The 130142-nt window shown below is 52.0% G+C and overlaps 3 protein-coding genes and 1 long non-coding RNA gene across 17 annotated transcripts; 2 read left to right on the top strand and 2 right to left on the bottom strand.

Annotated features, from left to right (window-relative positions):
• Window positions 1–19518: 19518 nt before the first annotated feature.
• HCRTR1 (hypocretin receptor 1) lies at window positions 19519–29125 on the top strand. The gene is made up of 7 exons (XM_035308518.3): window positions 19519–21502; window positions 21648–21826; window positions 22942–23185; window positions 23575–23690; window positions 25568–25782; window positions 27014–27135; window positions 28789–29125. The coding sequence occupies exons 1-7, from the start codon at window positions 21082–21084 to the stop codon at window positions 28977–28979; spliced, it is 1488 nt and encodes a 495-aa protein (XP_035164409.1). The 5' UTR covers window positions 19519–21081; the 3' UTR covers window positions 28980–29125.
• Window positions 29126–31882: 2757 nt separating this feature from the next.
• Window positions 31883–47338, bottom strand: PEF1 (penta-EF-hand domain containing 1). Of its 4 annotated transcripts, none has more exons than XM_078331030.1 (6): window positions 47303–47338; window positions 46755–46821; window positions 36894–37194; window positions 35167–35322; window positions 34517–34660; window positions 31883–32867 (listed from the first exon to the last, which is right to left on the bottom strand). In XM_078331030.1, the coding sequence occupies exons 3-6, from the start codon at window positions 37006–37008 to the stop codon at window positions 32638–32640; spliced, it is 645 nt and encodes a 214-aa protein (XP_078187156.1). In that variant the 5' UTR covers window positions 37009–37194; window positions 46755–46821; window positions 47303–47338; the 3' UTR covers window positions 31883–32637. The 4 variants fall into 4 exon arrangements, with proteins under 4 accessions (XP_078187156.1, XP_078187155.1, XP_078187154.1 ...); XM_078331029.1 differs by having other exon boundaries at window positions 46683–46821; XM_078331028.1 differs by having other exon boundaries at window positions 47105–47338.
• Window positions 47339–55774: 8436 nt separating this feature from the next.
• COL16A1 (collagen type XVI alpha 1 chain) lies at window positions 55775–108083 on the bottom strand. Of its 11 annotated transcripts, XM_035308519.3 has the most exons (72): window positions 107887–108083; window positions 106239–106345; window positions 104195–104269; window positions 103967–104084; window positions 102620–102743; window positions 102042–102308; window positions 101357–101437; window positions 101106–101231; window positions 100248–100301; window positions 99928–99954; window positions 99356–99391; window positions 98322–98348; window positions 97286–97348; window positions 96960–97001; window positions 96791–96835; window positions 96584–96619; window positions 96133–96195; window positions 95727–95771; window positions 95546–95641; window positions 95324–95362; window positions 94663–94707; window positions 94499–94525; window positions 93872–93982; window positions 93454–93489; window positions 93184–93219; window positions 92996–93106; window positions 92614–92649; window positions 90449–90484; window positions 90280–90324; window positions 89839–89970; window positions 89017–89052; window positions 88730–88837; window positions 88020–88142; window positions 87862–87915; window positions 87636–87677; window positions 87263–87298; window positions 87122–87175; window positions 86878–86931; window positions 84924–84968; window positions 84806–84832; window positions 83990–84049; window positions 83755–83802; window positions 83578–83631; window positions 79220–79273; window positions 78969–79001; window positions 76710–76826; window positions 76581–76622; window positions 76401–76487; window positions 75606–75650; window positions 74599–74643; window positions 72804–72857; window positions 72192–72245; window positions 71613–71666; window positions 70138–70182; window positions 69990–70043; window positions 69693–69728; window positions 69282–69344; window positions 66884–66955; window positions 66643–66696; window positions 66009–66053; window positions 65765–65809; window positions 65416–65469; window positions 64951–65004; window positions 62740–62790; window positions 62320–62409; window positions 60553–60588; window positions 59909–59953; window positions 58531–58719; window positions 58030–58096; window positions 57110–57286; window positions 56861–56938; window positions 55775–56116 (listed from the first exon to the last, which is right to left on the bottom strand). In XM_035308519.3, the coding sequence occupies exons 2-72, from the start codon at window positions 106309–106311 to the stop codon at window positions 55914–55916; spliced, it is 4836 nt and encodes a 1611-aa protein (XP_035164410.1). In that variant the 5' UTR covers window positions 106312–106345; window positions 107887–108083; the 3' UTR covers window positions 55775–55913. The 11 variants fall into 11 exon arrangements, 10 of the variants coding, with proteins under 10 accessions (XP_035164410.1, XP_078187151.1, XP_035164411.1 ...); XM_078331025.1 differs by lacking the exon at window positions 106239–106345; XM_035308520.3 differs by lacking the exon at window positions 93454–93489.
• Window positions 74191–75052, top strand: LOC103794337 (uncharacterized). Its single transcript, XR_621666.6, has 2 exons — window positions 74191–74350; window positions 74829–75052. It is a non-coding gene; the product is annotated as an uncharacterized LOC103794337 (long non-coding RNA).
• Window positions 108084–130142: the final 22059 nt, after the last annotated feature.

The following is a 130142-nucleotide window of genomic DNA, read 5'->3' on the forward strand; positions in this document are numbered from 1 at the left end:
CAAGGTATTTAAAACTGAATAACAATAAGCTAACGTGAAACTTGGAGGGAAGATACGTTTATTAAAAACAGGAAGAATTGGTAACCGATGAATTAAGCATCCAACTCTCGACCCTAGGAAGAGACATCAGAAAACCCAAAGAGGATGAAATAAAGGAAATAATGAAGATACAGCAGAAAGGGATGACAAGGAAAACAACCTGAGGTCGAGATGAGTCTTTTAAAAACCTTAATAAAGTAAATAAATTATTAGCACAAAACAGACAGTATTAGGAACAAGAAGAAGACTATGGCTAGAGATGTAATCAAGATTTTAAAAAAACACCGCGGGGACCTCCGGCTCTAGCAAGGTATCAAACCGAGGTAATATGGAGAACCTAGGAGATAAACTCAGAAGGAAGAAGTGGTTGTAAGAAGAAGTGGAGAATTAACAATTTTCAAGTGTAGACGATTCAAACAAGCAGAGATGTCATAAGAAAAAAGTTTAAAAGGCTGATTAAAAAGGAGAACAAAGCATGGCAAAAAAAATGGGAAAAACAATATAATGACAGACAAGACACTGCGATCAGAGTTCAAAAGCATTCTAAGGTCATGCTAGAGGTCGAAATTAATTAACTTCAGACTTTGAAACTGAAGTATACATGTTAAAAATTGAAGGATGATGACCAGGCATGGTGGCTCATGCCTATAATCTGAACACTTTGGAAGGCTGAGATGGGAGGATCACCTGAGGCCAGGAGCTTGAGACCCACCTGGGCAACACAGAAAGGCACTGTCACTACAAAAACTAAAGAAATGAGCCAGGCACGTGGCACACACCTGAATTCTTAGCTACTGGGGAGGCTGAGGCAGGAGGATCACTTGAGCTCAGCAGTTGAGGCTGCAATGAGCTATGATTGTGCCACCGCACTCGAGCCTGCATAACAGAGTAAGACCCTGTCTCAAGAAAACAGAAACAAAAACAAAACAACAACCGGCAAAACACCTCAGCTGTTTCAGCCGCTGCAGTCAGCCTTTGTTTCTTGCAGCTAAATGCGTCAGGCAAATACTAAGCATAGAAAAGCTGATGTCACTTTATAAATATCATGACAGACAACCCTGAATGTAAAGGGTGTTTTCTTTTCTTTTTTTTTTTTTTTTTTTGAGATGGAGTCTCACTCTGTCAACAGGCTGGGATGCAGTGGTGTGATCTCCACTCACTGCAACCTCTGCCTCCCAGGTTCAAGCGATTCTCCTGCCTCGGCCTCCTGAGAAGCTGGGTCTACAGGCGCTCGCCACCACGTCCAGCTAATTTTTTGTATTTTTAGTAGAGACCAGGTTTCACCATGTTGGCCGGGATGGTCTCAGTCTCTTGACCTTGTGATCCGCCTGCCTTGGCCTCCCAAAGTGCTGGATAAAAGTTTGAATACAGCTAATTCTTGAGGGACTATGTATGTACTCTTTTTTTTTTTTTGAGTCGGAGTTTCAGTCTTGTTACCAGGCTGGAGTGCAATGGTGCAATCTCGGCTCACCGCAACCTCAGCCTCCTGGGTTCAGGCAATTCTCCTGCCTCAGCCTCCCGAGTAGCTGGGATTACAGGCACATGCCACCATGCCCAGCTAATTTTTTGTATTTTTAGTAGAGACAGGGTTTCACCTTGTTGACCAGTATGGTCTGGATCTCTTGACCCCGTGATCCGCCCACCTCGGCCTCCCAAAGTGCTGGGATTACAGGCGTGAGCCACCGTGCCCGGCCTGTGTACTCTTAAATACATTTGATAAGAATAAAGATGACACATTAATAATTCAGCATCCAATTTGGAAAATCAGAAAAAGACAACATAATAACAGCACACCCACCCTCCCACCAAATAGCAGAAAACAATAAAGAGAGAAATCAATAAAACAGAAAACAAAGAAACAACAGAGATGGTCACAAGTGACTAATAGAACAGATCTATTTCTAGGAAGACTGAGAAAGGAAAAAAAGGAGAAGGCCCAAAAAAAGAAAAGAAATAAAAAAGAAATGAAAAGGAGAATTTAACTACACATAAGTGACTACATTCCAGGCCACAAAGCAAGTCTACAGATAATTTTTTAATTACAGTTAATTTTTTTTAATCGTAAGAAACAATATTACAAAAATACGTTTGAAAGTGCAGACATAATAATGGGCAAGTGTCTATAAAATGTAACATTAAAACTGAATTAAGAAATGGAAAAGTGGCCGGGGCAGTGGCTCACGACTGTAATCCCAACACTCTGGGAGGCCAAGGTGAGCCAATCACTTGAGGTCAGGAGTTTGAGACCAGCCTGGCCAACATGATGAAACTGTCTCTACTAAAAATACAAAAGTTAGTTGTGGTGGCACGCTCCTGTATTCCCAGCTGAGGCAGAAGAATCTTGAACTCAGGAGGCGGAGGTTACAATGAGCTGAGATTGTGTCACTGAACTCCAGTCTGGAGACAGAACAAGACTCTGTCTCAAAAAGTAAATAAATAAAAACAAATAAAAATAAAAAAGTAAAAAAGAAACAGACATGAGAAATAAATAACAACATTAAAGAAATAGTTGGCCGAGCGATCTGGCTGACACCTGTAATCCCAGCACTTTGGGAGGCCGAGGCAGGCGGATCACCTGAGGTCAGGAGTTCGAGACCAGCCTGGCCAACAGGGTGAAACCCCATCTCTACCAAAAATTAGCTGGACATGGTGGCGGGTGCCTGTAATCCCAGCTACTCAGCAGGCTGACGCAGAAGAATTGCTTGAACCCGGGAAGCGGAGGTTGCAGTGAGCTGAGATCACACCACTGCACTCCAGCCTGGGTAACAAGAGAAAAACTCCGTCTCAAAAAAAAAAATAGTTGTTCATATCGTCCCATTTTTATCTTTTCAATTTCTCCTGGACCTGTAGTCATCATATCATTTGCATTCTTAGTATTTATTAATTTGTGCCTTTCCTTTTTAAAAAATCCAGCCTTGGAGGTTTGACTATTTTATTAATCTTCCCAAAGAACCAACTTTTGGTTCATTAATCCTCTGTTTTCTATTATTTTTTGCTCATCATTTCCTTTGTTCTGCTTTCACTAGGTTTATTATATTGTTCTTTTTTATTTTCTAAGTTAGAGCAGGATATAGAATATTTTCAGAATTCCAGTTCTAACCTCCCCCATAGCCCCAGAGGTAACCACTATTCTAGCTTCTGTCTCCATAGATTAGCTCTGGTCCCTTTTGAATTTCATACAAATGGAATTGGAGAGTGTCTATTCTTTCTGGCTTCTTTCACTCAATTATGTCTGTGAGGGTCATCCAGGTTTTCGTCTGTTACAATGGTTGTGCGTGTGTGCTTGTGCGTGATGTATTTTGGTGTGTAGCATTTTGTTGTACAAACATATTGCAATTTATGGATCTGTTCAACTGTTGATGTTTCCAGAAATAATATATGGGTATTATTTCTTTCTTTGTCACCAACTCTTATCTTAATGGCATTTTGACCAGAGAATACGGTGCGTGTCACTGTGGTTCTTGAAATGAAGCCTTGCTCTGTGGCCCGGAAGGTGTCAGTGTCGCCAAATGCTCCATGCGTACTTGGCAGAGGAAGCATTGGTGCCGGATTCTCTTTACGTCAATAAGTCAAGCTTATTTGTTGTGTTGTTCAAATCTTCCATACCTTCACCAATTTTTTTTACTGATTAATCAATCAATGATGAAGAGAGGTGATTTTAACTCTCACATCTAGGTATGTATTGTCAATGTGTTATTTTTGGCTTGACTCTACCATTTTGATTTTTGCTTCCAATTTGACCCATGTTGGGGTTTCCTTCTTGCCTTTTTGAAAAGTAGACTGGGCTTTTGTGTTTTTTCTTACTATGCTTTTTCTGTCTACTTCCTAGAGTGGTTCCCTTTACATTTTTGCACCACATGCTTAACAAAGCCTAAATTAACTTCCCAGCCCTACTTCCAAATAATCCAAGGACCTTGGAAAACTCCAACTTCAATGGCCACCCCCTTCATCCTTAACATTCAAATTTCATTTTTGTCCTGTCCCTTTTATTCAGCGCCCCCAAATTGCTATCGTGATGATCATTATACTATACAATGTTTGTTTAGATATATCTATGTTTATCATTTTTATTTCCTCAAAAATTATTCTTGCATTTCAGGCATCTTTTTTGATCATTTTTTTCCCTTTCTGAAGTATATATTTAGACTTCTTTTACTGTAGGCCTGTTGGCGGATTTATTAAAAACTTCATTCTGGAATCATTGTAGATTGACAGGCCGTTGTAAGAAATAATACAAAGATTCCTCATACCTCACATCCGCTTTCCCTCAATGGTAACATTTTGCATAAATAGAGTGCAAAATCACAGCCAAGAAAATGACATTGATGCAAACTACTGATCTGATTTAGATTTTACCAGTTTTATATGCACTTGTGTGTGTAGTTCCATGCAGTTTCAGCACATGTAAACTTCTGTGACTGTCATCACAGTCAAAATACAAACTGTTCCATCACTGGAACTGGTGACACTTTTATAACCGCAACCACTTCCCCCCCTCCAACGTCCCAACCCCTGGCAACCACTATTCTGTTCTCTATTTCTATAATTTTTGTGATAGCAAGAATGTTATATAATTGAATCACATAGTACACATAACCTTTTGAGACTGGCTTTTGGCTTTTTCTCTCTCTGCACAATTCCCCTGAGATCTATCCAGGCTGTTATGTGTATCGATAGCTCCTTCCTTTTCATTGCTGAGTAGTGTTCCATGGTATGGATGTGCCATGGTTTGTTTAACCATTCACATACTGCAGCACCGGGTTGTTTCCAATTTTAGCTATTACTCAGAAAGCTGCTATGAACACTCATGTGCCAGTTTTGTGTGAACAAAATGTTTCATTTCTCTGGAGTAAGCACCCCAGAGTGCACTTACTGGATTATAACCACGTGCTTTTTAAATTTGCAAATAACTTTCATCCTCATTCCTGAATGATAGTCTTTACTGGATACATATTTCTGAGTCAGCAGTTTGATCCAGACTGCCTGATCATATTGTAGAGTATCTTGTTGCTTGTTCATTTTTGTAATTTGATGTTATAGTTATGAAAATATTTTATTCACAATTATGGTGTTTTATACTCCATGTTTGATAAAGCCAATATAAGAAATCCTTGGAGTCTAAGTGTATTATTTATGGTTTCTAACTGGCTCTCAGTCATGGTGATTGATTCCTTGGGAGTTTTGTTAACAGTATGATATAGGTATATACTTCTCTTTCTTCCACATGGAAAACTAATTTTCCCACCGCCATGTATTGGAGAGAATTGACTTAAATGCAACCTCTGAATAGGTTGAACATCAAGTCTGCATAACTCTGCTTCTGAGCTTCCAATTCTATCCCATCCATTTATTTGTGCATCCCTCTACCAATGCTTCCCTGCCTTAATTACTTTGGTTGTATACATCTTGATATGTGGAGGGTAATTCTCCTCATTTTGTTAATTTTCTTAAAAATTACCTTGGCTACTCTTAGCTATTTGCTCCTTTGTATGACCTTAGGATAAGCTTGGCATGTTTCCCAAAATATTAATTTTAAAAATAACTCTTCATTTAACCTCTTATTGAAAATAAAACAAATTTATAGCTTAATTTAAAAATAACATCTTTACAGTTAAGTATTTTCTTCTACGATCAAGTTATACCTCTCCATTTATCTGGGTCTCTTGAATGACCATTAAGAGAGATTTAGGCTAGGTGAGGTGGCTCATGACAGTAATCCCAGCACTTTGGGAGGCCGAGGTGGGTGGATCATTTGAGGTCAGGAGTTTGAGACCAGCCAGGCCAACATGGTGAAACCCTGTCTCTACTAAAAATACAAAAATTAGCTGGGCATGGTGGTGAGTGGCTATAATCCTAGCTACTCGGGAGGATAAGGCACGGGAATCTCTTGAACCTGGGAGGCAGAGGTTGCAGTGAGCCAAGATTGCACCACTGCACTTCAGCCTGGGCAACAGAGCAAGAATTCATCTCAAAAAAAAAAAAGAAAGAAAGTATAATTTTCTCCATGAAAATATTGCGTATCTCTTAGATTTATTCCTAGATATCCCATAGTTGTTATGCTTTTAAAAATGGTGTCTTTTATAAATAGAATGTTACGTTTGTTTCATAATGACTGGGATGTTCCGAGAGATTTTACTGTTGTGTGAACAGCGTAGAGTGCACATCCCCACACTTAGATGAGATCGCCCACTACAGATACACCTAGGCTACAGGTACAGCCCGCTGCTAGGATTCAAACCTGTACAGCATGTTATTATGCTGGTGACTGTAGGCAATGCAATGGTGGGTATTTGTACATCTAAAAATATTTAAACATAGAGAGGTTACAGTACAAATATATTATAAAAGTTTGTTTTGAGATGGAGTCTCGCTCTGTCACCAGGCTGGAGTACAGTGGTGAAATCTCGGCTCACTGCAAACTCTGCCTCCCAGGTTCGAGCAATTCTCCTGCCTCAGCCTCCCGAGTAGCTGGGACTACAAGCATGTGCCATCACGCCTGGCTAATTTTTGTATTTTTAGTAGAGACAGGGTTTCACCATGTTGGCCAGGATGGTCTCAAGCTCTTGACCTCGTGATCCGCCCACCTCAGCCTCCCAAGGTGCTGGGATTACAGGTGTGAGCCACCTTGCCCGGCAGAAAGACTTTTAAATGGTACAGCTGTATAGGGCATTTGCCATGAGTGAAGTTTGCAGAACCGGAAGCTGCTTGAGTGTCAGTGAGTGGAGAGTGAATGTGAAGGCCTAGCCCATTACTATGCACTACTGTAGACTTTATAAACTGTACACTTAGGCTACACTAAATTTATTTTAAATTTTTTCTTTAATAAAAAATTAACCTTAGCTTCAGTAACTCTTTTATTTTATAAAAACTTTTTAATTTTTAAAAACTTTTTGTCAGGCACAGTGGCTGATGCTTGTAGTTTTAGGGAGGCCGAGTCGGGGGGAGACCAACCCAGACCCTTCGCTGGCACAGAATTGTGTATGCTGGCAGAACACTTGAGAGTCTTGGGTCAGAGACAAAGGACTTTATCACTCACGGCCCAGGAAGCAGCATCAGTTTCATGTCTAAGTCAGGGTTTTACGTTCCCCTCAAAACCCACAGTGACGTTGAGGGCAGTGGGTGTGGTGCAGACGATGACGCACATGTGGTGAGTTTGCATAATAGCAGAGGAACCCTGAGTTTAGGGAACTGAAATCCCTGATCTTTGCTACTGTAAAAGTTATCAGAATCAAAATGGAGTCACTTATGTTAAAAGTGACAAATAGAGCTGGAGAAGGTCATGAAGAGACAGCTCTCATGCATAAGTTACCTGATCGCAAGAACTATCCCAATTAGCCAGGCGTGCTGGTGCATGCCTGTAGTTCCAGATACCTGGGAGGCTGAGGTGAAGGATCACTTGAGCTCAGGAGGCAGAGGTTGCAGTGTGAGCTGTGATTAAGCCACTTCACTTCAGCCTGGGCAACAGAGGGATACCGGGATACACCGTCTTTAAAAAAAAAAAAACCTCTACCCCAAAAGACTGCAACAACCATCACAATCTACTGCAAGGCTATCTGCCCAGAAATTGCCTGTCCAACCTCAGACTAGTGACATCCTTATTATTGATCTTTGTAGCCAAGGATAATTATCTTGGAACAAGCATGGAATCCTCATTTTTCCCTTAAAATCTTTTGCCTTCTCTTACCTCCATGAATATGCAGATAGTTCACTATAGCACTGCAATTCTTCTTCCTGAATTGATAGCATTTTCTTTTAGAGAGCCTCTTTCTCCGTTTTTTCAGGTTGACATCAAAAAGGGAGACATTATTAGGCTGGACAGTAATCAGTCTCCTGTTCAAGATAGAGACACTAACTTCATGTTCCAAAGATGGCTGACACACCAACATCCCTGAAGAGACAGTCCAGAACCAAAGAGCTGCCAGTGCCTCTGTGCGCAGGGCATCCAGAAACACCCCAGACCCACGGAAAAGTCTCTTTCAACACGAACCTTCTCAACAGTGTTAATAGTTTGCCTGTAGAATTGCTCGGATTTTCTATGTAGACAATCACATGGTCTATAAATATAGACGGACCACTTTATTTCTTCCTTTCCAATGGTTTATACCATCTATTTATTTATTTATTTATTTATTTGTTATTTTTAGATGGAAGCTTGCTCTGTCACCCAGGCTGGAGTGCAGTGGTGCAATCTTGGCTCACCGCAACCTCTGCCTCCTGGGTTCAGGCCAGAGTAACTGGGATTACAGGTGCACACCACCACTCCAAGCTAATTTTGTATTTTTAGCAGAGACAGGGTTTGCCATGTTAGTTAGGCTGGTCTCGAACTCCTGACCTCAAACAATCCACCTGCCTCAGCCTCCCAAAGTGCTGGGATTACAGGTGAGAGCACTGCACCCTTCTGATGACCAAGGTTTTCTGGGCCAAGCTCTCAGAGTCCTGCTCCTTGGTCCATAAGAAAAATTCTCTCTTCCAGGAGGCTCTTCACCTCCTGCAAAAACTCAGGACACTCCATCAATGAGGCCAGAAATACCAGGATGCCAAGAGAGGGCAGGAGAGGCATGACCGAGGCTGTGAGCCCATGACGGGGGATGTGGGGTTGTCATGTTTGTTAGTAGGTAGTGAGGGTGCAATGAGGTTCAGCTGGGAGGACTCTTTAGCTCTTGCCCTCCGCTAAGGCCTCCCACTGTATATCATCAACAATAAAAGGGATATTGTGCTTCCATAATCAGTCTTTTGCTTTTTTCCCCAGCATGTTAGAATCTGGGTGAGGAAGAAAAGGACTATTTAAAGGAGACCCCCTTGAAAGCTGGATATCCGTATGCAGAAGAATGAAACTGGATCCCTATCTCTCACCATACACAAAAATCCAATCAAATGGGTTAAAAACTTAAAACTAAGACCTCAAACTATGAAACTACTACAAGAAAACTCCCCAGGACATTGGACTGGGAAAAGATTTCTTGAATTATATCCCACAAGCACTTGCAACCAAAGCAAAAATGGGCAAATGGGAATATATCAAGTTAAAACGGTTCTGCACAGCAAAGGAAACCGTCAACAAAGTGAAGAGACAAGCCACAGAATGGGAGAAAACGTCTGCAGACTCCGCATTCAACAAGGGATTAATAACCAGAATATATAAGCAGCTCGGCCAGGTGCAGTGGCTCACGCCTGTAATCCTAGCACTTTGTGAGGCCAAGGCGGGCGGATTGCTTGAGCTCAGGAGTTCAAGACCAGCTTGGGCAACATGGTGAAACTTGGTCTCTACTAAAATACAAAAGAATTAGTTGGGCAAGGCAGCGTGCTCCTATAGTCCCAGCTACTCGGGAGGCTGAAGCAGGAGAATTGCTTGAACCTGGGAGGCAGAGATTGCAGTGAGCCAAGATTGCGCCACTGCACTCCAGTCTGAATGACAGAGGGAGACTGTCTCTACAGGAAAAAAAATAAAAGAATATATAAGGAACTCAAGGAACTCTATAAATCTAGTAATCTGATTAAAAATGGACAGAAGACCTGAATAGACATTTCTCAAAAGAAGACATACAAGTGGCAAGCAGGCATATGAAAAGCTGCTCACCCATCAGCAGCCAAAGTGATCCTACCTTCATTCCAACTGCCTCATTCTAGCTGCTGGCAGTTGAAAGGATGGCGTCCACCCACATTGAGGGTAGGTCTTCCTCTCCCCCTGTCCACTGATTTAAATATCAAACTCCTCTGCCCACACCCTCACAAACACATCTGAAACAACCTCAGCCATCTAGGCATCCATCTATCCAATCAAGTTGACACCTAATATTAACCATCATACATACATAAGCAAATAACAATAAAGTAGCAAGAAGATGCCACAAAAATTGAGATGTGGCATGAGAATAACAGAAGTTTACAAAATACTCAAGTAAAAGCCTATTAGTGAGTAACAAGCCAGTATTTACTATCAACACCCCACCCCCTTACAAACGCAGACATCTGGAACATACAGCAAGGGGAGAGATTTTTAAAGAGAGGAAATCGCTTTCTAAAAAATTCAGTGATCTTGGCCAGGCTTGGTGGCTCACACCTGTAATCCCAGCGCTTTGGGAGGCCGAGGCAGGCAGATCACCTGAGGTCAGGAGCTGAGATCCAGTTTGGCTAACACGGCAAAACCCTGTCTCTACTAAAAATGCAAAAAATAGCTGAGTGTGGTGGCACGTGCCTGTACTCAGGAGGCTGAGGCAGGAGAATTGCTTGAACCCGGGAGGCAGAGGTTGCAGTGAGCCGAGACTGCACCTACAGTCTGGCCTGGATGACAGAGCAAGACTCTGTCTCAAAAAAAGAAAAAAGAAAAAAAAAAATGAGTGATCTTTTTCATAAGGACTAGAGAGCGCCTACAGGAAGTGTTGATGTTTAGAGTAAACCCTTCCTAATGTGGCCCAGGGTGGAGGCTGGAGTGTCTGCCTATTTCTACCCTAAGCCTGCTGGTTCATCCTCCCCCACTCAGTAAGTGAAAGGACAACCTAAAGACATCTTCTGACGTGGAAAGATTTGGAGAGCTTTCCTTCCATGCACCCCCTTTTAAAAGGTTGTTTGAAAATATACTCCAGATAAAGGGACATACTCAAGAAAGAGAGAGATAATGGATTCACAAAACAGTGGAATTAACCCAGTACCACAATGAATGGAAATACCAGAGGTCCATAAAGCCATCCATCAAAACTAGAATAGGAAGTCAGAGGGTTAGAAAGAATGTCTTAAGAAGAAAATGGGTTTCATTCAACAAATAATGTAATTAAGAAGCTGGAAGATTTTAATGACTTAACTTAAAAGGCATATGTTTCTTCTCTCAAGAAGAAAAGAGAAAAGCAATTAGAAACTCCAGGAGAACAAAAAGTTGTGTAAGAAAGTCATGGTCCAAATATGAAGTGAATTAAAATGTCATACGACTGCGAATAGCTGAGGGAGTGGAGGAGATACACTTGAGCTTGAAGCCTGGAGCATTTCCCTTCGAGCAGCACTTAAAGCATAAGACTGTAGTTCCTTCTCGATGTGTCCCAGGTTGCTACTTGGCTCTGTAGAGAATAATGTTTATATAATCATAATATTGTTTAAGAACACTTTATTGATTCTCAATACTTGAAATTCAGAGATAGACAATACTAGAACATTTTAATTATGGATATAGAACTCTATGCAAATGTAGCGGTTTAGCAAGAGGACTTAGGAGAAAGCGAGAGTGATAAAGGATGTCTCATCTTACACAGTGGGGAGTCAACAGAAATTAAGGACACACAAAAAAAGAGCTGGAAATATCTATGTCTAACCAAACTGCAGGGAAGTTACCTTTGCTAAACTCATCTTTTTTTTTTGAGACAGTCTTGCACTGTCACTCTGGCTGGAGTGGAGTGGCACCATCTTGGCTCACTACAGCCTCCACCTCCCGGGTTCAAGTGATTCTCCTGCCTCAGCCTCCCGAGTAGTTGGAATTACAGGCACCTGCCACAGTACCCAGCTAATTTTTTGTATTTTTAGTAGAGACAGGGTTTTCACCATGTTGGCCAAGCTGGTCTCGAACTCCTGACCTCGTGATTCGCCCACCTTAGGCTCCCAAAGTCCTGGAATTACATGTGTAAGCCACTGCACCCAGCTTGGCACCCGGCTTAAACTCATCTTTCTTTATCATTTTTTTTCCTTTCCTTTTTTTGACAGGGTCTTGCTCTGATATCCAGGCTGGAGTGCAGTGGCTTACACATCACAGATCACTACAACCTTGATCTCCTGGGCTCAGATGATCCTCCCACCTCACCCTCTCAGGTAGCTGGGACTACAGGCACCTGCCACCAAGCCCAGGTAATTTTTTGTATTTTTTGTAGAGATGGGGTTTTTCCATGTTTCCCAGACTGGTCTAGAACTTCTGGACTCAAGTGATCTGCCAGCCTCGGCCTCCCAAAGTGCTGGGGTTATAGGCATGGGCATTACAGATATGAGCCACCACACCCAGCCGTAAACTCATATTTTGTAGTAGGAATTGTTTCAGGCATTGTTAGTTCTTCAATAACCACCCCTTCCTTTACCTTTAGTCATAGAACCCTTACGTCTCAGCTGGGCACCAGCTGACATAGCTACCCAGACAAAAATTATATTTCCCAGCCTCCCTTGCAGCTACATGTGATTGGGTGACTGAATTCAGGTCAACGTGATGTTAGCAGAAGTGATGTCCCTTTCTCCTAGTTGGATTATGGATATGACCATCTCTGACCTAGGCTGAGAGTTTTTTTCTTTTTGGGACAAAGTCTTGCTCTGTCACCTAGGCTGGAGAGCGTTGGTGTGATATCAGCTGACTGCAACCCTGCCTCCCAGGTTCAAGCAATTCTCATGCCTCAGCCTCCTGAATAGCTGGTCTTACAGGCATGTACCACCACATCTGGCTCATTTTTGTATTTTTAATAGAGACAGGGTTTCACCATGTTGGCCAGGCTGGTCTCGAACTCCTGACCTCAAGTGATCTGCCTACCTCAGCCTCCCAAAGTGCTGAGATTACAGGTGTCAGCCACTGCACCCAGCCCAGGCCAAGAGTTTTGTCATAAATATTATAATGGCAGCTAACAATTATATACATGATAACTACCCATCAGGCACCTTTCAAAGTGTTTTGCATGTATGAATTCTTTTAACCCAATGGGATGTGTAATCACTTCCGATTGCTGCTGTAACAAATTAACCACAAACTTAGTGGCTTAAAGCAACACAAAGTGATTCTCCTACAGTTCAGACATCTAACATCAGTGTGTCTTTCCTTCTGGAGACTCAAGAAAATCCATTTCCTTACCTTTTTCAGCTTCTATAGGTCACCTACATTCCTCGGCTCGTGGGCCTTTCCTGTTCCCACCACGACTGCTTGCCTCCATCCTCACATCTCCTATCACTACTCTAACCTCCTGCCTCCCTCTTATAAGGACGCTTGGATTTCATGGAGTCCACCTGGATAATCCAGGATAATACCATCAACTCAAAATGTTTAACTCAATCACTTCTGCAAAGTCCTTCTTTCCGCATAAGGTAACATTCAAAGATTCTAGCGATTAGGACTCAGACATCTTTGGGGAAATGTTATTCTCCCTACTGCAGATGGGTACTATGTCATCCTCTTTGAGAGATGATGAAACTCAGCATGGAGAAGCTAAATAGAGTGCCCAGGATCACACAGCTGGTAAGTGGCAGATCCATGGTTTAAACCCATACAATATGGTCCTAGAATCTGTTCATATAGCCACCACATTCTTCTATCCTGGCAGAATTCTGGCTTTCTGATGACTGGAGTTGCCTGGCCAGCCCCGGATAGCCTGTAGAGAGAAAGACACTTTTTATTTTTATTTATTTTTGAGACCAGGTCTTACTCTGTCACCCAGATGGAGTGCAGTGGCACCATCTCAGCTCACCGCAAACTCTGCCCCCCAGGTTCAAGTGATTCTCCTGCCTCAGCCTTCCAAGTAGCTGGGCTTACAGGCACATACCACCACTCCCAGCTAATTCTTTTAGTATTTTTAGTAGGAAATTTTAGTAGAATTTTAAAATTTTTGTACTTTTAGTTTCACTATGTTGAGACCAGGCTGGTCTCAAACTCCTGACCTCAAGTGATCCGCCTGCCTTGGTCTCCCAGAGTGCTGGGATTACAGGCATGAGACACCTCTCCCAGCCAAGAAAAACACTTTCAACTTTCAAAGCCACTGTCATTTGATGGGGCTCTTGGTTGCAGTCGCTGTATTCAAATAGAGGAGTCAATAGATATCCACAGAAGTAAAAATAATGCTTTCCTTTTCTTCTGAGTGGTTTGAATATTTTACAAGAAAAATGTGTTATTAATTTCAAATCTGCTTCAGTTGCAGGACAAACTGCAGACCTGTCTGTGTCACACCTGGCTTAAACCCTCCCACCGCCTTTGGGACAGATGAGTTCAGGAGCCTCAGCCTGCCGTGGAAGCCAGCATTTCACTCATTTTTCTGTGTGTTTGTTTTTGCTCCTCTTCATGGGAACACTCTCAGACCAAACTAGTATTTGTTGCATACTAGTTTGCAACAGGACTTTCACCATGCCCACCCCCTTGCCTGTGCTCATGCTGTCCCCTCTACCTGAAATACTGCCTCTTCTTCCTTTCCCACTCCTGCCTAGCTGTGAACTCCTATTCATCCCTCAATACCTAGCCCAAATTGTCTCTGGAAATTTTTTCTATTTATCTTGATCTTTCTCTGTCCTGTTAAATATTTCCCTCAAATGTCTGGTGATCCAGGTTATAGTTTGAAACCCCCAGCTCCCTACCTTTCCCACCACGCACACACACACACACACACACACACACACACACACACACCCCTCCTCCAGGAAGAACAGGTCCCTCCTTCTTTTCCTTCCCCATTTGTGTGTCCTGTGTCAAAATAATCACACCAGCACACATTTACTATAGCCATTGTTTATTACTAATATTACTTATTATTTTAGGATTTAGATCTTTAGCAGCCCCCAGCACCAATATGTGGCTCACAACAATACCAAATGTCCACTTAAGTGTCACGATGTCTGACAAAATCCTGATTCCGCTCAGGATGACCACTTTGACTTCTTAAAGATGTGCATGTGTATGATTATGTCTGTCTCTGCCCTGCTGGTGCCCCAGCTCCTGATGCCCTGCACACATATCTGGTCTTAGGGAATCCTTACAAATTCTGTATGGCAAAGGTCCTTGTTAGTTTCATCTCATAACCAGTGAAGTGAGGCGCAGAGAGGCTGTGAGTTTTCTACTGCTGCCGTAACAGGTTACCACAGATTTAGCAGCTTCAAACAGCACAAAGCCGGGCGCAGTGGCTCGTGCCTGTAATCCCAACACTTTCTAAGGTCAAGGAAGGTGGATGGTTTGAGCTCAGGAGTTTGAGATCAGCCTGGGCAACATGGCAAAACCCCGTCTCTACAAAAAATATAGAAATTAGACGGATGTGGTGGTGTGTGCCTGTGGTCCCAGCTACTTGGGAGGCGGAAGCAGGAGGATTGCTTGAGCCAGGGAAGTCCAGGCTACAGTAAGCTGTGATTGCGCCACTGCTCTCCAGTCTGGGCGACAGAGCAAGACTGTCTCTTAAGCCTGGACCTGAGGTCCCTGGGGCCCTCCCTTGGACATGGGCATTTTGCCTGACAGAGGTTGCTGTAAGGTTACTCAAAATATAGATAGATAGATATAGATAGATAGATATAGATAGATAGATGATAGATAGATAGATAGATAGATAGATAGATAGATAGATAGATGATAGATAGAGATAGAGAGATACAAGTACAAATAAAAATGACACAAGTTTATTCTCTCGTGGCACTAAAAGTCAAAAGTCCAAAATGAGTCTCATGGGGCTAAAATCCAGGGCTTGGCGGGACTGCATTCCCTCCTCCATCATCGTGTCTTCTCTTTCTGACCCTCTTACAAAGCTCCCTCTTACAAGGACCGTGTGATTGCACCGGGCCCACCTGCACAGTCCAGGATAAGCTCCTCATCTCAAGATCCTTAATTTAGCCACATCTGCAAACCCCCTTTTGCCATGGAACATAGTCACAGGTCCTGTGGACATCTTCGGGGTCATTACTCAGCCTATCCCAGAGGCGAAGGAAGTGACCAGCCCAAGATTGTCCAGTAGAAAGCAGCAGAATGGTGTCTAATCCCCATCTTCCTGACCCCAAAGCCTTGCTCCTGACCTCTCCTCAACACCAGGGGTGGGGTGGGGGCGGGAGGGAGGGGATGTATTTTCGGTGGTTCTTGTGCTCTGTTTTGGTGCTGTCCCGTTCCGCCCCCAGCCTGCCTCCACAGGCTCCATACTGATGCATTTGACACCACTCTGTCTACCCTTCTCCATGAAGGTCTCCCTAGCCTAACCAGGAGGGCCCCCATCTCTGCAGCTCATCTGGCCTCCATATTTGTTTGTTGAGTGAGTATATGAGTGAGTGGAGAGACAGAAGGCTGCTGGCTCCAGCCCCTTCTCCCTGGCTCCTGCCACTGGCTTGAAGATGCACTCTTGGCCGGGAGTAGTGGCTCACGCTTGTAATCCCAGCACTTTGGGAGGCCAAGGCAGGAGGATCGCTTAAACAGGAGGTGGAGGTTGTAGTGAGTCATGATTGAGCCATTGCACTCCAGCTTGGGCAACAGAGCAAGACTGTCTCAAAAAAACAAAACAAAACAAAAAAGGAAGATGCTCTAGCTTTTGGAGTCACAGAGAATGCCTGACTCTGGGTCCTGGGCTCCTCCTCTCCTGGTGGCTGCCTGTCCCCTTCAAGCCACACAGACCCTGAAGGAGGAGGCCCATCCAGAGGAGAAGAGGCACAAAGGCTGAGGACATGAATATGGGGAACAGGAGGTCTCTGGGTCCCTCCCTGGGCATAAGCTCCCAGAGGCCATTGCTGTTGGCCCAAAGACCATAACACCACAGCTGCTCAGTGACCTCCCTAGGCGCTGCCCTGAGAACCCCCCTTTCCTCCACACAGCCTCCCCTCACCCAGTCCCATACCTCAGCCTGCTGCCTGATCTCTGTTCTTCTACGAAGCACCTCTGCCCTGCGCAGAGTTTTCCTATCCACGTTCCCAGGTCTGTAGCAGCATTAGCAAGAGGAAACCCAATTATATTTCAATTATTCTAGTCTTAGCCAGACAGAGGTTACTGTAAGTCACATCAGAATTGGGAGGGAAGAGGAGGTAGCAACCGGGGCCAGTGCCTAGGGTGACACTTGAAGATGGATTTGACCGGGACCTGTGGCTCAGAGGCTCAGGATTAGATCAACAAGGCTGGGGCTGGCTGGTTCCAGGAAAGAGGTCATGTGGGCCCCTGTTGACAGACAGCTCAAGCACAGCAGAGGCTTGAGGCTAGCCCTCCCTGGGCAGAGGAGGCGCCAGGGCCGGGAGCCCAGCCTGGACATGGAGGACCTGAGGTCCCTGGGGCCCTCCCTTGGACATGGGCATTTTGCCAGGGGTTCCCAGAGGCCAGTGCTGTTGTGCCAGAGGACCAAAAGCCTGCAGCTCCTTGTAGGCCTTCTAGAGCTCTGCTGGTTCCTACCGCCTCACTCCGAGGATTTTCTCTGAGCATACACCCACTCTCTCATGCCCATCTAGGCCAAATAACTGGCCTCTCCCACCCTCAGGCTGTGGCTAAATAGGCCAGATTCATGACCAGAGATGCTGCGAGGTCTAATTCCTCTAGGCCAGAGCCCTGGCTCCTGCCGCTGGCTTGAAAATACCTGGCCAGAGTCTGATAGGGGAGACAGAGAGATCTGTTGCTTGTGTGTGGCAGGAGCCTCTCAGGACCCCTTGACCTGGGGAGCAGTCATCTTTGGGGAACCAAAGGATAAAGGGTTGGGGAAGGTTGGCAATTGAGCGTCCTCTTGAGTGGAGCTGGGACTGGCTCTGTGAAACTGTGTACTGGGGGAGTTATCAGCCGTGAGTTCCTCCCGACACAGACATGCACCAACCTGTATCATGACTTGGGGAACCTGGTGGGCCCCTTGCCCACTCCAACCCAGGGTATCTGGGAGGCCCCGAATTATGGAGATCTGCATTCCGGGTTAGGTTCTAAGCCTGGGCTGTGCTGGGCTCAGCTGGTGCCTACCGCCCACACAGACAAACATGGAGCTGTACCTTCCACATCGCTGGCTGCACCTTGTTTGCTGAAGCTGTCATTGGCGTGTCCCTGCACGATCTGCCTCCCATCCCCCCCACATGGTGCATCCCCCTCCTCAGCCTCAACATGGCAAACAGTCACAGCTCCAGGTTGGGGAGAGAATTCAGGGGGGTAAGATGAGTCATTGCTGTGAGAACAGATATACCAAGTTCCACATACGCACACTCACAGAGCTTTGCACACAAAGGCATGTCCACCCTCACAAGCACTAGTCAAAGCCACAGTTGAGCATTCAGATCCACACTGAGAAACAGACACCCCCTCATACATACACGTTCCTCATAGACAAAAAGGCCAAAGCACAGGGACAGATCAAAACCCAGACAGACACATCCCACCCAGGGTGATGCCAGTCATTAACCCAGAGCCCATACCCTGCTCATATGCACAGTCAGACACACACACACACAGACACACACACACACACACACACACATAGGATTCCCTAGACACACACCACAGCCCTTACTTGAATTCAAGACTCAAACACAAAGACACACACATGCACACATATGCAGACACACATGCACACACACACTTCAGCCCCTCTTCTGAGTCCCTTCACTCCATCTTCTATCTCAGCCAGCACCTAGGGCCGACAGGACATCACCTACCATGTAGATGCCGTATCTGCCCAAGGACAAAGTTCTGCCTTGGGTTTAGCTTCAGTCCATCCTCCTGCTCTGCAGAGGTGAAGGTCATCGGCCCCGCTCCAGTTCCTTGTGCTGCTCCAGTTCCTCTTCCACACCTCCTATGCCTAATGGTGCATCTCCAGAGCCTTTGAAAAGGGCTTTGGCTGTAACAGGAAAGATGGCGGTTACATCCCAGGAATCACCTCCCAAGAGGGAAAGAGTGTGAGTTTCAGAGGGTGACGTGTTAGGAAGGTCCTATCCTGAGGGAATGGCCAAGGTGACTGCTTAATGCTCAGGCAGTTATCCTTCACCTACCCTTGAGTGAGTGATTTCCAGAAACCCCAATCTTCAAGCCTTTGCACCTACTGTTTCCTGACCTTGAATACCTCACCTGGAATACCACAATCTCCCTTGCAGGGTTACTTCTTATTCTTCAGGTCTCCATGGAGATGCTCCTGCTCCAGGAAGCCTGTTCTCATGACCTGGCTGAGTCATCTGTCCTCCTGTGCCCCACAGTCCCCAGGTCCCTCACACTCTCCTCACACCAAGGGAAAATTGCCTGGCTGTGCACCTGCCTCCTCAAGCCAGCCACCAGAGAGACTTTGCAGGGCAGGAGCCTCCATCTGGTGAGAGAGGCTGGTAGACCTGAGAGAGGCACAGGCTTGAAGCCCAGCTCTGACTCTGCTGTGCGACCTTGGGCAAGTCATTGCACCATGTAGGTCCAGTGTCCTCATCTGTAAAATGGGGACAATAATAGCTACCTCACCAGGTTGATGTGAAAATTAAATGAGATCAGGCATCATGTAGCTTTATTAATATAACTCATTGCTTGGCACATAGCTTAATAAATCGTTATTTGTGGAATTAATGAACCCCCACTCCTGCCCCCACCAGGAGGAGAGCAGTAGGTATAACAAAAAGAATAATTGGGGGCAGATAGGATGGAGGAGGTGCTGGGAGATAGGACAGCAGAGCTCTCTGGCATCGCTGGGAGCTAGTTGTTCCAGAAGCATCCGGAGCTGGGCTGGAGGCGGTGCCGGCATCCTCTCTGTCCCACTCCTGTGACTCGTCTGTGCCATCCTCCTCCTCAGTTAGGTGAGGCAGCAAGGAGAGGCGGGGCTGGGCTCCACCTATGCACTGTGGCCCTCCGAAGCTGCCAGGTCCGCCGGCACACACTAAGTACGCCCAGAATGCGGGGTGGCCAGGGGCATAAATGTGGAATGAATGAGGATGGAGTGAATGAACGGATGGACGCATGAATGAAGGTGGGATGGAAGTGTGAAGTGGGAGGGGAGAAGAAGCGAGCGTCTCCCTCCGCCCTGCGGGTCTCGGGGCTGGAAAACACGGAACCGAGACCTGCTGGGGGCTCCCACCCCGCCCTGCCTCTCCCACCGGCCCCCCTCCCCGCAGCGCGCAGCCCGGCTTGGCCCGCGCGGAGCCACAGCCCGCGCAGTAGCCCGGGCTCGTGCTCAGCCCCTCCAGCCGAGGCAGCGCAGCCTAGTGAGGGGGCTACCCCGGCCCCTCCCGCAGCCCTGGACCCCAGAGGTCCGGCCTTCCCCGCAGGAAGGTGAAGTTCCCGGTGCCAGGTCCGGGCACCAGCAGCAGAGAACGCCCGGGTCCCGGAGTCAACAGGTGCGGGGCGTGGGGGACCCCCCCCCCCAGGCCCGGGATGGGGTTCCAAAGGACCTGCGGCGAGGGATGAGAGGAGCCAAGATTCTCGGGTGATAATCGGGGTGCTGGGAGACTGGCTCCCCGGCCGGCGCTGCTCTCCTCCAGGCAGGCTCCCGCGGAACCCCGAGTGCCCTCGCTTCCCCCGCCTCCCGGGAGACTCCGCAGCCCCCGAGTTGCAGGGAGGTCCCGCGGACGGAGCGGGCCTGCCGGCGTTCAGTGGAGTACGAAGACGTCCCCTCTCCCTCCCCAGGGGTCTCCAGTGATCCGCAACCCTCCGGCACCCGGCAGGGGTCTTCCCAGGCCAGCCGGGTGAAGGAGGGGCTGAGTGCGGGAGGAGAGAGAGGCGAGGAGCCGGGCTGGCTGGATTTATGAATGGAGAGCGGCCAGCGTGCCGGAACAGCGGCTCCTGGCGGCCGTCGGGGAGCGTCGCGGCCCTGGGGACCCAGAGGGGGCCCCGCAGGGGGCGTGGACGCCCCCATTGCTCCCGAGGGGTCATCAGTCCCTCCCCGAACCACCCCGACTGTGTGGTGTGTGTGCACGCGCGCGCCCACCGGAGGGTCTGGCAGGTCTGGCAGGTCTGGCGGGTGGGGTTTGAGTCTCTAACACCTCCATTGACCCTTTTTCCCAACCCAAAATTAAAGCCTGTGAACTGGCTCAAGAAACATTTGAAATCGGGATGGCTTTTTTCTCCTAAATCTATGGTGTTTGGTGGGTTTGGACAGACGTGGCTTAGGAGCTTTGTGACCTTGAGCAAGGGACTCAATCTCCCTGAGCTTCCGTCTCATCTGCAAAGCAGGGTACCCTAATAAGAGTAGCCGGAAACATCCCCCAAACCACCTTCTTGTGCCAGGTTCTTGGTGAGGCATTTGGCATGCACCAGAGTTCATTACTCCTCATCTCGGCCCTGTAAGGTAGCTAGGATTATCACCCCATTAGATGGATGGGGAAACCAAGGCTGAAAGAGGCCAGGTAAGTTACCTAAGGCAACTTCTGTGGAATTGGGATGCAACCCAGGTCTGTCTTCATCAATTTAATGACTGTGAGAATTAAGAGGAAACTTATATGGAAAGTGCCTGCCACACTCCCTCATGTTTCCTTCCTTCCCTCTTTCCCCACTCCTTTCTTTCCTTCCTCCCTTCAGGAAGTTTGGGGCTGAAACCCCAAAAGACCTGGGTGCAAGCTTCCAGATACCCTAAGGGGCGCCGGCTAAGGGCTGGTCCAGGGTTCCCTCCTCTTCCTCCACAGAGCCTAGGATGCCTCTCTGCTGCCGCACCTCCTGAACTCATGGAGCCCTCAGCCACCCTAGGGGCCCAGATGGGGGTCCCCCCTGGCAGCAGGGAACCGTCCCCTGTGCCTCCAGACTATGAAGACGAGTTTCTCCGCTATCTGTGGCACGATTATCTGTACCCAAAGCAGTATGAGTGGGTCCTCATCGCAGCCTATGTAGCTGTGTTCCTCGTGGCCCTGGTGGGCAACATGCTGGGTAGGTCCGGAGCTTGCCCTGCAGTGCTGCTGGCTTTCCCTAGGGACTGAAGGAGGTGGGTGTGGGGAGGGACTCGCTGATTGGGCAGAACTAGGATGGGCGTGACTCTGCCACCAGCTTCACCTCACCTTGCTGCACCCTGTAGTCTGCCTGGCCGTTTGGCAGAACCACCAGATGAGGACAGTCACCAACTACTTCATCGTGAACCTGTCTCTGGCTGATGTCCTGGTGACGGCCATCTGCCTGCCAGCCAGCCTGCTAGTAGACATCACTGAGTCCTGGCTCTTTGGCCATGCCCTCTGCAAGGTCATCCCCTATCTACAGGTGAGCTCTGCCCAGGCGCCCCTCACTACTCCTTGTCACACCTGCACAAAACCCACAGCCTTGCATAGGCCTTCATGACCCTCAGACTTGCCTTTCAGACAGGTCAGTGGCTCGTGACCCCTAAAGTGTCATCCTCTACTGCAGGCAAGGGCAACTCACCAGATCAGACACTCAAGGACACAGACACAACCCCACACACTCACAAAGATCCCCTCCTGGTCACAGTCACAGACATATCAAATGTGGACAAATGTAGTCACCTCCAGGTACACAGGCACACAGTGGAGGAGAGGCACAAGCCCACAGAGACACATACACAACACTCTGGGCCTGCTCCCCAGTCCCAAAGGGGCAGACATGAGGGGTCCTGATGGAAACAGCCTCCTCCTCTCCCTCCCGCACTGGCCAGGAGAAGCCCCAGTGGTGGAAACCAGGATGTCCAGATGGTGTGAGTGGGGTGAAAGGAAGACTTCTCTCAGTTTGTACCCTTTGATCCACTTCCTGCACTCCAGAGGGCAGGATCCACCCCTGGAGGCAATGCCCACACACCTCTGGCCCAGACTCATCTCTGCCTCCCAGTATGAGGATTTTTTTCCTAACAGCCTAGGGAACGAATGGCATTCCAGGGCAGAGAAATGCCTGTTCGATTTCCCACTGTTTTGAGGTTTCCCATTCAACTAGTTAACTCTGGTGACTCTGAGCATAAAGACAGAAGGATGAGGGAATTCTGTGCCTCAGTATCCTCATCTGTAACGGGGGTAAGAGCACTTACTTTGTAGGGTTGATGTGAGGATATTAAGAACAGTGGCCAGCACACAGTAAGTTCTGTAGGTGCAAGTTATTATTCACAGTAGGGGTGCTCCTACCATGTGCCAGGTCTGAAGCTGGACATTATTTATACATGATTTCACATGAATCCTGCCAGGTAGATGGTATATTCCTATTCTGTAGACAAGCCTCAGAGAGGAAGAGTGACTTGCCCACATTTACACAGCCAGTAAGTAGTGGAGTCAGGATTTGCCCTGCACTGCACCTGCTGTCAGCCTCCTCACTCACCTACTCTCCCATCTCTGAGTGGCCCCCAAAATGACTGACGCTGTGTCCCCATGGGCCAGGCTGTGTCCGTATCAGTGGCAGTGCTGACTCTCAGCTTCATCGCCCTGGACTGCTGGTATGCCATCTGCCACCCGCTATTGTTCAAGAGCACAGCCCGGCGGGCCCGTGGCTCCATCCTGGGCATCTGGGCTGTGTCACTGGCTGTCATGGTGCCCCAGGCTCTAGTCATGGAATGCAGCAGTGTACTGCCCGAGCTAGCCAACCGAACATGGCTCTTCTCTGTCTGTGATGAACAGTGGGCAGGTAATGGTGGAAGCCTCAAGCAGGCATCCCCTCAGGTGGGCACTTCAGGAGCACGTACCCCTAGGGCAGGCATCTAGCAGGGACCCTTCCAGGGTAGGAAATCCCAGGGCAGGTATCTCCCTAGAGGACACCCTAGGCTGGCACCTACCAGGGATATCCCAGGGTGGGTACCTCCTCTTATGTAGACATCTGCTCTAGTGCAGACATCCTTCCAGGATGAACACCCCAAGTTGAATAACTCCAGGGTCTCTGTCTGTCATGCTGGCTGCATGGGGTCCAGCTGCTCCTAGGCCTTACTTTGGCCCTAGTCAGGACAGGGTGGCATTGCTAACCAGGGCAGGGTGGGGCTCCCAGATGGGGCCTGACTTTGTACCTTTTGACCCCTGCAGATGACCTCTATCCCAAGATCTACCACAGCTGCTTCTTCGTTGTCACCTACCTGGCCCCACTGGGTCTCATGGCCATGGCCTATTTCCAGATATTCCGCAAGCTCTGGGGCCGCCAGGTAAGGCCCACTCTGGTGTCACCATGTGGGCTGGGGTGGGTGTTACTGGCCTAACAGAGTAGACAGTCCTCCGCCATCAGCACATGCCATCTTGGCTGCAACCAGAGAGAGGGGACGCCCAGAGACACATCGAACTCAAGGCAAAAAGTGCTAGTGGCCACCCTGGAATGCAATAGTAGTAATACATCCTTCTAATATTAGTGGCTGTCATGTATTGAACCATCCACTCCCAGATAGTCTCACATCCTCTTAACATCATTTATTGCCCCCATTAAATATATGAGAAAACCGAGACCCAGAAGATCAACATAACTTCCCCCAAACTACTCAGCTAGTAGATCAGAAAGTAAAACCCAGATCTGTGAGCCCCACTGCAACAGTAATAATAGCAGCTCTGTCTTGCTTGCCAAACTAGGCACTTTGCATCCAATGTCTTAACAACTATCTAACAAAAGAAGCAACGTTACCCATGTCACAAACGGCAAATAAGGGACCCACTTGCCACAGCCGACAGTGCAGAGCCTTCTGGTTCCAGGCCTGTCTTCTTCCCTGCATTGCAGACTGGCCCACAGTGGGTTTCCAAGGTTTTTTGGGGGCAGGGGTGTTCAGAGGCCCTTGGCCTAGTGACTGGGAGTCCTAGGTTGGTGTCTGGGAAATAAGAAAATGTAACCCAGAACATGATCAGGCTCAGGAAGGGACTCTCACACTTGGGGACGTCACCTACATTCTACAGACAGTACTGGCTTGCACCCAGGCCATGCCAGGCAGTGGGTGGGGACACAGACTGGCTGAGACCCAAGTCCTGCCTGGGAGGAGCACACAGCCCAGTAGGGCTCTTCCTGGGTGGCCAGACCTGCAGTCCACCCACACTGATCATCTGCTCCCACAATGCCCCAGCCAAGCAGGACACAGGCACAATCCTCCTCATTTGACAGACATGAAAGTCAGGCTGAGAAAGGTAAGTGAGGCAGCCAAGGTCACATAGCTCACAAATGTCTGAGCTGCCTCTAGACATGCTTCTGGAACTATAGCGCCATACCCCTCTGTTGTGGGTGACTCAAGTGTCCAGTGGTAGGAGAGGCTTCTCCAGGAGCCCAGAAACACCCAGGGTTATGGGCACTGGCCCAGGCCATTCCATGCTGCCCACCTGTTCACCCCTTGCCCAGGCCTCCCCACAGTCTGGTATGACCCAGGGGAGGCACAACTCACCCTCACCCCTACCCTCAAAGATAGTGTTGGAGATTTAGGGAGGATGGATGGGCAGCTGAGAGGATGTGGCCTGGGGCCTTGCCAAGGGTCCCCACCTCTCAGAGTCTTAGTTGCTTCATCTATACCTAAGGGCCAATAATATCTTTCCACAAGGCATGTTGCAGGGGGTTTCACAATGAGCTAATGGAAAATCAAAGTGTAGGCCAGGCACAGTGGCTCACGCCTGTAATCCCAGCACTTTGGGAGGCTGAGGGAGGGGGATCACCTGAGGTCAGGAGTTCAACACCAGCCTGGCCAACATGGTGAAACCCCATCTCTACTAAAAATACAAAAATTAGCTGGGCATGGGGGCACATACCTGTAGTCGCAGCTACTCAGGAGGCTGAGGTTGCAGTGAGCCAAGATCGCATCATTGCACTCCAGCCTGGGTGACAAGAGTGAAATTCTATCTCAAAAAAAAAAAAGAAAAAGAAAAAGAAAGTCTATTGCTCACTCTCAAGTCCAGAGTGTCTTTATCATAAACATTAGGGTCCTTCCTCTTGCAAGGGCTTGTTCCCTTTGCCCATCTCCACCCTGCCCAGGGTCCAGCCTGGAGTGGGCCCCACAAAAGGCAACCACCCTCCCAAGGCGCTATACCCACCGCTGTTATCTCTATGTGTGCTGGACAGATCCCCAGCACCACCTCAGCACTGGTGCGGAACTGGAAGCGGCCCTCAGACCAGCTGGGGGACCTGAGTGAAGAGCCCCAGCCCCGGGCCCGCACCTTCCTGGCTGAAGTGAAGCAGATGCATGCGCGGAGGAAGACAGCCAAGATGCTGATGATGGTGCTGCTGGTCTTCGCCCTCTGCTACCTGCCCATCAGTGTCCTCAATGTCCTTAAGAGGTGAGAGCATGGGGTATGGTTGGGGTGGGGAGAAGTTTGAGGTCAGGGGAAACAGCTCTCCTTGCTTGGGAGAAAGACCTGGCTCCATCCCTTCTCCACTGTGTGACCTTGGGCAGGCCATTTCTCTTCTCTGAGCCTCTGTCTCCTAGGGCTATCATGAAAATTCACGCATTCATTCATTCAATCATCACATTTTAGGTGGCTGGAAATACAGTGAACAAGTGCATAAGACAGATCACACCCCTGCCTCATGGAGGCTGCATTCTAATAGGAGAGGAGGGAAGTAAATAGAAAACTCAACGTGTATGATCATGTCAGGCAATGATCACTGCTGGGAAGAAAAACAAAACAGGATGGAGAGTGCCAACAACAAGGGTTGGTGGGTTTTTGCTTTCGCTTTAGATATAATGGTTTGAAAAAAAGCAGCGGGCCAGGTGCAGTGGTTCACGCCTGTAATACCAACATGTTGGGAGGAGGATCGCTTGAGGCCAGGAGTTCAAGATCAGCCTGAGTAACATAGTGAGACTTTGTCTCTACTAAAATTCAAAAAATTACCTAGGCATGGTGGCATATGCCTGTAGTTCTAGCTACACAGACTGAGGTGGAAGAATAGCTTGTGCCCAGGAGGTCGAGGCTGCAGTGAGCCATGATTGCACCACTGCACTCCAGCCTGGGTGACAGAGCAAGACCCTATCTCCAAAAAAAAACAAAAAAAGCCTTTCCAAGGAAATGGCATTTGGGCAGAGACTTGAAGGAAGTGAGAGAGTAAACCATGTATGTGTCTGGAGGGAGCCAATGAGGGCCACAGGGTGTCAGGGAAAGAATGCAGGCTACTGGACAGAAGACAGTCTCACTTGGAGATTAGCCACTTCCTGGCTATGTGATCTTCAGCATGGTGGTTTACTTCTCTGAGCATCAGTTTCCTTAACGGAAAGATGGATGATGTTTATGACTCACCATGTTGCTGTGAGGATGGATGAGAAAGTGGATGGGAAGCCCCAGAGGATCTGATGGCCAGGAGACTGGAGATGCCCACCACAGAGCCTGGCACCCTCCATGCTTAGAACCCCAAACCCTGGCCAAGACCTCAGATACAGAAGGCCAGAAAACTTGGACGGAAGTGGGCAGTAGGAACTCCTGCCCTTCACAGCTCAGGTTCTGTGAGCAGCGCTACCCCAACACATGCACACACAGCTACCCCATTTCTGATACTTCTCCATCCTGAGCCTAGGGTGTTCGGGATGTTCCGCCAAGCCAGCAACCGCGAAGCTGTCTACGCCTGCTTCACCTTCTCCCACTGGCTGGTGTACGCCAACAGCGCTGCCAACCCCATCATCTACAACTTCCTCAGCGGTGAGCAGGCTGGGGAGTCAGCTACTGAGTCCACGTGACAAGTCTCCCCATCCCCAAGCCAGGGCCCAGATAAAGGTGAGGATATGCCTGCTGTGGGCACGGTGATCCTGCTCTGGGAGGACCCACCCCAAGGAGCCCTGGCCTGAGAGAGAGATCCACAGTGGCCAGCACCCAGGATCCAGTTTGGCTATTCTGCAGACCAGTGAGTGAGTGGAAGGGCAGGGGCTAGGCCAGCTCACCCCCACTCCCATCCGGGTGCTGGCACAGCAGGACCTCCAATCAGCACAGGTAGAGGAGTCCATCTTCCCCAGAGGGAGTCACACCTGTGGGAGGAAGGCCCTGGAGCGCTGCCTGAGGAAGGATTGCAAAGTCCAGGTGTCAGGTTTAAAGGAGGGTCACCAGCAGAGACAGGCTAGACCTGGGGAAAGGGCTTCCCCTGCTCAGCTGGACACACACTGACGGAGTGACCAGAATCTCAGGGGCTGTCTCCTCTGGAAGTCTTCCTTCCCAGCCGCCCCCACTCCCACTCCAGGGCTCCACTTTCTGCTGTCCCACCGTGCCCAACTTCTCCCTCTACCTCCCAGTCTCGGGGTGGTAATGGCCCTGACACTGAACTCAGCAGAAGTGTGACTCACCAGTCCTCTGACTTTGGGACTAGGCTTCTAAAGAACTGGTCCAGATGACTATTCAAGCCTGGACAGAAATAATCTTTGAAGAACTATTAAAAGGTTAAAGAAGGGATCAGGAGTCAATAGCATAACCCTCAATGAGACTCAAGAATTACTCAACAAGGCTGGCTGCAGGTTTCCAGCTCAGAAAAGAACAGAAGAGATGAGCCCTGTGGGGAGAGGAGGGCAGACTTCCTGACACATATGCCTTGGTTTGGCCTATGTTTACTGAGCACCTACTGTGTGCTCGGCCCTGTGCTGGGCACCAGAGAGGCTGGCAGGCTGACACATGATCAAAGGGGCTTCCTCCCGACAAAATCTGTTTCCCTGGTATACTTGGGCTGAACAAGGTGGTATGGGTGGTAGGGTGGTCCCTCCTTCCCTTCCTCCCTCCCCCGCCTGCTTAAGAGAAGGGCTTTGGAATTCTAATTGGGTTTAGCTTCTGGCTGGGTGGCCTGGGGCAAGCCACTGTACCTCTGTTTATCTCATCAGTAAAGTGAGGATAAAGGACTCCAGCCTCTCTGGGTGCTGGGACACTCTGGGGGGCAGAGGCTGAGGCACCCAGCACAGCGTGACTGCCATATGCAAAAGGGCTGCTGCTGCCATCATTTTCATGATCAAAGGGCAGAGAGGGGACAAGCCTAGCAACAGATAGTGAGCCCACATACACACCAAGGAAGGCAGAGGTGACCTGAGGCCCCTGAGCCAGACACCACGTTTGAGCCAGCCTCGGAGCCAGAGCGCAGTCAAGGAATCAGATGTCAATTGTCTCTCTTTGGGAACCCGCTCCAGGGCCTCTGTCCTCACGCTCCCCAGCGGCAGCGGCGGTGCTGAGGTGGCCTCAGGGCTCTTCCTCCCAGCTCCGTCCCTCCCTCCCCACCCCTCACAGGCAGCTTGGCTGAAGCTGCGTGGGTGTCCCTGGGCTCAAGGCCCCTTCCTGTTGCATCTGTCTCCTTATGGCTGTGTCTTTTGTCTCCCAACCAAGGCAAATTCCGGGAGCAGTTTAAGGCTGCCTTCTCCTGCTGCCTGCCTGGCCGGGGTCCCTGCGGCTCTCTGAAGGTCCCTAGTCCCCGCTCCTCTGTCAGTCACAAGTCCTTGTCCTTGCAGAGCCGATGCTCCATCTCCAAAATCGCTGAGCATGTGGTGGTCACCAGCATCACCACAGTGCTGCCCTGAGCGAGGGCTGCCCTGGAGGCTCCAGCTCGGGGGATCTGCCCCTACCCCTCATGGAAAGACAGCTGTGTGTGGCAAAAGCCTGGAGCTTCTGTCCTGGGTTTCTGCCTGTGTGACTCTGTGAAGTCACTTCCCCTCTCTTAGCCTGTGTCCCCTAAGCAGGGTTGATGTGAAGATTAAGCATGCTGAAGCACGTGGAGCCCTCCTTGTGAACTGCGAAGCCTTGTGGACATGATTATTGTTGTACTTCTCATTTGGCCACACCCCACAGTATAATCTGTCCCCATCATCCTTCCAGAGCTTGGCCATCCTCCCAAAAACCCCTTTCCTACCCCATTACAGGCCTTCCCTGGAGGCTGCTCTAAAGGTCCCAACAGGCATTTCCATCTGGTCCAGTGGCTCCCTGAAGCCCATGGCTGCACTTGGCTGGCTGTTTTGATGCCTGTGTGAACTAATCTGGGCCCAGCCTTTCTCCAGTGGGCCACAAGCACAGCCCCACCCTCACCAGGTGGCAAGGGCACACACCACAGACCCGACCTTGTTGGCTTTGTGGTGTGATAAAACACTCTCCATGGCCACTTGGCACAGAAGCCAGCAGCCCGAAGCAACTGTAATTAAGAGCCTGGCACTGAATGTTCCCTTTCCTTGTCATTGCACAAAATCTGTGCTGCTTAGGTTAGGAGCAGAAGAAGGTGGGGAAGCTGGGGGGAGGAAAGACAAGAAGGTACTAGAATGCTCTTATCTGCTGACCTCCCACCACCACTACACGGAATCCCAGATGGACTCAGCCAGGCCTCGGCACACATGGTGCTGCCTCCTCATGCGGTGCCAATCCTGTGATGCCGGGACCTCGCTTAGCACAACTGTCTGTCTGCTCACAGGCCCAATGGCCTGGGGAAGGTAAGGGCGGCAGGGTGGGCAGACAGCAGGTTAACAGGCTGATTTACTGCTACCTTCTTCTTGGACACCAGGACTTGCATCTATTTTCTATGAACTCACAGGATAAAAAGAGAAAGCCAGAGACTTGGCCAGACACGCTCCATCTGCCACCGAGATGACTTTAAGGCTGCCAAGGGCCCTGAGCCTTGTTGCCAGAGCAGGACGTGGAACACAGTCTGAAGTGCTATTCTGCTGAGGAACAGGGACATCTGGCAGGGGCCAGCTCTGCTATGCACACCACCAGGTCTGCTTAACTTGATTAATGGAGCTGTGGGCTCCCTCTGACCTCAGCCATCAAGAAGGTAGGCAGAGCCTTGGTGCTGCCAGGGACCCAGCTCAGGAGTGCTGAAGCACTGCTCTCCTAGGCACACCGCTTTACCCAGAGCAGGTGGAATGTGTGGTCTAAGTATGATACCTGCTCTCCACATGACTCACCAGCCCAGCTCTCTGTGGATGGGGCAGAGCTCCAGCAGCTACCAGGAGGATGGGCTCTCCTGCCCATTCCACACTCCCACTGGCCTTAGGATCCAAAGCTGTTGGCACAGTGCATAGGTAGGCTTGGAGATGAGTGTGCAGGATGAGGTGTGAGGGCTGGCGCCCAAGGTCAGAACCAACCATCATGCTCACAAGATCAATGCAGGTCTTGGGCTCGTCAGCCTCAGCTGAACACAAAGATGAGACTACAATTGGCAGCATCGGTTTCAGCAGACACTTGGTTCAGTGGGAACAAAGAAACAACAGGCGCTGCTTCCGATGGCTGCAGTTCTACCCCCTTCTCTGCTGGCTGAACCCAGCACCATGGAGGCCTCAGCCCTCCACTCTGAGGGACTTGAATAAACTGAAGAAAACTCAGCGGAGGTGACCAGGATGCTGAGGGGGGAGATGCTCAGCAAGGGAATGCTCAAGAGCCCAAGGCTATCTGGCCTAGGGAAGGGAGGACTTGGGGAAAATGTGGCATATAGAGTAGGCTCCACTATGTATGTAGAGGTTTAGCATGCAGAAAGGGTGATATCTGTCTTGGGTGGCCCCCAGAGAAAACCACAGCCAATGGTGGGGTTTTCAAGATGGCAGGATTTAGAATCCACATCAGGAAGATGTTTCTGCCAGTCATGGAGGAAATGGGCTGCCTGGAAAAACACTGAATTCTTTGCCACTGGAGGTTGGCAAGCAGAGGCCAGACTCACAGGGAGGGGGTATGAAGGGGATTTTAGCTCTGGATGGGGGCTGGCCTCTGGGAACTGGATTCCATCTAATGCTGGGATTCTAGCACTACAGCAGCCCAGAGGAGAATGCAGCTGACCTGGCTAAGCCCGACACACCTGCTGGGCCTCACTGACCTGCAAAACAGTCATAGTTACTTCTAACTACCCACTGCAGGGAGGAGAGCCCTGCGCAGGGCCTCAGAGCTCTTATCTTTATCTCAAAAAGCCAAAAGATAATCACCATTACCCAGTATAAAGCCCCCTGGCAAACTAGAATGTCTGATGTCTCTGGCTTTTGATTGAAATGTGGTCAGCTCATTACAGACTCAGTGTAGACTGGGTATTATGCTGATCTAAGGATCCGACTTGCAAGTACAGATGTCTGTGCTTAATAAAAATGGGGGAAGTTATGACTTAATAAATGGAGTTTGTCTGGAAGATAAAACTGGGGCCTGAGAAAATAGAAAAGGCCAAGCTATGAAGTTTGAGGCAGCTGCTTTCAGGCCACAATGCCAGCCCTAAAACTGCTACGAAACAGCTTCCTGAATAGACCTCGAGGCCAGACTGAACTGAGCCTGGCAGGCCCCCAGCCGGCTATCCTACACTTCACTTCACTCTGGCCAATGACAGGAGCCTCACACAGGCCATGTCCCCCCTGAGCTGCTGCTTTCTGCATGGCTTGGTATATAGGATGTACTTACGTAGTCACTGGAAGAATGAGTAGATGAACCTGTAGCTGAGAAATCATGGTGGAAAACATGGAACCCCAGAGTTTCATCCTTTTATTGAAGCTTACAATTTCACTGGACTTTTGGCCCCAAATTTAAAAAAGTATTGGCAGGGAGAGGTGACCACTGTCCCCTGGAGACCAAAGTTGGGCAGACCATGGCAGGCAAGTGAGGGGTCCCAGCTGCAGAGGGCAGTACCTTGGCCAAAGATGCCCAGGGAGCAGATCTGTCTAAGCTCCCTGAGGAGGGACAGCCCCAGGCAACTAGAAGTTAACACACAAGGATTTATGGGTGTGGTGGAATCCAAGCCACTGGTCCCATGGGCAAATCTCTCTCATGCTTGGTCAGATTCCACTTTGGAGAAAATGAGCTCATGTGACAGGATGGCCTGAGGGGTGGTGAGGGAACACAGGTGCTAATGGTAACAGGCCAATGAACACTCACCACTGGCAGCAGGGTGGAGCTCAGCTGACTGGACACTAACTCCATTATGAGGACTGGTATCTCCTGCTCCTGGTGCCAGGCTGTGTCACTCAACTGCTCATGGCTATCAGGACATTCAGCTTCCATCCTCTCCTCCATCAGGCCCCTACCTGTGGCCTCAGGCCCAGTCATCACTATTTGGTGGCTATAATGCAAGACTCTCAACCCTCTTTTGGAACAGTGTTGCATCAAGCAAGGGAGAATGTTCTTCTAGAGGGGCAGGAAAGGAAGAGAGGTCCACATGCTTCTCTCACTCTAAGAAGGCAGGAAAGGTCCGTGATGCACTCCACTCTCCACAGATGGGTTGGGTCATAGCATCCGAGAAGCTGTCATGGTGACGAAGTCCTCGAAGCTGAGCCGAATGTTGCCTTGTACAGCTGTGTCCTTCTCCCGGAAGGCCTCCGTCAGCACCTGCAGCTGGGTGCACACCTGGATGAAGCGGTCAAGCTGCATGGCAGGATTGGCAGAGCGTGGGCAGTAGCGGGAGACCAGAAGCTGGGTGAACTGGGGGCTCAGGTTGTAGCCCATTTGGGACAGAGCTGGAGAAGAGGGGCACACAGACCAGACACACAAAAACCTACCATGAGCACCTCCATCAATCAGCAATACTGGAGCACAGCAGTTCAGGGGACTTCAAGAGGATGGGCACAAAAGCATAAAAAGGGCAGAGGTCCCAAGGGTCTGTCCAAGATGTCAGGTGCACAACAGAGGCCCTGTCTGGATGCTCCCCTTAGCTGGAAGCCCCTCATCCCTCTGTCTCCAAATCCGCATTATTGTCTCTTCAACTGAGGCTCATGGGATTCCACAGATGACGACAGACTACCTGCAATCATCTCTGAGCCCCCAGACCACCTTGCCTAGGGCAGACATCAGAGGCCGCACAGCAGAGGTAGGAGGACCTGCTCTGGAGTCGGTCCCTGGGCAAGTTGCTTAGCCTCACTATCCCTGCCTTATCATCTCTAAAATGGGGCTAATACTTAACTTGTAGGTTCTAGTAAGGTTTAAAAAGGGTGATCATGTAAAGCACCTAGCACAGTGACTGGCACGTAAAAAGCACTCAGTAAGTGCTATTTTCATAAAGTCACCACTACTCCGAGGTCTCTTGGAGCATCCTGTCCCTCCACTGGGATGCTTCCTTGCTTCCTCTGCTCATAACTTACCAGGCCAGGCTAAAACCTCAGCTCTCCATTTGCTATGCAGGCCCTTGAGCAGGTTACCTACACTAAACCTCAGTTTTCTCATCTGTAAAAGGGAGATAACAAGGGATTCTTCATCAAAAGGTGTGGAATTATAAATAGCACATGGGAAGAATGAATTATATAAACCTATTACAAATAGCAAGCATTCAATAAGTATCAGTTTTGTTGTGTTTAATATCACCCCTACTAATATCTATGACAAAAGCTGGGGAGAGCAGGTGATTAGTATCAGTCATCTCCCTTCCCCTCTACTGGGGGCAGATGTGGCGCACTCACTCCTGTCCACAGATCTCCTTAGTCTAACTGAAATCCATAGCCTGGGCAAAGGATTAGACTCTCCAGGGAGCCCTTTCTCCCTCCTGGGTGGCAATGCTCCCTCTTGGGTCCTCCCCCAAACATCCTACTAACCTGCCTGAGCCCAAGCTGCAGCTTCCAGCATTACAGAGTCAGTTTAGAACTAGGCCTAGGGCTCTGGCCTCAGGTCATCTTCCCCAACTGCAACTTTTAAAGTGCTCAGGGTCTTTTAAAGTGCAACTTTTAAAGTTGGGAAAGAAACTGCCCACCAGCAGAGGTGGCAACAGACCCATCTTTCTGAGCCCTGTTTAGGGCTCTTTCCATTCAACATGCTAGAAACTGGAGAGGAAAGAGCCACCCAAGCAACACACACTGGTCCCGTAGTCCTTAAGGTGCCAAGTTTCCGTTCTTAAGGCTTCCTGTGGCTGGGGCCATTTCACCCAGAATTCTGGGAGTCCTATAACCATGGGGTACAGCCCTGATTTTGGACTCAGATGTTTCCTTGCCCTGGATCTTGGCGCAGTGCCCCAGCTGGGCCACAGAAGAGGTAAGGGACCCAGGCCTGCACTGAGATCAGCATTCTGTAGTACAGGCAGACATTCAGTAACAAGAGGAGAACCCCTTGTTGCACCTTATGGTATAAAGAGAAGAGTCTAGCTCTGCCCTGTCCATTGTGCCCCGGCCATGGCCCACACCTTGCTGCAGCTCTGTGTAGCTAATGGAGCCCGAGCGGTCCCGGTCATATTGCTGGAACAGGTTCTTCCACTGCTGGATGAATTTCCACAGGGCTGAGAAGCCGTAGACATCGATGCGGCCTGACTTAGTCTTGTCAAACATGTCTGAAGGTGAGGAGAGAAAGGAAGGGAGGAAGGCTTTAAGACTGAAGACCAAGGGCCCCAAGCAGGCCTCACTGAGGCAGCCCTTCTCTCCACGCTGGAGACTTCACAGAACCAAGGCCTAAGGCCCAGATGCTTGTACCTAAGACACCCACATCAAGTGTTTGCACTGGCCTCCTCCCCTGGCCACCGTTGGCCGCACCCCATCCAGAATTGCATTTTCTCTGCAGGCTTGGCACCTGGCCCTCTCTGCTATTTCCTACCAGGAGAGGGAGTACCATTCTACAGAAGAGGAAACTGGTTAGCCTGTAACTAGGCAGGGTCTAGGACATAAGTAAGATCTCAGGAAAACAGCTCTCAGTCTAGAGGATCCCACCTTGAACCCAACTTCCTCCTTGCAGTCCTCCCTGGTCAATGGATTTCTCCTCAGAATGTCTACCCGCCCACCTACTGCCCACTATCAGGTAGCTCTGCCCTGGCTCGGGCCCATGGGCAAGGCGGAGACTCACTTATCATCATGAGGCAGGTCTCATCATTGAACGAGGACCAATTGCAGTTGACCAGGGCTTGCTTCAGCTCTTTCATGGAGATATAGCCACTGTGATCGGAGTCCACTGACTGGAACCAGGAGTAAGCCTCAGGATCCACATTGGGAGGGGCGCCACCTGGAGGAAGGGGTGTGAAGACCATCAACAGAAAGGCTGGGAAAGGCCAGCCTGGGTAACTTCCTGGCTCAGGTTTTTCCTACCCACAAAGCCTTACAAATTCACCTACCCTGCCTTTCATCAAGTTGACATTCTTATTCTGATGGAAGAGGAACTTCAGTGAAAATTCATGAGTATCTGCAGTTGACTATTCCATGAGTCCTCTGGAGTTCTTGTATAGTGTTGCAGCCACTACTCTAAATGATTTTATGTTTTTAAGGAACAGGGACCCATATCCCTGTATCATTTCAAGAATTCTCTGGAAAAGGTGAGCTGAGAGATGGGGGAATGGGTGGTAGACAGAAGTGTAAAAGCTAGTAAGTCTATCTTAGGACACTGAGTTAACGGGCCACCATAGGCACCCCTTCACACAAGGACAGCCATGGGCAGTTGTGGAGGATGGAGACTACTGCCTAGTACCAAAGCCCAGTTAGGACAGAGGGAAAAAAGGTTTGCCTGACAGGGATGTCTGACTCCTTGGATGGGAAAAATCCGGGCAGATTCTACCCATCCTCCTAAAACATCAGTGTCATAGGGGAGCAAGGGCCACAGCCCTGAGGCAGGAGAGTTTCTGTAACATGTCAGATCTGTGCAGTTTGTATAGAAGAGCTCAGGCTTTGGAATCAAAGTAGACCTAGATTTAAACCCTGGATCTGATTGTGACTTAACGGCAAAATGCATAATTTTCTGAGTAATGATTTCCACATTTCTAAAACAAACCCATTTCCCTAGGATTGTTGTGATGATTAAATGAGATAACGGCAAAATAAAATCCTTAGCAAAGAGCCCGGAATGTGTGCATTCTGAGATATTTGCACAGAGAAACGGATATTTAAATTGAGTTTTTCCCCATGGTAGGCTACATTATCATCTCCTGGCTAATAATCTATAGCAGGAGACACAGTCTGCACACCCACAAACACTGTATCAATATGGTACAAAACGGTTTAAAAGGCCAGTTCAATAATCTAATTATTACTAGATTATTTGCTAGTCTCCCTTTCCTCGTAAGAACATCGTACATCCTCTCCCACGGCCTGGTGGCTTGCAGAGGGGTATCCATTCCCATCCTGCTGATGTCAGGCTTGATCGGGGTGCTCTGGCCAAAAGAATGCGAGTGGACAAGACATACAGTATTATACAGTATTTCAGAGAAGAGGCTCTAAGAGGCATTGTGCTTTCCTATTGGCTCACCTGCTTTTTCTCTCTGCCACAAAGATAACATATCCCAAACAGGAGCTGCTCCTTCAGCATGGATGCCAGAATGAAAGGACACACAAACAGAAACTCAAGAGCCAACTAACAGCTGCTGGCATGTAAGCAAAAGTACATAAGCGTGAACAAACAATACAAATAAATGCTTGTCACAAAACTGACAGAATTCTCATTTTGAGGACACACACTGAAGCTGGAAGCAAGATGCTAAGATGCCAGAGATCAGGCTGTCTGCCCATCCACAGGGAGGACAAGGACTGGCCATGGATAACTCAGAACCACGTCAGATGTACCCAGAGTCCAGGATCACTACTTACCCTGTCCATAAGGCCCAGGCTGCTGGGCACCATAGGAATTTGGAGGTGGCTGACCATAGGGGCCCCCTGGAGCTGCACCGCCATATGGTCCTCCTGGAGTTCCGGAGGGGAACATCCCAGGATTGGGGTGTCCATAGGGCGCTCCACCAGCTGGTGGTCCATAAGGTCCTCCAGGGGCAGGACCCCCATAACCACCACCAGGGGGTAGCCCGCTGCCATACTGCCCTCCACTATTGAGGGGTCCAGGGTAGTAGCTACCCGGAGGGGCTCCTGGTGCTTGTCCTGAAGCTCCTGGGCAGCCCTGCAGGAAGAGCAAGATATCAGTCAGAATGACAAGGCCAGAAACTAGGCAGAGTATGGCACTTTACAGCCCTAAGGCACTTCTACCACCAGCCTTCAACTGATCCTACAGGTAGGAATGGAATTAAGATCTCTCTTCTGAGATGGGCAAACTGAGTTTACCCAAAGTCATACCACCAATAACCTGCAGAGTCAGTGTGGAATCCTGCTCTCCTAACTCTCCTTTCCTTCATACCAAGGGGCTCCACAAGGGCTGGGATCATGTCTGGTTTGTCACTTTATCCCCAGTTCCCAGTGTATAATGGATGCTCAGTAAGTATTTCCTATATGAATGAATAGGCAGATGAATCAAAGAGAATTCCAAATGCCCATCCTGTGGTACCCCCATCTCTATCTGCTCTATCTGCAGGACTCACAAGGCAAATGCAGTCTCTAACACATACCCCTGACCCTCATCGGTCACCAACAACATATCTATAGCGTGGATTCATTCACAGCATGTCTTCCTTACCCGGTTGTAGATCCTGATGTAAAAACATTTCCCTATCCTCACTCACAACTCCGTGAGGCAGGCAGGGAGACCCTATTCCTAAGGCAATATGATACAATGGTTTAAAAGGCCAGTTCAACAGCCAGGCATGGAGGCTCACACCTGTAATCCCAGCACTTTGAAAGGCTGAGGCGGGCAGATCGCCTGAGCCCAGGAGTTGAAGACAAGCCTGGGCAACATGGCGAAACACCATCTCTACTAAAAAATAAAATAAAATAAAAAATCGAGGCTGGGCACAATGGCTCACTCCTGTAATCCCAGCACTTTGGGAGGCCGAGGCAGGTGGATCAAGAGATCAAGACCGTCCTGGCCAACACAGTGAAACCCCATCTCTACTAAAAATACAAAAAAAAAATTAGCTGGGCATAGTGACACCCGCCTGTAGTCCCAGCTACTAGGGAGGCTAAGGCAGAAGAATCGCTTGAACCAGGGAGGCAGAGGTTGCAGTGAGCTGAGATTTTGCCACCACTCCAGCCTAGTGACAGAGCAAGACTCAAAAAAAAAAAAAGAAATTAGCTGGCATGGTGGCGCATACCTATAGTCCCGGTGACTCGGGAGGCAAAGGTGGGAGGATCACCTGAGCCTGGTGGGGTTAAGACTTACAGTGAGCCATGATCATACCACTGTACTCCAGCCTGGGTGATAGAGTAAGACCCAGTCTCAAAAAAAGAAAGAAAGAAAAAGAAAAAAAAAACAACAATCAGTTCAAGTCCACCACTTACTAACTGGACTGACTTAATCCTCTCTAAGTCTCAATATTTTCTGCTGTAAAATGGGAATAGTAATAGTAGCTACCTCTCAGGGTGGTATGTGAATGAAATGAGGCTTAGAGTGCTATGTGAAGCACTCTGACACAGGACCTGGCACAGAGTAAGCACTCAGTAAACATTAACTACTAATAACAGCCTCCTACAGAGGACAAGGCTCAAGCCCGGGAAAGTCACACACACACACAGGCTGTGTGGAAGGGGTGGGACCAGAACCTGGGTCTCTTGGCTCTAAGTCCAGGGTATCTGTGCATTAGAGCATACATGGGGGCATTCCCTCTTATCCATCTTCCCACACCAATAGCCAGGGATCCCTGAGGCTTGGCATGTTCCACTCCATCTCCCTAAATGGCTAGCACTGGACCCAGCAGAGCAGAGCCCCAATACATCTGCAGACAAGCTGAGCTCAAGGGCACAGAGAACAGCTGGGAACAGCTCTGAGGACAGAGCCATATAGACATGTTCTAAATCAACCTATAAGTGTAACAGTGGCCAACCCACTGAGGGCCTGGGCTTTCTCTTTTTATTGTGTTTGATAGCTTCTGAGACAATTACTCTTAAGGCTAATTGGAGGCATGGGGTTTTTTGGGAGGAGAACAGGAAGCAGGCCCTGCCACCTCCCCCAATCAGCAATCCCTGGGAGCTTTTTCTCCCTAGAAGTTGTCAAAGCTGCCGGAAAGACTCCTTTACAGACAAGAAGAGCTCAGACAGATCTCAATTTAAAACTCTGCTCCCATCAGCTGAGTTAATGACTGTGGGCCCGAGGCTTCATCTCTCTGAGCCTGCTTCCTCACAAATAGAACAATCTCTTCTTCATTGGACTGTTCCGCAGATTACAAGAAATAAATGCAGCAAAATTCTCTTAGTTTAATTTTTAACTAAGGAATCAAATCTTTAATAACCAAACTGGGCATCACAGTAAGATCCTGCCTTTACAAAAAATTTTAAAAATCGGGCCGGGTGTGGTGGCTCACGCCTGTAATCCCAGCACTTTGGGAGGCCGAGGCAGGTGGATCACGAAGTCAAGAGATCGAGACCATCCTGGTCAACATGGTGAAACCCCATCTCTACTAAAAAAAAATACAAAAAATTAGCTGGGCATGGTGGCGTGTGCCTGTAATCCCAGCTACTCAGGAGGCTGAGGCAGGAGAACTGCCTGAACCCAGGAGGCGGAGGTTGCAGTGAGCCGAGATCGTGCCATTGCACTACAGCCTGGGTAACAAGAGCGAAACTCCGTCTCAAAAAAAAAAAAATCAGCTGGGCGTGGTGGTCCACCTGTAGTCCCTGCTACTCAGGAGGCTAAAGTCGGAGGATCACTTGAGCCCCAGAGTTGGAGGCTACAGTGAGCTGTGATAGTGCCACAACACTCCAACCTTAGTAACAGAGCGAGACCCTGTCTAAAAAAAAAAAAAACAAGAGACAGAGACAGAGAGAATCCTTTGATAAAATAATACAAGAAAGTTGCTCTGGCTGAAATAAGGTGAGGCTCTTCCCCAACTATATGGAACCCCCTCCCTTGCTAGATTCGGAGGGCCTCTGAAGAAACCTCACAGTGACTGAAAAGACAGTCGGAAAACCACTCACATAGAAAAATAGTTTTTACAACAATGCTTGTCATAAAGCAAATGACCAGTAAGTCATAGCTGCTATTGTTACAACTATATTCATTACTATTGTCAGCAAAGTCCTGGGCCAGGTCAGTTGTGGGGAGTGTGAAGCAATAAATAAAGGAGAGTGAAGCAATCTGAAGGAGCTCATAGTTAACAGGACTTAATATGGAGACACTGTGTAATGTCTAACAAAACAGCACAAGGAAAATAGGTGTTTGAAATGGAGACACAAGTCATGTGCCATAGGACTGCAAAGGAAGGAGGGGAAATCAGGGTGTTTCCATGAGAGCGGCATTTGAGCTAGGACTTAAAGAATGAACAAGATTCCGAAGGGGTTGAGAGGTGTGACAAAAGAAACATCCAGAAGACAAGTCATTTAACCTAACACCCTCATTTTACAGGTGGGGGAGGCAGCATACACAAGTCATGCCGTGAGCTGGCGGCAGAGACGAGGCTGGACTGCTCTCTTGCACCCAATGACTCCCTCTGCCTCCTGCTACAATGCTCCTTCCTTAAGCAAAAGGGCTGAGGATGCTAGCATAAGGATGGAAAGGGGGTAGGGACTCTGCAGAATCTGGGCACACCCCGAAGAACAGGCCAGAAGTAGCTGCCCCACTATAAGCCCTGTGAGCAAAGCTATAAACCGTACCTGGCACCTAGGAAAACCCACCTAAAAAACCAGCTGGGAAACACCCCCAAGCCAACAAAGCAGGTGCTGCCAGGCAGATCTTCTGCCCTTCTTGCTATCACATTCCAGAGGCCCACTGCAGTTTGGAGCAATTAAACCCTTTCCTTTCTGTCCTGCATTAAAGACCTCCTGTGTAGTTTAGAAAGCACTCAAACACACAAACACTACTGGCAGAATCTTGCCAACAGCCTCCTAACAGAAAAAAGGAAGATGTTAGTTGGCCTCTTTTTCAAATGAAGAAACTAAGGCACAGAGCTGTTAAATGACTTCATTCAGCACACATTTTCCGAGTGACGATATTGTGGTAGGCCTGAGGTCATAACTAAATGAGGTCCTGCCCTTGAGGAGCCCACAGACAATTATGATACAATCTGATCAGTGTCATCAAAAAATCTACTTATGTGCTATAAAGGAAGCTTAGATGGAGGAATTTCTGCTGTCTGTAGAATGAATAAATGAACACATGAAGCAGGTCAAGGAAGGCTTCCTGGAGGAAGTGGCAGTGATACTGGAATTAGTCCTGGAAGGATGCATAGACATTCTTAAAAAGGCAGGCAGGGAAGGACACTCCAGACAGGAGGAAAAAGACAAAGGCACAGACTTATGAATGAGCACAGTGAATTCAGGGAATGAGGTAAACTGCAGAGGCAAGAATGTGGTTTGAACCCAGAAAGGCAGGCCCTTTATACACTCCTTGACCAAGCACCTCTCCCACTCCAGTTCAGTTAGCTGTGAGTTATCAGTGTCTCAGAGTAGTGATCTGTCTAGCATCTCCCCCACCCAACAGTAAGCCCCCCAGGGGCAGACACTGGGCCTCGTACATCATGGTACCCCAGGGCCCAGCAAAGTGCCTGGCACCTGTGAGCCTCCGTAAATATTTGAACAAATGAACATCACTCTAAAGAGTTTGGTTTAGACTTTATGCTGGGGAAAACAGAGCACTACAGAAGGGTTTCCAATAGGAGAGGAATGTGATCAGAGCCTTGTTTAGAGAAGTAAGCAGTGGCAGTGTGGGGAATGAGCTAGCAAGGGAGGCAGCAGCTCTGGTGCTGGGCAGGCAGGGCAGGAACCAGACGGCACACTTGGGGATGAAGAGAATGGAATGGATTCTGAAGCTATTTGAGAGACAGACCAGACATGACTTGGTGACTAATTAGATTAGCAAAGGGATGGAGGGGGCGTCAGGAAAGTGTTTAGAATGACTCAGGTTTCTAGCTTACACAAGATGGAGGTGGAGCCAATCCAGACAGAATCCAGGCTACACAGGAAGTTTGGGGAAGATGAGTTGGTCCCTGCCTCACAGAGGGTCACCAAGTGTCACTGAGCTATTAGCAAAGGTCTGAACCAGAAATGAAAAACAGAGTCCGTGACTCCATGTTCTTTTACACTACTCCCTGCTGCCAGCCCTTTTTAGCGTTTTTCCAAGAGTATTTCATACTGATAAACACAAGTTTGTGAAGGGGGTAAAACAGGAAGAGTTCAGTAACTGCTGCTTCTGAAGCAACACAGAAAAAAAGCTACATCTGATGCCCTGGGGGACTGGGGGCAATGAACAGTTATTGAGGCTCTGCTAGGTGCTTCCAGTTCAATCAGCTCTCACTGACCCTCAGTCTTGTGAGGTAAGCACCATCATCTCCATTTTGCAGATGAGAAAATTAAGAGGCAGAAAGTTGAATAACATGCCTGAGATCATGCAGCTAGAATGGGCGAGGCGGGATTCAAGTCAGGGTCTGCATGACTCTACACTACCCCCCTTTCTGTTTGTTCACTCAATAAATGAGTGAGTGCCTAGCATGTGTCTGTGCGATGGATTGTGCTAAATGTCTTTGTCAAATATAATTAATTTCTACCGTGGACAGAGGTAGAGGGGGAAGGCTGGCTTAGGTGATCTCTCAGACCTTTCAAGCCCAGAAATCAGGGAATCTCAGAAAAATCTCATTCTTTTTCATCCCAGCACCTCAACCCAGTTTGAGAGCCACATTTTGGAAGATACCCAAAAGACTCTTCAGTCCAACCTCTCAGTTCATAATGGAGTCTCTGCAGCACCACCCAGAATGTCTACTTGCACTCCTACAAGCAGTAGGGAGCTTACCTCCTCCCAGATAATCCACTCAGAAAGTCCTGTATTTTTTTTTTTCCAAGTTCTGAGGACTCACTCTTCTACCCTCAAGACCCTTGTGAAGTTCAAAGGTATCAAAGGCTGTTCCAAGCTGTGCCCTGATGACAAACAGAGGAGGGACCATTGCAAAGACAGGTTTGCACCCCAGAACTACAAGTATCCACAGGAGGAGGTAGGAAGCCCAAACTAAGGGGTTAAACAATCACAAAACAAAAGGAATGGTTCAAGCATTCATCAACAGAGCCACTGGAAATAGGAGAGAAGCATGCAACCAATAAACAATGAGCAAGGTCTGTCCCCAGCCTTCAGTTACCACCTCTGTGCTCACACTTCCAAATCTTTCTGTCCAGCTTCATCACTCCCGAGCTACAGACCCACATATCCAGCAGCCTCCTGGACCTTCCCTCCAAACCTACGCCTCCGTGTTCTCATCACAGTGAATGGAGCTCCATTCCGCCTCATGATCCAAACCTAAAGCCTTAGTGCCCTCCCGGGAGCCTCCTCTTTCCTCCCCTCTGTCACCTCACTTAGGCACCAGGTTTTCTCAACTCTACCTTCCGAGTGTTTCTCCTATCTTCTCTACCAGGTCACAGTTCTTGTTAACCTAGATTACCTCAATAGCTTCGAAACTGGTATACATGCCTCCTGTCTCTCCTGCTTCAGTCCATTCTCACAGCACCCCAAGGTCAACGCTCCAAAGCACAAATGGGACACAACACTTCTCTGGCTCCCTCACTACTCTCAGAATGAAGTCACACTCTCCAAAAAGGTATACAAGGCCCTTTGGGACCTGGCCCTTGCTTACCTTTCTAGTCTATTTCTTACCCCTTTCCCGCACATCACTACAACTACACTGAGCTTCTTCACGTCCCTACAGAATACTATGCGGTCTTACTTGCTTCCTGGGCTTTGTGCAGCTATTTCCTCTGCTGGAATCATTCCTTTCTTCACTGAGCTAATTTCTACCAGTGATTCAGTTTTTGGCTTAAATATCACCTCTTTAAAAAGTCTTGATGCACCCTAGACTGAGTTAGGTATCTCACTCTCCCATGCTGTCCTAGTACCTAACACTTACTCCCATTTCATACTTATCACATTGCCTCTTCAATCTACATAACTGCATTACTCCTCCACTTGGGAGTATTTTACATGCCCAACACCATACCAAGCACTTTAAAATACAAAAAATTAGCTGGGCGTGGTGGTGTCCCAGTTACTTGGGAGGCTGAGGCAGGAGCATCTCATGAACTTGGAAGGCAGAGGCTGCAGTGAGCCAAGATCGTGCCATTGCACTCCATCATGGGTGACAGAGGGAGATTCTGTCTCAAAAAAACAAACAAACAAAAAAAGTCTCAAAAAAAAATTAAAAGATAGAAATAAGAAAGAGAAGGAAAAACTGAGTCTCAGACTTTTGCAGCAAACTTCTGCAAGGGAGTGGCCAAAGCAGGGATTTGAAGCCAAATCTCCGTGGCCTCGGAGACTAAGCTCTTAAGCACTGAAATCCCCCAACAGGCTCCCCTATAGGACCCAAGGGTGCTTGAATTTTACCACTCCAACACTCAGTCCTGGCCTGGGTACCCTGGACTGGAATCAGTGGAAAATTACAGGAATTGGGACTCCTAACACCAGGCTGGAATCCTCCAAAGCTATGTAGTGGGTGGAGGGGAGGCAGCACTGACTGAAATGCTTTAAACAACCCGTTTCCTTTCTTAGAACACCTGAGACCAGGAGGCGGCCAAGGGTATGGTAGGAAAAAAAGCACCATTTCTTTTTCTATTCCAGATTCTTCTCTCTGTGCTCCTTTTCAGTATTTCACTCCAAGAATAGCCCAGGCAGCATGGCATGATGAGAGCAGTCACGGCAGCAGGAGCTGCCACCAGACACTGGCATGTACCAGGCACTAGCAACGTGAGAGGCTCCCTGCATTTCAACCTCATTTTAGCCCTTTTCATGGATATTATTTCTTCTTATAAAGGTGAGAAAGGCGAGGCTCAGAGCCCTTAGTTTGTCTAAGGGTATATAACTATTAAGTAATACAGCTAGAATTCTAGCACAGTTCTGTCTAACTTGTCATTGCTTTTAGAATGCAAACAAATTGTCCCTAATGCTTGTTAACATGTAGATTCCTGGGTACAGAACAGGTCTGAAGTGGGACCCAAAAGTGTGCTTTCTTAAACAAGGTCTCAGGTGATTCTGAGGCAGAAGACCAACAGCTGGGAAACAAGGCACTATGAATGTTTTCTCAGCCTGTGTTCCTCAGAAATACCAGAGTCACAAAAAGTGACCAGACATCTGAAAAGAAAGAGGGGACAGGGAGTTTCTGTGGTTAAACACGTTTAAGAAACACTGCATATTATATTCCTTTCTGGAAGATTTACAATGTACATTAGCAAATTAAAATTTCTGAGCTGGACACAGTGGCTCAAGCCTGTAATCCCAGCACTTTGGGAGGCCAAGGCAGGTGGATCACGAGGTCAAGAGACCAAGACCATCCTGGTCAACAAGGTGAAACCCCGTCTCTACTAAAAATACAAAAAATTAGCTGGGCATGGTGGCGCGTGCCTGTAATCCCAGCTACTCGGGAAGCTGAGGCAGAATTGCCTGAACCCAGGAGGCGGAGGTTGCGGTGAGCCGAGATCGTGGCATGCACTCCAGTCTGGGTAACAAGAGCGAAACTCTGTCTCAAAAAAAAAAAATTAGCCAGGCGTCATGGCGCACGCCTGTAGTCCTAGCTACTCTGGAGGCTGAGGTAGGAGAATCCCTTGAACCCAGGAGGTGGAAGTTGTGGTGGGCCGAGATGGTGCCACGGCACTCCAGCCTGAGCAACAAGGCAAAACTCCATCTCAAAAAAAGGGAATTTTGAAAATGACTTATGGTCAACATTATTCAGCTATACTTAACAAGAGTATTTCCAAAACTTTAGTTAACTACAGACTCCTCCTTTATTAACAATATCTATTAACAACTTACAAGACTCAGCAAGTGGAACGGAGTTTAGAACACAAAGGCTACGTTACACTTTCTCCTAACTCCAGCCTGCACTGGCCTCTCTTTCCTACCTCTCTCTAAGAATGCAATCAGAGAAGTCCTAAGCTCTGGTCATGGCCTCACCCTCACTTACTACATATGACCTTTGAAAAGCCACTTAATCTCTTTGGGTTTGTTCCTTAGCAATAAATTAGGGGTAATAATACCTGCATGCCAATAGGGCCTTCATGATTAGGATAATGGAGGTCCAAATACTGCATAACCTGTACAAGACTGTAATCCCTGGAAGGGCTGTTACATCTTTTAGCATGTGACTATACTCATTTGAGCATTATGTAATATACCAATAGATCTTGTTTTCCCACTTTTCCTGTATGGGTTTCATCTTCTAAATAACTGTGTGATGGCAGGCCTCTGTGGGCTTCATTTCCTCCTCTGTAAAATGAGGGGACTATTTTGAGGGCCCTCCAGGCACTGGCCTTTTAGAAGCCTAGGAAAATCAAAACGCTGAAGGGCAACACGTTACACCTTACTATATACCAAATGCTTCATAAGCCTCACCTCCTTACTCTCCACAACAGCTTTCTAAGGCAGCCCCTATTATTCGGCCCTATTTTACAGGAGGACACTTGGACTCGGAACGACAAAATATTCAAGGGCTCACAACTATTTAGGTGGTAGAGCCAAGATGTGAACCTACCTCTGACTCCAAACTGCACTTAAACACCCTACTAACACCCAACAAAGAATTCTGGCCACAGAGTCACCTTGCTGTGGTATTCCTGGCTGAATCAAGATGGGCTGGGGAAGAGGCATCTGAAGACAGCCCGGGTTCTGACCTCGGCCCTGCTGGCTAACTGCCTGGTGACTTCAGGTAAGTTCTGTATCTTCTCGGGGTTCACTTTCCTAAAAGCGAAATGGAGGTGTTGAACTAAGTCAGTGGTCAAACCAGCTCACTTGTGGCGCCTGCTACAACCAGAGTTTCCTGATGACTGTGATGCAGTGCTGGGGTGGGTCCGGAAGCCTGGAATTTTATCCGACACCCCAAATGAGATCGATGGAACCAGAACTCTAAACGTCCGGTCATGGCTGATGCCCCCGCCCAAGGCCCCCGTGGGAGCCTTAGGAGGCTGGGGTCCAAGGTCCCCAAATTTTCGCGTGAGCGACGTCAAAGGGGGCGCGACACGACCTGCTAAATGTGCGGTCCTTCATGACGTGAGCAGGGCGCGACCGACGGTCCCTTTTCAGTTCTCTACAGCGCGAAGCCTCGCTGAAGCGAACCCATTGTGAGAAGTGCGCAGAGAAAGCGGGCAGAAAGAAGCGGGGGTCGCCGGACCTGCGCGGGGCACGGCCCCTACCTGGATTCACGGTCCCCTCACACACTCACCTGCCGGTAGGGATAGCTGGCCATGGCGATTCTGACGTCACACGCAGGCAAGGGGTGGGGCTTTCCGCTCTCAAACCCGCCCCTCGCCTCGGCTTTGGGGCTGGGCCCGCATCTTACTGGACGTCCCAGCCTGTCAATCTTGAGTGCTGTCGGCCGACGGAAGTGACGATGGGGGTGGTGGGAGGGTGCCTACCCGAGAGATCAGGAGAGTTAAGTGCCTGATGGAGCTTCCGGAAGTTTTGGTGGCTGCACCGGCACTAGTGTTCCTCCTTTTCCTGATCTGGAGTGGGCCTAAGCGGTGGTTAGGTTCGGATATTTAGTGAAAAGCCTGGGTGGGGTGTTGCTGTGGTAGCCATGTTATAACCTGGCAAATGGGACGCATGATAGTGACGTACAAGGGCGTCTCTCCCGAGTTTCCGCAAAGGAGAGCAGCCAGTGGGGGGAGGAGAGGAGAGGCGGTGGCCAGGCGGTTGCCCTGACAACGGGGAAACGACCGAGTCCTTCCGGAAGGGAGAGGCAATGGCGGAATTACTCCTCTAATGTCAAGACACTGGGTACCAGTTAGTAGCCTTATAGTGGGATACAGATCTGTGCTCTTTGGAGGAAAAAAATCCCAGACCGTTAGAGTTGGAGGAGAATTAAATTATGTAGTGTCTCTTTCTTCATAAATGGGGAAACTGAGGTCCACAGAGGCAGTGTCTTGCCTTAGCTCACAGTGGATGGCCTAGAACTGGGGTCCATGGATGTCCGGTTCTCAACAGGGAAGTCTAGGTCGGTCCCCATTGTAGGTCAAATCCTGGTGACTGAGTGATCTCAGTACCATGTAATTGCCACTCAGTGGTTCCGTTTCTACACCTGTGTGCTTATTTTATTAATTTTTCAAGTTCTTCCATGTGGGCAAGGGTTTTTGCTTGTCATTATTACCCCAGAACCTAGTACAGTAACTGACACGATTTTTAAAATAAAATGAATAAATGAATGTTATGAAGTGTTATCCAGTGTGGGCCCATCTATCTAACCAAGTGCACTTTCCAAAATCATGGGCAAGTGGCATCTGATCATGGATGCTCTTCATCCACGCCTACAAAATAAGGCCAAATCTTTTCATCCTGGCACTCCAGGCCCTTCAGAATGTGGCCCAGCCTTACCTTTCCAATGTTCTGCTACTCTGTATTCCTGTGCTCAGTGTCACCATTCAGCACTTCTGCTTTGGAGGGAGAATGTTTGTTTCATCACTTTCTAACTGTATCACCTTAGGGAAGATTTCTTTTTTTTTTTTATTTCCAGCTTTTAAGATCCGGATATATGTGCAGGATGTGGTTTGTGACATAGGTAAATGTGTGCCAGGGTGGTTTGTTACACAGATCATCCCATCACCTAGGTATTAAGCCCAGCATCCATTAGCCATTCTTCCTGATGTTCTCCCTCCTCCCACCTCCCCACACCCTCTGACAGGCCCCAGTGCGTGTCTATGTGTTCTCCTTATTCAGCTCCCACTTGTAAGTGAGAACATGCAGTGTTTGGTTTTCTGTTTCTGTATTAGTTTGCTGAGGATAATGGCTTCCAATTCCATCCATGTCCCTGCGTAGGACATGATCTTGTTCCTTTTTATGGCTACTTAGTATTCCATGGCATATATGTACCATATTTTACTTAGGCAAGTTATTTAACCTCTCTTAGTTTCAGTTTTCTTAGCTGACAGAAACAAATATGTAAATTTGAAAATTAGCTTATGGTGCCTGCTCATACCCCCAAACTTAGGTTCAAACCACTCCATTCACCTGGACCAGCAGCCCTCCCATCTCCAGTCCTGCAAGGCTCAGTTCCAATTCCATTCTCCACCTAACCTTCCCACATTCTCCTTAGCTCCAGAGTTAGCCACTCTCTCTTGCCACTCTCCCTTTGCACTTGGTACTGTCACTGTGCCATATTCCAGCCTACCTTGTATAGAAGTTTTCTTTTGATGTTTTCCTTAAAATCCATTGCTCTCCATCTCAGAAAATCCACCCAGTCTTTCAGGACAAAAACCTAAGATCATTCCTGTATGTCCTTTTTTTCTCCACACACTCCCCCACCTCTCTTATCTCCATATGCTGTGATTTAAAAATGTACACATCTGCACTCTTCTCCCTGTTCGCACTGTCACTGTAGTCCAAGACACTATCATCCATGCCTGGATCACTACACTAGCTGATTGACCAATGTTCCTGCTGTTATATGTAAATTCTCTTTTTTCTTTTCTTTCTTTTTTTTTTTTTTTTGAGAAAGAGTCTCACTCTGTTGCCCAGGTTGGAGTGCAGTGGTGCAATCTCTGCTCACTGTAATCTCCACCTGCCAGACTCAAGCAATTCTCCTGCCTCAGCCTCCCAACTATCTGGGATTACAGGCACACACCACCCTGGCCAACTAATTTTTTTGTATTCCTAGCAGAGAGGGGGTTTCACCATATTGGCCAGGCTGGTCTCGAACTCCTGACCTCAGGCGATCCACCCACCTCAGCCTCCCAAAGTGCTGGGATTACAGGCTTGAGCCACTGCTCCCAGCCTGTTATATGTAAATTTTCAGTGCCACAAAAGAAGTAGCACTCAAATATAAATTTTCTCAACAAGGCAATTTACTTCTATAGAAGGGTGTATCTTACAGATGGAGCAATGGCAAGCGCACACCTAAATACCTGAGTCAGGAGTTCTTATCCCTGACTCAGGTAGTCCCTATTGCTGTGTCATTGCCCTAGTGGCTAGGGTTGAACTGCAAAGTTTAAGCTAATTCCGATTGGCTATTTTAAAGAGAGCAGGGGTATGAACCAGAGTGGTGGGGTGAGCAGTTTGGTGGGAAAAACAATTATAGAACAGGTAACTAAAGGTAACTCAGGTCATAGCAGGTGACTAGGGGTGACTCAGGTCAAAGCAGGTGACCAGGATGAGTCAGGACAGAAAAGGTGACCAGGGGAACAGATGTGAACTACTGATCAGAACTGATGGAAAAGGCTGTTTACTGAAAGTACGAGGAAGTTAAACTTTGAAATGGGGGATAAAATACTGAACATACTGACATAATGATTATTTGAAGAGAAACTTAGAACTCATTGTATTCAATGCTGCTTTCACTCTTCTCCCCACACTCCATTTTCTCCACAGGCAGCCAGAGTGATTATCTTATTCCTCAGCTTCAACTCACATGGGGGCTTCCCATTGCTCTTATAATGAAAGCTAAACTCATCCTAATGACCTTCATAGCCAAACGTACCAGCATCTCCAGCCTCACTTCTTGCTGTTGCTGCCCTCCTTGCCTCATTCCAGCCGTGCCAGCCTGGTTGTGCCATTCCTGGAATGTACAGAGCTCATTCCTGGATGTTGGCTTTGGCTGGTCTCTGCCTGCTCATTCTTGCCCCCAGGTCTTTGGATTAGCTCTTCCCTCTGTCTGGGACATTCTTCCCTTGACTTTTCACTGGTTGGCCTCTTTTCCTTATCATCCTGATCTCAGTTCACATGTCACCTGGGGTAGGGGGCATTTCTTGACACTGCTTCCCTCCAATGTCCCATCATCTATCTTAGTTTTTCATAATATGTGTCAGTACTTGAATTGTCCAATTTGCTTATATGTTTATTATAGAATTGTCGTTTTCTTTTGTATTCCTCTAACCTCAGCACCTAGAATAGTGCCGAGCATGAATTCAATGTTAGTAGTTATTATTATCATGTACTGAGTGCTTACTAGGTGCCAGACATTGTGCTGAGTACTATGTGTTGTTTAATTTTCACCAGTCTTTTGAGATACATACTATTACCTATTTATAATAAGAAGCTGAGGCTCAGAGAAGTTAAGTGACCTTCCTATTATCAGAAAGATAAATGTAGCCAAGCCCAGTGACTTACGCCTGTAATCCCAACACTTTGGGAGGCAGGGAGGAAGATCGTTTGAGCCTAGGAGTTCGAAAACAGCCTGGACAACATAGTGAGACCCTGTCTCTACAAAAAATAATTTAAAAAAAGATTAGCCAGGTGTGATGCATGTGTCTGGAGTCCCAGCCATTCCAGAGGCCACAGTGGGAGGATTGCTTGAGCCCAGGAGGTCAAGGCTGCAATGAACTGTGTTTGCACCACTGCACTCCAGCCTGGGCAACAGAGAGATTCTGGGGAAAAAAAAAAAAAGATAAATGGAAAAATAGGACTGGATCCCAGGTCTGCATTTTTTTTAACTACTCAGTATTTAATAGTTAGTAGGTCATGTCTTTATTACCTTTCTAACCCCCCAGTTTAAAAAATATTGGTGGAGTTGAACTTCAAAATTTCAGAAAGGAAGGTGGAAGGTCAAGGGGGTATTTGCCTGGAGAGGGAACGCCACACTTGGCCTGGAAACTGGAGTCATGTGGCACACACTCATTTATTCCACCAACGTATCAGCCCACTGAATTCCCACCTCTTGCTAGGCGCTGTTCTAGGTGATGAGAATCCAACTCCTCCGAGAGTAAATATTTGCCCCCATTTCCCTATGCCCAGCAAAGGGCTTAGGAGAACTATCTGTGGGAGGTCTGTGCTATTTGTGGGGATGGAGCATCCAAGTCTTTTCTTAGGCAGTCAGGGACCCGCCAAAGCCAACAGCCAGGACTATGCCTCTGAGGACCCACACAGGCCCAGGTATGTTTGTTTTGGAGGGGGCTGGATAAAAGAGAGATCAGGATCTTCCAAAGACTGAAAAACAATCAACTCCTTTCTAAAACCTCAACTACCTGAGGCAGACAGAGGTGGGTGGAGAAGTTCCTGTTATTGTTTCAGTATTAGCCCCTGGGGAAAGCATGGATTCCAGCCTTTTTTTTAGAGCACAGAGCACTTTCCTGAGTTGGTGGAAGCCCTGTGGTTGACCCATTAGAGGTGAGGCAGATCTTGGTAATGAAAGGCCCGTCCACTGGAAAATATTGCCTCCCCTGGAGACACAACCTCCCAGCGGCCACTTGGCTCCGCACCAAGCTTCTGTATGGCTTACAGAGAAGGAATACCAACACCCACCTAATTATTATGGAATTAATTCTCTTTGATTCCAACTAGATCTAGTTCTGAAATTTAAATTCCAGTTGGATGCTGTGGATCAGAGGATGATTTGCAACTGTCTGCAGAAGCAACCGAGGAATGAGAACAGCAGATGTGGCAATTTGGCCACACTCCCCTTCCATTATGGGATCATAAGGAGAGTACATTGACGTCGTCTATTCCCATAAGCTATTCAGGACAGCCACAAAAAACGATCTAGTCCTTTGGGATCTCCGGCACCAAAAATATATATATATATATATCCTTGGCCCAGCATCCTGGCTCACACTTGTAATCCCAGCACTTTGGGAGGCCGAGGCAGGCTGATCACCTGAGGCCAAGAGTTCAAGACCTCACCAACATGGTGAAACTCCGTCTCTACTAAAAATACAAAACTTAGCTGGGCATGGTGGCAGGCACCTAGTCCCAGCTACTTCAGAGGCTGAGGCAGGAGAATCACTTGAACCCGGGAGGCAGAGGTTGCATTGAGCCGAGATCATGCCACTGCACTCCAGCCTGGGCAACAGAGTGAGACTCCATCCCCCACCTCCGAAAAAAAAGAAAAATGTAGTCATGTAAAGGGGTTAACAGACCCCAGATGAAGAAAGAGTCTAATTAGATTCTGTCGAATTTGAGTGACAGAGGAAAATATTATGACAAAAAGGAAGATTTAAATTCCAGAAGCATCAAAGTTTAAATTTCTCTCTGCATAATAAATACACAGCAGCCTTTTCTCCATCTTACTGAGCGGAGGGGTTTCTTAAATTAAGGACCCTCCAGTCCATCCTTCACACTGCCATCAGCGAACTCCCCACTCGGCAAACCTGACTTGACACTCCTTTGCGAGAAACACTAGTGGCTTCCCACTGTGTCTCCCCTGTTCATGCTCCAAAATCCAACCACACTGTCATGTCTCCCATCACTCAGCCTGCTGCACCCAGTCATTTCTCGGCCTTGGCACCTGCTATTCCCTCTGCCTGAATCCATCTCTTTATCTAGATATGGTCAGTTTCCCCAGCTGTGCACTCCCCTGGTACCTGGCACTGTCCTATCCCACTTTACTGTAACTGCTTGTTTAACTGTCTGCTCTCCCTGTGCATGCTGTAGGGGTAGGAACCATATCTGTCTAGTTTGCCCTGGGATCCCCAGAGCCTAGTACAGTCCCTGGGACAAAGTAGGAGGGGAAAATGGACTCATCAAGTTAGACTTTTCCAATCTGAATGGTCTGTGTGCTGGCTTAAAAGCCTGGAGTAGGATAAGAAATGAAGACAGAAGGATAACGGGGTTAGAACATGCAAAAGCTGCCTAAGAGGAGTGGAAGATACGTGCCCCTCCTTCCTTTCTCTACAGCTTACCCAGCTCCCGAACTGATGAGCAAGATCCATGGATTTTTTTTGCTGACCACAGTAACAGAAGAGACTATAAAATTCAGCTTTCCATCTGGTTCTTCATGGTCCAAGAAAATATAGTAATTTCAAACTCCAGGGAGACATGCATTCAAATCATGAATGCTTAAACCTAGCCTGTCGTGGAATCCCCTAAGATCAGCATGAATTTGACTCGGTAAGAAAAGTGAAGAAGGCATCATTTATTGTGTAAGGATCGATTCCCTGGTGACCCTGACGGGATGAGTTTGATGTTTCCGCATAGCGGTTTTCCCCTCTCTGGTCTTCAAAGCCAACCTGCTCAATTCCACAGCTGGTCCTTGCTTCTCTTCCTTTCTGCTGGCGCCAACATGCCCCTCATCATAAGGCTTATCATCGGCTAGTACTCGGCAGATGAGGCTGCAAGAGGAAGCTGGCCTTCCAATGGGAGTGCTTTAACATCTGTCCTCGCCAGTGGTCCAAACCCTGGCCGCCACTTCAATGCAAAAATGATGCCTTTGCTTTTTAATGTTTTATGTTAGAACCAGGGTTAACTGAGAATAGCTGGGGAGGGATGAAAAAAGAATCAGCTCCTCCTTTATCTAAAAACATCACATGAGACCTCAGGCGTGCTCAGGAGTCTGTCTGATTTCATTCTTCTGGCCACCAGCACACCCTTGCTCCTGGCAGGAAAAAAAAAAATAGGGCAAAGGTTCAGAAAAGCCATCAATAGGCTGGTCTCCTGGTATTTGGGACCTAACTAGAGAAGGGAATTTTCAGAATGTGCTAGAAATACCAGCTCTGCAGAGATTCGACAGCCGGTTTGAAAGCTTCAGGCAGTTTGGATAAGCATCTAGATTTTGGGTACATTTCTGAGCCTGCTCTGTGAGTCCTTTGAAGTGTATCCAACTTGAATAAACCTTCCAGATAGCTGGGGCCAGTGAAAAAGCTTTCTTTGGAAATCCCCCTGGAAGTGCCTTGTTGCTTTCTCACAGAGCAGCCAGCCCATCAGGACAAGGGATCTAAAAAGGAGGAAGGAAGAAGCTCAAGAGAGAATGTTTCTGTAATGTTCAATTCACTGTCTTTTCTTTTCCTTCCTACCCTTTTTTATGTAGGGAGAAGGAGACAGCAGATAGACCACCAAACTCCCAGTGGACTTTGAGGATTGTGAGCTTAGATCTGCTCATGGCTTGCCTATGTACCCCTTTGTACTGATACAGCCTGGCTGTTTTTAAAGGCCTAGGCTAAGATGTACAGGAAAAGCACCACATATGTTAGAATAACGAAGAATAACATGAGAAGTCATTTGCCCTCCAGAAATTCATTGCTGGAAGCCCTTATGGAGAGCTAGTGACGGGGCCATGCATTGGTTCAGGCAGAAGGTTCCATCTCATTTCCCAGAGAAGCATTCCCTGGCCACCTAGGCCAGAGCTGGAGTCTACCTTCTCTCCTGTTTGCACAGGTTTTTTAATCACAGAATTACTGGAGCATCAAGAAGCACCTGCATGCTTGGAAGGGCTTCCAGGCAGACGAACACACCTCTGTACCGGGTGGCATTTTCCCAGGGTGCAACCCAGACCGGCTCTGGGTCACACTGACGAGGGGAAGTGGATGGGCAAAGAGTGGGTGGGGTGCCGAACAATGGTTTATTTAGGGAATCAAATAGACAGGAGCCTTTATACACTGGAAGTGGGGCCTTCCAACCTGCTTTGGTTCATTCGAGAGGAGGGGCTGAATGATGCTCCTTCTCTAACTCAAGAGAAGTGTGCATAAGGACAGGGAACAAGGTTCCAAGGAGCAGCGGATCACCCAGCAGCACCACTGGCTGACCACGAGCCAGGAGGGAAATGCCCTTCATTTTTTAATTTTCATTTTTTGGATACTGAGTCTCATCATATTGCCCAGGCTGGTCTCAAATTCCCGGCTCAGGTGTTCCCCCCACCAGCCCCTTGAATAGCTGGGATTACAGGTGTACGACCCCATATCCACAATGCCCTTTTTTGATCCTGGGACTAAATGAGAAAAGGAGGGTGACAGGGAGCTCTGGCTGCAGAGGAACCCACTAGAAGGAAAAAGGCAGGTCGTTTTGTTTCTTTATTATTTAAAAAAATATTAACAGCAATTAAAAACAACAAAAACATTCACAACCTTTCACAGAGTCCTATAAGCTTTGGCCATTTATTCCCAACGGAGTCCTTCATCCAAAGGCAGGTGGCGATTTCAGCCAAAAGGCCCCTTCATGGTTTTCATGGGTGGGTACTGCTGCTCCATTGGCATGGCCCCAAAGCAGTCAGAGGGGTTACACTGGCCAGCCTTGCCTGGCTGGCCCATGGGACCTGGGGGTCCAGGGATGCCAGGGATGCCTTGCTGGCCCATCGGTCCTGTTGCGCCCATCTTGCCATAGCCTGGAGGACCTTGAGGACCTAGGGAGGGAAGGGCCACAGAGGGACAATCAGAGGACCCAGATCATTAGGGGGAAAAAGCCATAATGGCATCAAATAACACCTTCCATTTGGTGACTGTTTCTCAAGTTACCACGTGTTTTTGTGAAGACCTAGTCTGACCCTCACATTATTTTAACACTAACAATACTGCTGGCAAGTTTTATTTCGAGCTTCTGTGTGCCAGGCACGGGGTTGAGTGCTTCTGATGCATTATTCATTGAATCTGCACAATTTCCTGAGAAAGGAGCTATTGCCTAATTTTGTAGCTCAGGACACAGGCTCAGAGAGGTTGCACATCTGGTAAGCTGTGATGCTGGGTCTCAGAGCCAGGTCATCAGGCTTTGGCCACTCTCTTTCAGGCTGGACAGCCAAGATGCATTTTAGAGAGCACCTCCAGAGGGCTTCAAAGGCCTCCTCGAGGTGTGCAGCAGTGAGGTGCTGAGTAGAACCTGAAGTCGAGTTCCTCAGCCCCAACTCCATGCGGCTGTCTCCCACTGCGTCATGCTAGCCCAGTTTAGGACTTAAGGACAGGCTCTGAGTCTTCCACCCCCACATCCCCACAGGCCCTGGCAGAGTGTCTTGCACGCAGTGGCATTACTATAAATGGTGGTTGGTTGGCCTGCCATTATTTGGAGTTTGACACAGCTGTGTCATCAGAGGATCAGAAAGAAAAAGGGTCTCTGCTGCTCTGGAATCATGGTCTCAAGTGGTGGTTTTTCCTACCTGGGGGGCCGGGAAGACCATTTTCTCCTGCAATGCCAACACCAATGTCCCCCTTTTCACCTTTGGTGCCAGGCAGTCCTGGAACAAAAGAAATAAAATAAGTCCTATCCCTGAGCAGAAAAATGACACAGCCAGTCAGATTACTTGAAAGACACACACATTCCTCATATTCACAAGAAACCTCATGGAATACTTAGGCCTGCCCCAAAGAACTACGTGTGTCCCTTGGGAACTGTAGGGCAGAGCTACCTCTCATTCCTGGCAAGCCCTGCCGTCCTTCTCTGCCAATCTGACCAGGGAGCCCAGGTGATCCTGGAGCGCCTGGCCTGCCTGGAGCACCATCCTTCCCTGGGGGCCCTGGTCGTCCCGGAGCCGCCGCCATCTCCATGGGGAACTGCATCCTGGAGGTGTAGTAAGCCATTCTCTCTGTAAAAAAAGACAAGGACAGGTCAGAGGGTCCCCCAGGGACTCAGAATGACTGCAGATGTTGCGTACTGGTCACCCGCATGGAGCCCACAGCAGCCTGCCTTCACAGGGATGTCAGGGAAAGGAGTATGGGGGTGGGTCTCCCAAGTGGGGTCCCATGTCCTGGCCTCCACATCACTCCCTATGGAGATCCTTTCAAAGCGCAGATCTGACTATGACATCTCTTTGCTCCGACACCCCTCATTAGTTCACCGCTGGCTTCAGAATAAAGTCCAGATTCCTTGCTTGGCATTCAAGGTCTGCTTCCCAAGCAGGACGTCCCTGCCCCTTCAGGACAGGGCCCGTGTTTTCCCCAGTCCCTTGCACATCAATATTGGATGAACAAATGAACAGAAAAAACACTTCAAATAAACCACCCCAGCCATCTTACAGTGCCGCTTGCCCCTGTATTTAGAGCTCACTTCAGGCAAACTCGTTTGATACCAATTTTCTTGTCTGTCTCCTTTGCTCAAGTGGGGGCACGGGGAAGGCGGGAGGGAATCATTTTATCTCTGAACAGAGCAGGTGACAAGGAAGGTCTGAAGGATAATTGAACATAGGCCTGTCAACCCCAGGCCTGTGAGTATGTGGAGGGCGAAAGCAGGAGAACACCGAGCTTTAAGGAAAAGGAGGCCAAGGCAGGGCAGAGAAGTCTCAGGGAAGGGCAGGCAGCACCCACCGCCACCCAGCTGGCTGCCAGTTACCATCAAACATTTTAATGATCTCTTGTCTGATGAACCTCTTGATTTCATCATAATTCACCATGTCTCCCTGAAGAAAGAGAAGAAAACCTGCCTCAATTATACTTCCAAACCTGGCACTTTCCCCTATGGAAATAAAGGATGGGGAGGAAGGCAGAGGTCCCAGGGGCCTCCCACAGATTCTTTTTTTTTTTTTTTTTTTGAGACAGAGTTTCACTTTGTCACCCAGACTTGAGTGCAGTGGTGCGATCTCAGCTCACAGCAACCTCCGTAGATTCTTAATCCAAAGTCCTAACCACCCAGAAATGGTACAAAACATTTTGTGCTTAAGCACATTTTTCTGGGGAGAGGGTCCTGTCATCCCCACCTTTAGTTAAGAACCATCCTCTGGGAGCCATGCTCTTTCCCGAAGAATGTTAGCAGGAGGTTGGAAGATGATCCGTGCTCCACCCGACATGCCTGCTTTATGGGACAGTGCCGACAGCTGCCAGCCTTCCCCCTTACCATGGAGCCAGGCACACCAGGCAATCCAGGACTCCCCGAAGGCCCTGGAGATCCAGGGTGGCCTCTCTCTCCTGCAGGGCCTGGTGGCCCAACAGGCCCCATGGAACCACTCTTGCCCGGCCCACCAGGCATGCCGGCTCTCCCCTTTTCTCCTGGCTGACCCTTCTGTCCAGCAGCTCCTGGATCACCCTACAAGGATAGATACGAAGTGCTGTCAAATTACATCATGATCTCTCACCAGTCTGCCCTTTTCTCTCCATCCTCCCACCAGACCCCAGCATCTCCCTCTGAACTGTGGCCACAGCATCCTGATAGGTCACTGGTCTGCCTAGAAGACAGTTCTCCTGTTGTTACTCCCTACTTAGAAATTCTGGTGGCTCCTAGGCCAGGCGTGGTGGCTCACGCCTGTAGTCCCAGAACTTTGAGAGGCCAAGGTGGGTGGATCACAAGGTCAGGAGTTCAAGACCAGCCTGACCAAGATGGTGAAGCCCCGTCTCTACTAAAAATACAAAAATTAGCCAGGCGTGGTGGCACACATCTGTAATTCCAGCTACTTAGGAGGCTGAGGTAGAGAATTGCTTGACCAGGAGGCGGAGGTTGCGGTGAGTCAAAAGATCGCGCCACTGCACTCCAGCCTGGGTGACAGAGCAAGACTCTTATCTCAAAAAAAGAAAAGGAAATTCTGATGGCTCCCAAATGCCCTCAGGATAAAGCACTCACTCCTGGGCCAGGCAGGCAAGGCCATTCATGATGTGGTTCTGATCCTTCCTTCCTCAGCCTCCTCTCCTTGCCCTCCGCCTCCTGCCACACCTCACTGGTTATGATTCTCTGTTGTGGTGCTCCCACACAGAGAGAGGGCCTGGAATGCCCTTCCCCTCATCTCTCTCTACCCAGTGCACCCCTCCTGAGCTGAAGCATCCCATTCTCTCCGAAGCCTCCTTGACTCCCCAGGCTGTGTTGGGTGCTTCTGCCTCTTGCCCACAGCGCTATGTCTCTTCAGCTTCTGGAAACTTGCTATTCCCCTGTGTAAGTGGGACTGGTCTATTGTGAGCACCTATTGTTCAGGGACCTCAGTTTACCTGAGGCCAGGACAAGGGCCTGGAATGAGAGCAGGAGCAAGGGGATGCTCAGGAAATGAAAACAATGAATGAATGAATCAGTCAATCAGTGAGTAAATGAACTGGAGATTTCCCTTCCCCCAGCCACAGCTAATAACCCCACGTGGGAAATTTTCAGACACTGCTGCTCCCAGTTCTGCCATTTTTCCCATTCCCACTGGCCTTCCTGTGTCTCCTCTCTGTGGCTAAAGTGGTAACTTGGAGCTGGGCTTCATCAACTCTCCAGCTTCTCCTCTCACACTCAGCCAGTGCCCACTCACCTTGGGCCCAGGAGGTCCATAGAGTCCCTGCTTTCCAGGGGGTCCCTAGAAGAAAGCAAGAGTCAGAGGTGAAGTCTGTGCAGCATCTCTGAGGCACCCAGGGGAGGGAGGAGCAGTGAAGAGGCCCCTTCCACAGCCCGAGGCCCCCAGGTGTGTCCAGCCGGGCTCTGTGTGAGAAAGGACCACAGCCTTTCTGCCCACAGAGGGGCTGACAGCAGGAAAGGAAAATGATGTCCCCAGGGCATGGCCTTGTTTAAGCATGTTGGCTGGACCCCCATCACAGATGAGGAAAGGTGAGAGGAAGGCAGAATGAGATGGCCAGTCTGTGGCATACCGGGGGGACTGGAAACACCTGGTGCCCAGGAGATGCTTGTTTGGAATTTATTATTATTATTATTTTGTTGTTGCTGTTGTTGTCTCTTTTTGACCAGGTAAAGAGTTTTAAAAAAGTAAAACAAATCTCACTCCCGTCCTTGGCCCCAATTCCCTAATTCCTCTCCCTAGGACAACAAGAGTTAACAGTTTCCTGAGATAGTCCATAAACATTCAGAGGGAATGTTTACTGAATAAATGAAGAGGGGTCAGGGAAAGGCGAGGAGCGGGAAGCATCCCCAACGAAACAGAGAAGACCAGTACAACTGTACCTCTTTGCCAGCTGCGCCATCTGCACCAGGTTCACCCTGGGGAGTAGAGAGCAATGGAGACGTGATGAGCTCCAACCCAGTTTGGTGTCAGATGCCTCACATCGTACATGGGGCATACCCAGCCCCATGTTCCATGCAGAGGCCATGATCCTCCAGCCCTCACTCTCTGATGCTCTGGGCACAGGCCGTGGAAACTTAGACCCCCCCACCCCATACTCCAGCCTGATCCCAGAGCCCCAAGTCTCCCAGCCCCTGTCTACAAGAGCTCTACAAGGGAAGAACAGACCATGCCTGCCTTGCTGTGTGCTTGGATCCCGGCACCTTGCACACTCCCTGGTTCTGAATCTATGTTAAACTTTGCTGAATGAACACATGAACAGCCTGAGCCTGCCCCCTCCCTGCAACCAGCGAGGCTGCCTCCCTGGGCCAGCCCCACTTCTGGTGGCTGCTGGGGAAGAGGACTTAGTGATTGCTAGGCAGGTGGGAGATTCATCCAGGGGCTCTGGAGGCTCCTGAGCCTACAAGGAGGGAGGCAGAGTCCTTGGCAGGAATCAGAGCCAATAGGCGTGGTGAGACTGGGCCCACCTGGCAGATGGGCCAATGGGAGTCAAACATCCCAGCCCAGGCCAGCAGCCCCATGGTCACTGCTGCCCCCCAGCAAAAGTCTGCGTTGGTGCAAAGCATCCTGATGGGCCCCAGTAGACCTGAGTCCCTGCCTCTGCTCTCCCAGAAGACTTCATTTCTGAGCCTGGCAATCAGTTGCACCTGATGGGGTTCCCCTGTCTGGAACTTTTGAGAGAGGTAGATTTGCAGAGTGGCTAAGGACACAAGTTCTGGAATCAGGCAGGCTGGGATCAAGTCAGAGCTCTTCCACTCACGAGCTGTGTGACTCCAAGCAACCTGCTTAACCTTTTGGAGCCCCAGATTTCTCATCTGTAAAATGTGGACAATCAGATTGACTAAATGAGGCTGCAATACAGATTAAGACAAAATGCAAGGCCAGGCGCGATGGCTCACACCTGTAATCCCAGCACTTTGGGAGGCCGAGGCAGGTGGATTGCTTGAGGTCAGGAGTTCAAGACCAGCCCGACCTACATGGTGAAACCACGTTTCTACTAAAAATACAAAATTAGCCGGGCGTGGTGGCGCATGCCTGTAATCCCAGCTATTCGGGATGTTGAGCAGGAGAATCAGGTTGCAGTGAGCCGAGATTGTGCCACCACATTCCAGCCTAGGCAGCAAGTGAGAAACACTCTGTCAAAAAAAAAAAAGAAAAGGAAAGAAAGAGAAAAAGATAAAATGCACACCAAACGCTTAGTCCACCACTCAGCACGCGTCGGTGACCAATATCTCAGTGCTCTTAGTATGAAATGTGAGCTAAGACCAAGAACTGGTTTTTGAGAACCTCAGGAAGTTACAGTAACAGGACTGCATTTCTGGTTCCTGACATTTAGCAAGATTTTCTGTGGTTACCAACAAGCTCCCCTGGGGCAGGGGCAGAACAGGACCACGCAGCTGAGGGGTCTGCAGAAGGTTAAGGCTGGTGCACCATCACAGGCAGTGACCTTGTGTGCAGCCTGGCACAGCACTGCAGGGCCTGTCCTTCCAAATTCCCATGATCCTCAGGCCCGAGCGCCTTGCTGCCATCCTGCTATGCTGGCAGCCGCTCCTTCCTTGGAGGCCCCAGATATGTTGTGCTGTGCTCAGCGGGACTTGAGCCGAGTGACTCTTTCCCCCTGGGCTATGCTGCAAGATGTGGGGTCTTACCGGGGGGCCAGGGTGTCCAGGGGGGCCAGGCTGGCCTGGGAGCCCTGCAAGGCCCCTTTCTCCAGTGGCTCCTCGGTCTCCTTTCAGACCCTGGAGAGTAGGAAGGGAGACAGTGAGAGGAGAGGGAAGCAGGCAAAGTGGACCCCCATGTATCCAGATACCCCATCGTGTGCCGGGAACCACAGGGAGAGGTGGCACTGCCTGAGCTTGCAGCAGGACTCTGAGATGACCTCCAGCCCTCTCCAAAGCCCTCTGCCACATCCTAGAAGGTGAGATCTTTGGGGACAGGAGAGGCCGACACCAGGGAAGGAGGGGATGAGACAAACTGCTCTCCATCCCCCCAGATTCCTTGGAATGGAGCCCACAGTCAAGCAGGGCAAAACTCCTGGGAGAGAGGAAGAAGCGGAGCATGTTACTCACCACTGCAGAGATCCCAGCTGGTCCTGGCTGGCCTGGAGGCCCTGGTGGCCCCTAAAGAGAGATGAGTCAGTGGGACAGAAACAAGTTCTAATAGCAACACCCCAAGGGGCACAGGGCCTGACAGCAGGAACAAGCCCTAAACTTCAGCAGCTCCATTTCCTCCGGAAATCTTCCTTCCCTCTGGTCTTACACTTGAGCTTCTGACAAGATTTGTGCCCAGAGCTGAGGCCTGGGAGACCCTGGGCACACAGGACCCTCCCTTCAACCCAGGCTGAGTGGAGCATCTGGGGCTGTGCTGAGGGGGATGACCCAAAAGCCATGGCCAGTGGCCAAGTGCAGAGGACAAAGGCCAGCTCCTGGTCTTCCCTCCTCCATGGGACAGCAGGAAGTGGCCTAGGCGGCCACTGAGAACCCTGCTTCCCTAACAGCAGCCCACTTCCTGCTGTCCCATGGAGGAGGGAAGATCAGGAGCTGGGGGCCTGTGTAGCAGGGGGTGAGGGATAGGGGCTTGGCACTGACCCCGACATCCACAGGGACAAGGAGCCGACACTTGCCATCCAATACTGGGGCGCCCAGAACTCCAACACCCAGACATTCCCCGCTGCTGCACTAAGGCTGCGTCTGAAACGCCCTCCCCCAGCTCTGATACCTACATCCACGCCTCTGCGGTGCAGCTCAAAGGTCACCTCCCTGGCCAATGTGACACCTTCTCTGAACCCCCGGGGGCACTTGGGTCTCTCTCAGAGCGCTTCCCTTTACACCCCCAGGTGGCACGTTCCAGATTCATCACCAGTCTCCTAGGGTGGAAATGTCCTGCATGGAGACTGCCATGCCACAGGGCAAAGGGGCTGGACAGACGGACTTGAGAGGCGGAAGCCTGCACCCTTTCGGCCCCGGCACCGCACTGAGTCTCCAGTGGGGCCACATTTCTGAGTGTGCCTCCCCATCACCTGTCACGTGAGGGGAACCAGTCTCGACATGGCATTCTGAATCCAGGGCCTCTGGACCCCTTGAGATGCGTAAAAATAGAGATGTAGACCTGAGAGTTCCTTTTTTTTTTTTTTGGTCGTGAACTATTTTTAACGTTTCCGAAAGCCTTTTGGAAATTATTATGCAGCTAGCCACAACAGGGCTGCAACAAAATGCCAGTATCTTTGCTTTTCTCCGAAGTCCCATCAGCCCGGTGCTGTCACACTGATCAAAGGCACCGCCTGGCAGTCGTCTGTGTTGGTGATGAGTGAAGTAGACAGGAAATTCATTATCGCTTGATAAATGTCCTCTCCAAGTCCCCCTGTCTTGGGAAACACTCCACCTATTTACCCAGTTGCCCAAGCCAAATGCAGGAGTCATCCCTGATTCCCCTCTTTATGTCACTCTGTCTCCCCAACCCCAATCTAGTTCATCAGCAAGTCCCCCACCTCCAGACACCTCCCAGATCTGACCACAGCTCCCCGTCTCCACTGCAACTATCCATCCACGGCTTCTGTACGTCTGTCCTCTCCCACCCCTGACCACACTGAGAGGGCCGCTCCTATCGCCACCATGTCCTTCTCCGAGCTCAGCTGTTCTGTTGCTACTCACAGCTTTCTCACTCTACACTCCAGCCACCCTGCTCTTTTTGGGGTTCCTCAAACACATCCAGCTCCTCCCTGCCTTGGGCCCTTTGTATCTGCCACCCCCTCTGCCTGGGACTCTTCCCCTAGACTGCTCAATAGCTGCCTCCTTCTTTTATTCAGGCCTCAGCTCAAATGTCACTTCTCCAAGAAGGGTTCCTCCGAAGTCACCCCCTGGTCCCTCTCTGTGACAGCGCATGGCTGCCTGATGCTTTCACATTGGGTCTTCTGTTTGCTGCGCCTGCGTGCCAGCTCTGAGATCAGGGACCTCGCCTTTCTTGCTCACTGCTGTTACCCTGGCGCTTGGACCACTGCCTGGCATGGCGCAGGTGCTCCATGATTATGTGTTCACTGAAACCTTCATCTGATAAGTGGACTTGAATGTGCCCAGAAAATAAGAAAATGACGAAAAGCCTGGAAACCACAGAAGGAGCGGCCCCAGCACTGGGCCACTAGCTCCCACATGGGAGCCGTCTGGCTCCACGGCTGGGCAGCCCCTGTGGCTAGTTCCTTCAGGTCATGACAGCCTAGGCACCACCACCCACCCCGCCAAAATGCTACCTCTCATGGAGACAGAGACGAAATTGGTTCAACTCACAACATGGCCGGGAGGACCAGGTCTTCCCTGGGGTCCCATGGCACCAGGTTCACCCTGCAGGAGCCAGAAAAAGGACAAAATGACACTGAAACGGACTGACCTGCACTATGTGGCTGTTGGGTGGGAGAGGGCTGGGCAGAACAGGTGTTAACGCCCATGGCCGAAGGAGCCAGGTGATTCCCAGCCTCCAGACCCATGCCTCCCAGAGAGTCAAGTAGAGAAGGTGGACCCACAGCCTGAGCAGGCCAGGCCCTGCCTTTTCACGTTGGTGACTCAGCAACCTCCAGGGAGCAGAACCAGTTACAACCCTTAACAGGAGGGAGAAAGTTTGAGAGGTGCAGTGGTGGGTGAACCCCTCCCGGAAAGCAGCCCCTCTGCCACGGAGCAGGAGGAAACAGCTGCACCCCAGACTCTGAAGAGTCCAAAGGCAAACTGAAGACAGCCGTGTGGATCCCTGGCCTTTACCTCTGCGCCAGGCCGGCCAGTGCTGCCCGGGGGTCCTGGTTTGCCGCAGTCACCCTAGAAGAGAGAGAGGGCAGGCAGCGGGAGTGTGCCAGACCATCACTTGACATCCCTACCTCAAGTCACCCTCACATCAGAGGGGACCTGCCACCTGCCCCGGCTTTGGCCACCTCTGATGCCCTCCAGCTGGTAGACAGAAAAGCTCTGACCCAGTCTGCCAGGCACCACTGGCCCCAGGAGGCTCTGATGCTGGGACGGCCTCTCTGCCCAAGCTAGGCTGCCATGTCTGCCTGGGGGCAGGCCTTCAGGAGAGCAGAGACAATCTGCTTGGCAGAGGTCACCAGGCCCTTACCTTAGGTCCTGGGAGGCCGGGATGTCCTGTTTTCCCCTTAAAGCCCTGAAAGAAAAAGTAGGGACTTCTCATGTCCTTCACATCAACTGGGAGCCTCTTCCCACTCCTCCTTCCTCAGCTTAAACAATTCAAACCCATCCAAAGTCACAGCACAGTCCACGGAGGATCTGGATTTGCTGTTGCAGCCACCCAGACAGAAGCTACAGCATCGCAGCTTCCAACTCCTTTCTGCAGCTCAACTTACCGGTGGCCCCATGAGTCCAGGGGGGCCAGCAGGACCAGGGTCTCCCTAGGGAAAGAGACCGGGAGGATTGAGGCAGGAGTTTTGCCCAGCTTGTACCCAACTCACCCCACTGTCCTCCCCTCTCTCCAGCCCCTCTGCAGCTCTCCTCAGATGGAGGGAAGAATCCAAGCCTGGCTCAGCCTCTGACTTGCTGTGGATCCTGTGATTTCCAGTCCCTCTCTGGGCCTTCGTTTTACTTCTTTGGGATATATAAGGGGGTTGACTTTGATGTTCTATCCTTTCGCGTGGCCCCAGGGCTTGCTCAAGTCCTCCCCTGTCCACACCATGATCCTTCCCGAAGCCCAGCCTGGGTTCCTCAGCTATCTGAGTTTCTGCATACATACTGCCTTCGTCCTCTGGCCTGTGGTGAGACCTAGCTCGCCTACCCTGCTTAAGGCCACTGGGAGAACTGGAAACCAAGGGGCTGTGGTGCCACTGGGGAGCTGGGGGCAGAGAGAGACACACTGAGGAGGGCACGGGTGCCCTCAACAAAGACGGGGATGCTTCGGTTCTTTCCATCATGGTTTCCTTGACTTTGACTCTCCAGGGAAAAAGGAGAGGAAGGGGTGCCTGCCCTCTCGGCCCATCATCTTACCCTCAAGCCAGGCTTGCCGTCCTTTCCATCCAGACCATCCAGACCGGCAGGGCCCTAGAAACAGGAAAGAGGCATTTCTGCATGCCGGTGCCAGAGCCCGAGGAGCTAGAGACATGGCCCAGCCCCTCGACTCTCTCCACCCCTCCACTGACTCCCCCTAGTGCACGCGCGTGTGCGCGCACACACACACACGTGCATACACACCCCACACGCCTGCCAGGCTAAGAGGGCACACACTCACCTGAATCCCAGGAGGTCCCGGTGGCCCAGGGGAGCCAGGCATGCCTGATGGGCCTCGAATCCCTTCGCTGCCCTGGAAACCAGACCCCCCCCCACAACACCAATAAAGTCAGCAGGGCTTTGTCCCACCGTGGAGACCAGGCCCTGGGTCAAGGGTTCTGGCGACTGCTGGAACAGGACAGCTAGCTGGCTTCTGGGCCAGGTCTGTCCCTGTCTAACTGCATATGTGCCACACGTCTCCTCCCCAGGAGGCTCTGTCTTCATGTGCAAAGCATCCCCGTTCCTTGCTGCTCCCTGCGGAAGGAATAGGGCATCTTCTCCAGTGCTGACCCAGGGGCTGGCATGGCAGGGGCTCAGTAGCATGTGCTGAACTGGAACCCACACGGGCTCAATCCACACGGGCCTCCACAGCGCACCCAACGCCATGTGGGCTCTGAGTCCTCGAGATGAAACAGTGGATGTCCCGTCCTCAAAGAGCTCACGGTCCAGTGAGGGTCACAGGCCCAACACAAGCAGGGGCAATGCAACAGTCCGTGTGTTCTGCGTAGAAAGGGGCTGTGGGAGCTCAGAAGAGGGAGCAGTTCCCTCTGGCTGGGGACCAGGGAAAGTGTCACAAAAGTGTCACCAGATGCTAGACTGAGGATGTCAGGGATTGGGCAGGTAGAGGAGAAGAGCACATGCCAGAGGGAACCTAAGAGAAGGATAAAGATTTGCAAGTGGTCATGTGCCTGGCCTGGCATGTGTCTAGGGTACCTAGGGGAGCCCGTGGGATAGGTGGGCAGGCAGAAGAGGCCAGAAAAGTCACCTTGATGGGTGGGGACCCTGAATGCTGTGCTAAAGCTTATCGAACAGTCAGTGGTCAGCTGTACTTCTCAGAGTGCTGGGGGCTCCTAAGGGAGCCTAGAAGCTGGGGGCATGAAGGGTGGTCTGAAGATGGGGGGACTCCAGGACCTTGACTGTTATCTTAGCCAGGGCAGCTCTGCTGGTATTTGTTTTCTAGACTGACATTTTTGCGTTTGCTTTTATATGATAAAAAGACTCAGGGACTACAAAATAGTCTGAAAACCCCTGCTACAGGCACTGGGGAGCCATTGTAGGTTCAAAGCAGAAGAGTGATGAGAACTGATGCATGGATTGGAATGTTTACCAGAAAAGGCAGGGGGAGGCAAGCAGCATAGTGGAGAAGGTTGCTGCATTCTCCCAGTGGGGAGAGGGCAGCTGCCCTGGATCAGTGGCTGTGGGGTGGTCAAGGGACGGCATCCCACTAGAGAGACCCAGCAAAGGAGAAAAAGAACTTGGGGGGGTGTTGCAATGCCATCAGCCACCAGGAGGGGTCAGCACAGCCCCAGCCAATGTTGGCCCCCACTGGGAGTTGGGATGAAGAACCACTGGCCAGAGGTTTGGGATTCTCTGCAATGACCAGCCTAAGGAGAGCAGGGGCTGCAGGTCCTCCGCAGGGAAGGGAAGTGAAGGGAGCTGGCAACTGCGACTGTCTCAACCATGGCTGATCAGCATGGGCTCTGGGGAGGTAGCAAGGGACCTAGGTCCTCCTGGAGCTGGGAAGGAAGTCTCAGTTCAGCTGCTAACACTGCTGTGTGCCCTTGGGCTGCCCCAAGCCTGTGGGCATCAGTTTCCTCACCTGCACAGTGAGACATTCATGTGTGTGCTCTCAGAGGAAAGAGGCTCTCCTCAAGGCTATAGGCTTCTGCTCGTCCCTCTCGACCCAGATCCCCCCACCCCAAGCTCAGGGGCTTCTTACACCATCCACCCAGCACATCTAGGAAGTGCAGAGGTTGCACCGAGACAGGGATGTCAGCCCCAAACCAAGGCAGAGCTGTGTCTCCAACATTGATCAAGCCAAACTCAAGGGCAGCCAGCATAGGACTCCCCTGACTGTTGCCCCCTGCACCCTTGTCACTAGGTAGGACATAGGCCACCCCTGCCCTCTCTGGGCCCTTGGGCACAACTGGAGCATGGCTACCCAGGAGAAACATGTGCCCCTTCCACGTTGTCCTCCTTTGGGATGCACTTTCCCCTTCTCTCAGCTCCTCGCTCCCCCTCCCGCTTAGGAGAGGAAGGCGGCCTGAGCTGCCTGTGGAGTTCTGCCTCCTCCCCCTACCTCCCTGCTTTTCCCCCATCCCAGCAGACATGGACCTGGGCTGCACAGAGGCCGCAGGCATCCTGGGCCAAGCAGACACCCCGAGGAGCCTGCTGGTCTGCTGCAAGCCCTGTCACCCTCCAGTAGTCACTGGGCCCATCCTGAAGGCCTCTTTTCCCAGCGTTCATGCAATTGGGTCAGTCTTGAGATTTCCCAAAAGCCTGATGCTAGGGGTGGGACAGGGGCATGGAAGCTGCATGGCTCAGATCTGTGACTTTGGCCAACCGGGGGTCCTGCTCACCTTCTCTGCTTGGGGGCCGGGTGGGCCAGGTGCTCCAACTTTGCCTGGGAATCCAGGGGGACCCTGTATCAACAAAGGGGCAGGCAGGAATGAAAGTGGGGCTACAGGGGGAGCTCCCCTTCTTTCTTCCTTCTGCACGTGATGCATTGTTGTTAAAGTGATTCATTTGGACTTCCTAGAAGCACCACCCAGGAGTATTACTTCTGCTTGGCCTGCCAGGCTGAGGCCCACCCAAGAGGCTGCGCTCTCCAGGTCCTGGTTCCTGGAATCAGGCCTGGCCACCCAGGCAGTTCTCCCCTGCCTCTCCCCTCTTCTCCCCAGGACCATCCTCCCTGAGCCTGGCCTGGTCAGGCCTGCCCCTCCTGACGAGACCACATCAGACAAAGCTGGCTTTGTGTCTTCTTCACTCACCGGTGGGCCGGGAAAGCCTGGCTGGCCTTGAAATCCCTAGGATGAGAAGCAAGGGACAGTGTTCTGTGCCACCCCCTCTCCTGCCTGGCTGCCCAGGTGGAAAGAGTGACAGGTGGGGGCACCCTCAAACTCACGGGCTTGGCCCTCCCCTCTGCCCGCCACGGCTGGCAAGTGAGGCTCTGGGCAGGAGGTAGGTCACAGCCCAAGGACAGGTAGGATCGGAAGACTAGAGCCGGTGACCACCAGGGAGGAGGACCCAGCCCCTTCCCTGCCTCCCTGCAGCCAATCATCACTCACCTGGTCGCCCTTCTCACCGGAGTTCCCTTGGGGTCCTCTCTCTCCTCGGGGACCCTGTCACTCACAGAGAACAGTGCAGCTGAAACCTAATCCTGCCCTCAGACCCCAGGCCTCCGGGTCCACATCTCTCTGCCCCTCCTTCACTCACCGCTGGGCCTGGGGGGCCTGGGAGGCCTTCAGATCCTGGGGGACCCTAAGACACAAAGGAACAGGGGAGGTGAAGGGTGAGGCGGGGCGGGGGGATTCCATGGGGGACTGCACAGAACACAGGTGGGTACATGTGGGGAGGCCCCTCTGCCTGGTTTGCTCAGGCTTCCCACTCCCTCCTGAGCTACTGACCCAGCCTCCTAACTTGTCCTGCCACCTCCTGGCTCACTGCAAGCCAGCCAGCAAATGACTGCCCTCTTCTCTTCTAGCACAGCTCTGATTATGTCACTCCCTTACTCAAACACCTTGAGCAGCTCCCTCTGCCTCTGAGTGGGGCGCACACTTCCCACCAATGCTGGTCTTTGAGGCAGACTGTGATCTGCACCAGCCACCCTCTCCCATTTCTCCTCCCTCTCTCCTTCTCATCTTCCGTCTTGCTCAGTCAGACTGCTATTCCCTGGCACACTCTATACCCTTATGTCCCCAGGCCTTTGCACCCTTAGCATGCTCTCCCTTCTACCTCGAATGCCCCTTTCCCCCCTTTCTAGGTCCCGAAAGAAACCTTGCCAAATCACTCGATGGCTGGAAGCTGTTCCTGCAGTGCCCCACCTGGCCTCTCCCTCTGGAATTCCCCAGTACAGACAGCCTCGGGGATCCCTCCCTCTTGCTAATCAGCTCTCAGCTCAAATGCCACCTCCTCCAAGAGGCCTTCCTGCCCCTCTGCCTTGAAGGTGCTCAAACACCTCTCTAGCCCCTTCCCTTCCCCTGCCCCACTTTTTCCATGAGTCCCAGCTCCTGTGCACCTGCTTATTCATCTTGCAGCTGCCTCTCCCACAGCAGGGCACTAGGGCAACTGCCTACCCTATTCACCCAGACACCCTCAGAGGCGAGCCCAGCACCCCACAGGCCCCTGAGAAATATCTGTTACTGAGTAAATGCTTGATAGGGTTTGCTGAATCCCACTGAGGCCTCACTGAACCTGGTGAATCTGTAAGGCTGCAGTCCCAGTTTGGCTGATCCTAGATCTGAGGTTTGTGAGATGTGTCACCAGATAGATGTGGGTTCAAGTCCAGATGTCACCACTAACTCACTAGCTGCAGGTGAGTCACAGCTTTGCCACTCTGGGGTTCCCAGTGTCCCCATCTGGTCACAGCCCAACTCCTGTGCTCAGCATGGGGCCTGGCAGGCCTTGGCTCTGGAGGATGGCGCTGCGGGGGCTGGGGCCACAGTGCAACCCTCCTTTGCAGGAGGCAGAGAAGTGCTTCTGCGGCTGCCTCCCCGCCCCTCCCCTTGGCAGCCCTTGGGGGATTCTACTCACAGCCTCCACCTCCTCGGGGCCCAGACTGTGCTGCTGGTTTGGGAGCGGGGGCAGCAGGGGTCACAGTGCACCTTCATTGGCTGCTGCCAAGTCTCCAGCCCCAGGCTCTGTGGCTCCATGTGCAGCCCTGCACCCACCCCTGTGCTGCTGGGACTCACCGGCTCTCCTTTCTCTCCCGCTGAGCCGGTGTAGCCACGCTCTCCCTTGATGCCCTGACAAGTGGCAAAGAGAGAGCAGAATTAGCCCACAGAATTAGCCTGTCAAGGTGCCAAGGCAAGGAGTGGAGACTGCAGCTGGCACCCAGACCAGCTCTGGGGAGATGGCACCGGGAAGACCGCTGGGTGCTCCAAGGCTGCCATGCCTCCCACCTGCTACCGTGGCTCCCAAGCCCTGGGAGGAAAGGAGGATACACCCACCCAGTGGCTTCTGTGGGGGTGGCTATCTCTCCAGTTCTCCCCACCAGCTCCCCTGCCTCCCCGCACCCCGGCCCCAGGAGGCAGATCTCAGTTCTTCTCCTGAGAGAAGAACTGCTGTTCTTGGTAGTGTGGGTCCAAGCCACACGACCAAGGGGGCCTGCAGTGTGGGGAGGGGCTGCATGGACTTTCAGCCAAGGAAGAGGCTGAAGTGCCCGGGAACGGGGGGCCCACCGAGGGGTGCACAGCCTGGCCCTGTCCTTAACACCAGCCCAAGCCTCTGGTACCCCACACCCACTCCCCAGCAAGGATCCTCTTACTCACAGGCAGTCCTGGGGGACCCATGGCACCTGGGTAACCGGGTTGTCCTGGAGGACCCTGCAAAGAAAGGCAGCCAGGCTGGACAGCCCCCAGCATATCCGTCCTCCCTTCCCTGGGTAAGAGGGTGGCCAAAGCCAAAACCTCTGGGGCTGCCATCTAGCAGGCGCCGGCCTGCCCCAACACTGCTACACTGGGCCATCTCCCCAAGCCCCAGGTCCCCTTGGTGGTGACCATCGCTACAGACCTGAGCTGGGGAGGCGACCCCCAGCCTGGCCCAGACCCTGGGAGCTGAGCCAGAGCAGGGGGCCCAGAGCACACATGAGGACCAGGGAGGAGGGTGTGGGCGGGGATGCTGAGTGCCCCCAGGGACACTGCTGGAAGACAGGGGCTGTGTGTGCTTCTGGCAGGGAATCAGGGCACATGGAAATTGGCCTCCTTTGCTCCTGGGGGAGTGCGGAAACCCCACACTAAGGGAATCCCCGAAGAGGAGCAGAGAATCTCAAGGAGTCCACCTCCCAGCTTCCACCCAGCAACCACCCCTCGGAGCCCAGGCTCTGCCTCCCCAGCTCTTCCTCCCTTTCCAGCCCTTTCCAGCCCCTGCCAGCTTCCTCTTACCGGCTCCCCCTTGTCTCCGGTCAGGCCCGTGAGGCCTCGCTCTCCTTGAAGGCCCTTGGAGAGAAAAATCATGAGAAACTGCAGGAGCGGGTGGTCCCCACCCAGCCCCTGACTCCTTCACCCTGCCCACAGCCATCTGTTCCCACTCCAGGCAAATGTGGAGGCCATAGTGGCTCTCCTAGTGTCTGTGGCAAGGTGACCTGTAAGGGGTGTTCTCCAGAAGGATGACTGGTGGAGGTGTGAACCCCCACACATGGGTGCCTTTCAGGAGGACACCCTTCAAAACAGGTAGCTGTAGAGATATGCCCCCTGGCGGGGGGTAGTTCTAGGAGGGTACCTCTCAGGTGCCTGCAGCTGGTATGCTCTGTGTGGTAACTGACTGGGGTATACCCTTAGGAGGGTGACAGATCAGACGTGTGCTTACTCTGAGGGGCAACTGTCAGGAAAGGTACCCCAGATGGATGCTGCCACCAAAGTGTGTGATATCATCAGACACCCAGCACTTACCTGTCCAAGTCCCCCACCCCAAGCCAAAAATCACCTTCTTGGAAGGATGCAGGGGAGAAACGCAGGAGGGCTGCCTCCAGAGCAGTCCCTGTCACTTTGCAGGGGGGGAGGGCATGTCACTTTCCACAAGAGTCACAACCCCACCCCTAATTCTTTACCCTGGCCTTTGCAGGTGCCTCGCCATTAATGTCACCTTTCCTGCCCCCTTCCCCTTCGTCCCCTCAAGAGACGGTGCCCAAGCCTTTCCACGACACAAGACAGATGGCTAGACGGACAGATGGCCCCTTCACCCAAGCAAGCAGAAACAGACAAGGCCCGGCCAGAGATGAGGATGTGGGGACAGATGGAGCTGTGACAACGAGGGGCCCTGCTCCCTGAGCCTCCATCACCATGCCTGGGAGGAGAGGAGCCAGGTCCCAGGAATACGAAACCTGACACACAGGAGGTTAGTTTCCGTGACCCAGGAGGGAGCAACAGTGAAGCTGGGGGTGATGTAAACACACCTGTGACGATGACGAAGGCAGAGCAATTAACGACACCTGGCAGAAGGAGCCGGCCAAGGTGCCGGACACAGGGGCAGGGCGCACGACCCTCAGAAACCCAACTGGCTGGTATCACACACCCCGCCTTGGAGCAGACTGGGACTGGAGCCAAAGAAGAGGAAGGGAAGAGGAGGAAGCTGAGAGTTTCCTCTAGCACGATGGAAAGGCGCAGGCAGGGCTGCCTTTAAATCCTTGGGTGCCTCTGGACAGCCCTGCCAAGCAGCAGGGCAGCAAACCTGTGCCAGCCTGCAATGTGAAGCTCTGAAGCTTTGGCATCTCTGCTGGGCTCTGAGCCAGGTGCCTGGCAGGGCCCCAAGAACTACTTTCAGCAAATCTTCGGGCAACACCGAAGGTGGTGAGAAGCAGGAGGCAGAGTGAGAAGGCAGGAATGGAGAGGCCCCTGGAGGCGCCAGCTCAACAGGAAGGTTCACGAGCTCAGGAGGACTTGGGGGAGTGCTGCAGGATGGTGGAAGAGATGGAGAAAGAAGATGGAACGGGGTAAGAAGGACAAGAGGAGAGAAAGAAGGCAGAAAAGAGGGAGAGGAGGGACTGGAAAGGAGTCAGAGACTGGGAGGATGTCCAAGCTGCCGGGACCTCAGAGAACCTGTGTCGTTAGCTACCGTGCCTGAAGGGGGACAACAAACACGGAGGACGGAGGTGAAGTCACGACAGGAGGGGAGCGGAGCAAAAGCCACAGAGACCTGGCTGACCGGGGAAGGGGAGGTCGAGCAGTGCTAGGTTCTTACAGGCAATCCGGGGGAGCCAACAGCACCAGGAAAACCTGGGGGGCCCTGGTGGGAGAAACAGGCAGGTCACGTCTCACAGGCACAGTCACCCTGGGGCAGCCTGGAGGGCACAGTCTGGGGCCTGGGGGTCACGGGGAGAGGAGGTCATGGGAATATTTTCAAGGCGGCTAGAAAAGAGACTCCTTGAAAGTCTTGGCCCAAAAGACAACGGCTCCTCCCCTTGGCTCCAGGAAGAACGGCTCCTCCATCGGCAGGGCTGCGGACCGGCTCCAGAGTGCTTCCCCAGCCTTCCGGAGTCTAATGAAGACTCGGTTGCAGCGGAAGCCGTTTCTTTTGGCCTTGCCCACCATGCCTGCCATCCAGCCTCCATCTGTGCCCCGAGTGGGAGGGGCTCTCTGGCTCTAAGACGGCTCCCACCAGCCATTTTCTTCTCCAAAGAAAGCCTTTTCAGTTCCTTCAGCCTTCCCTAGTCAATTCTATTTGCCTGCCATGTCAACATCACAGAGGACTCCAGAATAGATGCCCTGGTCTGGTCTTTGTAGATTTACCCTAGCGATGGCCCCACAGAGCAATGGAGGACAGTTCCATCTTAGCTCCGAGCCCTGTGGGGACTGGCGTCATAGGAGCATGGAGAGGTCTGGCCGGCATGCCGCATGCCTCCCTGGCTGTGGAGGCTGTGAGCCTGAAGCTAGGTCCCCTGCTGAGGGTGGCCTGGGGCCGCCATGTAAAGTACAGCAGGGGATGGGGACACGGAAACAAAGATGTGCCTCTGAGGACCTCCCCTAAGAAGGACCGCAGGCAGTGGGCAGAGCAGGGCGCTTCCAGGGCATTCGGTGATGGGAGAGCACAATCTCTGCAAATGCTCTTCGGAGGGACAGGAGAGGGCAGTGGAAGGCCCCTCCTCCTTCCTTGCCCAGCCTTTTGGGGACAAGGCAGCCGAATGGTGTCTGAACGTCATGACCCCTTTGACAGCCTTTCAAGAAGGCCAGGGCACCACAGATACTTACAATAGGTCCTGGAGGACCCGGGGAACCCCTCATGCCAGGCGGACCCTGCAAAGGAAGCCAAGGGAAATAGATGAGGAGGCCCAAGCCCCATAGAGCCCCTGGGGTCCCAGCAGCTTCCTCCCAACTTGCCAGGGCCAAGGTCAACAGAAGGAGGCTGTTGTCCAAGCAGGACCACTTAGCTAATGTTAGAACAGTCTTTCATTTGGTTCATTCAGTCATCCTATGAACATTTATTGAGCAACTATTATGTACCAGGCACTAGTCCAGGGGCTGAGATCACAGCATAAACAAAATAAATAAAAACCCCTGCCTCAAAGCACTTACATTTCAGGGGAGATGGACACTAAAAATAGAACAGGACTGGCACATAGTTGGTGTTGAGTTGACACCTGCGGAATGTTCCTGAATGAAGTAACTATGCAGGAGGTTGAATAGTGGTGAGTATAATGCAGGCCAGGGTGACTGGAGGCTCTGGGGTTGGTGTGGGGTTCAATTTAAAGAGGATGGTCAGGGAAGGTCTCTCTGAGAAAGGGACATTTGAGCAGAGCTGAAGGAGTGCAGGAATGAGCCCTGGAGAAGAGTGGTGCAGGAAGAGGATGCAACTTGGTGCTGGGGAGAAAGAGTGTGTCCTGCCCTGGGTCCTGTGTATCTCAGAGGAGCCATGTGCCAGGAGAGCAGATGAGCCCAGAGCGGTAAGAGGCATCAGTCACGTGAGGCTTCGGAGGCCCCCGAAAGGTCTCAAAGGCAGACAGGGTCCCAGCCCCCTTGAGGATGAGGCTCTATCCCTGGTCTTACCTCTTCTCCTCTCTGGCCTGGCAGTCCCGGAGGACCAGGCAGGCCAGGGCTCCCAACACAGCCAGGATCTCCCTCATTGTTGTCACCCTGGAAAGGGACAAAGATGGTGAGAGTGAGCAGTCAGGGCCTGTCCCTGTGGGGCATGGGGCATGGTCAGGGGAGAAAAGGCGAGGCACTCACCCGGGCCTCTTCGGCTCGTGGGCGCTCCAGGGACAAAAAGCACTGCAAGGTACAAGGAGAGGCACTCTGTTGGTGAGGCAGCCCGGGAGCCCTCCTGCATGGGGCGGCCCCTAGCCCAGTCGTCCCTACCTGGGCGCAGTTGTCAAGGCCTGGCACGCCGGGGATGCCCTGGTCTCCCTTCTCTCCCTTCTCCACGAGGTATGCTGGGTGGGCCCTCTGCCCCTGGACACAGTCTCCGCAGATACTCTGAGCAGGAAGTGGGGAGAAGAGTGAGGCCTGGGTCAGGGAGGCCAGGATAGGCTGACTGGGGAGCCCCACTGAGAACCCAGAGCCAGGCTCCCTGCCCCACAGGCTTCCCTCATCCCACCCTCCCTCCCTCCCCAGCCGCATCCCTGCGGCTGCTTTGCTCCATCCTCGGGGGACCCACTCCCAACAATTGGCTTTGAGTTTCCTCCAGGAAGAAGCTCAGCTAGAGCTAAGCCAAAGCCACTTTCCAGACAGGCGTGTGGGCGGAGGCGAGGGGCCCGCAGAGGGACCATCTGTCCCGGCTGTTCCTGCAACCTGCACCCACTGTGAGGACAAGCCACGAGGAGCGAGCTGGAAAGGCTGGCTTCGAATGCCAGCTCCTCTGCCCAAGGGAGCAAAGGCACAGCTGCGGGAGGAGCCAGGCCCTTCCCAGGAGCCGCCTGGGATGGAGCTTGGATTGCTCACAGGCTCCAGCTCAGCTCACGCCACCAGGATGGTCTCCCCGCAGGAAAGGGTTTAACCTTCTTTGGGTTGCAGACCCCTTTGAGAGTTTGATGGAAGCCATGGGTCCTTTTCCCAGAAAAATCAAACCCACTAGTGAAAACAAGCTTGCAGTTTCTGAGGACTCAGGAGCCTGGAGGCTGTTTGTGGCCAGTGTGTTGTCCACAGATGCCCAGGCAGGAGCCCCTCCTCACCTTCACTGCTCACTGCCAAGCCCAGTGATAACGGCTGTCATTTCCTCAGCACCCACGATGTTGGGCGTTGTACATAATAAACGCTGCACATATCACAGCCCATCCTGATGGTGCGCTGAGGCAGGGAATCTTACAAACATCGTGGAGATGGGAAAGCCGACACTCAGGAGAGGCGGCATGACTTGGTTAAGTGGGACCCTGGAGTGGCGGGGGCCTGTCCTAGGCCAGAGACAGCGCTCTATCCCCAGGGTTCCTGGACTGTGGGTGCAGATGGTGCCTGGGCTCCAGGTCAGCAGGCACCAGGGTGCCATCTGACCCCTTCTCCACACTATGTGCAGTTTCTCTTTGGGGCCCTCTGCAGAGCACTTGATGAGGAAGCCAGCAGATGACACGTTGCAGGCAGAAATGTTAACTCCTGGATTTGGAGTCACACCATCGCTGCCCAGGCATTGACAGAAGCAGAGGGGAGAAGAGCTGGGGGTTTTGTTGCCACAACCCGACTGTGATCCAACATGTAACTGATGCCAAGTGATTACCCAAACCTCCTCTGGCTGCTTCTGGAGAATCTGCCATTCAGAGCAGGGGAGGGGTAGAGAGTCCCCATGCTCTGCCCTGACCAAGGCCCATCGGGGTCACGGGATGTCCAGGGCACTGACTAGCCAGTGTCAGGAGAGGGTGGCTAGGATGAGGGAGGCTCTGAAGGCCAACGCATCTGAGGATGCTGAGCTGGAGGAAGGTCCGGGAGCATAAGGGCCTCCTTCAAAAGCCTACGGGTGACCTGAGGAATTCCTGTGCTCTCGTTTCTAGAGGTGTCTAAGCAAAGATGGGCTGTGCCACCCTTGGTTCCCAATAGGAACTTCTGCTCAGTTGGGGAAGCCAGACCAGGTCACAGCCCTCTGGTGGGGTGTGAAGGCTGTGTACAGGTGCTGGCACAGGCTAGTGACTCTCTGACCAGGTCCCAAGTCCCCTTTCTTGGACTACCAGAAGTGCTTCTCAAATCCATATCCTCCCTGGATTGTTTCTGGATTGACTAGAGAACGACTGAAGCCTTTTTCAGGCCACACCCAATCTCACAGCCCTACCACTGCACTTTCACCCTCTCTGCTTTGCTTTGGAAGCTGCTGGGCTTGGCAGTGGTGCGACTCGGGTGCTACACGGTCTCCTTGCCAGCTGCTGCGGGCAGCTTTCGGGGCTGGGTTCTGCCGACAGCATCTGCCATGTGGGCACCTTCACAGGATTCCTTTAAGCACTCATTCAGCAAATGTCACCCGGGGGCCTGTTACAAGCCCGGCACCAGCTAGGCCCTCTTAGACAGATGTCTGGAATGTGTATTCCCTGCAAACTGCTGCTCTCTCTGCGAGATGCCACACAGCTGAGCACTTACTAAGAGAATCCCCTCAGGAGACACCCCCGCCAGCTCACACTTCCCTCCTGGGTACCCTCTTACCTTAAGGAGGTGCTGTTCAATTGGTAAGGATCCCTGCAAGAGACAGATGTGTGAGCTCAAGCAGGTGAGGGGAAGGGACAGGCAGACTTATGGGATCAGGTGGAGCTTCGGGACATCTCATGCACCTTCCAGCCTCACCAAGGGGAGAAAAGAGGGACCCCCACTGCAGCTACTGGGCCAGCTTCATAGCCTGATCAGCCCTGGAAAGGGCCGGGAAGGGGCAAGGACAGGGAGTCCTAGCCGGTACCCACCAGTTCCGCAGTTAGCCCAGGCTGCCCTGGCAAACCGTTGTTTCCAGGAACTCCCTGTAGCCAAGAAGAGACACAAATGAGTGGGCTCCTTCTCTCCAGCCTGCTGGTCAGCCTGTTTCCTTCTGATTCTCCCCGCCTCCTCTTCCCCTTGTCCTGCAGAGCTGAGAGCCCTGGCTGGCACAAGGCTGACATCTATTCTTAGCTCAAGAGCCTCTCGACCCTTTATAGAGAAAGCCAAGGAGGCCCAGAAAAGTGACCCCCAAAACAAGTCCAACAGCCAGTGTTTCCCCCACGCCTCAGAGGAAGGTCAGAAATTGAGCAGAGTGTGTTCCATGGAACTACTCTTTATTTCAGTGCTAAATCGTTTTTCTTTATTTTCTCTTTCTCTTTCCTTTTCTTTGAAGGTCTCACTCTGTCACCTAGGCTGGAGTGCAATGGCATAATTATAGCTTACTATAGCCTCAAATTCGGCTTAGGTGATCTTCCCACCTCAGCCCCCTGAGTAGCTGGGACTAGAGGTGCCCACCACCATGCCTGGCTAATTATTTTGTATTTATTGTAGAGACCAGGTCTCGCAGTTTCCCAGTCTGGTCTCAAACTTCTGTGCTCAAGTGATCCTTCCATCTCCCTCGGCCTCTCAAAATGTTGGAATTACAGGCGTGAGCCACTGTACCGAGCTTCCTTTCTCATTTAATCACCACAGTTATCTTGTTGAACTAGGCGTTGTTATCTCCATCTTAAAAACAGCACAAAGAACCTAGAGGAGGCTGGGTGCAGTGGCTCATGCCTGTAATCCCAGCACTTTGGGAGGCTGAGACAGGCGGATCACTTGAGGTCAGGAGTTTGAGACCAGCCTGGCCAACATGGTGAAACCCTGTCTCTACTAAAAATACAAAAATTAGCAGGGCATGGTACAATGCACCTGTGGTCCCAGCTTCATGGGAGGCTGAGGCAGAAGAATCGCTTGAACCCAGGAGACTGAGGTTGCAGTGAGCTGAGATGGTGCCACTGCGCTATTATCTGGGTAACAGAAGGAAACTCTGTCTCAGAAAAAAAAAAAAAAAAAAAAAGAACCCCAGAGGAATAAGTAACTTGCCAAAGGTCACAAGTTGAGCAAGACACTGGCTTCTAACCCCTCTCTCAACCACGATTCCAGCACCATTTCTCAGACCTCCCCAGAGCATTCATGTGCACAGCAAGGGTGAGTGCTTGCCAATCAGACTCATCTAGATACAGAATACTTTCAGTAAGTTATTTGGGGGGAAAAATTTTATGCCTCAGTTTCCTTATCTATAAAACAGGGATAGTTCATGGTGAGGCTTCAAGGAGACAATGGTTATAAGGATGCAAGCTACCCAGACTCTGTTCCCCTTGCAGATTCAAGAGGCACATTTGCATATTAAATACTCCATGGAGGCAGGGAGTATGTTCCATTTTGAATCCCCAGTGCCTGACACGGAGGAGGTGCACATTAAGTACGTGTTGAGTGAATGCTCCGCTGCTCAGCCTGCTCCTCCCTGCACAGGATTTCTGTGGCGCACTCTGAGATCCGGCCTTCCTTCAAGTCCCAGCTCCCAGCAATGGAACATATCACCAGCCTCAAGCAATTTCCAGGCAGACTCTACCAGGCCTGGGTCAGACCTGGAGCCAGCCTCCATCCCCTTCTGGTACCTCCCTGCACCATCAGGTCTTAGAGCAGTGCCTGGCACAGGGAAAATGCTTTGAATATGTCAATTCTTCTTCTTATTATTTTTTTATTTATTTATTTTTTTGAGACGTATCTCTCTGTCGCCCAGGCTGAAGTGCAGTGGTGCACTCAGTTCATCACAACCTCCGCTTCCTGGGTTCAAGCGATTCTCCTGCCTCAGCCTCCCAAGTAGCTGGGGTTACAGACGTGCGCCACAATACCCAGTTAATTCTTTTTGTATTTTTAGTAGAGATGGGGTTTCACCATGTTGGCCAGGCTGGTCTCAAACTCCTGACCTCAAGTGATCCACCGGCCTCAGCCTCCCAAAGTGCTTGGATTACAGGCCTGAGCCACCATGCCTGGCCCAAACATGTTCATTATTATGCCCTAAATCATTACTCATCCCCTGCTTGCCTCTCCATGGCCAGTGTATTAGTTCAAGTCTGATACTTTGTAATCGTTTTCCTGACCTCCCAGAACTAAACGTTCTAGGTATTGTCCTACCGTGGAAGTGAAGAATGCAGACTGATTTTAAACCTAGACTTGATAACCTACTAATTGCCTGTTGCCTCAGGTGCCTTTCTTAACCTCAGTGCCTCGGCTGCCTCCTCTGTGAAATGGATTGAGATGAAATGAGATAACTAAGCCCTAGGACCATATAGCCCTGGATGAGTAAGTGCTGCACATCCCTGAGCCTGTGTCTATACTTGAAGAAAGGAGCTGCTCGGCCCTCCTGTGTCCCGCCTGGCATGGGGCGGGTGTCTGTTAGCAGCAGCCTCGCTTGGTCTCAAGCACTGGCACTAGACGAGGACTTGGGTGCCTGGGACCAGACTCAGCAGTCACTCTTTTCTGTCTCATTCCCCCAGCATGTCTTGGCAGGGTTCACACTACATCAGCTCTCACTTATTAATGGGTCACTTTGAAATGACTCCTTTGCTTCCCCAAGCAAACTGCAAGCCCTCTGCAGACAGATTCCTGTTTCCTGGCAGTGGGGCAGGAAGCCCCAGACACTCGGCAAATGTGTGGCTACAAATAAGTGGCATGGGCTTTAGTTCAGCACTTCCAATGGGCTAGAGAACTGGAATCCTGGCAGAGACTCACCAGAGCAGACTCCCAGCACAGGGTGGCAGGGGAAGTGTGCCAGGGTGGCGGGGGCGGGAAGAGAAGATATGGAATGTATCAAATCATTGGGGCAAGGAGGAGTAGCTCGTAAAAGGCTTCCATGTGATTCTGCCCCGCTTCTTCAGGTGAGAATCACTCCCTTAGGAGCTGGGAGTCAGACACACGGAAAGTGGTGTCTATACCACCTAGAACCTCCGGAAAACATGGCTTGGGATGCCAACCGCTGGGAAATGTCCTGCAAGGCATCAGAAGAAGGCAGAAAGTGCTTTGCACGGGGAAGCCTTGGTCTGGCATTGTCAATTCCTAGCCTAACACACTATATTTTATTTATTTATCTTACTTATTGTCTGTCTCTCCTACTAGAATATAAGCTCCAAGAGGGCAGGGATTTTTATTTTTAGCCACTACTGTAAGGCAGGCTTAGACAAGATACTCCATCTCCCAGAGCCTCAGCTTGTCCAGCCGTGACTAGGAATAATAATACTGCCTTCCTCTGGGGGCTTTTATGTAAGGCTGGAATGAAAGAATGAATGTAAACTAATCATAGTGCTCATCCTCATCATAGGGATGGCGAATGCCTCCTAAGCATTTGTCGTATAAATAATAGATGATAGGCATGGGCACAGTTCTAGACACTTCACATGTGTTAACTCATTTAATTCAAAAGCCCGATGAGTTCGGTGCACTTAGCAGAAGAGGGCAGTGAGACACAGAGAGGTTAAGGAATCTGCCTACCATCACACAGCCAGCACATGACAGAGCTGGGGTTCAAGTTCAGGTCGCCTGGCTCTGGAATGCACCCTTTACTCACAAGGCCACACAGATCTTGGCTCTCAATGCTCTCCCCTCACTGTCTCTAGCCTCCTTACGATTCCCCAAACACATCAGGCCCCTCCCCACCTCTGGGGCTTTGGCTGGCTGCTTTCTCTGCCACAGCGGCTCTCCCTCACAGCTTCTCTCCTCACCGCCTTTAAGTTTTGATTCAAACATCACCTTCTTTTCAGCACATTTTGCAAATACTTCTCCTGCCCTCATCCCATTTTCTATCCTCACTCCCTGCTCTACCTTTCCCCTTAGTATATATCACTTTCTAACGCACCATATTTTATTTATTTATCTTGCTTATTGTCTGTCTCTCCTACTAGAATATAAGCTCCAAGAGGGCAGGGATTTTTATTTTTAGCCACTACTGTATTCACAGCACTTTAAACAGTGCCAGAAAATAGCATGTATGAGTGTTGAATGCTGCTCCAAACAGTGGGCCGGGCTCTGAACCAGCATAAGGGATTATTATCTGACCCAGATTCTGGGTTCCTGGCTGCTGATGCAACAGGGCATTCCTTGAAACAGTGCCAGGAGTGCAAGAGCCTGGCCTGGAGGATCAGTGGGCCCTCCATAGCACCCTGCAAGGCAGGTGAACAGAGGAGTGAGAAATGGCATGCGTGTGTTTTGGGGGCAGGGGAGCAGCGTCCTTGTCCTTGGGGTCCAGCCTGAAGCAGCCACCCTGACTGCAAGAATTCAAACTCCTCATTCTCTTCTCCCCCTTTACCTGCAGCCCAGGTACTCCAGGGGGGCCTGGTGGTCCGGGAATGCCTGGTGGGCCCTGAGGGAGAGAAGAAAGAGTCAGAGCCAGGAGAGAGCTCTGCCTCATGCCTGAGAGCAGCTGTGTAGGGTGGGCAAGCCGCGGGGCGCTGGCAGAGAGACGAAGGAGACAAGCGACACACACCTGCGGGCCCGGCTGCCAGGAGTTGCCCATCCACATTCCCGGAGCACCCTGGGTGGGAGTGGGGGTCGCAAAAGAAGGGGAGAAGTTATAGGCAATGTCTACACCAAGCGCAGGGCTGCGTGGGAAGGCTGCTGGCTGGGGCACGAGGCCCCATGGGTCCTTGCACACTGACACCAGAGGAGGCTGAAGCTGGTCCTCTCCCCCAGGCAGGGGGAAGGCTCTCAGTACCACTTACCGGCATGCCAGAGAAGACGACGTCACCTCGAGAGGGGCAGGAGCACTCCCCCAGCTCGCCCTGAAAAGACAAGAGCCTTTTGAGACCTGGACAAAGATGAAGCGCCCTCTAGAAACGGATGTCAGAGAGGCACGGGCGCTCTAGAGACGGAGAGGCCGGGGTTTCAATCCAGGATCTGCCTTGGGATTGTGCCCTTAGGCTGCCCTTCCAACCTCTCTGCACCTCAGCCTGCGTGCCTATAAAATGGGGACAGCAATTCCAAGTGCACAGAGTCTCAGGAAAACAAAAAGGATATGTGTACACAGGGGTCCTGTCGCATGATGATTATTTAGCAAACGATGGTCCTGCTGTTACCATCGCCAGTGATAACCTTGTCTGCGCCGCGCAGGTAATCTTGCCTTCAGTACACCTGCAACGCTATTCCTCTGGGCCCACCCTGGCTTCCATGCCCTTCTCTCAGGGGCCCCTCACCCCTCTGCCCTCTCACCACTAGTCCTTCCCAGCTCAGTTCCTGCCCCAGCCTCTGACTCAGCCACCATTTGAAAATGCAGCTGCCCTCTAAGGGGGCCTTGGAGTCTTCCAGTCTCCTGTGATCCTGGCTGAGTCCCAGGCTAGCAACCAGGTGAAGTTGGGAATATGTGGAGCCCCTGAAACCAGGGAGCCAGGAGGTAGCAAAGAGACCAGGATGCCTCCTCCACTCCTGTCCTCCAGTCTAAGGCAGCTTCCACGTGCTTAGGCTCCCCTGGTTGGAGGTGGGAAGGCTGGAAGGGCTACCAATTCCCCCAGAATTATGGGTCACAGGTCCTTGAGACTCACCTTCTCTCCTCTTGATCCCTTTTCACCCTGCAGGGAAGAGACACAGGAAGGTGAATGCATAGGGGTGCCGAGGCTGGGCCAGCCATGGCTTCCTGCTGCCCTGAGATACTGTACTCACTGGCATTCCTCTGGCTCCAGTCTGTCCTTGCTGCCCATCATGGCCCTAAAGGGAGAGAGTCCAGAGTCAAAGGGTGAGACTGGGCAGTGGCCAGCCATCGGGCCTGCTGCAGAAAAGGGCTGTAGGACAAACAGAAGCAGCCCCAGGCTCCCCTGGAGCCCAAAGCCCATGTTCCAGAGGAGGAGACCAAGGCATGGGGAGGAAGAAGACTGGATTTCCTGAGCGCGTCTGGGTACCAACCACCGGCTCGAGTACCTGTCAGAGAAGTCTGAATGGAAACCCCCTCCCAGCCCGGCAGGATGGTATTGTTCTGGTTTTCAGGTAAGGAAACTGAGCCTTGAAGAAACTTCATCGTAGATCCAACGGCACTGCTGCAGCCAGGCGTGTGTGGCCTAAAGTCTCTTCTCTCTCCTCCCTCCCTCTAGTGCTTGATAAGTTTCCTCCCTATCATAAAGTCATATCTGTTGACTTAACTGGGAGAAGGGGGTTTTCAGCCCCTATTTTACCCACAAGAAATTGGAGATCTTGAAAAGCTGTCACTTGCGTAAGGTCACAACCCTAGTAAGTATAAGGCTGAGACTGGGAAGCCTGCTGAATGGAATTCAGCATGAGGAGAATTCAGCATGTTCTCCTGAAAAGGAAAGCAGCCTGGGCAATGGCATGGAGTCCGCTCAGGCCAGGAGAGGCCAGTCTGGCCACACAGAGGGCGTCCCCATAGCTGCTTTCCTGGGGGCTCCTCCACCTTCATACCTGGGACTTGAAGCTCCCTGAGAACCTGGCCCATGTCTCTCTTTTTGCCCTGGGACTCCCTGGGACAGGCAGGGACCCTGGCTGCTTTGGACATTGGAGCATTTTCCTATCATTAATTCCCCATCTGGAATTAGAATTTCTCTAGGGATCCGCAAAGATAGAAGAAGATACAGTTCCCTGGGCTATTTTTAACATTACCAAAGCCCCAAGACAAATTGTGCATTTGCCCACTGCCTGGCATGGAACAGACTGGCTGAAAGGTGGCATGCTTTTGATTTAGGCTGCAATTAGATTATCTCGTAAAATTCTAGCGGGTTCATGTGGAGTAGAAGCTTACAACTTTACAGGTCCTTGATGACTAAAAACGAGAAAATGCACTTACGATTACTTTGTGCAATTTGTTCAACAGACACGCCTTTCAAAACGTGGGAACCACTGGGGGAATAGTACAAAGGGAAGGTCTTTTCAATTACATTGGAAGTAGTTGCTGGTCTGGATCTGTGCTGTCTGATACTGTAGTCAATAGTTACATGGGGCTATTTAAATTTAAATTATTTAAAACTAAATGACACTTAAAATTGAGTTCTTCAGTCACACTAGCCACATTTCGGGTGCGCTCAGCAGCCACCTGTGGCTCTCCTTTGGGGATGGGCTACCCAGGCCATCCTGCCACATAGGTCACTGTCCCCTGCAGGCTGGGGCAGGCAGTGCAGCCACCACCCTGGTCAGAGATAGGTGCAGAACACAGCATTTCCATCCTTATAGACAGTTCTCCTGGGCAGCACTGGTCAGATGTCCCTCATGACTCCAAGGTTTGAATGGGGATGGGCTTTGAATCAGACAGACCTAGCTCAAGTCCCTGGCTCTGCCTCCTCACTCTCTGGCCTTCAACTTCCTGATCTGTGAAGGAAGTTCCCTTACAGGGCTGATGTCAGGAGGATTACATGAATGTCTGTGTTTAGAGCTTAGCACGGGGCCTCAGCTCAATCACTGTTCAAAAAATGGTGGTGATCATTATTGTGTTGTTCAAGCATTCCCCTAAAACAGTGAGATGCTCCTTGTCTGAGGCTGGGCTGGGCGGAGGCCTCTCTCCTCCCGTCCCCTGTGCTGCTGGGATGGGCAGGGTCAGCTCCCAGCCCTCTTCGCAGCAGCAACGTCATTGGTTTCAGCAACACCAGCAGCATGGAGCACAGAGAACACTCACCGGAGGCCCAGGAGGTCCCATGGGTCCGGTGGCTCCTTTCACCCCAGGAGACCCCTGTGTAAGAGAGGGTACAAAGGTTGCAGGGGCAGAATTGGAAGCCAGCTACAACCCAGCAGCTGAGACACATCCCAACAGGTCTTGGGTGGCCCTCTGATAGGCGTCACTCGGCCCCCATGTTCCCTGTGCCTGCTGCTGAGGCACTCTGGAACACTGCAGACCCGACGCCCATGAGGCAGGGGCTCACCTGGGCACCCTTCTCTCCAGTGGAGCCAGGTGGTCCCCGAGGTCCTGGAAGTCCCTGCAGATAGAAGCACATTTAGTTAACCTGTATCCTAGAGAGGCCCCCTCTGCCTGCCATCCTCCTCCAGGACTCAGACAGACATACCTGAATGCCAGGCAAACCCGGGGCTCCAGGCTCCCCCTGCAAGTCAGAAAGGGCACACTGGGGCACAGCAGCCACAGCCAACCAGCCCCACCGGCCCTGCCACACTGGCAGACCTGATCTGAGTGGGGCAGCTGCCAGCCCAAATTCAGAAGAGCTCCCCAAGAAGACCCTGAAGGTCAGAAAGGCTGGAGTCAAAGGCAAGTCCCTGGCAGAAGCAACAGCAGGCCAGGGCTGCAGCCTGACCCCTGGTCCCAGAACTAGGCCCTGTGCATCTGGGGGCAAGCAGAGCCTTGCAGTTTGAGAGCAGATGGAATTACGTAGCTGGCTAAGGGAAATGTTGAGGGACAGGGAAAGGCAAAGGCTAGAGACTCACCTGGGGTCCCTGGACTCCCCTTCCTGGAGGCCCTGGCTCTCCCTGAAGAGGTAAAAGAATAGTCCCTGGCTCGAGATTCCCCAGTCACCCCTCACCCTTCTCCCTGGCCCCTTCTCCTCCAGCTTCTCTCTGCCCTGCATGCTGCCTCTACTTCCCACTCCAGGCCCATTGCCCTCATGGACCTCCCCAGTGCTACCTTGCCCATGTCCCCAGGACTCACACATACCTGCATGCCCTTCAGTCCTGGGGGCCCTTGAACTCCTGGTAGACCGGGTTGGCCCTAAAAGGCACAGGTGGCCCATGGAGTCCCAGAAGGGGAAAAGGGGGCAGGAGGGGGAGGAGGCAAAGCCCAGGCAGGGAAGGGCCAGAGGGCAGGCAACTCACAGGTTTACCGGGTCGGCCCACACCCTCAGGGCCCTGCTCTCCTTTGGGGCCGGGCTGCCCAGGTCGTCCTGCCATGTCAGTCACTGTCCCCTGCAGGCTGGGGCAGGCAGTGCAGCCATCACCCTGGTCAGAGATGGGTGCAGCCGGGAGTGCATGAGCCAAGGCTGGCACCCAGGCCAGGACACCCTGCATGCCTCTGAACACTCTGCCCCTTCACTACCCCCACCTCAGCCTGGGAAACTGAAACAGGCCCCTGACACTCCTGGTGGAGGAGAAGCCCCGAGCAGCCGCTACCCAATGACTCCGACAACCCAAAGGCCCCAGCGGCCCCTGCAGTCCTCTCACTGCAGCACCAGCTGATTTTGTTTTTTTTTTTTTAAGACGGAATCTCGCTCTGTCGCTCAGGCTGGAGTGCAGTGGCGTGATCTCAGCTCACTGCAACCTTCACCTCACAGGTTCAAGTGATTCTCCTGCCTCAGCCTCCTGAGTAGCTGGGACTACAGGCGTGTGCCACCATGCCTGCCTAATTTTTTTGTATTTTTAGTAGAGATGGGGTTTCACCATATTGGCCAAGCTGGTCTCGAACTCTTGACCTCGTGATACGCCTGCCTTGGCCTCCCAAAGTGCTGGGATTAGAGGTGTGAGCCATACTTCCTGATTTTTTTATGCAACAAACCCTCCTCCGACCCCAACCACCCCGCCTGACTGACCTTTTCTCCTTTTGGCCCCGCGGGGCCCCGAACTCCAGGCTCTCCTGACAGTCCTGGCCGCCCAGTGGTGCCTGGCATTCCAGGGTCTCCAGGATTCCCAGCATCACCCTGTAAGGAGTGGGGTTCAAGGAAGGCAAGGACAGCCCAGCCGGGGGCAAGTTACCCCCTGGGACCTGCAGGCACTCACAGGGGCTGAGGGTTGGGGACAAGAGAGGGAGAAAAGAGAGGCAAGGAGGGCATCTGACAGGATGCCGAGCCCACCCACATGCCCACGGAGGCTCTCTCACCTTTTGCCCCTTCAGTCCACGCTCTCCAGCCTTGCCCTGAGGAGAAAGCATTTTCAGCACCCACTTAGACCAACCACTCCGACATGCCCAGCACCACATCAGGACAGGGGATACAACAGTAAACAAATGAACAAAATCTCTGCTTTCATGCTACTCATGCTAGTGAAGCAATCCTGCCCAGGTTCAGAGGAGAGATTTGTGCGAGACTCCTTGCCTGGGTGACCTGGGCAAATTAGCTCATCTATTTCTGTGCCTCAGTTTCTTCAGCTGTCAAATGGGGATGATAAAAAGAGTATAGGCTTCTGCCCTGCAGGGATCCTGTGATCCTGTGAGGTTAGACAAGCTAATGTGTCGTGTGCAGCAGGGCCTGGCACTTAGTGTCCACTGTGGCAGTGCTGCCCATTACTATGAAAGCAGTAGCAACGATAATCACCACGTGGTAACTACCACTTAGCAAATGCCCGTGGTGTGCTACCAAGCACTTCACACACATTGTAACCAAGCTGTACCACACTCTGGGCAGGAAACAGAGGTAGAGAGAAGGTGACTTGCTCAAGTCAAAGACTCAGAGGCAAAGCTAAGATTGGAACCAGGTCTCTCTGGTCCTAGGATGGCGCTTTTTCTGCCCACTCTGCCATACTCTGCCAGGATAAAGGGCACAGACCTGTGAGGGCAGCTCCTTCTGGAGACGGAGACCCTGCCACATCCTTCCCACTACCCCCAACTGCCCAGGGAGTCAAGAGACTGAGGCAGGACCCCTCCCCTCTCCTGAGCCCAGCCTGCATCCCTACTCCAGAGGCCCCTGCCTATATCCCACCTCACCTGTTTTCCTGGCAGGCCAAAGCCTGGAGGCCCAGGTTCCCCCTTCTCTCCGGACGCGCCAGGCAAGGCCACCACACGGACCTCCCCATCCTCAATGTTGGACAGTGCCGGGCACGGCTCACAGGGCTCCCCCTGCCAAGCAGGGAAATTGAGTTGGGAGTTCCCCTGGCCCTAGTGCCAGGCTTGGAATCTGGGGTTGGGGAATGTCACTGGGTCTGACACAGTACCTCTGCTGGACAAGAGGGTGTCTCAGGAGAGATAGAGGGAGAACAGGAAAGAAACAAAGGTAGGGCGGAGTCATCAGGGGTCTTGGTGCCTTGCTAAGGAGTCAGACTCTGGTCGACAGGCAGCAAGGAGCCCAGAGGGTTTGAAGGGGAGCAAGACAAGTGTGTGTCCAGGAAGTTCACCGGGCTGCAGCACGAAGAATGTCCCCAGACTCACCTTCGCGCCTTTGATGCCTTCTGGTCCCATTGGTCCTGGTGGCCCCTGCATGTTAAGATGCCACAGGTGATGCCCAGCATCTGCAGGGCCATGCCTATCAGCTCTCCAGTGGTAGGCAGCCCTCCCACCTTGTCCTCCCCCAAGCTATCACCATCCAAAATATACTTACTGGACTGCCAGCTGGCCCTGCCTCCCCAAAGTTACCCTGAGAGAAAGCACAGACACCACGATTAAAGAGGGGATGGGGTCTAGGTGCTAGAGCAATCCCAAACCCAAAACTGCAAAAGCAGCTTCTTGGGATGTCTAGACTCTCCTCTCATTTCCAGAGAGGAGGATGGCTTTCACAAGGTCCCCAAGGGAGTCTGTGACCAGCCAGGGGCTAGAAGCCCTATTTCTGCCCCCAGCGTCACTTCATGGAATCCAGCCCTACCCTCGGCCCCGGCTCAGCACACAAAAACCGTGAATGCGTTTTTCCAACAGCTATTCATTGGACACCTTTACACCCAGAGCACTGAGCCGAGGCACTAGACAGCAGCGAGCAGCCAAACAGCAATGCCTGTTGAGCCTGCACACGCAGAACTTTTAAAATCATCATTTTGAAAGTGGTGCGTACTATGAAGGAAATAAACAAGGTGATGAGACAGAGTAAGTGGAGGTGCTCAGAGAGGTGTTATCCCTGATTATTACCAGAAGAATGAGAATAAGGTCATCCAATGAAAGAATAGGGGGAGGGTAGGGAGGAAAAACATCCTAGACATTTCTGGTGGGAACCACAAGTGTAAAATCTGACTGGCGGGGGTGGTCCGGGGAAGAAGGTTCGCATGGCTGAAGCGCAGTAAACCAGAAGAGAAGAAGGGGAGGAAGGGGATGAATTTGGGGAGGATGGGGGCTGGGACATCCGGGGTCCTTCAAGGCACAGTGGAGCTATGTTAGAAAGTAAGTCACTGAAGGTCTCTAGGGAATTACTGATTCTTCTACAAAGCCACATCAAACTACTGGGTGAAGGCCAGGCACAGTGGCTCACGCCTGTAATCCCAGCACTTTGGGAGGCCAAGGAGGGTAGATCACTTGAGGTCAGGAGTTTGAGACCAGAATGGCTGACATGGCAAAACCCCATCTCTACTAAAAATATGAAAATTAGCTGATTGGGGTTGTGGGCACCTGTAATCCCAGCTAATCAGGAGGCTGAGGCAGAAGAATCGCTTGAACCTGGGAGGCAGAGGTTGCAATGAGCAGAGATCACACCACTGCATTCCAGCCTGGGCAACAGAGCGAGACTCAGTCTCAAACAAAAACAAAAAGCTACCAGGTGAAAACCGGACTACTGCAGGTCTGCAGTGGCCACGGGTAGGCCAGAGGAGATTCCACCATGCAGGAGACAGGCCATGGGGATGCAGACTACCATGGCAGTGGTGCACGTGGAGGGAAGTGGAGGGGGGTGATGGAGCCATCGTGGGCAGAGCTGTCAGAGCTCCCAGTGGGCTGGAGGGAGGGGACAGTGTGAGGCATGGAGGACCTGAGGACAACCACAAGGCTGGGCTTTGAGGGGCCAGCTGTGAGCTGATGACTGAGATGGAGAAGCTGGGAAGAGTCGCCAAAGAGGGGAGGAGGTGCAAAGGTCCCATGTGTGATGTGACCTGCTGGCTTCTCCTGTTAGGGTTGAGCCTGCACACATACGTCAGTGTTTCTCACACTTGCGCACTCGGACATCCACAGAGCCCCTCATTTGGGTAACACTACATTAGAAGTGCAAGCCTGCCATTTGTCTCCAGTGCAATCATAAACAGATACGTTCACACAGGCACTGAAACTGAGCGACCCAGTGGAGTTGTGAAGATTACAGTCTCTGGAGCCAGGCTTCCTGAGCTCAACCTCAGCTCTGCATCCAACCACCTGTGTGACTGTGGGCAAGTTACTTGGCCTTTCTGTGCCTCTGTTTCCTCATCTGTGAAATGGGAATAATGGAGCACCTACCCCATAAAGTCTGGGAGGGCAAAACAAGTAAATATACTTACAAGATTTGGAATAGTTCCTGGCACATAATAAGCAATTAAGAAGTGTTACATATTATAAACTTTGTAAGGTAATCTTGAATGTGCTTAATAGTTTTAAATTATCATCACACCTACACTAAGGAATTCTCTTACAGAACGTGAGGACTCTCAGAAATAAATTCTTTGATTCCAGTCTGCAAAACACTAGTAAATTAATTTCACTGTGAATTTACCATCTGAATCGCTTGTTTATATTACCCTTATTCCCCGCGCACGCCGTTTCTACCCTGCCTCCCTACCAAGATGCCCCAGTGTCCCTGACATCTAACTCAGGTCTCACCTTCTCTCCTTTCAGCCCTGGTACTCCGGCTGTCCCCTGAAAAACAACCAAGACAGAGTCACAGCATCTCCCCATTCCCAACCCTCCAAGGCTCTCTGGATCCCAGTGTCCAACCAGAAAGAGAAAGGCAAGATAGGAACTATGTCCTTCAGGCAGCTGGACAGTTTCTTCAGTTAGACAGCTAAAGTTAGAGGTGCCAAGAGGAAGTTCCGGGGCAAGCACAGGGACGGAGGGAGGGACCAGGAGACAAGCCTGAGACACCTGCCTCATCCCCTCCTTCCTGATCCCTGCCCTGAGACCTAGGATCTGAAAAGCCAGGGAGATCACCAGTATGGCAAGGATGGGCTGAACTGGGCTGGGCTGGGAGAAAGTAGTCACTCACCGGAAGGCCAGGCAAACCGAAACCAGGGGAGCCCACCTCTCCACCGGCCCCAGTGGAGGATGCAAGATGCTGGGCCCCTACAACCGAGACGCAGGGCAAACAGGGCTCCCCCTGGGGAAAGAAGAGGAAGGATCAGGAATGCTCCCAGATAGGCAGAGGAGGGCAGCCAGGAGAGCAGGGTCCCTCACCTTCTCTCCTTTGATGCCTTGGATGCCAGGGTCTCCCTGCAGGGAAAAAAGGTTTGTGGGCTGAGACAGGGCACGTTGGAGCACCCCAAATGCCCTGGCCATATGTGAGGACAGCAACATCACACACGCAGACTGCTCAAAACCTAGGGGTCCTGTGGGGTTCAAGGCCGCACCCCAGAGGCAGGGTTCATCAACCCACATGACAAGCAGGAGCGCGGCAAGGGCACGAGGCCAGGTTAAGCTACCCCAACAGAAACTTCCGGCACGTACCCGATCACCTTTTTGTACGCCAGCTCCCAGGTGCTCCTGAAAGAGGGGGTCTGTGAGAGAGGGGGCTCACCCAGCTCTGCCTACTCCTTTCCTCCACCCCCAAAATACACCCAATCCTAGGGCACAGCCTCACTCACAATAAGGGTGGGCTCCAGCCCAACTCGCCCAAAAGGCATCCTAGAGCCTCCTGGAGAGTCCTGGGAGGTTGCCATGGAGACCTGAGGTGGCACTCTAGCCCAGCCCTGAGCTCTATGGTTCAGGCCCTCCCTTACCACCATAAAAGCCTGGACTCTGCCCATAATCTCTCTGTAGCCAGGAGAAGTACCCAGTGCCTCTGCCCAATTCCTCTCTACGATCATGCCCCCAGGTTTCTCTGTGTGTTGGGGGAGGTCCCTCAGTGGTCACCCCGGGCACTCACCCTGGCTGGTGAGGGGTCACCGGGCTCCCCTTTGGGCCCTAGCTTTCCAGGGAGCCCGATAAAGTTCTGGAACCCTTCAGGCAGCGTTGGGCACACTTCACAGGGTTCACCCTAGCAGAAGGGAGAGGCTATGAGTGGACAGGGTGGGGCTGAGACCCCCGGGAAGGCAAGGAGCCTTTTGCACACACCAGCCCTAGATGTTGGGCCCGCCAGTTCCCCACCCCCAACATCAAAGTGGACAGCAGGAATGCCGCTGGGGCTTCCTGTTCAAGTGACTCATTCATTCACCACAAGATTCCAGGGCCACACGAAACTACATCCTCACAGTCAGCCTTAAAACACGACTGTGTCCTACTGAACGACATGGAAACTTGGGCTATGAGAGAAGCTAATTGACTCGGCACATTCATAACCATGTGTGTGGCGGAGGCAGGGTTTGAACCCAGCAAACCTCCAAGCCAGGTGCTTTATGAACTGATCGCACAAGGACATCAGAGAAAGAAAGGGTGGGGGTTCCCTGAGGAAGGTCCAACACCCCTAGGACTAGGGCCCTTGATGCTCCCTGTCATTTGCAGAGACGGGGGTCCCATTCCCACCCTGATCTGGGCAGCCAGGCCATGGACTCACCTTCTCTCCCTTCACACCTGGCTTCCCCTGTTAGAAAAGAGTCAGTGGGCATCAATGCCACGGCACAGGGCTGATGTGCCCACTGAGGAGGGCCCAAGGACCTAGCCCTCCCTCTGGAGACCTTGGAAGACCCGACCCTCCCCCACCAGATTGGGGTCACTCACAGGTTTCCCACCAGGGCCTTCTTTTCCTGGCATCCCAGAGCTGCCCTGTGGTCAGAAGGAAGGTTAAGTGGGGAGCCTCCTGGACAGTGCAACCTCGGCACATTCCCTCCCCACCTGTGCCCCTCTTGATGGCAGAACAATCTCTGCCAAATCTCCTGGCTCCATTGGCTCCATTTGGTCGGTTCCTGTTGCCTGCCCTCCATGTCTAACCCAAGCCATTCTGGGTTTCAAAGGAAGGGAGAAAACGAGGCCTCTGTGTGCCCCTTCACTGGTGCACAGGTCAGGAGGTGATCTGCGCAACCCCAGGGGAACCACAGCTGTCACATAGAAATTTCCAGGGCTTTCTGCACATCCAGGCACAAGGCCCTCAAATGAGCTTGGGCCCTCCAGCAAAGTCTCCTTTGGTCTTTACAACACTTAAGCCTGCCCACCCCCATACCTGAAACGCAGGCCAAGGTTCCCACCTCAGTGAGCCCCAGGATGTGGACAGGGCACTCCCCACCAAGGGGCCTGGCCAAGCCAAGCCCAGCCTCCTCCTCCAAAGGCCCGGCCTCCTCCCTGGGACTTGCTTCCACTGTGGGAGGCCACCCTGGCCCCTTCTCCTCTCTCCTCCTGCCAAGCCCGGAACTCCCAGAGTGCCCACATGCCTACCTCTGCTTACCTTGTCTCCCTTAGGGCCTGGTGGGCCACCTGGATCCCCCTGAGGGCAGAAACAGAGTCAGGTGAAAGTTTCCAGGGACCTCTCACTACAGCAAGATCTTCTACCAGCACCCTCTCCTCTAGCCAGGAGCCCTGGGACAGAGCTTTATCTCCCCCCCCGCCAGCCAGAATGGGAGAGGGGTCTCTGAGAAAAGGGCAGCAAGAGAAGCAAGGGGGTACTCACCGGGGTCCCAGGCAGCCCTATCCCAGGAGGTCCAGGGAGGCCAGGGAGCCCAGGCTCTCCTGCCAACCCTTCAGGCCCAACAAAGCCAGGGTCCCCCTGGCACAAACATAAGGTGGGCATCAGAGAGCTGCCACCTCAGCCCTGCCACCCCATCTCCACCCCACAAACACCCACAACTCACCTTCTGCCCTTTGGGTCCAATGACACAGATCTCTCCAGGCCGGCCCTGTGAAGGGTTGGGTGGAGGGTGTAGGAACAGCCCTGAGGCTTGGCACTACCCCATGGGGACAGGTTCATGCCTGGCCTGTCCCACCCTCCCCGCCCCTCCTCCAAGCTGGAGCCCACCCCAGTGCCCCAAGATCAGCACATGTCAGTCTTAGAGTGTTAGAGGTTCAGGTTCTGGGGCTGGGACTGAGGAACCCTGGAACCAGGTCCTTTTTCTGTCCCCTTCTTGCTGTGCCTCCTGGGGCACAGCCCCTCCCCATCCTGTCTGAGCAAGGGGAGGGAGCTGGATTCTGAGGGTTAAATCCCAGCATCCTCAGACCCCATGCTGGTGGGGGTGGTGGGGACGGATCTCAGGCACCTACATCCCGGCCTGGCTTTCCCGGCACACCCTTGATGCCTCCGTCGCCCTTCTCGCCTTTCTGGCCCTGGGGAAGGAAGAAGCAAAGTGACCAGGATGAGGGAAGGGACTGAGACAGCCAAGCAGCTCCACCTGGGGGAGGGACAGCTGCCTTCTAGATCCTTGGTCTCTGTCTCCCTTGAGGGTGAATGGCTTCAATCACCACAGGAGGGTAGACAACAAGAAGAACTTCCAGACTAGCCAGGCCACTCACTGGGGGAGTCTGTGGCATTCCCCGCCAGGTCAGCTGGGCATTTGGACCAGGCAGGATGACCGGGATGGGTGCGGGAGGGTCCTGCCAACCCTGTGCTCAATGGCACCATCTCCTCTGAGAACCCTGGCTCCTCCTTCCTCATGACTGTAGAGCAGGCAGACCTCCCAGGGGAACCCGCCCCCTCCAAATTCAAGCTTGTTACCTTCTCTCCTGTTGAGCCTGGGAATCCTGAGGGTCCCTGAGATGAGGAGGGGACACAAAGGAAGGGGGAGTGAGGCAAGGAGGGTGAGGAAGGGAGGGTGAGGAAGGGAGGGTGAGGAAGGGGAGGGTGAGGAAGGAGGGTGAGGCAGGGAGGGTGAGGCTGGGCCCAGGACCCACCACCCCTGCCCTATCCCCTGTCAATACTCACCAGAGCTCCTGACTCCCCCTTCTCTCCCTTCGGGCCCTCTGCACACTGAACAGGGGAGCACAGTGTTGAGGCAGGCAGAGAGTCATTGGATGGGCTGCCAAGTGCACAGCACCTCCCCAGGGGCTGGCCCCATATCAGCCCTGAAGCAGGCATCGCCTCCAAGTCTTACCTGAAGCGGGGCATCCGGGGAGATTCGAACGCAGTCATTGCCCTGGGGTAGGGAACAAGGGATCAGGGGCAGGAACTCCCGGGGAAGTCCCCAAGACCTGCTGTGAGGAGGATAGGCCCAGGAACCCTGTAGTCCTAAGTATCCCTAGAAAAGAGAGGCTTCCACACCCAAACCCCTAGAAAAAGACCCTGGCCCTCACCCCCAGCCCCTGATCTGGGCCAGGCTGCAGGCTTTTTGCTGGGATGACGGGGTGAAGGCTCACATTCCACCTCACCCCAGGGCATAGCTGGCAAGGGTCCTGCCACGGGCCGGGCTGGGACACTTACCTGTGCTCCCTTCTCTCCCTTGGAGCCTGGGGGACCAGGCAGGCCCCGCTCACCTTTCCCTCCCTGAGAGTGAAACCAGAATGGAAGCTAGGACCACAGGGTGCAAATGGGAGCCTCGAGGAAGCTCTCCCCACCCCTGACCCCCTCCACCCTCCCACCATACATGGGTGTGCAAATGTGCACACATGTGCGCAGTGTCCACCACTCTACCCCCACCGCACACAGGCATATGGATTCCACACCCATCCATCCACAAGCCCTCCCACCCTAAGAAGCTGTATTTGGCACATCTTCAGTCTCAAGCAGGGGATATCCCATCCCCCACACCAGTATCCAGCACATCAGCTCACACACAGCACAGCTGGAGGATATGGACACACATGCAGGGTGGCAGAAACCCATGCTGGCTGGGCGTCAGGCTGCCTGACTTCAAATCTTGTACTTGCTAGCATGTCACTCAGAGCAGGTCATGTCACCTTTCTGAGTCTCAGTTTCTTCAGCCATAAAACGATATTGATGAGCACACACAAGCACAACCCATAGTTGCGTCCCTCCTTATGACTCACAAGCTCCGTGGACTCGTTAGGTCCACAGGCCTATGGGTTGAACCCCAGCCTTTGAGTGCCACACGTGTGCAAGCGTGTGTCCTAGAGATGCATGCAGCACACCCACACATAATCATTCTGACACACCAGTCAGACATATGTGGGCACAGCTGGTCCTCAGTTTCCCCTGAAGTAAAATGATAGCAGCCACCATGTAGGCTGAGTAGTGAGAGGGCTCAGAAAGGTAACAAGTGTGCACAGGTGTGGCCCAGGGCCTGGTGCACAGTAGGGCCTCAGAAAAGGGGCCGCTCTTAGCATCTTTGTACACACACAACCCCCTGCTTTCTCTACCACGAATACACCTAATTGCCCTACACACATACAGGCTCAGCTGGCCCTGATATAAACACACAGCCACAGGGTCACATGCTGTGGGGATGGCTGGGGGTGCCAAAGAGGACAGGAAAGTCCTGTTCTCCATTACGACTCACCTTGGGGCCAGAGGGAGCAAGTGTGACCTGAGGGGACAGAGGAGAGGGTATCATACTTCCAGAAGAGAGAGAAAACCAGGGGCCCAGAAAAGTCAAGCAATTTAGATGGGGTCACACAGCATGGTAGCAGGACCAGCAGCCCGTATCCCAGCCTCTGTTCTGCCTCCCAGGCAAACCAGCCAGCAGACTCCATGTCCTCAGGCTGCAACATTTCCAGAGGGTCTAACCTGCCTCCTCTAACCTGCCTGGCTTTCATTAGCTCCACCTCCCAGTTGCTGGAATAACATGGCTACTCAGTTTCCATGGTAACCCCTGCACATCTGGGGACCATCCGCCTTACCAGATTTGGTGGGGGACTGGATTGAAAGAGGGGCAGGGAGCAGAGAGGGTACTCCTGATATCCCCCAAAGTCAGGGGGCTTGGAGCTGAGGGTAGCTGGGGTTGTGCCCTTGGTGGACCAATGTGGCAGGTCAACTCAGAATGTCAGGCCACAGAAGAATGGTGACTCATGCTGCCTATGGAAAAGGCACAGTTGGGTGCCAGCTGGGCTCACACTGAGCCCCTCCTCCTTGCCCTTCTGGACCCCCAGAGGAAGGCTGGACCAAGGCCAGCTAGAAAGGGCTAGCAGGCCCCAAGCCAACACTGTAGGCCCTCACCGGGCGCAGCCAGCCCCCCCCTTCTCTAAGCCTCCGGGAGAATGCAGGAAGCCTCCACCAGAGCAGGCTAAGACCTCGTGGAAACTGCAAAGCTGGGATCAGCAACCAAGGCCCTGGTCCTGCCGGCCCCCTCCCCATGCCCATGCCCTGAACCCCAACACACTGTGGATGACAAGGCAGATCACAGGCTTTCTTCCACACAGCCCTGCATTGGGATGGGAGTCGGGGTCAAGCCTGGCTCTGGAAGATGGGCAGGGAGGGAGTGTGAAAGTGCACAAAGACCCCCTTGTCCTTACCCAGGAGGCTGCCAGCCAGCTCTAGGCAACATCCACTCCCAGCTCTTGCCCACTCCACCCTGCATACCCTCCATTCACTCACATTGCTGTTCCGGGCACCATGGACACAGGGCGGGCACTGAAAGGGAAGAACAGGCCAAGAGGTCAATTCTGAGCCCGTGGGGTAGGCCTTCCCCACCTCTACCACCGCCAGGCCCACAGAATAGCACGCATGTCTTAAGTGGAATCTGAGGAGAGCCTAAAGACAGGAATCCTATAAAACAAGCCTCACCCCTTATTTCCCACCCACCCAGACCCATAGCCATTTTTCAGATGGGAAACTGAAGCCCAGAGAGGAATAGCAATATGCCCCAGGTCACACAGCATGCTGGGCAGAGTACAGCCCAGAATAAAAGGGCAACATGGCTGAAGGCTAGGCTCTCCCCATGATGCCTGTGGCCATTTGCTGCCAACTCAGCAGTAGTGCCCTCCAGGGCTACCTATCCCCCAACCCAAGGAGAGGCAGTGGGTAGACAGGTCCAGCATTGGACCCCCAAGGAATGCCGGGAGCTATGTAGTCAGCCGGCACCCCCATGCTCAGGCTCTGTGCCCAAAGCCTGGTCCAAAGGGTTCATGCTGGCACCTCCCCTGCTGCCAGCCCACTGGGAGGCTTACCTCATCAGCTGCTGTCTCCCGATGGACCTGAGGAAAGTAGGGGGGGCGTGGGAATGGGCAGGGAGCTCAGGGGGCCTAGCACTGTTTCCAAGACATCTAGCTCCAAACCAAAAGTAGTGGACACTCTAGAGAGTGCCAGGCACTGCATCCGTCTCAACCCCATTTGTCCATCTTGATCAGAACTGGCACCTACATTTCCTAAGCTCTGTCCAGGAGGTGGGAAAGGCAGGAGGAGCGTAGGAGCTGAGCACCTTATCCCTGGGGTTTACAGGGGCACAGAGGACAGACTGAGGGCACGTGGCCCCCACCCCCGCCTCTACCTTTGCTCCCCTTTCTGCCTTCTGGCTGATTCTTCCTGTCAGCTGGGCATCCACCTGGGCAAACAGAGCAAAGAGAAACCCTTGAGGAGGGGGCAGTTCTGGGGCCCACGCTGGAAAGGGGCACCCAGGCACAGGGCATGGACCCCAGGTATCCCCTCAGCCTGGCATCTGGCACGTCTCAGGGCATCAAGGGCTCACTCAGGGCCTTGTGGCTGCCCCAACAGGTCCCCTTCCTTTCCCTCCACCCACCCATGTGATGTCAGAGCAAACAAGACCATGCATCAATGGGATCCTGTGTTCCCGCAGCCCAAGGCTGGGCAGGATGCCCGGGCGGGCAGGGAGATTGCCCAGCCAGGAGGTGGGGCTAAGGGAGGAACCAGGCTTCCATGCCACCTCTAAAGAACCTGAGAGTGGGCAGGGCAGCTGGCCATGGTGCTGGGTTAGAACCAGTCTGGCACTGGCTGGCGCTGGGGCCCAGGAGAGTGAGCCATCCCTGGGAGAAGCAGTATGACCTGACCTCTGATCCCAGGTATCTCTGTCCTGGAGAAACTGCCTGTGAGGGACAAGCCTGGTCCTGCCCTCATCAGAAGAGTTTGGATGGCATCTGTGAGGATCTAGGCAATGCCAGAGCTAGATGGTACCACTCTCAACACCCACAGGTAAGTGGGCACAGAACTACCCAATGGGCTGCCTCTGCCTCCCTGAATTCTTTAGGGGTGGTGTACAAATGGGGGGGCTTCCAGTGCCCTCCTGCCCTGGGCACATGGCCAACTGACCCTGGCAGCAGACATCAGGTCAGGGGAGGGGTATCTCACTTGTACCTGCCTGTGCTGGCATCTGCCTGCCCTGCCCACCTACCTGGCTGTGTTGAGGCTCCTCCAGGCAGAAGCAGCGGGTGTAGAGCTTGCCTTCAGTCTGTGGATTGATCTCGATGAGCTCATTGCTCTGGGTGTCCCGGCGGGCCTTGGAGGTCTCTGGGGGGCACTGTTCAGTGGAGGGGCAGGGTCAGTACAGAAGCCGACTCCTCCTAAAACCTCCAGGCATCACCTCCCAGACCCGCATCTCCAGCACAGCATATGCCTGGGCAGGACGAGGGCTGGGCCACTCACCCCTGCCGGTGAAATCTCACAGCAACCCTCCTCCAGCACGAGCTCCGGGTCACAGTAGATGTGCGCCTGCTGAAGGTCAAACTGCAGGGGACACACACATCAATTTCACTTCATTTTATCAAATAGCTCCGTGTCCCGGCCCCCAAGGAGGCACAGAGATGTCTCTGACTCAGGATCTGACCTCAGGGTGTTTCCAGTCTGGCCTGGGAGACATCAAAAATGGAGCTGTCGCCAAAGGCCGAACAAAACTGTACGCACAGGAATGAAGGAGAGCAGGCCCAGAGGAACAAAAGAGGAGGAGGCTCCATTCATGCTGGGCTTTGAAGGGCTGGTAGCTACACAGCAGATGAGCATGCAAGGAAAGGCATTCCAGGCAGAGGTAACAGTGTAGCCAAAGGCACGGCAGTGTGAAAGTACTAGGTGAGCTGGGTGACTAGGGTGGAATTGATCAGAGCAGCGCTACACGGAGAGATGTAAAGGAAGACAATGCTGCAGACACTTATAGGGACCAGATCATGAAGGGCCTTGAATGGCAGATAAATATGTTTAGGCTGCATTTGGAGGGCAACAGAAAAACAGGGGAAGATCTGAGCAGGAGAAGGACTTGTTCTGATGCAGATTCCAGGAAGCTCATTCAGGTTCCCAGAAGAGAGGAGCAGAGGTCAGGCCCTGACCTAGCACTCACCGAGACAGGCTTGCCCTGCTCAGCATCCAAGCCGAGAAATACATGGCCCACGGGCCGCAGGGGTCTCCGGGGCCCCAGAGGCTGGGAGGAGGCTGAGCTGCAGTCCACATGCACAGAGGCCACACGTCCAGCCACACTCAGCATCAGCTTGTGCCAACGCAGGTCGAAGAGCTGGGGCACTGGGAAGATGCAGGACACAAAGTCGCCATCCTGGCCCTGGGCCCTGAGCTCCAGGCTCCGCTCTTGGCTACTGACTTCCAGGGAAATCTGAATGGAATGGAGAAAGGGGCAGGACAAAGATTCAGAGCTCCAGAGTCCCAGCACGGGCACATTCAGGGCCCCCGAGCTCATTTCAAAGGACGGGAAACTGAGACCCAAAAAGGGAAGAAAGCTGGCTGGGGTCAAGAAGCTATACATCCTGAAAAAATGAGGCAGGTACCAGTGGGCTGGGGGCAACCTTGTAGGCAGGCACAGGATGGAGCAGGAAGACCCCAGAAATCACAAACCGGGAAGAAAGTTGGGCTAGACTGGTACTACCCAACGTCCTAAGAAGCAGTAAGGGCACAGGGGAGGCTCACCTGTGGGTACCCATCTGCATCGGTCACTTGAAACAGGTACCATGTCTTCTGGTGGGTGTGTTTCTTCAGCAGTAGTGTCAGCACCAGGGCAAACTCCTCCGGGAGGCCCCGAGGGAATACTCGTCTGGAGATGGAGCAGGGAGGGTGCCTGAGGCTCCAGTGAGGTCCCAATTGCTGCCCACCCTGGGCCCTCAGGATTGCTGAGCCTACCCAAGACATGCACAGGCACTCACCTTGCAACACATATACATTCACTCACTCTCCACACCTTTACTGAGTGCCTTCCACCTGCTAGGTGTGGGTCTGGCTACTGGGAATAATAGTGGTAAAGGCCGGGCGTGGTGGCTCATGCCTGAAATCCCAGCACTTTCGGAGGCCAAGGCAGGAGGATCACCTGAGGCCAGGAGTTGGAGACCAGCCTGGGCAACATGGTGAAACCCCATCTCTAATAAAAATACAAAAATTAGCCAGGTGTAGTGGTGGGCATCTGTAATCCCAGCTACTTGGGAGGCTGAGGTAGGAGAATCACTGGAACCCAGGAGGTGGAGGTTACAGTGAGCCGAGATCGTGCCACTGCACTCCAGCCTGGGTGACAGAGCAAGACTTGGTCTCAGAAAACACACACACAATCACTTCTCGGCCTTTTGGCTAAGATCAAGTGTAAAACACACACACACACACACACACACAGTGGTGAAAATACGGAGGCAGTGCCTGCCCTCATGGAGCCTTCAAGTCTGATGGGGGCAGGGAGGCCATGAGCAAAGAATCCCCAGAATGGCTATTTCACTCTCACATTGCAATTTGAATAAGTGCTTCCAGCGAATCCAGGATACCCTGGGTGAATAACTGGGCCTAGGGTGGAAGGAGAGATGCTGAAAAAAAGCTGGAAAGAGTTCAGCATGACTAGAGCAGCAAGAAAGAAAAAAGAGCATTTTGAGAGCTGAGGTTGAAGAGGCAAGCAGGGGCCAGACCACCCAGGGGCTTGTGGGAGTTTGGACTTCACACACGTGGGTGCAAATGCTCACACATATGCACACACACACACACGCACGACTCTTGCCAGGTTCCCGCCCACATCCTGTGTTCTCACAGTGCCCATAGGATGCAGATCTGTTCCCACCTACTGCTGGCCAGAGACAGGGGACAGGGACAGAAGGTAGGTCTGCCAAGTGCCCCTCTCAGCCCATCCTGCAAGCCTGGGGTGGAGGCCAGGTTGACTCCTGGCAGGGGGTGGGATGAGATGACCCACAGAGAGGCCCCTGGGCTTAGGCCCCACATCCAGAGTTGCCAGGGAGCATGGCTGAGGTCAGTTTTGATTCTCGGTGGTCGCATGGATGGCTTTACCGGGTGGGCTGGGTCACAGGGGCCGCCCCCAGGCGCAGGATGAGAGGCCCCTTGGGGTTGCGAATCTTCTTGATGGCAGATGTCTTCATGAGGCTGAGTCGGCGGATGAGGTTGAAGCCTTTGGGGGAGACACCAGGTGAAGAGCTCAGCTGAGCAAATGGAGAGGGGTACAGATCACTCCCAGAGGAAGGTCTCGGGGTCGGCAAGATGCGATGAATGGGCTCTCACCAGTCACATTGGCTGGCAGGCTACTACTGTGTTCCAACTTGAGTCCTTCTTGCTGTGAAGGTGGGCACTGTGCACCTGGAAGAGAAGGGGCAGGGGTGTGTTAGGTGTGCTCAGGCCATGGCTGCTGCACGGTTGGACGCTTGGGGAACCTGGGAGGGAGCAGGTTTATAGTCCTCACTCTGGACATCAGCTAGATCCTGCCTTCACCACCTGCCTTCTGACCTTGGCTTTCCAGGGAGCCAGAAGCCGCCCAGCATACAGTTGAGAAGACTGAGGTCCAAGACTGAGGTCTGGGCCAAGGCCACTAAGTGAGCCAACAACAGAGAAAGCCCAGAACTCCAGGAACCCAAATCTCCCAACACTCCAGGTCAGGAGCTAGGTCGGAATGGGAGAGAATACAAGAAACTCTAAGCGGTCCTCGAGCTCGGATGGAGTGGGGAGCTGTGTATTTACATGTGTGCCCTCTCATGATGTACACCCAGGTGGGGGGCAGAGGAGCTCTTCGGGGGTGAGGAAATGCCACAATCATGCACACTTCGTGTTATGTACAATTGTATGTACATGTCTATACATGAGGGAGTTGTAGCTATCCTGCCACCAGGGATGACATGTGCAGCTGGCACACATGCTCCCAGCAATGGGAACTTCCTATGTTCAAAGTAGACAAGCAGGCCAGACACAAGTTTGAGCCAATAGAATGAATATTTACCTGAATAACCACCTTGTGAAACAGTGAGAAGAGACTGAGGATCTGAGGAGACCACAAGCTCAAGAGTACCACCAGGGCCTATGCTCTGGTGGTATGCTCCAGGCAGGGCATATTAAGGGGAAGGGCTCCCAGAGAAGGAGATAGCTTAACTCAGGTTTCCAAAGCCCTAAAAGAATAGGTGGGCAGCCATGGGCTGCCCTTTTCCTGGGGCTGACTGAGTGGGAGTGTTGGGGGAGGTGCTACAACAGGAATGACAAGAGGCCAGAATCAAAAAGGCCTTCTCATCAACGCAGAGGGATAGGTGGGAGAAGACAGTGAAGACAGTTCCTAGAAGCTGGCCTTGCACTCCCTGACTAGACTGGCTGGAAGAAGGAATCCTGGGTCCCCGTCCCAGTGACCCCACTGGACTCTCCCTCCCCCAGGTCTGGTCAGAAAGACCATCACTCTCTTCAGCATCACAGCAGCAGTGGGTGACTCACCCCTTGGAAATGGGCCCAGATTCTTTACAGATGTTGAAATTCTCTGCCACATCCCCCGAGGGGACCCGTGAGGGAGAGGAGAGCAAAGCTCATGCACACACAAGCAGAAACGCATACGTGCACATACAGGGGGCAGGCAGCCACTCACCCCGGGTGCACAATCCCTCTCACTTCAGCTCCTTGGTTTCTCTGCCTTTCCTAGCTGGATTTGGGTTCTAGGAGTTCTGTTCCTGCTTGGCTAGGCGGCTGAGCTACTGAGCCCAGAGGGCACCCAGCAAGGCCAGGCAAGTTGCCCGGTCAACTTCCCCTGGCTTTGGGCCCTGGAAAGCTGAACCCTCTGTCTCATCCAGAGTCTGGGCCTTGGGGCGGGCCTTTTACTGGGGATTCAGGGCCAGCCTGGAGGAGGAGAAGCACGTGAGCTAGAGGGATGGAGTCTCCACCATGAAAAGGATCCTCGGGACCTGGGGTTCTCTGGGGAGGCGGCGTCCTTCTGCCGGGTGAGCTCACTGCCTGTTCCTCCCCACCCCAATGGCCCAATCAGCAATGTGTCCACAGGCTTGGCTTATGTACCGGGGTGGGGGTGTTCTCTTACACACAGAGACACAGAAATACCTACAAATGCATAAAGCCAGTCTGAGAGACAAACACAGATGCCCAGAGACATAAACGCACGAAGATACAGGTGCCCATGCTCTCCAGCTGATCGCGCACAGGCCACCCTGAGCCCAGCCCCCAGACTCTGCTGTAACTGCCCATACGACCACACATACATGGTCACATATATGTGCAAGGACCCCAGCACCCCAGGAACCCAGTTGCAGGCCTGTGATACTCTGAGTCTCCTGTGTCATCTCACCTGTATTTGCCCCATGGCTGAAGGTAGCCCAGAGGCCAAGCAGCCACAGGCCAGGAACCCAGGATACCCACATCCTGGTCCAAAGAGGTCAGCTACAGCCACAGCACCTGAAAACCACAGAGACCGGGAAGGTGGATTTCTGAGTTCACACAGCACAACTCCACCAGCCCATGGGGCACTGGTATTGGGGTGGCAGAAGGTCTGGCCAGGCATCAGTCTCTCCCAGGGGCCCAACCACAGGCCTTGGGCTAGGATTTGGGCAGAAGTGATATTCAAAATATTTAACCACTGGTATGGCACGGATACCAACCAGCCAGAGCAGACAACTGCCCACTGCACTGAAATCATGTCCAGGCAGCATCTAGCCTCACCAGCGGATACTTGCTGGATTGAAGAGAGGTCTAGAAGGTTTTAAAAGGCCAGAGAAGTTGGAATAGTGATGGGGGCTTAAAACAGAGGCTATTCATCAAGACACTTGGAAGACTTTCAACAGCCTAACAACTTGTGCACTGTCCTGGTGTATATACCGGCCTGATACCTTACTAGCTGCACCCGACTCAGCCCAGGCAGCCCTGCCAGGCACCCACAAGGTCAGGGGCTGGTGACTAGGCTGAGACTGTGGGCCACAGGCTTCCACGGGCAGTGTGGGGGCCACGGAAGCTTTCCCCATGGGTACAGTGGACAGGAGAGCAGGTCTCTCAAGCTCAGGCTTTCATGGCCAGCCCCCAGCTGATGGATGCTCATCTTTTAGTTTTATTAACCCTGATGGATGGGCCCAGATAAATCAATGCAGGCTCAGCAAGCGGCCAGCAGAGCCATACATCATCTGGCCTCCCCCAGGATGGGCAGCTCACGTGCACAAACATAGAGCCAGGCAGCACACGCAGATGCACAGGTACATGTACATCAGGACACATATGTGGTACCAGTGTGCACATACACCTATCTGCACACAGCCATGCTCACAGAAACATATGCTTGCTGATAGATCCAGACACAGCAGCTTGCATATACCCACGTGCGCACAGCCAGCCTAGGACCACCCCTCCCATAGGTCTTCCTGTTGGGAAGTTCTAATGCAAGTCTGACCTCATTCCTTCCAACTCTAATGGAATCTGATTTTCCTTCTGTCAATCATGGATAGGAAATGAAAACAGAAAGGACCCCTTATTCCAATATATTTGGAGCTAGGACTCCAGCCCCCTTCTCCCCGGGGCAGAACTGTGCCCCCAGCCTATTCATCTCCCATCCCAGCGGTATACACATCCCACCTCTCAAACCCTATCCTGGCCTTCCCCTCCTGCCAACCAATAGAAGGGTTTCCAGCTGTGGGCCACATGTGGATGCATGTGGAGGCATGAGGATGGGTGTGATCCTGTCCCCACTCCTTGGGCTCCAGCCAGAGTGGAGGGCTACAGGGAGAGAGCCAGAGAAGCTTCCAAGGAGACCGCTCACACCAACACAGAGGCATAGATTTGGGTGCAGGGACAGTCAGAACCAGGTTGGAGTTTAGAGCTCATCTCACTCTAGAGAAGACGAGCAAGGCCCAGAGAGGGAATGCCACTTTCCCCAGGTCACACAGCAAGTCAGGGGCAGAAAGGGCCTCTCAGCCCAGAGCCCTGAGGCCACCCACTGTATCCCCACTTACCAATGGCCTGGGATCCCCCCACCTCACTGAGCCGTCCGGGCAGCAGCCTGAGGAAGCAGGGCCCAGGTTCCTCAGGCCCGCTGGGGGTTCTCCATCTCTTCCTGAGGGTCGCAGGTCCCCAGCTTCCTGGCGCTTGAGGTCTCCCGGCTGTCTGCTGCCCCGTGCACGCCTGCCGCGGACTGCCGGCCACTCCGGGTGGGGGAAGAGGGGCGGTTCCAGGGGGCTGGGGGCCTGCCAGGGACACTAATGGAACACAGCTGGACCGGCCCACCAGGCAGGAGGAGGAGGAGGAGAGCTGGAAGGGGGCTCCAGCGCCAGCAGAGGTGGCTGGACTGCGGGGTGCACAGCCCCGCCCCTCCCGGGTCTGGCCGAGCTCCCAGGCCCGCCCCTCCTGCCTCCCTGCCAGGTGAGCCAGCCTCGAGCTAGGCGGGACCCTGCGTGCCCAGAGCTGCCCTGAAGGGGCTCCTGCAGGCCCTTTAAGAGCCAGGCCTGGAGTTTGAAGTGCCCTCCTATCCAAGTCCTGGCTGGGCCCCCAGAAGGCTACGGGGGGTTATGGGTGGGGGAAGGAGGTGGAGGGAGAGGGGTAGAGACCCTCCTCCCAAGTGCGTGGCACCCATGATGTGGCTGCCGCCCAAACCTCGGTGGTCAACTTTTTCCAGTTCCTCGGCCTAACATTCCCAGTCAGTCTGTCCCTAGTCTGTCTGTACTGGGAGGAGGAGAACACAGAGGAAGAGGAGGAAACCCCTCCCTCGCCTGTGCTAAATTAACCCCCTCTGCTCTGGCCTGACTCCCAGAGAAGCCGGACTGAGGGAGTCTTCTTGTTCCTCCTGACTCCATGAGGTTGGAAGGGCTCAGATCCCTGGCCCCTGCGCTGGCTTTGCAGCTCCAAATGTGCTGTGTAACCGTACTCCGTTTTCTCATCTGGAAGATGGGATCCTGAGAGCACATGGCTGATGGCCTTCTGTAAGCAGGAAATGGGGGAAAGGCTGTAAGAGTGCTTAGCACATGGTCTGCACTTACAGGAGCTCAGTAAATATCTACTGCTATTATCGTTATCACTGAGATACCTGGCGGGGACGGGACTGGATTTTGAGCCTTTATACCAGCACTGGGGAAGGAGCTGCTTTATATTCAGAGTTCAAGGATGCAAGAGGAATTGAGCTGGGCAGAAAGATTGGAGCTCTGAGGAGGAAGGAGCAGGTAACGTTTCCAGTTCTGTCCAGAGGCAGGGCTGCGGACCAAGGTGAACCCCCCGACAAGGGTCTCCTCCCCCGTGGGCTGACCCGAGGCTGAGGAGACACAAAGTAGGTTCAAGAGGCCATGAGATGCTGGGCTAAAGAGGGAGAAACTGAGGGCCCCCAACTGAGGGGGGCCATGTCAAAGCAACGTGCCCAGCCGTGTGGCCCCAGCTAACCCGAACAGGGGGAGGTTGGGGGGGCAGCCCTGGGATTTCCCACCTCCAGACCCAGAGGCCCTGAGTCAGCGGAAACCCCAACCACGCCACAGAAGCGTCCACTGTGGTCCCAGTGAGGAGCCAGCCCCAGATGTGGCGGTGGCAGCGGTGGGGCCTGGGAAGTGCTGAGCTCAGCAGACGGGAAGTGGAGGGGGTGGGGCCTTCTGAGTGTTCTGGCCCGAGGGATGGGCGGGCACAGGCCCCACCTGCCCTGTCCGAGGGTGCTGGGAGCACTTGCGAGAGGTGGGAAACACATATATGTCAGGCTCTGTGGTGGAAATTCACGTATGCTAACTCCTTCGATCTTGACAATAATGTGAGGCAGAATTCCATTTTTATTCCCAAACCTGCAGCATAGGAAAAACACAACTTGCCTGGGACCCCACAGCTAGTCAGCGGTGGAGCAGGACTCACGTCCAGCCAGCCTGGACTCAGCACGTGTTCTCAACCCTGTGCCATCCTGACAGAGCCCGCCACGCCCAGACAGGGCAAGTGGCAGGACCAGGGTGGAGGAACCTGAGAAGGGAGAGCCAGATGCCTTCCCACAGCACCCCAAGGGTGCTCACAGGGACAGCCATGCCTACGACACACCTCACACCTACAAACACTATCGTAGAATTTGCCACGCTCCTTCTTCCCTTCCACCTAGGCGCACACATCCAGAAACACGAGGTCAAATACATTTTAGCACAGGACTCAGGTATGCAGACTCCATATGCATGTATAGGCATTCATGTTCACATAGACACACCCTGGCCCTAAAAACACTCACACAGTGGAGATCAACAGGAGATGCCTCCACATAAAATATACACAGAGACACATGGAAGAGCCCAGATTACTCCACAGAAGTATATCCCTGGACACACCCAAACACAGGTGCGTAATTATCAGAATGCATGCACACAGCACTGCATATACTTGAATGTGCACACACAGATGCATGCACATACACGCAGACACGTGTGCACACAAACATACATGTGCCCACAGGCATAATTATTCAGATATGCAAGCAGAGAAGGTTGCAGACCTGCAGCACATACTTGTGTGCCCACATAGGAGGCCACACAGACTTGGCTCCCAGAGAAACACCCACTGGGACATGAGCACATCAACACAGGTACACATATGCATACATGCAGCCATGCTGACACATTTACATGCATGCAGTGCCAGAAAGCCCTGCCTGCCAGCAAGCCGGGTATCCCCTGGGGCTGGGCTCAGTGCCCTCACCCCAGATGGCATCACCATGAGGTAATCAATGCTGCTAATCACCACCAGCTGCCCTGGAGCCTGCATGCTGCTGCTGGGTGGGGCTACCAATGCCTCCTGGACCTGGGGTAGTCTGCCCAGATGTTTGCAGTGCCCAAGGGCCCTCCGTCCCCACTGGGGCATCCCCATCTGGCAGGGCAGACCCTGGGGCTGGGGCAGGGTGAAGAGCCAACACAGGGGCTGGTCCCAGGACAGGCCCAGGAGCCCCCACGCATTCAAGCAGAGATGGTGTAAAGGCCTGAGACTTGCAGAGTGGACCAGAGCCCCCATATGTATAGTGCACACCTGGGGCCAGGCATATGCGCATACGGGTGCACACACAGACACATCACACATGATTGATTACTCTTCACAGATAAGCCCTTCCTGACTTCCTCATCCCTTTAAATGCCACCATAATTCATTCTGAGGCTCAGGCAAAGACCTGAAAACCTTGGCTCCTTCCTTTTCCCTACCACCCTCATCCAGTCCTGTCAATTCCACCTCCCAAACACAGCCCATGCTCATCCACTCCTCCCACCTCCCCAGCTAAGACCCTTACCCAGGCCACGATCATCTTCTCCTGGGCTGTTGCCCCCAGCTGGTCTGCCTGCTGCCTGGGGCCCTGCTACCCCCTTACTTCCTACCCGCAGCCAGTAAGACCTTTTCAAACCCCTTCACTCTCTTGCCTCCCTCTTCCTAGAACAAAGCCCCAAATCTCTCCCTTGGGCTTGCCAAGTCCTTTATGATCTCGCCTCTGCCTTCCTGTCCACCTCACCCCAAAAGCTGTAGCCTCCCACTCACTTCCTTTCTCAGCCCTGAAGTCACTAAGTTGACTTTCCCCTGGTGGCTTGTGCACCAACTCTTCCCCCTGCTGGGAAGGATTTGCCCCTCATCTTTGCCAGGCATTCCCATACCCAGGTCTCACCTCCTCAGAGCGGCCTTTCCTGACCACCAGATATGAGGAGCCGCTAGTTGTTCCCCATCATGTGATCCTGGTTTGGGTTTTTTTGTTTGTTGATTTGCTTTGCTTTTTTTGAGACAGGGTGTTATTCTGTCACCCAGGCTGGAGTGCAGTGGTGTGATCATAGCTTGCTGCAGCCTTGAACTCCTGGGTTCAAGTGATTCTCCTCCCTCCCCAGCCTCCTGAGAAACTAGGACTACAGACTGGTGCCACCACTCCTGGCTATTTAAAAAAAAATAAATTGTAGAGGCACAGTCTTGCTCTGTTACCTAGGTTGGTCTTGAATTAATTCCTGGCCTCAGGCTCCCAAGGTGCTGGGATCACAGGCATGAGTCACTGTGCCCAGCCTGCCCTGTTGGAAATCTCTACGTAGCTCTGGTATTTGTTTGCTTGTTGTCTTTCTCTACTAATAAGCACGAAAGCTCCATGAGTGTCACTATCCACCAATAATACTGTCCTTCAGTTGAGCCTGGCACCCTGCAGGCACCCACGATTGAATGAATGGCTAAATGCACGCAAACACTGTCCAAGCACACAGACACAGACATGCACTGCAGGAGGTACGGCATCAGCACACATGACTATGCACGTGCGCCCACATCTGCAGACACCCGGGTGCAGCGTCTGGGGCGCAGAGGAGAGACGGAGAGCAGAGGACCAGGCTTGGTCCTGCTTTGGTTTCTCTGAGTGTGTCTCTCTCTGTCTCTGTCCTCTGCACCTGTGTGAGATCTCTGTGGCTCTTTCTTCCTTCTCAGCGAGTCTGTCCCGTCTCCAGCTCTCTCCCTCTGGTTTGGACCCTGTGTATCTAACTCTGCATCTCTATGTCTTTGTGCCTCTGGTCTCTTTTTCTCACACTTGCTGAATCCTTACATTCCTGTCTTCTGTCTCTCTTTATCTCTGACTTCCCTTGTTCCTATCTTGCTGTGCGTTTGTATCTCTCTTCACCTTGTCCCTGTCTCTGTCTCTGTGTGTGCGTCTCACTCATTCTCCATCTGCCTGTCTCTGTTTCTGGGTCTGGTCTCCATCTTGCTGGCTCTAGATCTCGGCCTCTCTGTCTTTCCTTCTCCCTTCCTCTTGCCCTAAATCAGCTGGGCCACCATGTCTCCACGGCTGTCCGCATCCCTGTGGCAGGGAGACCCATCTTTCATCTCTGACTGGCAGCTTTATGGTCATAGTGGGAAGGCCAGTGCTCCTGTCTGATAATGCCCACCTTCCCTATGGGGCCATGGCAAACTCCTCACTGGGACCTAGGCCCTGGCAACCTTCCCCAGCCACCAGGCCCAGCCAGGGCATCCTACTTCAAGCAGCTCTTGTTACCAGACACCTGCTTGGTTTGACCATCCCAGAGCTGCAAGAGAGGTGAGCCCAGAGCCTAGTGGGCCCTGCTGTGGATGTGGCAATGACCAGAGAAGGTGAACACTGCGGGAGGGAGACACTCCAGAGATCCTGAGCCCCAGCTTGGCTGCCCCTGGGCTCTGCCCATCTGTTTTGAATGACTCACAGAGTTGTGGCAGGCACAAAAGCCCTGGGTTCCAGTCTTACCTCTATCCACTGTGTGACCCTGGGCCCTGGCCTCCATGTGGCATATAATCCCAGCTTAACCCACCTACCTGGTGTGTTACAGCATCTAAAAGAAACTGGCCTAATTATTCTGGCCAGTGGTTCTCCACAGGGGAGCAACTTTGCTCCCAGGGGACGTTTGGCAGTGTTTGGAGACATTTCTGATTGTCATAATGTGGGAGGGGTTGCCACTGGCATCCAGAGGACAGAGGCCAAGAATGTGCCCACCATCCTCCAATCCCAAGACAGTCAGAATTATCTGGTCCCAAATGTCAGTGGTGCTGAGGGGCAGAAATCCTGTTCTGGGCTGGGCAAGGTGACTCACACCTATAATCCCAGCACTTTGGGAGGCAGAAGTAGGCACATCACTTGAGGCCAGGAGTTCGAGACCATCTTGGCCAATGTGGTGAAACCCCATCTCTACTAAAAATACAAAAATTATCTGGGCATGGTGGCACATGCCTGTAATCTCAGCTACTGGGGAGGCTGAGGTGGGAGAATCACTTGAACCTGGAGATTGTAGTGAGCTGAGCCAAGATCACACCACTGCACTCCAACCTGGGTGACAGAACAAGATTCAGTCTCCAAAAATAAAAAATAAAAGAAAAGGAAGATTCTGTTCCTCGGAATTCCCATATTACTTCACCTTCTTTAAACTCTTAATCATATTCTAAACAAGAGCTGGATCATGAGAAGACTCAGGACACCAGAGTTGGAGGCCGGCTCTCCCTTTAATAACAGCCACTAATGGCTGGGTGTGGTGGCTCATGCCTGCAATCTCAGCACTTTGGAAGGCCGAGGCAGGTGGATTGCATGAGCCCAGAGTTCCAGACCAACCTGGGCAACACGGTGAAACCCCATTGCTATAAAATAACACAAAAATTGGCTGGGTGTGATGGTGTGAGCCTGTAGTCCCAGCTATTTGGGGGGCTGAGGTGGGAGGATCACTTGAGTCCAGGAGGTCAAGACTTCAGTGAGCTGAGATGGCGCCACTGTACTCCAGCCTGAGTGATGTGGAGAAACTCATGTAGTCTCAGCAACCACAGGAGTACCTATGCTTGTACCTTCCCTTTGCTAAGAAGGAAGACGCTTACACAGCTGACACAGCTGGAGCCTGGGCTTGAACTCGTCATTTTGAGACAGGCCCACAGAGCAGGGTCCTGGGAATGAGTTTACATGCAGGCACCTGGACAAGTCCTTTTCCCTCTTTGAGACTCCTTTTGCTCATCTGTCAGATGGGATTCACTATCTCATTTAACCCCACCCGAAGTTCACAGAGATAAGGTGCTGCTATCACCCTGCTTCACAAGGAGTCGAGATTTAAGGCTGGGGCCGGGCATGGTGGCTCATGCCTGTAATCCCAGCACTTTGGGAGGTCAAGGTGGAGGGATCATCGGCAGTCAGGAGTTTGAGACCAGCCTGGCCAACATGGTGAAACACCATCTCTACTAAAAATACAAAAATGAGCCAGGCATGGTGGCATGCACCTGTAATCCCAGCTACTCAGGAGGCTGAGGCAGGAGAATCACTCTAACCCAGGAGGCAGAGGTTGCAGTGAGCTAAGATCACACCACTGCACTCCTACCTGGGCAACACAGCGAGACTCCATCTCAAAAAAAAGAAGAAGAAGATTTAAGGCTGGAAAGTGGTGGGACAGAGATTGGAACTCCACTCTGCCTAAACCCAGGGGCCATGAGTTTAATCAGGTCACTCGCGGTCCCCCAAGTACAGTAAAGCAGGAGGGTAGGAGTTCTCAAGTTTGGAGGACTTGTTAATGCAGATCGTTAGGCCCCACTCTCAGAGTGATGCTGATGTTGTGGACCCAGGGACCACATTTGAGAACCCCTGCAGGAGAGTATGATGTTTGATTACCTGCGTGTGGGTTCAAATCCTGACTCTTATTGCTTCTGTGTCGGGGATATCACTTAACCTCTTCTGTGTGGGAGATAACAGCAGTGCCTATCACTTCGGGTTGCTGGAAGGATTAAGGGAGATAGTGACAAAGAAAAAGTCCCTCATATGATGCTGGCACCTAGTGGACTCTCAGAGATGCTTGCCCGCATGAGGATCCCTAACCCAGGCAATGCTCCCTCTCTCCGGACAGAAGAAGCTCCCAGAGAGCAGAAACTAACACATCCTCTTCTCCTACCTATCAGATATCTCTCCAGGCCTAAGCAGAGCAAGGACAAGATGCCATCTGAGATAAGCCCACCTGGGCAGCTCACGTCTGCCTAGGTGTTCCCAGGGCTTCCTGCCCTGTAGCACAGGTTCTCCTGGAGCAGAAGTGAGGCTGGCACATAGGCAGCAGTGAGAACCCCCAGACTAGCCTGGCACCTAGGCTTCCTCCAAACCCAATCCCACACCTAATGACCCTAGCCTTTCGGGGCAAGAATGGCATAGCTTGCTACCACCACACCTTATCCAAACATCCCTTTGGCCACCAACCAACACAAGTCAGTCCTGATGTGCTGTGTGACCTTGAGCTAATCCCTAGTCTCCTCTGAGCCTTACTTTCTTCACCTGTGAAAATCAAATAAGAGCCAGATATGGTGGTTCACACCTATAATCTCAGCACTTTGTGCGGCTCAGGCAGGAGGATCACTTGAACCCAGGAGTTTGAGACCAGTTTGGGCAACATAGTAAGACCCTTGTCTCTACGAAAAATTTTTTTAATTAGCTGGGTGTGGTGGTGCACACCTGTAGTTCAGCTACTCAGGAGGCTGAGGCAGGAAGATCTCCTGAGCCCAGAAGCTTAAAACTGCAGTGAGCTGTGATTACGCCACTGCATTGCAGCCTGGGCAACAAATGGAGATCCTGTTTCCAAAAAAGGCAAATAAGAGCTCAACATAGTGACTAAAGGAAGGGGCGAAAGGACTGCGGCTCCAGGGTAACTGGGTTCACATCCCGCCTTTACCACTCACTAGCTGTATGACTTTTGACAAACTACTCCATCTTCCTGGAGTAAAGCTCAGTTTTCTCGTTGGCGAAACACAGTTGTCCCAACCTCGCAAGCATGCTGTGAGGGTTACCTGTGATGCTACATTTAAAGTGCTGAGCTTGGTTCCTGGAACTCAATAAACGCCAGCTATTCTAGACACACAATGAGAGTGTGTAACCCTCATTGCCACCACAGAAAGAGTGTGTAATCTTCACCACCGCAACACACAGTTCCTTGGCGGGCTTCCCTCCCCTCGATGTTTAGCTTTGAGGTTATCTTCACTTTCCTTCCCACTTGGAGGTGGGGAAGGAAATTGGGAACAGACCCCCAGAGGGGGTAGATCTGAGCGGAAGCTTGGAGGAGGGAGGAGGATCATCAACTATTGGCCATTGATTTGCTTGAATGTCTTTGTGTCCTGCTAAACCAGAAGCCACAGAAGGAGCTGCTTTTCTTACCATTTCTCCCTAAAGCCTGTGACAGAGACTAGGTGCTTTATAAATAGTTGCTGCACAAATGAAAGAGGGAGTCCAGCTCCTTCTGAGGACAAACTCCCCTCCATGAAGTGCAAACTAAGGAGTTTCCTGGGGGATGTTTGGTGATGACGGGAGGATTCAGGGACTCCAAGATTCTTTCTTTGCATGCAAGAACCTCAGACAGTTGGTCTCGTAAATTCTTCGAATCCTGGAATCTCTGGGTGGAGAGAAGCTCTGGCAGCCCAGCTCCTCCTCCTCCCAGCAGAGCCTGGGCAGAAGAGGCCTGGCAACCTGGCTAGAAAGGAGGCTAAGGGAGTGAGCAGGGGAAGGGAAAGTTCAGGGAGAAACCCCAACTGTTTCACCAAGGCAGAAGATAAATCAGAGATTAAGAGAGGGTGTGATTCTGGCTCTGCTACTTTCTGGCTCTGTTCTCTTAGACAAATTCCTTCACCTCCAAGAGGCATAGTTTCCATATTTGTAAAAGCAGTGATAATAATAACACCAACCACATGGAATTGTGAGGATTCAATGAGATAATGCATGAGACAAGGCCAAACCCACAGTAAGCATTCAATAATGTTCATTTTTAGGTATCTTATTTTTATTTGAGCAGACTCTTATCCTACATCTTATACCCATATTCATCTCTGACATTTTCCCCTGACCCCCCATTTGATTATTTACATAGCTGGTTTCATGTAGCTTTAAGAGTTCAATGGCAATTCTGACAGACATAAGGCCTATTTCCATGAAGTGGCCTAAACCATCATATGTAAAGAAAGAAAACCAATTGGAGTATTTGTCAGCCTTGACCATTCAGAAAAGGCCCAACACTGGTATGTCTAAACAAAAGAAGACAGGTGGTGGGTGGGTGGGTGGGAGAAAGAGCCTGGGACTAGGGGACTGGGGGCCTAGGTTCAAGGCCAGGGTCTGCCTTGATGCATTGTTTGGCTTTAGGAGGCTTCCTGCCCTTGGGAAACAAGGGAAGGCTGAACTTGGAGACTCTGGAGCCCATTCCATTCCTCCCAAGTCTAAGGGTCTTAAACCTGTAATGATCCAAACAGGTCCCCTCCTCGGGATGGGGAAGGGGAATGGGAATGGGGTGAAGTGAGCCAGACCTGTATGAGGGCCAGGAAGCCACCCTCCCCCTGACCCCCCGATTCAGGCCTCATATACACTTCAGTTTACCAGGTGTTCCTGATCCATCCAAGTACCCCATGACCATTCCCCATACCACCTTAGTAAGTCCCTCCAGGGAGAGGAGCTTGCCACACTCTCCTCTGTACATCTGGAAGGGGAGAAAAATAGGTGTCAGAGATGGTAACTTGTTGAGTGGGATTGAAGCCAGGTGTATGTGACTCCCAATATGTCACTACTGCTTTTTAAAAAATTATTTTGGCCGGGCGCGGTGGCTCACATCTATAATCCCAGCACTTCGGGAGGCTGAGGTGGGTAGATCACCTGAGGTCAGGAGTTGGAGACCAGCCTGACCAACATGGTGAAACCCCGTCTCTACTAAATACAAAAAATTACCCTGGTGTCTTGGTGGGGCCTGGAATCCCAGCTATTTGGGAGGCTGAGGCAGAAGAATTGTTTGAACCAGGAGGTGGAGGCTGCAGTGAGCTGAGATTGTGCCATTGCACTCCAGCCTGGACGACAGAGCGAGACTTAGTATCAAAAAAGAAAATATTTCAATCATCAGGACAATCCCAAGTATGTCTCATTCCCAAATGACAGAGGAATGGGCCATAAACCTAGGTGTCGTCCTCAGCTCAAGCACCTATATAGTAGGAAACAGGCCCTAGAAGCTGAGTGAAGTCCAGAGCTGTCATGGGGCCCTCTGCCGTGCCATGGGCCTCTTCCTCCCTTTGGAACTCAGTTTTCTCATCTACAGAATGACAGTGTTTGTCCAGAACCGCTAATATCCAGGTGGGGACTTTGTGTTGCTGTGAGCCCAGGTCCCCAGCCTGAAGCCTAGGACAGCCTCCTGAGCTTGGGTGGGAGAGAAGGGCAATGCAGACATGACTATCCTGCCAGGCGGGGGCGCCGCCGCCAGACGCACGAAAACAACCAAATAAATCAGGCCCAGGAACTCCTAATCCTTCCCGGCTGTGGCTGCTACCGCTCGCCCGGCCTGGGAGGTAGGCACCGCTGGCCAAGGGCGCAGAGTCGGGCCAGCAGAGCCGAAATGATGCCCGGCCATCCAGGCGTCCTCAGCCCTCGAGGTGGGATGTGGGGGGGCGGAGGGGAGAGAAAGAAGGCTCTCCCGACACGGTGACTCAGGCCTCCCTGATCCCCTCCTGGATGGCACTTTCCTTCGCCTCGGTCTATTTTTAGAGCCAGTTCTGGGCCTGAGCGCAGACTGGAGGGAAGGGGGGTCTCGTGGAGGGCGCAAGCGCCTGACTAGCTCCTCCAGCTCGGGGCTCAAGCCCCAGGCCCTCCAGCTGTCTACCTGTAAAAGGATGGAAGCACGTGGAGGGTGGGCGTCCGGGGGGTGCAGCGCAGGCCCAGAGAATGCGCTCCCCCCACCCCGCCCAACAATGCCTGGCAGTTCCAGAGAACTGGGCGCGGCCTCCCAAATAACGATCTCTGTTAAGTGGAACCAGCAGCCTCCCGACGGTCGCTCTGTCTGCCTATTGGACCAGGGGCTAGGGCGGGGGTGGGGCTTTGGGCGACAGAACTGGCTAGGGTGGGAGAGAAGAAGAAGCTGCCAGGTTCTGGGGATCCCGATCCCATCCCGCCGACGGCCACGCCTCCAGCCCACTCTGGCCACGCCCCCTGTCTGCCTTTGGGCCACACTCGCGGCTGGGGTGCCTTCCCTGACTCCGCCCTCCTATCTGGCTCCGCCCAGCCCTGGCCAACCTTAGATCCTGTCCCAAAGTCCAGAGGCCTAGAAGAGGGGTAGCCTGCCTCTGAGAGGCATGGGGCTCTCCTCCCGCGTGGGGTCAGGGAGAAGGAGGGCGTCGAGGGTGGGGCGTGGGGGAACGTTCTTGGCGCCGCGAACCGGGAAGGCTCCAGGCTGCAGGATGTAGCTGCGAGGACCCGGCAATCTGCGAGGCTGGAGTGGCCGAGGTCGCCGCGAGCATAGAAACAGTCCTGTATACGTGGGCACAGAAAGGCCCAGGGAGGCACCTGGGCAGAAGTGCCTAAGATGATGCCCCTGCCCCGGAGCCCTGGAGTGGGGGCAGCTGATGACTCAAGACACATGAGCTCTGGGTGGCGAGTACGGTGACGTGGGGTTTGGGAGGCCCAAGTCAAGTCCATCCTTCTGGGGTGAGGGGCGGAGGATGGGAGACGGAGCCCGGTCTCCCGGGCACCAGCCCTCCACCTAGCGGGAAGCTTGGGAATCGCGGAGTGCAGAGGTAGGATGCGAGGAGGATTTCCCCAGGTCCGAGCTCCTTTTCTCCCTGGAAGTCCCACTGGCGCCTACCTGCCACCGTCCTGCCCAGCCCGCTCCATCTCCCGGATTCACCCTAGCGACAGAAAGGGGAGTCATTCTAACGTCTGTCTTCCCTTCTTCCCCCACCTCCAGGTCCTGTCCCCTTCCCTTCTTCCTGGCAGTTACCCCTGGAAGCTGCCTCTGTCCGTCCCAGTCCCTGGAACACCTGACAGCTGCTCTCTCTGCCACCAGTTTTACCCACTCCCCATCCATTCTTCATAGCCTCATGGTGTTTCTAAGCAGGAATCTGGTTGTGTCTCTTTCTTGATTAGAATCATTCAGTGGCATCTCATGGTCCAAATAGACTCCAGACTTTGACTTGGGACTTGAACTCTTCATCCCTCAGCTCAAGTCCCTCAGCCCCAGTCCCTCTCTGGGGCCAAGTTCCACTCATATCGGGTAATTGTCAGCTCCTCAACCCTTTTCCAGAAACGGCCTCCCTGGCCTAATCTTTGCTGTCTTCAGGGCTTAGTCCGGCAGAGACTCCCCTTCTTGGGAGGCCTTTCCTGACCCCCAGGTCTAAGTGAGTGCCCCTTGTCTGAGCTCCCACAGCCCCCAGTGTGTGCCTGCCTCTCTCAGAGCAGTCACTGCCTAGTTCTCTAATGGCTTATCACTCTAGTGACAGGACAATTGATTGAGATATTAATTGCTTTGTGCTCCTGTAGTTTCCCCTCCCACTTGCAAGCTGGTAGCCAAGCACTTTGATTTTTCTAGCCTCGGGGAACTGCAGGGCTGAACACAAAAGCTGCTTGAAGTCTGGTGGCTCATTCTGTGTTTGGAAAAGGCTAACCTGGAAGCAGCTGTGTCAGGTGTTCCAGAGGGATGAGGAGAAGAGGACAGAGAAAGGAGAGATGGAAGCTAGCTGCAGAGTGTGCAGAAGCTGGGGGTCCTTTGGGTGGTAGGGACCTGTGTCTAGCTCCCCTGACAGGTGGAGCTGTGGGGATGTGTGGTAGTGCACTTGGGGTGTCTGTCGTGCAAACACTGGGGTACCAGCCTCAGTGCCCCAAAGTAGCAAGGGAATAGCTTAGTCACTGAACCTCATGGGACCATAAGGACTGCTAGGACAATGGACACCTGTGTGTGACCAACGCAGCGTGCAGACAGGAGGTACCTCTTCTGTGCCCATGCACAGGTGGGGTCAGCAGCTCCTTGGACAAACCAGTGGAAGAGGTGGGAGGAAGCCTCAGTTACGGTTGAGATTAAATTTTTTGCCAACTCATAGGAAAGCATTTACAGTGAGTCAGATTGGAGTTGGTTTAAAGTGAATACAGAAATGGGGTATTTCTTGTTTGTGTGCCAAGCTTCCTCCCTACTACACCTGTCTGTGTGTCTCTTAATACAGTGCAGAGCTGGGACTGTATGCGCCTCATTCAGAATTGCATCCTCAGCACCCAGCATGGTACCTGGCACGTATTGAGTGCTCAAAAATACTGGTTGAATTCATTTTTCCTCTGAAGCTACAGAAATCCTTCTAAAACCCAAATCTGCTTCCGTGGTTCCCCTCTGGCCCTCAGAATAAAATCCAAACCCTGATGATGGCCCACAAAGCCACTGTGATCTCACAGCCCCATATCCGCAGCCCATCCTCTCCAGCTGACCTGCACTATTTGCAATTCCCCAAACTTGCCAAGTTGTTTCATGCCTCATGCTTTTGCTTATGAGGCACCCTCTGCCTGGAGTGCCCTTTCCCCTTTCTCTGCCTGCTGAGCTTTCTATTAATCTTCAGAGCTCAGTGCAAGCGTTTCCTTGTCTTCCCTGACACCCTGTTCTGAAGGCAGAGGAAATCCCTCATGCTCCGCAGCCTAATGCTCAAGCCCGTGTCTGTCTTCCTCTTCCCCAAGCCTGCTTTCCTGGACTGTGGGCTTGTCTATTAAAGTCCCCCATGTCCAGCATAGTGCCAGGTACCATCATAGGCTCTCAATAAATGCTATTTATGGGGCTTTAGCCCTGATCCTCCAAGTACCCATGGCGTGACCTCAAACAACCTCTCCCTTCTGAGCCTCAGATTTCCTTTCTGCACAATGGGAGGAGTGCAACTGAATGTTCTCAGAGGGCCCTTTCTTCCCTCAGTTGAGCTTGGAAATGAGAGCATGTAAAACACAACTCACCTGTGTGCATGGCAGTCCAGCTAAGTGCAGAACATGATCAGAGATGCAGCTACACACAGTATCCATGCATGGCCACCTGGGAGCAAGCCCTTGCCTAAACAGCTGCACGTGACACTGTCACACAAAAGTGCATGTGGCTCTCTGGACACGGATATGCTGTCCTCCCAACCCCCACACCCCCTCAGCCACTGTCCCTGACAGTGAAAAATTCAGCAGTAGTCAGGGATGCCAGTTTGGCAGTGAGTTAATATTCAAGGAATGAGCCTTCTGCAATATGCATGCCCTGAGGCTGGTGTCCTATGGGGCTCTCCCCTTCCCAGGCCTGCACAGGCAAAGCCCATCCCACCCCACCACAGGCACAGATACAGACTCTGCCTGCGGCAGGGCACTAGGAACTAGACCTTCAGCTCTAATTGCTTCCTAGACAGCCCCCTCCCAATGTCTCCTCTTTCACTCTTTCAGCAATATCTATGTTGTTCCTATCCTGTCTGGCAACAGTATGAATGGTTGACCCTGTTCTGCCCCTGTTCTGCTCACAGTCCAGTGGTGGAGACAGACAATAAATAGGATACCAGTGATATAAACTCAGATCAGGAGAAATGATACTGTGAAAAGGATTAGGTGATATGATTTTTTTTAAATGACTTGGCAGGGGGAAGGGGTAGTCAAGGAAGGCCTTTCTGAGGAGGTGGCATTGGAGGAGTTATCAAAGATGAGAGGCAGCAAAGCAGACAGCCAGGGAAGAGACTTTCAAGTTGAGGGCACGCAAACACAAAGGCCCTGGGGAGGAAGAAGCTATGAAATGTGTTTGAGGAGCAGAGAGGGGGCCATGAAGCTGCTCAGTCAGTGACAGCAAGTGGCAGAACATTCGGACAGAGCAATGGACAGGGACCAGAGCACGCCGGCCCTCCTGGGCCACAGTGAGAGCCTTCACTGTAATCGAAGAGCAATGGGAAGCCCCTGGAAACATCATCCCTCCCTTCCCACAGCTCCTCCATCTTGGGCTCCTTAGAGACTATGCCTTCCTCATCTCTACATTGTCAGTCCCCAGCCCAAAACCAGCACGGGGTTGACACCAGACACTTTACTGATAAATAAATGACCAAGTCAAGCTCTCCTGGCTTAAGGCTTGACTCAGTAGATCAGAGTGGGTCAACTGGGCCAGATTAAGACATTTATATCCCATCCATTGGGAAGACTGGCACTCCTATAGGAGTATGTATGCATCATTCATAATAGAAATAATACTAATCCATAAAGCATACTTTATGCACATGCTAGAATGAAAACCACTTCCTTTTGGATTTTCAATCACAAAATTCCGGATTAGTTCATGGAAGCAGAATTTTTTTTTTTTTGACATGGAGTTTCACTCTTATTGCCCAAGCTGGAGTGCAAAGGCATGATCTTGGCTCACTGTAACCTCTGCCTCCCAGGTTCAAGTGATTCTCCTGCCTCAGCCTCCTGAGTAGCTGGGATTGCAGGCACCTGTCACCACACCTGGCTAATTTTTGTGTTTTTAGTACAGGTGGGGTTTCACCACATTAGCCAAGCTTTTCTCAAACTCCTGACCTCAGGTGATCCTCCCGCCTCAGCCTCCCAAAGTGCTGGGATTACAGGCATGAGCCACTGCGCCTGGCCTCAGAATTTCTTTCTGCTTATGTGTGCGTGCACAGGTTTTGGTGTGCGCACAGGCGTTATTGTCTTGGTGGCATCCCAAGCTGAACTCAGTCTGCCCATTGGTCATCCAGTGGTAGATGGCAGGGCTTGCCCAGCCATCCCCACAGTGACATGGTCTTAGCTCGTGCATACTGGATAACGAGGAGGACCAAGGGTGCCATTGTGGCCTGGGTCTGATTGACAGCAAGCAGCCCCACAGGTCAGAAGACAGTAGCACTGTCAGCAGGTTTGGGAACTGCTCATTGTGAGAACTCTGGGAAATATCCTCTGTGGACCATCACGGCTTGCTCCTGCCCATCCCTGACCCTCTAAAAACAGTACAAAGTGACCAAGGTCCAAAAGATCTCTCAGAGGAGTTATCTAAGGCTCAGAGAGGTTACTTAACTTGCCTAAGATCACTCAGCAAGTTGGGGATGGAGTTGCGGTTGGGACCCAAGCCTGGGACCCATGCCTGGCCCCCAAAGCAGACTGCAGGCATCCCCTCCCTAAGGATGGGTAAGTCTGACTGGGGAAGAGTGCTGAGGGGCCCCTATCCGGATCCACAGAACTGATGAGAACAAACTGGAAGTTGGACCCAGCCCAACTTGTTTAAATGGGCCCTGCCCTTCCCCAAGCCCCTCTTTCGACATGATCGTCCATCCGGGTGTGTAAGACAGAAGCCCTGGTGTCATCCTTGGCTCCTCTCTGATACCCAGTCCACATCAGGTGCTGAGTGCTGACAGTTCTACCCACTACACACATAGAAACTCCGTTCCTCCTCCACAGCACCCTCTAGTTAAAGTCTCGTTCATGCACCGGAGGAGGTAGCCCCTCTTTCATTACCCAGCTGAGCTCTAAACCTCTAAGCTCAAGGCTCCCTCAGCCTTCTCTCTGGGGCCTAGAGATGGACCTCATCTCAGGGCCCTCATGTGGCTTCCATAGCATCACACAGATGCAGAACTGGGCACCCAGGAAGGATCCAGAGCCAGGTCTCAAGATTTGCTCTCACTTCTCTGCCAGTGGCATATGTCACAGGTGCTAGCCCTCCTTCACCCAGTCAACCCCAAACCACACCTGCTCTGTGTATGGCCCCAGAAGGGAATTAGACTCAATGTGGGGGCCTGGGAGAAAAGCTGATCTCCCCTCTCCACCTCCCCAACCTCCCCAGGGATGGTGCTTAGGAAACTCAGACAAAGCAGCTCAGTGTTTCTCGGGGGATTAGAAGCTGAGTGGTTCAGGGGAGCACCTCCACATGCAGGCCGGCTTTCCAGGCTGAGCTCTGCCTCTACTCGGCTGCACCCCACCCCACCCTGAGTGGGAAGTGACAAATGAGCCTGAGGAAGGAGGGGGGAGCTGGCGATCAATGGCATTAACATGGTGCCCAAATTAAATATTGACTTTCTTGGTTGACTCTAGAGACACTGGATTGATGGCTGAGGCTTTGCCATGCCACCACAGGAGATGGGGACATACCAGCCTGGAGCAGGTCCAGAGGGAAGCTGAGGCCTGGGGAGGGGGGAGGCTCACCTTTGCTTCTGCCTGCTCAGGAGGAGTAGGGGTGAGGGCTTCAGGAAGCCTGGGGCACCGTGCCTGCATCTTCACCTTCCCCATGGAGTCCAGAGTCCCATCCTTCCAGAAGGTCTTGGAGTCTGGGCTTTGTTGAGTGTCCCCCCACCACCCCAATCCCATCTCCAGGAACTGTGGCTAACCTGAAGTGCAACAAATGAGCAGAATTAATCTCTGTGATGATACACATTATTGGGTCTCAGGACCCAGCCTCCCAAGGTAGGGCTGGTTATTTCTGATCATTATGTAGGATCTTGGGGAGGAGGTAGGAACAGCCTCTCTATTCATGGAAATCTTCCATCATCCTCTCCAGCTAATTCACTTTCAGAGACTACAGTAGGCCCTCAGCTTTCTCTCCCTCTTTTCTTTTCTTTTCACCTGTTCTGAACAAGCGCAGTCTCCCTCTTTTCAAAGCTTCACTTCCAGAACTGCCTGTAGTCCCTTGATTCATTCACCTCCCACCCGACTCTACAACCCACCTCAATGCTGGTTCTTCCCATAGTAATGACTCCAGCCCAGCCCCTCATTCCGAGTTCCAGCCCTGTGTGCTCAACTGCCTACTTTCTACTTGACATCCACCCTTGACCATCTCAAAGTTAACATGCCTGCTATTGTTTGAATGTGTCTCCCCAAAAGTATGTGTTGGAAACTTAATCTCCAATGCAACGGTGTTGAGAGATGGAGTCTAATGAGGGGGGACGTTTCAGTTATGAGGGTACCACCCTCATGAATGGATTAACGCTGATTATAAAAGAGCTTGGGGCCTGGCATGGTGACTCATGCCTGTAATCCCAGTACTTTGGGAGGCTGAGGCAGGCTGATCACCTGAGGCCAGGAGTTTGAGACAAGCCTGGCTAACATGGTGAAACCCCGTTTCTCCTAAAAAAAAAAAAAAAAATACAAAAAATTAGCTGGGCATGGTAATGCATGCCTGTAGTCCCAGCTACTTGAGAGGCTGAGGCAGAAGAATTGCTTGAAACTGGGAGGCGGAGGTTGCAGTGAGCCAAGATTGCATTATTGCACTCCAGCCTGGGCAACAAGAGTGAAAATCTGTCTCAAAAAAAAAAAAAAAAAAAAGAGCTTGGGTCTTTGAATTCAATCTCTTGCTCTCTTTCTCTCTTGCTCTCTCTCTCATCCTTCTGCCTTCTGCCATTAAGATGATGCAGCAAGAAAGACCTCGCCAGATGAGGGCCCCACAACCTTGGACTTCCCAGCCTCCAGAACTGCAAGAAATAAATCTCTGTTCTTTATAAATTACCCAGTCTCAGGCATTATTATAGCAGCACAAAACAGACTAAGACAATGCCCAAGACCAAATTCATGACTGTCTCCCTCAAAGCTGGTCCTCTTCCTGTACCTGTAAGCCAATGACATGGTGGTCCATCCAAGTGTGTTAAGACAGAAGCCCTGGTGTCATCCTTGGCTCCTCTCTGATACCCAGTTCACACCAGGCGCCAAGTGCTGACAATTCTACCCTCTACACACATAGAAACTCCATTCCTCCTCCACAGCGCCCTCTAGTTAGTCTCCTTCACACACATCACCTCCTTACTGGTCTCTCGGCATCCACCCTCACTCTTCAGAGTCCCTGCCCCCACCAATCCATTTTCCATCCACTCAAGAGAAATCGTGTTGAGATAGAAATCTGATCATGCCAGTCCCCTGCTCAACACTCTTCCTCAGCTTCTCACTCTCCTTAAAGGCCAAAACCCTCAATGGAGTCTCCTCTGCCTGAGACATTTATCATGTGTTTTGAGGACCTGAGAGGGTGGAAGTCTTCCTGGAGAAGGGTGGCCTTGGAGGAGTGGAGGGATGAATGCGGTGGGTACTGGGGACTGGATCTAGGAAAGCCCAGAAGCTGCCAGGGTGGGCATGAGGAAGCCCGAAGGGAAATGAGTCCAGAGAAGCAGAAGTCAGCAGCATCCCACACCCAGGTCCTCCCTCAGGCCACCTAATTTCCTTTTAATTGGTGCCTAATGGAAGTGATTTAAGCCCAATTGAGTCTTAATGTATCTGTTCAAGTCTAGCCTCAACTTGCTTCCCTTCTCCCAGAGTCTGGGGCTGCAGAGGTAAGGGTAAAGATGAGGGCGAGGGTGTACTCTTCCCCCAGCCCTGCTGAGGGAGGCCTGATACCAGTCCACAGGTCTCCTCAGGACCTTCCCCTACTTCCCCATACCCCTTCCCTCCCCACTGGTATCCCCAGGATATGTGGAGTCCAGGAACCCTGGCTTTGGACCTCCTTTGTGCTGGCAACTTTCCCTCCATCATCTCCTCAAGCCCTCTCCATGGCCCCATGAGGCAGGCTGTGAGGAGGTACCTACTTTTCACAGAGGGCACCGAGTTCACATGCTCAAGGTCACTGCCTTTGTTCTGCCTATAGCTGTGCTGTCCAATATGGTAGCCTCATGGGAGTACTGAGCAGTCAGAAGGTGGTGAGACTGAATTGAGATGCACTGTATGTATAAAACACGTGGCCCATGTGTTTTATACACGAGATTTCTCAGACTTAGTATAAAAAAAGAATGTTAACTATCTCAGTCATTTTTATATTGATTATATGTTGTAATGATTGTTTTTTCATATATTGAATGAAATATAATATTAAAGTTAATTTTGCCTTTTTAAACTTTTGAAGAATGGTTACTAGAAAATTTTAAATCACATATGTAGTTTACACTGTATTTTTATTGGACATCTCCCAAGGTCTGTTCTCATGAAGGTAAGGACAGTCTGCTCTCCCTTGACCCTGCCTGTCTGGAGCAAGGAAAGGCTGCATCTGAGCTTGTGTGGGCCTCAGTCTTGTCTCCTCATTCTTTGGGAGAAGACAAGTCACTTTCAGCACCCTGGACAGCACCCAGGGCTGGCTTCCCATTTGGTTGCGGAAGGAATAACAGTGGGAGGAGTAGATTAACACCTACAAAATGCTTCCAATGAATCATCCCAAGTCATGCTCCGGATATCCAGTGAGGGAGACCAGGTAGGGATTGTCATTATCCCAGTTTTGCAGATGAGGAAATCAATGCTCAGGGAGATTTGTGTATTCCGCCCTTCACCCACTAAAGATCCACGGATGCCTGCTTCATGTGGGCCTCTGAGTGCACAAACCAGAGCAAGGCCAACACAGATGACAGCAGTTCTGTGTGATCAGTGCAGTAGTGACAGTGCATGGCAAGGGCTGTGGGGGCCCCCGTGAGTGCTGACTGCTGGGCCAGGGAGTTAGGGACAGCATCACACAGGGGGCTCTTGGGCCGGGTGTGGAAGGCTGAAGGAGAGTTTTCCCTCTGTGAGGAGAGAGCTTCAGGCAGAAGGAATGGTGCATGCACAGGCACGGATGTCAGAGAGATGGGCAGAGGAGGGATGCAAGGGCCACATCACCAAGGCCCTTGAACTCTAGGCTAATTCCAGAATCTACAGAAAGCATCTGAGCAGTGGCCTGGCCAGATCTGCATTTTGGAAAGATCATTTGGGCCATGTGGATGAAGGGCTGAAGATTGGAGGCAGAGAAAATGAGGGCAATGATGTGAGAAATTTGAGTCCAGGAAAGAAATGACAGGTTGTTAGATATTAGCTCAAATGAAAGAGCTAGGGGTCAACTCATTTCACAGATAGGGAAACTCAAGTCAGACAGGGTCCAGTGGCCTGTCCAAGGTCACACAGCAGGTCAGTGCCTGGGCTAGGGACAAAGCTCCTACCCCACGAAAGCTAAGTGGCTGGTTCCAAAGCCAGCAGGGGCCTCTGCTGGCAGCTGTGATTTGTGTTTGAGCCAAATCAACAAGGTACATACTAAACTTCCTCTTCAACCAGATGCAAAGCAAGAATGGACAGGAAGACAGGGATGTGCACATCGAATCTCAGTCCCAGAGGACCCCAGAGGTGGTCACACCTTGCAGCAGAGCACAGAGCTGCAAGTACAGGAAAAGGCACTAAGAGGGCCTTTAGGGTGGTGGTCAGAGGAAGGCATGGTCCAGCATGTGGAGCAGGGTCTGGTGGTACACAGTCAGGGATGGGGACTGTTTATGTAACCCCCCTTCTAGGAACAGGCCCCTCTTTTTTGAAGACCTGCTCCCTTTCTCCCTCCCCCATGGCTCTTGATGTGACTGCCAATCACAGTGCCCCAGCCTCCTGCGTGGGCCAACCAGAGCCTTTCCTTCCTTGGGGGTTTTCTAATTGGAATTCAAGAGAGAGTTTCTTTCCCTCTAGGGGCAATGCTGAGTGATGGGAGCTGAGAGGAGGAAGCCTGGCAGGCCCAGGGGGAAGAGGCCTTAAAGAATGAAGCCAATACACATTCAAGAGCACACCAGGAAAGGATGAAACATGTGGGGTGGCATTACTGATCCCGGGTCCCATCACCAAGGTCAGCCACACTTTCCCACCACTGTCCTTGGCGCAGCACACTCTCTTGGGTGAACAAAGCTCCCAGGTGCCTAAGCTGGCTGACATCAGATTCTGCCACTCCCAGCCACAAGTCCCAGTCCCAAGCTGTGGGAGCTTGGGAAAGTCATGTCCCCTCTCTGAGCCTTGATTTGCTCATCTGTACAATGGGGCAGTCACAATGCCTGCCTTGAATCAAATGAAATAGTGCTTGAGGGAGCTCTGTGTACACTTAGGTACTGGGGCCGCCCAAAGGGAGGGGATGGAAGAGTGAGTTGCAGGAGCTCTGAGGGTCTAGGAGCATAGCCCTGAGTGGACTCTGCCTGCACAGCTCCTCTGACCAGATCTCACAGCAGGCGGAATTGGAATGAGACTGAGAGCAAGCCCATGTCATCAAGGCCTGTGAAACTCTGAAGGGGCCTCCACCCCTCTTCCAGTTCCTCCAGGCAAGCCATTAGCTGTGATACCCCT

The sequence above is a fragment of the Callithrix jacchus genome, chromosome 7 (genome assembly GCF_049354715.1).
Source record: "Callithrix jacchus isolate 240 chromosome 7, calJac240_pri, whole genome shotgun sequence".
In the NCBI taxonomy this organism is placed as follows: Eukaryota; Metazoa; Chordata; class Mammalia; order Primates; family Cebidae; genus Callithrix; species Callithrix jacchus.

Bases quoted from the DNA above. Each gene is read 5' to 3' on its own strand.
- COL16A1 (XM_035308519.3), bottom strand. From the start codon at position 106,311: ATGTGGGTATCCTGGGTTCCTGGCCTGTGGCTGCTTGGCCTCTGGGCT. The intron at 59,954-60,552 runs GTACAGTTGTAC...GCTTTCTTCTAG, and splicing joins ATGGCGCAGCTGGCAAAGAG to GGACCCCCTGGAAAGCAGGG. The intron at 58,720-59,908 runs GTGAGTGGGCAC...CTATCCTTGTAG, and splicing joins ATGGACCTCCTGGGCCCAAG to GGTGATCCAGGAGCTGCTGG.
- HCRTR1 (XM_035308518.3), top strand. From the start codon at position 21,082: ATGGAAAGTGCCTGCCACACTCCCTCATGTTTCCTTCCTTCCCTCTTT. The intron at 21,503-21,647 runs GTAGGTCCGGAG...TGCACCCTGTAG, and splicing joins CCTGGTGGGCAACATGCTGG to TCTGCCTGGCCGTTTGGCAG. The intron at 23,691-25,567 runs GTAAGGCCCACT...TGTGCTGGACAG, and splicing joins GCAAGCTCTGGGGCCGCCAG to ATCCCCAGCACCACCTCAGC.
- PEF1 (XM_078331028.1), bottom strand. From the start codon at position 47,127: ATGAAGGACCGCACATTTAGCAG. The intron at 37,195-46,754 runs GTCAGAACCCGG...CTCTTCCTGCAG, and splicing joins AGTTAGCCAGCAGGGCCGAG to GGCTGCCCAGGAGCTTCAGG. The intron at 34,661-35,166 runs GTGAGTCTCCGC...CCTCACCTTCAG, and splicing joins GACCTGCCTCATGATGATAA to ACATGTTTGACAAGACTAAG.